Raw genomic sequence first — 108,787 nt, forward strand, 5'->3', positions numbered from 1 at the left:
AAGGCATTGTGATATGGGCCAGCGGGCAGTTATCCTCCTGCAGCTGTAAGTTCCAATCACCTTGTCCAGGTTGTCCACACCTCCTTTGTTGTGGTTGTAGTCCAAGATGATGGCTGGCTTCCTGTCCTCGCGTTCACTGATCTCAGCCATTTTGTGCAGTGTGCTCAGGAGGACCACATTCTTGTTCCTCTTTGGGAGGTAAGAAACTAGAGTGCTGGTGGGGGTGAAGGCAAACTTTGATGAGAAGGCCTCTCTCCCCCTTGTTGCGAGGAGTGCAGGGGGGAGCTCAGGCTTGTTCTTTCTAACTGTGCCAACCATGGTGATCTTCCTCTTCAGGGGCTGCTGGCTGAGTTCAATCAGTAGCACACATAATCTCAATTTCTCATTGTGTATGTGTGTGTGTGTGTCTTTGTGGTTTTTGTGGTGTGTAAATTATTTTATAACTGCTGGGTCAAAAATGACCCTAAGGTGATGTTTCACTCTTTCTAATGTTGGGGTCACTCTAGGAAAAGCCATCAAAGTTCAAGTAGAAAAAAATATCATTTAGGTAGTTTTCTCTGCTGTTAAACACAGTGGCGGGTCATTTTTTACAGCACAAGGGTTAAATATCACATTTCTTGTATTACAGTTTTTCCCAACTGTTAAGACAAGTTTTCTGAAACTTCATCTCAGGTACTCAAAACTCTAAACACAAAACAGTTAGCCAATTTCTCCAACCCCCGCAGACATCTTGCAAATTGAAACACAGCAATCATAATCATGTCCTCCCTGCTCAGAATGAAACTGCATACAAATGAGACACACACACACATGAATCTAACTTAGCGACAACCGAGATCACACTAATGTGACATATTCAAAACACCACTTAATATCAGAACCTATTTCAGTGAAAAGACTAAGATGTTGTTGTTATATTGTATATTGTTTGTGTGTACTCAAATAAGAAAAAAATGAAAAAATACAGTAAATATATTTTGCATATGCAAAGGAAGAAAAATAGGCCTATTCTGTACTGCTTATTAGATCAATTGTACGGAATAGATCAACTGTAGAAATATAGTAAAATCAGAAGTCAAGAAACCACTGCGAAAACCAAATCAGTCATATCTGTTGTTTTAGTCCAGCCCCAGTTTTTCATTAACATCACAGGCGATATATTCTCCATGACCAGACAGCGGGGGAAATATCTTCTGGCATGACGCATCCACCCCAGACTGGACTCTGCTGGAAAGTCACCACGGGCCATACGTTTGTGGGGTTTGTGATCATACTCCTTGCACTGCCATGCTGAAAACAACTCCTCAATGGGGTTGAGAAATAGGCAATATTTTTATTTTATTTTATATTTTTTTAACTAGGCAAGTCAGTTAAGAACTAATCCTTATACAGAATGACGGCCTAATATTGTGGGAGATGGTTATGGAGCCAGTTGCGGACCTGAGAAGCCCGATGGGAACTCACATTGTTCGAAATTAGAACATACATTTGCTGCTCTGGATCACCTGGCACTCTCTGCTCTGGCTGAAAAATGTTGTCATGTAAAGGTGTTCAGAAAACTAAGGAGATGGGCAGTGTTGTATGGTCCAAGGGTGGCATGGCAGTGGAGGACCCCATTGTGGCTCATAGCCTCGCATATTGTGGCATTTCCCCCTTCGCTGGCCAGGCACCTCAATGACGGTCCTTTTACAACACGGAGCCCTGCTGGTCCATCACGACTGGTCTGCCGACGTAACAGCACGAGGGGGCTCCAACAGACCTCTTTTCCGTCACGATGTCCCTCTAAGTCATTCTGCTAGCTTGCTAGCCCCGGCCCGCTAGCTGTCTGAATCGCCGTGTCTCCAGCCCGCCGAGCTACTCACTGGAACCCTATGATCCCTCGGCTACGCATGCCTCTCCTTAATGACAATATGCCTCGTCCATTTTGCTTAGCGTTTATTGCCTTATTTCACTAACCCTTTCGTTCCACCTCCCACACATGTGGTGACCTCGCCTAGTTTAAATTATGTTTCTAGAGACAATATCTCTCTCATCATCACTCAATGCATAGGTTTAACTCCACTGTACTCACATCCTACCATACCTTTGTCTGTACATTATGTCTTGAATCTACTCTATCGTCAATCGCCACATTATTATTGGCAGACTCAACAGCCTTGGTTTCTCAAATGACTGCCTTGCCTGGTTCACTAACTACTTCTCAGAAAGAATTCAGTGAGTACAATTGGAGGTCCCGTTGTCCTGACCTCTGGCAGTCTCTATGGGGGTGCCACAGGGTTCAATTCTCGGGCCGACTCTTTTCTCTGTATACATCAATGATGTCGCTCTTGCTGCTGGTGATTCACTGATCCACCTCTACGCAGACGACACCATTCTGTATACTTCTGGCCCTTCTTTGGGCACTGTGCTAACTAACCTCCAGACGAGCTTCAATGCCATACAACTCTCCTTCCGTGGCCTCCAACTGCTCTTAAATGCAAGTAAAACTAAATGCATGCTCTTCAACCGATTGCTGCCCACACCTGCCCGCCCGTCCAGCATCACTACTCTGGACGGTTCTGACTAGAATATGTGGACAACTACAAATACCTAGAAGTCTGGTTAGACTGTAAACTCTCCATCCATACTCACATTAAGCATCTCCAATCCAAAATGTAATATAGAATTGGCTTCCTATTTCCCAACAAAGCATCCTTCACTCATGCTGCCAAACATACCCTAGCTCAGATTGGGCTGCACTCTCTGCCCAGCCTTTATTTAGGTGATTGTTAGTTCTCAAAGATTAGGGTTTAGGTGGTGAATATTGAAGAATTATGGAGAAAAAAACATTTGTAGAAGGATATTAACAGTCATTTTTGGTGACTTTTCAAATGACCTTCTACTCCAAAATTAGTGAAAATAAAATGATGTTGACACCATCTAAAACAGAGAGCACTTACTCTTTTACCAGAGCCGATGCATGGCCCATATTATCAGGCAGGTGTGCTATTAGCAATAAGCATTACCATCTTTAGCCCAACTGATGTAACATAACATTGTGTACAGTGCATTGATGGATGTATAAAATGAATGCATGTGACAAAATGAAAATAGGAACATTTATTAAGCTGTATTGACACAAAGCGTACAAAAGCAGACAATTTATAGCTTGAAACTCTATGTCAACAGTCATATCTTTGTCTGTCCCTGTCTCTGTTTCTCTATCCCTGTCTGGGGTGGCAGGTAGCCTAGTGGTTAGAGCGTTGGGCCAGTAACTGAAAGGTTGCTGGATAGAATCCCCGAGCTGACAAGGTACAAATCTGTTGTTCTGAGCAAGGCAGTTAACCCACTGTTCTCCAAGTGCCGCGGATGTTGATTAAGGCAGCCCCCCGCACCTCTCTGATTCAGAGGGGTTGGGTTAAATGCAAAAGCCACATTTCAGTTGTACAAATTACTAGGTATCCTCCTTTCTCTGTCCTTGTCTCTAATTCTCTGTCCCTGCCTCAGTTGTTGTTGTCATTGACTTGAATAGCAGATGTCACACCTCACTCTTTTGTTGGCCACCTCCTCCTGCGATGGCCCATTCAACATACAGTTGAAGTCGGATGTTTACATACACTTTAGCCAAAAACATTTCAACTCAATTTTTCACAATTCCTGACATTTAATCCTAGTAAAAAGTCCCTGTCTTAGGTCAGTTAGGATCACCAATTTATTTTAAGAATGTGAAATGTCAGAATAATAGTAGAGAGTGATTTATTTCAGCTTTTATTTCTTTCATCACATTCCCAGTGGGTCAGGAGTTTACATACGTTCAATTAGTATTTGGTAGCATTGCCTTTAAATTGTTAAACTTGGGTCAAATGTTTCGGGTAGCCTTCCACAAGCTTCCCACAATAAATTGGGTGAATTTTGGCCCATTCCTCCTGACAGAGCTGGTGTAACTGAGTCAGGTTTGTAAGGTCTCCTTGCTCGAACACGCTTTTTTCAGTTCTGCCCACAATTTAACTATGAGATTGAGGTCAGGGCTTTGTGATGGCCACTCCAATACCTTGACTTTGTTGTCCTTAAGCCATTTTGCCACAACTTTATGAAGTATGCTTGGGGTCATTGTCCATTTGGAAGACCCATTTGTGATCAAGCTTTAACTTCCTGACTGATGTCTTGAGATGTTGCTTCAATATATCCACATGATATAATATATATTAAGCTCATGGGACCAACACTTTACATGTTGCTTTAAAAACAAATGTTCAGTGTTATTAGAGGAGAAGATGGCTCATTAATTATACAGACAAAAACAATGTGTGTTTTGAAAAAAAGGAGACTTCATGAATCATTACTACAATATGGAAAAAAATATTCAATCAAACTAGTATAATTGAAACTGAAAAGTGTGATGACATTATCTTTCATTAATGGCACTTGATGTTGTATACACATTCCCAATACAAATATTTAATACTATCTGATTTTTCCAAATGCACATATATGGTTATTCGTTACAAGGGTTCACAATTATTATCAAATGGACAAATTATGAAAGACCGTCCGAAATACATGCGAGGGAAAACAATGCCAACAATTGAATAATGCAGAGTCCATAAGTGACATATGCTCATATTATTGAACAGGAAGGGGGTCTCCCCTTCTGCAGTCCGTTTAGGTACACACACACATACTTCACATACACCACCCACAACATTCATGCTGTCCCGAATGCCACTCTGGGCTGGTGTGGGTGGAACAGGCTTTGGTTTGTTAACCGTCTGTGTGAGATCGCATGTCCCCTTCTCATTGGAGAGAGAGAGAGAGAGAGCCCCATGGTGGCCGGAGATGGCACAGCATGGGACGGGATCGCTGCATCCCCCCCTCCACTACCTCCCCCACCATCCTCCCAGCCTTTAATGTGTCTCTCATCACTCTGTTGACATGCCAGCACTTTCGCCATGTCCATGGTAATGGCTCATTCATGTTTACCTCCTTGTGAAGACATTCCCTGATCTATCCTTTCCCTTTCTCTTTCAAGACTGTCAAGGGAGATTATATAACTTTATGACACATCTCTTGCCTTTGGTTTTGGTATCTTTACAGTAAATCTGTGTGGCATGCATGGCATTTTCAGTGGGATCATCATAGTGTTCAGATGATCAAAGAAATAATGTTGAAATTGCAATCAGTTTAATTACTGTATGTGTGCGCCTAAGCGTGCGCCTAAATGTTGAAAGTGGATTGGCTCACAAAGTAAATTATCCCACTAAGGATGTATACTGAGCTAAAATATAAATGCAACATGTAAAGTGTTGGTCCCATTTTTCATGAGCTGAAATAAAAAATACCCGGAAATATTCCATACACACAAAATGCTTATTTCTCTCTGGTGCTGAGGAGTATTTCTGTCTGCAATAAAACCCTTCTTTGGGGAAAAATATTCATTCTGATTGGCTGGGCCTGGCTCCCCAGTGGGTGGACCTGGCTCCCAAGTGGGTGGGCCTATGCCTTCACAGGCCACCCATGGCTGTGCCCTTGCCCAATCTTGAAATCCATAGATTAGAGCCTAATGAATTTATTTAAATTGACTGATTTCCTTCTATGAACCGTAACTTTGTAAAATATTTGAAATTGTTGCATGTTGCGTTTATGTTTTTGTTCAGTATATATGTGTCAATGCGAGAAAAGGACGTCATATAAATGACAACACAGGCTACAACTCTGTTAAAGCACAATAGGCCTACAATACATATTTTATTTGATCAAAACTCGCCATAAATGGTTTGGATTATTAAGGTAGATGAGTGGAGCCCGAAACAAATTCAATATTTCTTTAAATTGGATTAAGAAAAGTATTGTTATTGCCAGATCACCCTGTTTTATATCTACATCAAACAACAATTCGTACTAAAAGTAGCGTTACAGTGAAAATTATCACTTTATGCAGCTATCTATTACTTTTGACTGCTCGATATTATCAGCATCAACTAGTATGGTATGTCTCCATAATCCTTTGCGTCTCGCAATAGTTGCCAGTCATTCTGCCGACGAGACGAATGTGAGTGTTGAATGGAGTCAAATAAGAATTCTACGTGGTTTATTTTGACCTGGCTTATGATAGGTAAGTTTTTATATTCATTTTTTAAAACTTGCACATTATATTCCAGACAGTATGAAAGAGACAACAGCCAAGAGACGCGAGAAACCCAAGGACTCCAAGGCTGAGAAACAGAAGGATGCGGGCCCCGAGCCGCAGGATGTGGAGATGCCGGAGGAGGACTCTGCCACTGCAGAAAAGAAACCCAAGGAACTTGATACCCTCACACTTGAAGGTAGCTAGCTAGGTGGTTACCTGCGGTTTAACACAAACACTGGAAAGGATACATTCAAACTCAATGTCAGATACGGAATGTTGCAACTGCTTCGGGTTTTTGCTACCTAGCTAACGTCACTGTACCGAATGTTAGTTAGCAAGCTGCTGTTAGTCTATGTAGCTAGCTAGCTAATTTGCCTGTTTTAATTGGCAATACTTTGAAGTGTAACTATCGTTAGAGAATGTAGTTTGCTGACCTAGTTCGCCTGTTACTATATGTTTTGACTAACTGCGTTTGACGTTGGTCTGACTTTAAATTCACTCGCTATATTAGTAACAAGCTAGGTAGCTAACGTTAGCTAGCTAGCTATCTGGGTGCCTAACAACGAAATCCCCTAGTCATAGCTAGCTAGCCAGCTAGCTAGTTAATCAGTTTACTAGCAATGTTAACTTCAATGTGTGTCAGTTGGAAATCACTTTACTACCGTAACCTGTCAAAGCAGAACTTTTATAGTTTTGTGTATCCAATTGTAGCTACCTAGCTTGACAGGTCATTGTATTTACAAATCTTTTCAGTTTTGAATTGAGTGAAAGAACTGACATTAGCTGTCAGATTGTTTTGTTTTTTAATCATTCTTCCATAAGTCTCTCCTTATGACCTTACTCCTCCAACTCCCGTTGCAGACATCAAGGAGCATGTGAAGCAGATAGAGAAGGCTGTGTCGGGCAAGGAGCCTCGCTTTGTGCTGAGGGCCCTGCGCGCCCTACCCTCCACCAGCCGCCGCCTCAACCCCAACGTGCTGCACAAGGCTGTGTCTGGCTTCTACACCTCCAATGCCGCTGGCAAAGAGTTCCTACTCAGCTTCCTAGAGGAGGTATGATGAGTGCAGATAGAAAAGACTGGTACTACTATTACTACTTCTATTGCTGAGAAACCTTGACTATGAACTATTACTCATTGCCTTTATCTCTGTCTCCTTTTGCCCACTTGACTCCTTTGGTCCCTTTCTGTCCGCTTCTGTCTTTCCTTTTCCCTCCTCTACCCACACCCTCTCCCCTCCATCTCTTGCATCCATCCAGCCCATGGACACTGAGGGAGATGTCCAGTTCAGGCCCCGTACAGGGAAGGCAGCTGCCACCCCCCTGATCCCTGAGGCGGAGGCCTACCTGCAGCTGCTCCTGCTGGTTTATCTCACCAACAACAAACGCTACACAGAGGTGGGCTGACCGGAGTTCACACACTCTCTCTGTCTATTGTATGCCTCTGTCTCTCGCTCTCATGCATGCACAGTACATATTTATGTTGGATTGAGCTCTGAATTCTCTTTGGTATATACAATGCTCACCACACAGTAGTCCTTAGAAAGAAATGTCTGGATTAATTCCCGACTGCCTGTCTTGGTTGTTAGCTTCTCACTTTTCTCTCTGTAGGCCCAGAAAGTGTCAGATGAGCTCTTGCAGAAGATCGGACCTCAGAACCGGCGTGCTCTGGACCTGGTGGCCGCTAAGTGTTACTACTACCACTCCCGTGTCTACGAGTTCCTCAACCAGCTGGACACTGTGCGTAGGTAAGCCCACCAACACTTTCACTGACTGTTTTTGTTTTTTCTGACTTAAACACATAGTGGGGAAAGATGGAGGTTGTCTCAGAAGGCAGTCGGCCAGTTTGAACCTATGCAGGTTAAAATGTAATGCCTTCGATCGATTTTAAACTAAAAACCCTTCTCTCTCAGTTTCCTGCACACGCGCCTGAGGACGGCCACCTTGCGGCACGACGCCGACGGCCAGGCCACGCTGCTCAACCTGCTGCTGAGGAACTACCTGCAGTACAACCTGTACGACCAGGCTGAGAAGCTGGTGTCCAAGTCAGTCTTCCCTGAGCTGGCCAACAACAACGAGTGGGCCCGCTACCTCTACTACACAGGTGAGAGGGACTGGGAAGGAGAGGGACTGGGAAGGAGAGGGACTGGGAAGGAGAGGGACTGGGAAGGAGAGGGACTGGGAAGGAGAGGGACTGGGAAGGAGAGGGACTGGGAAGGAGAGGGACTGGGAAGGAGAGGGACTGGGAAGGAGCCCTAAGCATACCAATTTCTGTTGACATAAGGCGTCACCCGTGATAAAACTGTATACATTTTAGTAAGACATTAGAAGTTTAGTTTAATCACTTTCAATTGAATTATGTTTATCGGGCCTCTACAGGTTTTCAAGTGACCATTAGAAACTGCCTCAGAATATGAATGAATTTGTAGTTGTGGCTTAGTTTGCTGCTTTTCCACTCTGATCATTCTCTCCTTCAACCCTCCAGGTCGTATCAAGGCCATCCAGCTGGAGTACACAGAGGCCAGGAGGACCCTGACCAACGCCCTGAGGAAGGCCCCCCAACACACAGCTGTGGGCTTCAAACAGACAGTTAGTACACCCAGCATGCAGTTTTGTGTGCAATTATTACATTTTGCGCACACTTTTACGTTAGTCTTTTAGCACTCTTATCCAGAGCGACTTACAGGAGCAATTAGGGTTAAGAACCTTGCTCAGGGGCACATCGAGAGATTTTTCACCTAGTCGTCACAGGGATTTGAACCAGAGAACTTTTGGTTACTGGCCCAATGCTCTTAACCACTAGGCTACCTTATTAAAAAGGAGAAACTATTGTTAAGGTTTTAAAGTTGTCACTCAAATTTCCCATAGTGTGTTGCCTGACAATATATTGTCAATCAATCAAACTTTATTTGTACAGCCCATTTCTTACAAGGGATGATGCATGTCATATTTCTTTTAATAATATTTAGTTTTAAATGTATTTTTTTTTCTTTCTCCTCGTCATACACGAACAACAACTGAGACGCACACAATGACTACATCTCATCTGCCAAGACCCACATGCTAATGCTATTTCAATAATTCAGGGGATGCATTTTTAAGTGCTTAACAAATAATATAGCCCACTGTATGCCACAAAATTCAGGTTGTTCACATCTTCTCTCTATCCCTATCAGGTTCACAAGTTGCTGATTGTGGTGGAGTTGTTGCTTGGGGAGATACCAGACAGGCTGCAGTTCCGCCAGGCTCCTCTGAAGAGATCACTAGCGCCCTACTTCCTGCTCACCCAGGGTAAATTGCCGGCAAGCTGGGTCATGATGATTAGTCTTAAGCGCGAGTAAGATGTGAACCCTGGTCTCTGTTCCTACACAGCTGTCAGGACGGGTAACCTGGCCAAGTTCAACCAGGCCCTGGATCAGTTTGGAGAGAAGTTCCAGGCAGACGGCACCTATACCTTGATCATCCGCCTGCGACACAATGTCATCAAGACAGGTCAGTGACCAGGGCTTTCACTTCGGGCTCTTCTTCCACATTCTCAGATGGCTTCCTCTTCTTTTCAACAGTTTTTGGTCATGGCTCTTCATTTTTAATATGTGAATGACTTGTTGATATTTAACACCATCTCTCCCTGTAGGTGTGCGTATGATCAGCCTGTCATACTCGCGTATATCCCTGGCAGATATCGCTCAGAAGCTCCAGCTGGACAGTCCAGAGGATGCTGAGTTCATAGTGGCCAAGGTAACATGATATAATACAGCCATAATCAGTTGGTGGACCGCGATCTGTGCCCAGATTGGGGTCAATATGGTCTAGGGGGGCCTGGATCAGAAAACCAGTCGGTATCTGGTGTGACCACCATTTGCCTCGTGCAGCATGTCAGATCTCCTTCACATAGGGTTGATCAGGCTGTTGATTGTGGAATGTTTTCCCACTCCTCTTCAATGGCTGTGTGAAGTTGCTGGATCTTGACGGGAACAGGAACACGCTGTCATACATGTCGATCTACAGCATCCCAAACATGCTCAATGGGTGACATGTCTGAGTATGAAGCCCGAGGAAGAACTGGGACATTTTCATCTTCCAGGAATTGTGTACAGATTCTTGCGACATGGCATTGTCATGATGTAACATGAGGTGATGGTGGCGCATGAATGGCATAACAATGGGCCTCAGGATCTCGTCACGGTATCTCTGCATTCAAATTGCCATCGATAAAATCCAATTGTGTTCGTTGTCCATAGCTTATGCCTGCCCACACCCCTCCGCCCCATGGGGCACTCTGTTCACAACGCTGACATCAGCAAAGCGCTCGCCCACATGACTCCATACACGCCATCTACCCGTTAGTTCAAACCTGGATTCATCCATCAAGACCACACTTCTCCAGCGTGCCAGTGGCCATGGAAGATGAGCAATTATCCACTGAAGTCTGTTAGGATGCTTATCTGCAGGCAGGTCAAGACCCTGGTGAGGATGACGTGCATGCAGATGAGCTTCCCTGAGACTGTTTGTGTAGAGATTCTTTGGTTGTGCAAACCCACAGTTTCATCAGCTGTCCGGGTGGCTGGTCTCGGACGATGTGAGTAGGTGAAGAAGCCGAATGTGTGGAGGTCCCTGGACTGGCATGGTTACATGTGGTCTGCAGTTGTGCGGCCGGTTGGACGTACTGCCAAATTGTCTAAAATGTCAGAGGTGGCTTATGGTAGAGAAATTAACATTACAGCTCTGGTGGAAATTCCTGTAGTCAGCATGCCAATTGTACACTCCCTTAACTTGACACATGTGGCTTTGTGCACCTGTGCAATGATCATGCTGTTTAATCAGCTTCTTGATAATGCCACACCTGCCATGTGGCTGGAGAAATGCTCAATAACAGGGATGTAAATAAATTTGTGTGAAATAAGCTTTTTGTGCTTATGAAACATGGGACCTTTTCATTTTTGTTCAGTATGTGTATGTATATATTGTACCTTAAGCTCATGATTTATCCCCACCGCCTGCTCTACATCAGCTCATACAAGGATTTCCTAAAGAGCATTAATAGGGAAGCACATCACTTGTGTGTGATAAATATGGAATGCAGTCAACTGTCCTAAGCCTTGTGTGTGATAAATATGGAATGCAGTCAACTGTCCTAAGCCACCGGTGGCAAGGGTAAACTACCTCGGTCTCTTACTGATTTTCTTTCTCCCAACCTCATCCCTCTCTTCCAGGCTATCCGTGATGGAGTGATCGAAGCCAGCATCAACCATGAGAAGGGCTATGTTCAGTCTAAAGAGACCATGGACATCTACGGTACCAGGGAGCCCCAGCTGGCCTTCCACCAGAGGATCTCCTTCTGCCTGGACATACACAACATGTCTGTCAAGGCCATGAGGTTTCCACCCAAGGCTTACAACAAGGACCTAGAATCAGCAGAGGTGTGTACCAACTGTTTACTACTCCTTTTATTAGCCCCTGAAATTGACTGTCGTGAGGGTTCTTTTGTAGGAGATAAAATGAAATTGTTCTTTATATCTGTGCTGCTTAACTACCGGTATGCTATATTTTACTGTTATGACCACAAGGGGGCAGTGTTAACTAGCTTTGTAATGTTATATTTGGGACTAGAATTTCAGACTAAATGCTAACTGTCATTCTAAAATGTTAGTTATTTGCAAACTTAATAATTTTAAAGATGCACTATGCATAAATCACTCCACCATTTTCTGGTTGCTAAGTCTAATAGTTTGCCTAATTTCAGTTTGTGAGATTCATTGTACCATCAAACCACTGAAATATCTTTTCCATAACCCAAAATATTATATTTTCAGCTGTTTGAAGCTGGTGTACAAAACCAAATTTAAAAGACGCAAAAACAAAACTTAAGAATGGGAGGCATAGAAATAGAGCACATAGAACAGATATACTGCTTAGACTTGCTTTCAATGAGAATGACAGATCTATAACACATTTCTGTGGGAATTTGGTCAGGTCTCCCAAAAAGTTACATACTGCAGCTTTAGTGTGTGTTTGCATTTCAGGAGCGCAGAGAGCGGGAGCAGCAGGACCTGGAGTTCGCCAAGGAGATGGCGGAAGATGACGATGACAGTTTCCCATGATCCTCTGAGAGGAACGAGTACAAGGATGCCTTATTGTTTTTTCCCTTTCTCTCCCCCCTCTATTCTTCCTCCTCTCTCTTGTAATAGTTGTTTTGTTTATTTCTCTGCAGGCACAAGGCCATTTATAACATATGTATGTTAGCATTGTAACATACAATAAGAACACCTCTTCAACCCTACCACTGGTCCTCGTTGTCCCTGCTTTTAGACTTTGCGTGTCACTGTCAACATGCTGGGAGAGACATTTTGTGTATTATGTATTGAGTTTTAGGCCAGCACGCAAAACCAGTCTTTGTCAATTTAATCTAATTTGGGGAACACTCATTTGTACAGTGAATGTCTAGCAAACTAAGAGCCTTCTGGCACAGAGCAGCTTGTAAGTTTTTCTGTTAGGAATTTGTTGGCTCCTTGGTTGTTATTTTTGCTGCGCAATTCAATATCTTGACAGCAGCCCTTTCTAAAATGCAGATATGGAAACTCATATTTCAAAATACCTTGAGGAAATGAATGAATTTGTTGTCCCTCTTTAGAACTGTGCCGTTGAGCTCAACTAGTTAGATTTGTCTCTGCCTCCTTATTCACGGCTCCTGTTCCTTCCTCTGATTTCTTCATTTAGCTCCCTCTTCCTCCTGCCTCATAGGGTGCATCCCAATTATCTCTTTTGTTCCATTAGCTTCATGTATTTTAAAAGAAGTGACTGGTATAATAGTGCATTCGGAAAGTATTCAGACCCCATGACTTTTCTCACATATTGATACGGTAGCATCATATTTTTCCCCTCAATCTACACACAATTCCCCAATATAATGACAAGCAAAAACAGGTGTTTTGAAAATTTGGCCAAATAACTGAAATACCACATTTACATAAGTATTCAGACCCTTTACTCAGTACTTTGTTGAAGTGCCTTTGGCAGTGCTTACAACCTAGAGTCTTCTTGGCACAGCTATATTTGGGGAGTTTCTCACATTCTCTGGATATCCTCTCAATCTGTCAGGTTGGATGAGGAGTGTTGGCTGCACAGCTATTTTCAGGTCTCTCCAGAGATGTTTGATCGTGGTCAGGTCCGGGCTTTGGTTGGGCCACTCAAGGACATTGAGACTTCTCCCGTGTGCTTAGGGTTTTTGTCCTGTTGGAAGGTGAACCATCGCCCCAGTCTGAGGTCCTGAGCGCTCTGGAGCAGGTTTTCAAGGATCTCTCTGTACTTTGCTCTGTTCATCTTTCCCTCGATCCTGACTAGTCTTCCATCCCTGCCTCTGAAAAACATCCCCACAACATGATGCTGCCACCAACATGCTTCACTTTAGGGATTGTCCCAGGTTTCCTCCAGACATATTGCTTGGCATTCAGGCCAAAGAGTTTAATATTGGTTTCATCTGACCAGAGAATCTTGTTTCTCATGGTCAGTCCTTTAGGTAAAAGGCTGTCATGTGCCTTTTACTGAGGAGTGGTGTCTGTCTGGCCACTCTACAATGAAGGCCTGATTGGTGGAGTGCTGCAGAGATTATCCTTCTGGAAGGTTCTCCCATCTCCACAGAGGAATTCTGAAGCTCTGTCAGAGTGACCATCGGGTTCTTGGTCACCTCCCTGACCAAGGCCCTTCTCCCCCAATTGCTCAGTTTGGCCGGGCGGCCAGCAAGAGTTTTGGTGGTTCCAAACTTCTTCCATTAAAGAATGGAGACCACTGTGTTCTTGGGAACCTTCAATGCTGCAGACTTTTTTTCTGTACCCAGACCTGTGCCTTGACGCAATCCTGTCTCTGAGCTCTACGGACAATTCCTTCCACCTCATGACTTGGTTTTTGCTCTCACATGCATTGTCATGTGGGACCTTTCCAAATCATGTCCAATCAATTGAATTTACCACATGTGGACTCCAATCGAGTTGTAGAAATGTCAAGATGCTCATTGGAAACAGGGTCTCATAACAAAGGGCCTGAATACTTATGTAAATAAGGTATTTCCTTTTATTTGTAAAAAATCAATAAAAATGTGCAAAAAAATGTTTTACCTGTTCACTTTGTCATTATGGGGTATTTTGTGTAGATTGATGAGAAACATTTCATTGAATCCATTATAGAGTAAGGTGTAATGAAATGTGGGAAAGGGGAAGTGCTGTCATACTTTGACAGCACTGTATAAACCAGTCATAATTGCAGTCCTATACCAGTCACTTCCTGCAAAGTGAACAATGCCCATGCCAACACCAATCCAGTGCTTTTCAATATCTGCAGACTAGTGAATGAGTCATACTTCAGGAGGGAGAAGAGATTATTGGGACACACATAGACATACAGTAATGGTTCTGGAGCATCGCGCTTGATTACTCATTCGCTAAAATGAAAATGTAATATTAAAGCTCTAGGCAAAATGTATTGACATTGTTAGGGATCGTGGCTCGTGTTCACTAGCAAGCGGTAAATTGCCTGCGCTTGTGGGCCTGCTGACGTTAATTGCCTACCGTCTGACCATTCCACAGGTGCATGTTCATGAATTGTTTATGGTTCATTGAACAAGCATGGGAAACAGTGTTTAAACCCTTTACAATGAAGATCTGTGAAGATATTTTGGGGGGGGGGATTTTTACAAATTATCTTTGAAAGACAGGGTCCTGAAAAAGGGACTTTTTTTTTTTTTGCTGAGTTTATTACAATTATACACTTCAGTGTTTACCAATCTTGGTCCTGAGACATCAATGCTTACACATTGTAACTAATAGACTAGAAACAGGATTTAACTAATTAAAGGCTGATTTTTAATTCATATATACAGATAGAATGAAAACTAATTTCCTTCATCTGCATTGATCTGATAAACACAGGATAGGTGTAGTATTTCATCAAATGAGACTTAATTTAAACCAGCAGAGACTATGAAACACTTTATTGAAAGAAGTTCTTGCAAACTATTACAGACTACAAAGGGAATCGCAGCCGAGAGCTGCCCAGTGACACGAGCCTACCAGACAAGCTAAATAACTTATATGCGCGCTTCCAGGCAAGTAACACTTAAACAGCATCAGCTATTCCGGAAGACTGTGATCACGCTCTCCGTAGCCGATGTGAGAGACTTTTAAACATGTTAACTTTCACAAGGCCGCTGGGCCAGATGGATTACCAGGACATGTACTTCGAGCATGCGCTGACCAACTGGCAAGTGTCTTCACTGACATTTTCAACCTCTCCCTGTCTGAGTATGTAATACCAACATGCTTCAAGCAGACCACAATAGTCCCTGTGCCCAAGAACACTAAGGTAACCTACCTATATGACTAATGACCCGTAGCACTCACGTCTGTAGCCATGAAAGGCTGGTCATGGCTCACATCGACACCATTATCCCAGAAACCCTAGACCTACTCCAATTTGCATACCGCACAAACAGATCCACAGATGACGCAATCTCTATTGCACTACACACTGCCCTTTCCCACCTGGACAAAAGAAACACCTATGCGAGAATGCTATTCATTGACTACAGCTCAGTGTTCAACACCATAGTGCCCTCAAAGCTCATCACCAAGCTAAGGACCCTGAGACTAAACATCTCCCTCTGCAACTGGATCCTGGACTTCCTGACAGGCTGCCCCCAGGTGGTAAGGGTAGGTAACAACACATCCACCACGCTGATCCTTAACAAGGGGGCACCTCAGGGGTGCGTGCTCAGTCCCCTCCTGTACTCCCTGTTCACTGCACAGCCAGGCACGACTCCACCACCATCATTAAGTGTGCTGATGACAGAAGTGGTAGGCCTGAACACAGACAACGATGAGACAGGCTATAGGGGGGAGGTAAGAGACCTGACCATGTGGTGGAAGGACAACAACCTCTCCCTCAACATGTTAAAGACAAAGGAGATGATTGTGGACTACAGGAAAAGGAGGACCGAGCACACCCTCATTCTCATTGACAGGGCTGTAGTGGAGCAGGTTGAGAGCTTCAAATTCCTTGGCGTCCACATCAACAAACTAACATGGTCCAAGGGGGCACGACAAAACCTATTCTCCCTCAGGAGACTGAAAAGATTGAAGGAGAGAGACTGTTATTGAGAAAATAGGGTAGTTAAAGAAGGTGTTCAACAGGAATCTGTGTGGCCTCACCTGGTGTCCACACTAAGTGGCTGCAGAGTACTTAATACTGAAAAACGTGAATGGACACACAAGGACAAACAATATAGCGTAGTTATAGAAATAATGAAGTGAATGGTTGGCCCTCATGCCTATTCTTTGACGGTGGAAGGAGCCACAGTTATAATCCTGAGCCTGATTACTGCACAACACAATCCATCAATCAGATTGATACATGAGTGTTTAGGTGTGGGTTATAGGGTGTCTAATTGTTCCACATTCTTTCAATATGGGTGACTTTAAATAGTCTGTTTTGTTTTTGTACAGACATCACACCCTTACCTAAACAGCACCCTCACCTGAGAAGTAGAAATCAAATGGAGAGAAACTAGGAATTGAATAACTGCAGTTGACATAGCTAAGTAAATGGAATAATACTCTTATTGCAATGTGGATGACTTAAAAAAGCCTTTGGTTGTGCATAGTGTAGTCTATGGTGTTGCCATGGAACAGCACCCTCTTCGAAGAAGTAGGAGGTGAAGATCTCCCGCACATGGATAGCTTCTCTTGCTGTGTTGTTGGACCCCATCCTTGAAACATCCTGCAGAGCAGCAGACTTCTCCTCTGGCATACGGCAGTGAGCTGCAGATCCCCTCCTTGTCCTTGTGTCCATCCTCAGGAAGTTATGCAGAACACAGGTAGCCTTCACATGCCTGAATTCCTCCTGGAGGCAGTCCCAGATGGCCTTGGTCACCCAACCTTGCAGTGTCCTACACTAACTGTTTTGAAGGAATCTCCAGTTACAAGGTAACTGTAGGAATATGGAAGATAATGTCATTATTAGACTTTTACATCACCAGGTCATTGTGGATTACTAAAGTACAATATCCCCTATAATAAAGTATGATAACATTGGATTGATGGGCACACACAGTTGAAGTCGGAAGTTTACATACACCTTAGCCAAATACATTTAAAAGCTCTGTTTTTCCACAATTCCTGACATTTAATCCTAGTAAAAATTCCCTGTCTTAGGTCAGGATCACCACTTTATTATAAAAATGTGAAATGTCAGAATAATAGTAGAGAGAATGATTTATTTCAGCTTTTATTTCTTTCATCACATTCCCAGTGGGTCAGAAGTTTACATACACTCAATTAGTATTTGGTAGCATTGCCTTGAAATGGTTTAACTTGGGTCAAACGTTTCGGATAGCCTTCCACAAGCTTCCCACAATAAGGTGGGTGAATTTTGGCACACGCTTTTTTAGTTCCGTTTCAGTTTACATAACTAAGTGTATGTAAACTTCTGACCCACTGGAATTGTGACACAGTGAATTATAAGTGAAATAATATGTCTGTAAACAATTGTTGGAAAAATTACTTGTGTCATGCACAAAGTAGATGTCCTAACCGACTTGCCAAAACTATAGTTTGTTAACAAGAAAATTGTGGAGTGGTTGAAAAACGAGTTTGAATGACTCCCACCTAAGTGTTTGTAGACGTCCTACTTCAACTGTATGTATGTGTAGCATGTGACATTAACAGGATCATATCAAGGATAGCGTCAACAATTAATACATAAATATCCCTTGAAGCTTGATGATGAGTTGATCATTTGAATCAGGTGTGCAGTGCTAAGGCAAAAACGGTCACCCTTTTGAGTTCCCAGGACCAGGACTGAGAACCGCTGCTCTTCATTGGGACCTCTACATACGTCGACAGACTTTCATAGCTCTCTTTATCCGAAGAGAAAACCTCACAACAGTCTTCATTATACTCAAATTACACTGCACTGAATAGTATGTTACTATTATCTCCGTCCATACTTCTAGGGACAGGAACTACACAAAAGTACCTGCCCTATCCGAAATAGCCTACTCTCTCACTTTGACAGTTGGGGCTACTATCCTTTCACCCTCCTCCATGGTTGTTAGCTAGCTACCTACAACTGCAGTTGGAGTTTGATTTTTTACAGTGATAAATACATAAAGATAGCTAGCTAACTTAATTAAATATCACCAGCTACCTATCTATACACTATGTGAAGTTGCTAGCTAGCTCATTTAGCAGCTCATTTGAGTAAGCCTGCACTGTAGCTAGTTAGGTTTATTTTACATTTTCGAAATGTATTTACTTGAATTATGTTCTCCCAGCCTTGTGGACAATTGGAAACAGGGCAGAAAAGTGTGTTTGTCACCAGAGTGTTTTAGAGGATATTACTATTGAAATATTTACCCATTTAATAGCCAGACCTTCATACAAACTTTTTAAAATGTTTTAATCTTCATACAAACATGCTATGCAGAATTCTTGACGCACAGTCGAACTTGCTGCTGTCATACGCTGCCAGCACGCCCACAAGCGAGTCACAATGGGCGGCGTAAGCGGCACGCGGCAATGTACCGCAACCTAGTTGGCATTCCCCATGAAAATTCATGGGAAGCGGTGCTTCACCGCGCGGCACCATGTTCCCTTGAACACGGGGGTCAGCCATAATGATAGATTCTATATTCAAGAGTCTAGCATTACTGGTAGGCACAACAAATGGAGGGGAAAACATCCTACATTAGAAAATAATTTATGCAATCAAAACTAGCTTATATGCCAATTCTGGAAACGATATGAGCTATTCACAAACGGCATGATAAATGGTACATTATAAAATGGGTGGTTCGATTCCTAAATTCTGATTGGCTGACAGTCGTGGTGTATCAGACCATATACCATGGGTATGGCGAAACATGTATTTTTGATTGCTGTAATTATGTTGGTAACCAGTTTATATTAGCAATATGGCACCTCGGGGGTTTGTGATATATGGCCAATATACCACCGCTAAGGGCTGTTAACACGGATATTGGTCATATAGCACACATCCTCGGGCCTTATTGCTTAATTAAGACCCTGGGAATGAGGTCAGTTATTACCTAAGAAAGGGATTTGTAGTCAAGAGAACAAGTCAGCACACCTGGCAATTAAGATGTGCGTGGGCTTGATGTCATTGCGCAATGGCCAAATCCTGAAGTAAGACTAATTTACTTGCGCAAATAAGGATTTTACAAACGGGGATATTAGTCTTCAATTGTTCTGAGGAAATAAAATAGGAACTAAGCATTAGGTAACCCAACCTTATTTTCTAAGTATATGCCTGCTCAGAGAGTAGCATACATAACATGTCGAATTGTTACAACTAGAGTTGTGAAATGATGTACATGAATTTTTTTTCTGGGTAATATAGCCCTACATGAACGTCACTGAAAATGCCATAAGGTTGTTTCCGTCTTGGGCTTGCCATGATGTCAACACAGCTGCACGCGCGAACGTCCCCTGCATTGTTTTTGGATGTGCGACTGTTTTGTAGAGCGCATATAGCTATTTTCAATCACAGCCTATTGTCCGCAGCGTGACCGTTCACTTCAGGCTATTGAATAATAAAGAAAGAAATAATAATATTAAATTTTTCTGAATTATAGGCTGGAACTAATTTCCCATCCACAAATGTAAATTAAAGAGTAAAATAATAAGACGTATAGACCTGTTAATCAAGTCAAGTCACCAGCTAGGCCTATTTAAAGTGCATTTCATAAGTCTCAACACACTTTACAGATAAAATGTTGTTTAATACATGGGGTTAGAACACATACAGTTAAACATTAGGGAGTCCAGTATGGCAGGAGTGACAGAGTCCAGACAGTGACAGCCAGGTGGAAAGGTGAAGGATCACAGGGTAGGACAGAGTGGATGGGGAGTGCAGAATGGATCCAATCAATATTAGGCAATTAATAGCTTTGTTTCGTTTATTTGATTCATAATGTGCAGCTCAAAGTGCTTTACAATAAGCTCTAAGAAATAAAATATTGGCCTAATAAAATACAAATAATAGCTTTATAATAGATATAAAACAGCAGAATACAACAATTAGGCTTAGCCTATTTATAGTTTCTGTACTGAAAGCCTAATTAGGCTGGTTGTCTTTAAAGAAAATCATAAGCGCAGTTTTAATCACATGCATTATATATTTGCTCATGTTCTGATTTTTGAATGCATGCCAAGCTATCACAAGGTCATCAGGATGTAGCATTTCTATCTCTTAATGGCTTTATTCAATATGTAAAACTGAAGCGTTACAGATTCCGCGATAGAAATGTAAAGGTAGCCTAATTTCCGTTTGAGCCTACTACATGTGTAGCGTTTACCATGAATTCAGTCTCTGCTAAAGCGGGAACATTGCCTTTACATTTCAACCACGCTGTAAAGCTGGACTTCCGCAAATCAGATTGAATAGAGCCCAAATTATTAGTCACTCACTATTGCAGGTTTACAATGACCCTCCAGTACAATCACCCTTCAGTGGAATTTCCCATGAAACATACTTGAATCATATAAATACTTCAAGTCTCCCTCAAATGGGAGATAAGAAAGAATCCTACATATTTAGCAAAATAGACTAACCATACTGACACGGAATGAACACTCTCAAAAGTAAGTGATATTTTATATGATATATTTATAAATACATTTGACTAGGACACTATTAATTTGTGTATTTTTTCTTCTCGATGCAACTTTCTTAAAAAAAAGTTGGAAACAATATTTTGTTAAAAACAAAATTGTCTGAGGAAAGTCATAATAGCTTGGACATATTTTGAGTGGTTGTCTCCAGGCATTTTATTGTGCATGGCTACTGCGTACCTCAACGCACTACATTTGACACGCGCCCCTTTCTTGCATAATGTTCTGCGGAGGCACTGGCTGTATCTCAGTTCAACTTGTTCATAATCCGTATCGTCATAGAGTCGTTCTGCAGCTGTTTTTCCTTTCTCCAAGTTGTAGGTCTGCTCTGCAGTTTAGCTTTTCTGGTCCGGTCCGCACACCTTCCAGAGAGGTCAATGGACGCAAGGAGTTTGGTCGAAAAAATATTAGGCAACATCCCCATGGTTCACGGGTCTAGTGTCAAAATCACGGTAAGTCTGTTGGACGGCGAAGATGCCCTATTCTTACGTGGTGTGTATGGTCTTTACTGTATGTCATTTAATCGCAAACTTTTATGGGTAAAATTACGTAGCTTTGCATGGTCTTTAATGCTCGATTTGAGTTGAAATCACGTTGACCGTTAGAACATGTAAACATTGTGCTGTTTTTGCATAAAACAAACCCTAGCACACGACAGGACATATTTGCGCTGAAGAATGCACAAGCATGTATCTAACAAAGATCAATATCGCATTTAGCTGCTGCTAAATTTAGTAAATGCAATTATACTGTGTAACTGCAGGCACATTTAGGAAAATATACTGTAGGTTTAGTTAAATTGCAAAACAAATGCATCTCTTTGTGCATTTAAACTTGGTGTGGTTTGGTTTTACAACCTGTCATGACCACTAACAACACAGATTCCAAAAGTGCACTAACCCCAACTTCTCTCTGCTTGATCTGCAGTCAACCCATAGACATACATGTATGCATTACATTGGCTCCAGCTCTATAACCACTCCACTCCTCTTCTCCTAGGGCCTGACCCTTGACCCGTCCAGCCAGTCTAGGAACATACCGTACCAGTCCATGGTGACCTCCCTGGGCATCCCCGCAGCACCAGAACTAAAGACTGTCTGCAGACCCCTAAACCAAATCAACTTCACCCTGGTGAGTGTGTGTGTCAGTGCCGTTTAATACGTCAAATATGTCATGTTTAGAGAAAAGGAGGAGACTCTGCCTAAATTGTGGTGTAAATACTTGTGCTGGTGGGAATATATCTTTGTCTTTTCAGCTGTCTGACCCATTGGGTGAATAAACTTAGTTTGAGCTTTTCCTAGTTGTCTGTTAGGTTCTAAGTAAACAAACACCACTGTAGACCATTGCTAAACAGTGCGCTTTAATCAATTATTTGGTTACGTGAATATATTTTGTATAGTTATCTAAAAATAATACATTTTTTAATGTTTCACAATACAACTTTTGTATTTTTATGAAACTCACTGAGGAGGATGGTCCTTCCCTTCCTCCTCTGAGGAGCCTCCACGTGTGTGTGTGTGTTGTGTGTGTGTGTGAGAGAGAGGGGGAAACTGCTACGGAGTGTTGCAGATAGAATAATAAAGCTGGCATGAATAGTTCTGATACGATTCCTTATTGCGTTGTGTCCTAGCATACTGGCCATGGTCCATTTTAGTTGACTGACCAGCTGTGTGCTTCCGCCTACAGGAGGTGTGTCTGAGCAGTATGTCTGCGGGGCTGCAGCTGTATCAGGATGTGCTGGGTGTGCTGAAGGAGCGTGTGGCCACTGAAAAGGTGACAGGACTCCTGGCTGACATCAGAGACCTGCTGGCCCAGGTCAACAAGGTGAGACTGACACACACAAACTCCCTGAGTAATAGCAAGATCACAGAGGTCCTACACTCATATCGTCACGCTTGAGATGTTCGTTTAGGTTGATAACCTCCTGAATGTGTGTGTTTTTGTGTTGTTCAGATGCAGGAGCCGGGCCAGATGAGCAGTGTGGCCCAGTACGAGGCCTCGGGACTGGCCTCACGCCTCCCAGGGGACTACGAGGTTCAGGTTGCCACTCACTTTATCCTGTTGCAGCTCCGTGACTTCACACAGAACCTAAAACGCAGCCTGCGCAATGTCGAACACCTGACTTCCAGGCCGGGACAGAGCGGCTGAACTACTCCTTTTCAGGCCAGGACAAAGGGGCTGGGCTGCACTCTACAAGCGGCAGCAAAACCTGTGCAGACATGGATGGAGGACCGGAGTGGGGTCGTCCGTGCCACAAGCCTATTGGACTTCTCAGGCAGCTGCGTCATTCGAGCCTGCTTCAGTCTTTCTATTTATTCTGTCAATCAAGGTCAAACGGGACATTCGAAAACATGAAGCAAGTGGAGCACTTTATCTGAGAGAGAGGGACGCTACACAATTGGTTTTGGTTTTGGTGCCATCCCCTATCTGCCAAGATCTGGTCCTCATCCTTTAACTGCAGATAGCTGGCCTTGTTCGATCTGTTCCCCATCAATTGGTACAATAGCAACTGAAAGACTGAGTACCTGCGTTTCTTCATCTCTTTCTCCCCATGAGGGTTTTGTTCTTAGCTTGTCCTGCTAGTCTACGACATCTCTGATTGCTGTCTCAGGTTTTCCTTGAGATAAAGCAACACTGATAGCTGCCAGATAGTGGCAAGTCCCCGCCTGCACTCCCTCTAACTCGGATGTGAGATAAACCATGTCCACGGTTTGATTTGTCTGTTGAGGCTCTTAGATACTTATTTATACTTAAAATATATATATTTATATTTATGAAGTACTGGGATATTTGTTTGTGTATTTTAATTTATTTGGTTTTGCGTATTCATGTCTTTATTTATTTAATGTATTTATATTGTGTGTTTTTTATTGATTGATACAGTCATCCCTAGAATAATTTTCTGGTGGGTGTCAAAAGATTTGTATTCTATGTGGTTTGGCAGAGAGGTAAAACAAATGTTATATACCAGGAGCTCCGATCTCCTTATCTTTGATTTATTTATTTATTATAGTTTTTTTTACAGGACAGTAGGAAGTTGGGAGACATGTATAGAACAAACATTGAGGAAGGGTTTTAGACGAGCGGCCGAGTTGCCTTGAAGGCATGTTGTAACGGTTTTGACTTGAGGTTATTGTTTGTAGGGGTGCCAGTTAGGTTGTGCCGACCAGAGAAAATATTCCTTTCTCCTTTTTGTTTTGTGAGGGAATGAGTCCCGTCTGGTCCGTCAAGTCTACACCAATACAAAGGACACATGGAAAAGGATGGACATACACTTTTCATAAACCATTAAAAACATTGGAAATAACTTCAAAACAACTGTTCTTTTGCATTGGTTGTATTACCAACATAAATGATCACACACACGCAATAACAACAAACAATGAGCTCTGGTTCCTCCAGAAAGGTCCTGTACCTCAGGCCTAAGAGTCCAGCCTGGTAAAGGAGTTCAGTGAACTCAAGTGACCTTAGTCACGCAATGTTTGTCCGTTCATAAAAGTGTAGCTTAAACCCAGCCTCAATCATACAATCAAAATATCAAACTCTTTTACTATACAACCATAAAGAGTATCAAATCTCAGTAGTCTTCAACTACAACTGACCACAAATCAACACGGTATAAATCACATTCAAACAAATGAAATACTGTATGCAAAAAAAAACGTATGCAATCCAATCCGGACGAAACAGCCGAGACCAACAGATGTGTAGTCCAAAGGAAGAAATGAGTGGATCCGATCCTGGTTAAACTTGAAACAAGGCTACAAAGCACATTTTTAAATACAACAAAACAAACAAAGTAAAGAAGCTTCGGAACTGAGGGTTGAACACATCCTCATTTGCACCACCATCACAACTGCTTTTTTCGCAACTTGATGCAGGCAATTTAATTGGGAATTAAAGAGGAAGCGAACAGGTCAGGGTTCCCTATCCGCAGGCAGAACAGTTGAAACTGGAGCAGCAGTATGACCAGGTAGACTGGGGACAGCCAAGAGTCATCAGGCCAGGTAGTCCTGAAGCATGATCCTAGGGCTCAGGTCCTCCGGGAGGGGAGGGAGAGAGGGAGAAAAAGAGAGTTAGAGGGAGCATACTTGAATTCACACAGGACACCAGATAAGACAGGAGAATTACACCAGATATAACAGACTGACCCTAGCCACCCGGCACATAGACTATTGCAGCATAGATACTGTTGAGACAGGTGGTGTCTGAGGAAGGCCCAGAAGATTTCCAGAGACTTCAGCCACACCAGCCATGGACTGTTTTCTCCCTTGCCGTCTGGCAGGTGCTCTCGGAGCATTAGGGCCAGGACCAACAGGCTCAGAGAGTTTCTACCTGCAGGCTATAAGACTGTTGAACAGCTAACCCCTGGCTGTCCTTAAGGCTATTTGCACTGACTCTGCATTCCCACATCAAACACAAATTCACACACACACACACACACACACACACACACACACACACACACACACACACACACACACACACACACACACACACACACACACACACACACACACACACACACACACACACACACACACACACACACACACACACACACACACACACCACTGCCTCTGTGTTATTATCTACCTCTCTACCTCGCTCCTAACTCGTCACTATTCCCTTTACTACTTGTATACAGTATAACCGTACACTCATATAGATCCACAGTATATTCTTAACATTTCACAATATATATTTCTTGATTTTCTTTTTAATGGACAATATGGTTAGCGCATTTCTTTAACTCCTTCTACACATTGCTAGTCATTAGCAGCTGAGATAGAATATTGTTATTGTTGGATTATTATATTGTGTGGCAAGAGAACAGCATACCCAGGATCAACACTTAAATAATAGTGTTGCAATAGTGTTGTAATAAAAGCTTTTTAAAATGTAATAGGAACATTTTAACCAGAACCTCTATGCTTGTCTACCTTCGAGTTGAAGATGAACAGACTCAGTCTGAGGAATCACTCTGTTACCCCTACTCTGTCACAACCTCGGACTCGGTGGGGTAGAACATATGATTCAGATGTTGCTTGCGTTCCATTGTTGTCCATGACTTGATGGACCATTGTGAACAGATTCACAACATTGTCATGGAGCTGTGAAGAGCTGTTGGAGACTGCAGAGCTTTTCGCAAGAAGCAGGGATGAGAAGAGGGAACAGCAACTTATTTCACTGACATTTCAGCAAAGGCATACACAGGCTCGGCGGAAAAGAGCTTCCCTGATTGTTTTTCCCTCATCGTGAAAGTCGTTAGAACAATGTCTAACACACTTTTCCCTGCTGCCACTGATTCCATTAACAAACACGTTTCTGTGTTTCAAAATCAGGTTTTGGAGTTCATCAACTATATATTGGGCAGAGTGAGGATCTTACCCATGGAGATTACTTCATGTAGTCCTACTGGATTTACAACATCCAGGATTGTGTTAACTACACCAGTGATGGTTTTGCCACCCACTGGAGGGTCGGACTGTACCGTCATTCACATCATTAATTGTACTTCGTACAATCGGACAACTATAGACAGGCAACTCACTAGGAATGGAAGTTCCTGGGAGCAATGTTCCCTCCAATTTTTTGGGGCACTGAGCAAATTTTTGGTCTTGTCAGGCCTCCCGAGTGGCACAGTGGTCGAAGGCACTGTACCGCAGTGCTAGCTGTGCCACTAGAGATTCTGGGTTCGAGTCCATGCTCTGTTGCAGCCTGCCGCGACCGGCAGACCCATGGGGCGGCGCACAATTGGCCCAGCGTCGTCCGAGTTAGGGGAGGGTTTGGCCGGCAGGGATGCCCTTGTTCTCCTGTGGCTGGCCGGGCGCAGTGCACGCTGACACGGTCGCCAGGTGTACGGTGTTTCCTCCAACACATTGGTGCGGCTGGCTTCCGGGTTAAGTGGGCATTGTGTGAAGAAGCAGTGCGGCTTGATTGGGTTGTCGGAGAATGCATAGCTCTCAACATTTACCTCTCCCGAGTCTGTACGGGAGTCGCAGCAATGAGACAAGACTGTAACTACCAATTGGATACCACGAAAAGGGGGGTAAAAAAAACTATTGTGAGCGGAAACTTGAGCTTTGTGAGAGTTTTTGCAACTTCTGGCGCGCATTTACAGTGAACACTTACAGTTTTAGACAGTAGCCAATAGGCTATTGTGGCTATTTGAGCATGATGTAGGCCTAAATCCCATAACATTTTCACATGGAAATAGCTTTTGACTTCTATGATTTTCAATGCAGGCCTACATTGCATGAGACTTTTAAAAGGTGTTTATATTATGAAGGGATTGACATTAATTACTTAATTTTGACTGCACCAAATAGGTGACTGTAAATTGCATTGTATAGTGTTGTAATATGTAAGAAACCACTTTACAAAATGAAATGAATTATTATTACCATACAGAGAATTAGACAGTGTAGGCTACCCCTCTGCCTATAAGCTTGTTTGCATATTCAAGCCTGTCTCAAAATACAACACTGACCCTTTAATTAAGACATACGTTTTTTTACCTGACTGGCTTTTCAAAGGCAAACGTATCCTACACATGTTGTGCTCTTGTAGGAAGCGGTAACTCCCCATTGCTGACCTATACTTATCTATAACTGGGCTAATAACTCGCTAACTAGCAAAGTATATCAACAAATGTGCACACCCGGGGCTCTGATCTGAATAGTGCATTCACTCGCGGGTGATTGAAAGACCGCTTATGGGCTACTCCCGTCAATAAGAATTCTACTCTTTTGGCTCTGGCTGTGCATAAAACAAAATCACAGACTCAATCTTGAAAAGTTAGATTTGTTTTGGTTTGTTGCATTGAAAAGGGCTGATATAATGTTGATTCGATCACCGAAAAAACGTTGATCTATAATAGTGAAAACTAATGGGGCGCACTCAGTGACGTTCAGTCTGTTCAGCATGGCATTTATTTTGCGTGGCAGTCCTGTAGGAAGTGTGCTCCAGCTCTTCATTGCCTTCACATTGAGCCAACGCTACACTTACACGTCATAGTTCCCAAAATGTTATGTAGTTGGGCGAACTTCCCAGAGGTCTTCACTTCTTCAGACCTGGAAATTTCCTCCTGAATGATGACCAAGTTCGGATACTTTTTTTGGCATCCGCCACTGCTTTTGACACAACGGGAGAGAAAATACCCCAGCATTCTCTGAAGACGCTGGCAAATCACCTGTGCTACAGACCACATCTTCATCTCGGACACAACACCTTTTTCTGAGTCTGTGGATGGGGTCTCTGAATCGTTTGAATCCTGAAGAAGGACAGAGTCTGTAGGCCTTATAGTACCAGAGTACTCTGTGGTCTGCAACAGGCTTTTCACACCATCTACTATGATTTTAAAAGCATCACAGGCTGTTGTGTACATACTCATAGAGGAAGCGGTGGGTGTGTGTAAAATGCTGTCCTCACAGCTACTTGACTCTGTGTTGATACATTCTTTACCCAGTCCATAATGCTGTCTACAAAATCAGACTGCTTCATGTTGTCATCAGCTTCAAATGCCTTTACAAAGCTCTCTGCAGCCACCACAAATGTGTCCATGATTTTAGATGTCTCTGAATCAACATTCATTGACGACACAGAGACATCGTCCTCTACCATAGTGGGCATCTTGGTCTGGCGAGCAGCTTTGCTGCATGGCTCTGAGTTCTGAGAGGGTGTTCTAAGACCTACATTTTTCTCAGGAGTACCTCATGAAATGGAAGAACAGTGATGAGGCTGACCTGGTGCCGGCCAAGGAGGCCAACATTAAATGTCCACAGGTGGTCATCTCCTTCTATGAGGAGCGTCTGACATGGCACTCCTACCCCACCGAGGAGGAAGAGAAGAAGGATGATAAGAACTAGCCACAGGTCCAGGATGAACGGGAAGGGGGTACAGAGGGTAGGGTTTACAGTGGAGGGTGTCGGATAGAGAAGCTGATTTGTTTCAAAACCTTTCTGCAAACCCGGACTGTTACAACTAAAACAGAGGTTGACAGATGGGTAGGGATGATAAGACTTGGCAAGGAGGTGGGTTGGGGGGGGGGGGCATGGGTAAATACAACTCCTAAGTCTCAAGATCACTTTATCAGGCCTCACTTTTGGGTCTCATCAGCTAGAATCATGGGATAAGTAGTTTTCAGTCCCTGAGCACTGAATTTGCTTCAAAATCAACAGCTCCTCATACTGTAGTTTCGCCTCTGAAAAGCTTTTGTCAAGATACACTTTTGAGTTAGCGAGGTATCACTACAGCAGCTGAGTTTACAAAATGGAATGGTCAGATTCCAAAACACGACCCAGCTAAAGTTCTCAGCTAATTCAATTGAAATAGCCAATCTTAATTTCCCTTTTTTTTTGCGTGAAATGTTGAAGTTGATTTCTTGTCAGAACATTATCTTGTACCTACACATCCCTCATTGAGCAACTCGCAGTGCTTTTTGTTTGTCTTTCTACTTTTTAAGAAACCTGTTTTAAGTGTTGGCACCTGCCTTCCCTTGCCATATCATTATCATATAATGTGTAAATAGTCGTGGTTATATTTGGTTAGTTTTAATTGGTTATGAGAGCGATCTAAGAAGGATTTTATTTGAGATTTTTTGGGATGTTCAGACTAGAGTTAACCTAGATTCTGGTCTTTAAGTGTTACACATAGGTGTATAGAGTTGTGAACAATGGTATGGAGCAGGGTTTCCATTTGGAAAACGTGGTGCTGAACATTTGACTGGCAGCATTTTAATTGACCAGACATTTGAGACATTTTCCCGACCCATATGCATTGTGTGCGTGACCTGATTAGGGCGTACAGCCACGGTGCTCAGAATGACAGCTCACATTTTAGATGATGGTAATTCATTTTAAAAGAACGTGCAAATCGAGGACGCAACAGCGTGCGTCCTTACCGAATTCCGATGCGCACTTTGAAGAGGTTAGAATAACTGTCCACATTTACTTTTCCTCAGCCAACAAGATGAGTAACGAACAGCAAAAATCTCTAGCCTATGTCAATATACTATTCCCCATAGTAGAACATTTGACCTTTATATTGGTCAGCTTGTCGTTCTGTGCGAGAAAGAAATGGCCTACTCCAGACAGACTCTGGGACAACAGATCCCAAATGCATACAACCAGTAGGCTTAGGCTACATAACATTTTTTATAAAAATAACCTTCAAGCAATGAAGTTGATGCAACCGATCAGAACATTTGGCTTAAAATGTTGATTAAACTATTATTTCTTCACATACAGTGCCTTGCAAAAGTACTAATCCCCCTTGCCGTTTTTTTCCTATTTTGTTGCATTACAATCTGTAATTAAAATGTATTTTTATTTGGATTTCATGTAATGGACATACACAAAATAGTCCAAATTTGTGAAGTGAAATGAAAAAAAATGACTTGTTTCAACAACAACAAAAAGCTGAAAGGTTGTGTGTGCATATGTATTCACCCCCTTTGCTATGAAGCCCCTAAATAAGATCTGGTGCAACCAATTACCTTCAGAAGTCACATAATTACTTAGATTGCACACGAGTGGACTTTATTTAAGTGTCACATGATCTGTGTGTGTATATATACACCTGTTCTGAAAGGCCCCAGAGTCTGCAACACCACTAAGCAAGGAGCACCACCAAGCAAGCGGCACCATGAACACCAAGGCGCTCCCCAAACAGGTCCGGGACAAATGTGGAGAAGTACAGATCAGGGTCGGGTTATAAAACACATCCCACAGAGCACCATTAAATCCATTATTAAAAAATGGAAAGAATATGGCACCACAACAAACCTGCCAAGAGAGGGCCACCTACCAAAACTCACGGACCAGGCAAGGAGGGCATTAATCCGAGGGAACAAAGAGACCAAAGGCGCCAAGCTCCACAGCGGAGATTGGAGTATCTGTCCATAGAACCACTTTAAGCCGTGCACTCCACAGAGCTGGGCTTTGCGGAAGAGTGGCCAGAAAAAAATCCATTGCTTAAAGAAAAAATAAGCAAACGTTTGTTGTTCGCCAAAAGGCATGTGGGAGAGTCCCCAAACATACGGAAGAAGGTACTCTGTTCAGATGAGCTTTTTGGCCATCAAGGAAAAATGCTATGTCTGGCGCAAACTCAACACCTCTCATCACCCCGAGAAGACCATCTCCACAGTGAAGCATGGTGGTGGCAGCAACATGCTGTGGGGATGTTTTTCAACGGCAGGGACTCGGAAACTGTTCAGAATTGAAGGAATGATGTATGGCGCTTAATACAGGGAAATTCTTGAGGGAAACCTGTTTGTCTTCCAGAGATTTGAGACTGGGACGGAGGTTCACCTTCCAGCAGGACAATGACCCTAAGCATACTGCTAAAGCAACACTCAAGTGGATTAAGGAGAAACATCTAAATGTCTTGGAATGGCCTAGTTAAAGCCCAGACCTCAATCCAATTAAGAATCTGTGGTATGACTTAAAGATTGCTGTACACCAGTGGAACCCATCCAACTTGAAGGAGCTAGAGCAGTTTTGCCTTGAAGAATGGGCAAAAAGCTCAGTGGCAAGCTAATAGAGACATACCCCAAGAGACTTGCAGCTGTAATTGCTTCAAACGGTGGCTCTACAAAGTATTGACTTTGAATAGTTATGCACGCTCAAGTTCAGTTTTTGGTCTTATTTCTTGTTTGTTTCACAAAAAAAATATTTTGCATCTTTGAAGTGGTAGGCATGTTGTGTAAATGATACAACCCCCCAATTTTTTTATTTTTATAAAAGCACGTTTCACTCCAGCAGCAACAAACAGGCGGTTTGAGACGCTTTTACCAGCAGCTCCTCCGTTGTCTGACCAATTTTTTTTTCCCACTCAAATTAGCCTCTGCATCTGTATGCTGTGTGCTTGTGATAAATAAGATGCATAAAGACTAACAGAAATACCCATGCAGCAATTTAATTATGCAAATTAACCTATAGACAGATCAGCTTGACCGGTCAAATGTATTTGCATCGACTGGTATTTCCATCAATGAATAAGCTAAAGAGCATTATTTTGCAATGGGATGTTTTTCCTTCTTCCTCAGACAATTGGCTAGCGGCAATTTTATTTATCGGCTTTTCACTTTAAAAAAAAAAATCTGACAAAAACCGTCTTATTACCGGCTAACAGAAACCCTGGTATGGAGCTACTAACTTTGTTGTGGAGCACCAGTATGACCTATGTAACCTGAGTTGTTTGTGGTTTCGTACCCATGGTTAATTTGTAAGTCGCTCTGGATAAGAGCGTCTGCTAAATTACTTAAATGTAAATGTAAAATGTACCTAACAAATTCCCCCTTGCTTTCTCTGGAAGCTCTGACTGGATAGTTTCCTGATGTGTGGGATTAGGATATCAGATGGGCTTTGGTGCTGGTTGCACTCTCCCGTGGACTCACATCGGATGATGACTCACAAGCGAAGAGAGAAAAGCTTGAAGCAGTGAATTCATCCAGTTGGGGGATTTTTTAAAATTAATTAATTGAACCTTTATTTAACCATGCAAGTTAGTTAAGAACAAATTCTTATTTACAATGACGGCCTACCAAAAAGGCAAAAAATATAGGACAAAACACAATCACGACACTACATAAAGAGACAACATAGCATGGCAGCAATACATGACAACACCGTATGGTAGCAACACAACATGGGAGCAGCACAAAAAATAGCACAAACATTATTGCGCACAGACATCAGCACAAAGGGCAAGAAGGTAGAGACAACAATACATCATGTGAAGCAGCCACAACTGTCAGTAAGAGTGTCCATGATTGAGTCTTTGAAGGAAAAGATGGCGATAAAACTGTCCAGTTTGAGTGTTTTTTGCAGCTCGTTCCAGTCTCTAGCTGCAGCAAAATGAAAAGAGGAGCGACCCAGGGATGTGTGTGCTTTGGGGACCTTTAGTAGAATGTGACTGGCAGAGCGGATGTTGTATGTTGAGGATGAGGGCTGCAGTAGATATCTCAGATAGGTGGAGTGTGGCCTAAGAGGGTTTTATAAATAAGCATCAACCAGTGGGTCTTGCGACGGGTATTCAGAGATTACCAGTTTACAGAGGAGTATAGAGTTCAGTGATGTGTCCCATAAGGAGCATTGGTGGCAAATCTGACGGTTGAATGGTAAAGAACATCTAGCCACTCGATAGCACCCTTACCTGCCGATCTATAAATTACATTTCTGTAATCTAGCATGTGTAGGACGGTCATCTTAATCAGGGTTAGTTTGGCAGTTGGGGTTGCGATTGCGATAGAGGAAACCAAGTATAGATTTAACCTTGATATGTGCTGAGAGAAGGACAGTGTACTGTCTAGCCATACTCCCAAGTACTTGTATGAGGTGACTTCCTCGAGCTCTAAACCCTCAGAGGTAGTAATCACACTGGTGGGGAGAGGGGCATTCTTCTTACTAAACCACATGACCTTTGTTTTGTAGGTGTTCAGAACAAGGTTAAGGTCAGAGAACTTGTTGGATACTAAGAAAGCTTTGTTGTAGAGCATTTATCACAACATCCAGGGAGGAGCCAGTTGAGTATAAGACTGTATCATCTGCATATAAATGGATGAGAGAGCTTCCTACTGCCTGAGCTATGATGTTGATGTAAATTGAGAAGAGCGTGGGGCCTAGGATCGAGCCTTGAGGTACTCCCTTTGTGACAGGCAGTGGTTGAGACAGCAGATGATCTGACTTCATACACTGCACTCTTTGAGAGAGGAAGTCAGAAAACCAGGCCAAAGACCCCGCAGAGACACCAATGCGCCTTGGCCGGCACAAAAGAATGAAATGGTCTACCGTATCAAAACCTTTGACCAAGTTGTCATTTTAGCTTAGCTCCAAACCTGGTCTGAGAGCATTTCTTAATATTCTGTATGTAAATCAGACACTCCAATTAGTATGGCAGGTTACATTTTGTATAGTATGTAATACATTTGGTCCATCACCCATTTCGTATGATATGTTACAAATGACAATTTATATTATATCTTACAAATTTGCTAAATGTACAATATGTTACGAAATCTAGCTCAGTAACGTTAGCTAGGCTAGGGGTAAGGTTGAGGTTAATTTTAGGAGGTAGGTTAAATAATTAAACTAGGGTTAGGTGAAGGGTTAGCTAAAAGGGGTAAGGTTAGGGGAAGTGTTAGCTAACATGCTCAGTAGTTGCAAAGTAGTAAACATTTTTGAAAAGTTAATGAGCTAAAATGCTAAATTTGTCCATGATGAGATTCTAATTCACAACCTTTGGGTTGCTAGACATTTGCGTTATACGCCCGACCAACCACCATACTACGTAACCATCTGTCTCATGCAAACTTAAAATATCAAAAACTTAGGTTTACATAAAGAATAATACAAAAGGCTCTGAGACCAGGTTGTCTTTCCACTGCTGGTCCTGTCTTTCTTTGGCTAGACTACTGGGTCTTTCATCTCTCTCCTGTTGATATTTCAAATCCAACTGCTTTCCATCCGATTTGGGAAGGATGCAAAAAAAGGGTATACTTGCTAAAACATGTACGACCAGTACAAACCTGTTTGAACTGCGCCCTGAATTTGAGGATTGCAGGTGTCATAAAGATAATGGTCTCATGCACCTGATAGGCTAGGTGCTATTCTATACCGCAACCACTGTAGATAGCCTATTACTAGTAGTACTAATATATATAGGACTAATATGTCTATCAATATCAGATGTTATGTTGACTTTTGAAATCCCAGGCCTACATGTATTCCAAGGACTAAGCCTACCTTATTGTCATCCATAATTGATCACTTGAAGTTCAAATCCACGTCTGTCTCAGCTACATGGAAGAACAGTAATGATGACGGATGAAAAGTAACAGACTTTATAACGGTATTACGTCATGCAACCTAATGTTGTGCATGTCCGCAAGGTCATTTTGTTGCTGAAGAGCGCGGGGGCTGGGAATAACATGGGGGGAAAGGATATAGGCATGGTGCTGTGACTGTAAGAGCAATAATTCAAGGATGTGTTGGCTATGTTCCTTGTGATACCTTTAGGCCAACTATTAGTCCAAAGCTCCCATAAGACACTTCGAAAAGGATCCACTATGAGGAAATAATTTTAACTATTACAGACTACAAAGGGAAACACCGAAGTGAGCTGCCCATTGATGCGAGCCTAACACACGAGCTAAATGCCTTTTATGCTCTTAGCTCGCTTCGAGGCAAGCAACACTGAAGCATGCACGAGAGCATCAGCTGTTCTGGATGACTGTGTGATAACGCTCTCGGTAGCCGATGTGAACAAAACCTTTAAACAGGTCAACATTCACAAAGCCGCTGGGCCAGACGGATTACCAGGACGTGTACTCAAAGCATGCACGGACCAACTGTCAAGCGTCTTCACTGACATTTTCAACCTCTCCCTGACCGAGTCTGTAATACCTACATGTTTCAAGCAGACCACCATAGTCTCTGTGCCCAAGGAAGCAAAGGTAACCTGCCTAAATGATTACTGCAATGTGGCACTCACATCGGTAGCCATGAAGTGCTTTGAAAGACTGGTCATGGCTCACATCAACAGCATCCACCCAGACACTCTTGACCCACTCCAATTCGCATACCGCCCCAACCGATCCACAGATGACACAATCTCAATCGCACTCCACAACGCCCTTTCTCACCTAGACAAAAGTAACACCTATGTGAGAATGCTGTTCATCGACTACAGCTCAGCATTCAACACCATAGTGCCCACGAAGCACATCACTAAGCTAAGGACTCTGGGACTAAACACCTCCCTCTGCAACTGGATCCTGGACTTCCGGACGGGCCGCCCCCAGGTGGTAATAGTAGGCAACAATACATCTGCCACGCTGATCCTTAACACTGGGGCCCTTCAGGGGTGTGTCTTTAGTCCCCTCCTGTACTCCCCTTTCATCCATGACTGCGTGGCCAAACACGACTCCAAACACCATCACTAAGTTTGCTGATGACAACAGTGGTAGGCCTGATCACAGACAACGATGAGCCTATAGGGAGGTCTGAGTACTGGCAGTGTGGTGCCCGGACAACAACCTCTCCCTCAATGTGAGCAAGACAAAAGGAGCTGACCGTGGACTACAGGAAAAGGCGGGCCGAACAGGGCCCCCATTAACATCGACAGGGCTGTAGTGGAGCGGGTCAAGAGTTAAGTTCCTTGGTGTCCACATCACCAACGAACTATCATGGTCCAAACATACCAAGACAGTCGTGAAGAGGGCACGACAAAACCTTTCCCCCCCTCAGGAGACTGAAAATATTTGGCATGGGCCCCCAGATCCTCAAAAGGTTCTACAGCTGCACCATCGAGAGCATCCTGACCGCTTGCATCACCGCCTGGTATGGCAACTGCTCGGCATCTGACCGTAAGGTGCTACAGAGGGTAGTGTGAACGGCCCAGTACATCACCGGGGCCAAGCTTCCTGCCATCCAGGACCAATATAGTAGGTGGTGTCAAAGGAAAGCCGATAAAATTGTCAGAGACTCCAGTCACCCAAGTTATAGACAGTTTTCTCTGCTACTGCACGACAAGAGGTAGCGGAGCACCAAGTCTAGGACCAAAAGGCTCCTCAACAGCTTCTACCCTCAAGCCATTACACTGCTGAAAAATTCATAAAAATCGCCACCGGACAATTTACATTGACCACCCCTTATACACTGCTTCTACTCGCTGTTTGTTTGTTACCTATGCAGTCACTTCGCCCCCACCTACATGTACAGATTACCTCAACTAGCCTGTACCGGTGCACCCTGTATATAGGCTCGTTATTGTTATTCTTATTGTGTTACTTTTTCATAATAGTCTACTTGGTAAATATTTTCCTCTTGAACTGCACTGTTGGTTAAGGGTTTGTAAGTAAGTAAAGTCTACACTTGTTGTATTCGGGGCATGTGGCAAATACATTTTGATTTGAAAAGTGAAATAAGCTCTAATCTTTTAGAACCTCGACTTTTGGGAACAAATTCAGTGCATAAAATCTAAACACACCAACATTAATACACCTTTCATTCATGAAAGCGACACCCCTTTCAGTGAAGTATTGCAGGTGCAACCGGTTATAAACACAAAACAAGCCAACGTGACCCTTGAGCTCTTGTTCAACACATCTGCATTTATTAACAATGACAGTAAATTATGTGAGAGACGAACATTCTGGACTTTCTCTTACTCATTGTGTTTGCAAACCACAAGGCAATGATAAAAAGAAAAATACAAAAAGGAATGTAACTAGTTTCCTTCCACCTCAGAGGAGGGCAAAGCTATTACACTGTACTAATGGGCCATGGTCAATAATGCAAGAGTCCCTAGTGTGAAGCAGAGATCCAGAATGAGTTTCCAACAGCATTTTGTCTGGCATATCGAATCTCATGCACTCGTAAAGAGTAATGACAAAGTGTACAATGGAATGTTAAAAGATGAGAAAAACCATACAATTTTTCGTTCGGGTCCATATCATAGAGCTCCTGTTCCATGGCCTTTATTGGGGTTGCTTCCTATTCTGAAGTGCAGATATGAACACGCATTTCCCAGCATATGTACTGTATTCTAACAGTACCCCTTCGAGGCAGTATCAGAACTGGAATCATAAAGATGCTAAATGTGTCAAATTCAAGGATCCACTTCAGTGAATCACATCTCTTTTTCACCCGGACATTTCCATTGGTCAACTATCCCATTGCTGACATGTTCCCCATGGTTGTGACTTTACTGACAGCATGGCTCTAGCCAAGGAATATTATTTTGTGAACATATTTAAATTTAGTCTAGTTTGTAGGTAAATGATACTTGTCCAGTGTCTGCCCGCCATCTGAGAGGAGAAGTCAGCCTTGTGATGAAGACTTTACAAGCAAGTCCCTTGGTTAGGTCCATTTGACAGTCAATACATGAACAGACATCGTATCTATCCGAATGTGTTCTATGCAGTTCGCTTTCTTTTTGTTAGTAGAGGTCAACAGTTTTGATTCACAACTGTAGGGCAAGGTATTCACTATGAAGATGGATTTAAAAAAAGGTAAGCATATACCGCATATAGCCAAGAGGAAAGCGCAACGTAGCAATAATACCATTGGGGACAGTGGTTTAAAGGTCTTGAGATGAGAGAGGCTCTGCTTATCTCTAAGGTGGACCGTGTGTGTTCCATACTGGCACACTCACTATGTTACGATCAGCATCCTTATACAAGCATACTGTATGGAGTTAGTAGGCCAATGATGGTTCAATGTCATACAAGACAAACACACAAAAAGTACTTTTAAAAAAATGTTTTTCCCTTTTTCTTGAAAAGATCCAATGCAGCCATTTTATCTCAATCTGAAATCATTTCTGGGTCACAATTAAGTACCTTACTGTGATGGCTCTCAATTAAAACCATCAAAAAGAAACAAAATACTTTCTTAGCAAAGAGCAATTTCTCAAGCAATACTTTTTCTAGGAGTGTCTGGGAGTGGTCTGAGTGGGGAGGGGGAAACTGAAAAGTAGATTTTTGGGGCAGGCCAAAAACTCCATCCCACCAAAACAGGCCGAAATTCACAGGCAGTCTTTTCAACGAACTCTTACACTAAAAGGGCATTACCATAATTTTCACAATTTTACACTTTTATTAAAACCTCAGTGTGGAGATATATCATTTTACACAGGTAAACCATGTTGACTGCACTGGGCCTTTAAGCCCCTTTTTAGTTCTATGTTCCCTACCACTTCTCAGCATGTGGAAATTGTTCGCACATCGACTCAAATGTTACCTAATACTGCAAAATATGGTCAGAAAACCTGTCAGCTTATTCCAGAGATGGTAAACCAGGAATTAGCCACGACCTGATATTCCTTCTCTCAATCCAACTCACTGAAAGAGGGACACCTCCTGGTTTAGAGCAGTACTGCAACAGAAATGTACAGTAACATTGGGCCCATGAAAACAGATGTACTTGACAAGAGTTTTCACAGTTAAAATACACATTTTTACATGAAAACAATTAAAATGACACAAGATTAAAATAATAATAGGGCCAATTTTTAAGAAAAGAAATGTATACATCGTGGGGGGCAAATGAGTCTGACCTGTTTGTGCCACTAGGGGACAGAGAAGTAATGACAGGAAGTTCCAAATGCCTAGTCTTGGATAAAAAAGACACTGTTGACAAACATGAGCAGCACAGAGGGAGCAAGGCAGCTGAATGGTATTATTGGAGATTCAAGTGAGAGCATCGCGTCTACAGACATAGCCCTTTGACCGCAACGCAGTAGTCCACAGTGGCCTCCTCCTCCAGTCTCCTTCATCTGCACTGACCTGAGATGGACTGGACAGGTGACAGGAGGTCCTCTGGTCGGAATCAGATCAGACACACTGCTTTGCTTTAACCTTCCCTATGTTTTTTTCCGATCAGATGAAATTAAGAAAAGGAGACAAGGAGATAGGAAGCCACTTGAGGCATGCTGGAACATTTTTCCCCCTTGCCTCCGTCGATCGCTTTCATAAAGCTGCTATGCTACATCAACATTATCCCATGGCTCTAGTTACCCCAACATTACACAAAGATTGCCATCCAGTCCCCAAATTCAAAGGGCTATACCGGTCTGGGGGCTAAATTTAAACCCCTTTGCTAAACTAGCAGTGATTCCAGGCTCAAACGTTAGAGCGTGAGTAAGACATTCCTGGTTGGGGCGGGGAAAACACGGATTCTGAAATTGATATAGAGCGAAGCACAAAGTCAAATAATACTGACCCTCTACGTTATCAGAGCCCAAGGCAAGTAAAACCACGAGTAGCACATTGAACTGTTAAGCTTGCACATATTCACACCCTGTTTGCCATGTTGCTAATATAAAAAGGAAAATGTGCCACTTTGCGTGGCCTATATCCACTTGGAATTAAACCATCTTCTGTATACCCAATCTTCTCGATGCTTAAGTCAATTCCATTCAACGCCCTCTCAACCCAGCCACATTGCTTAAGCTTTTTAAGCAATTTTAAATATATGTAAAGAATATATACAAAACAAGCATATCATCACTGTACAAATGAACTTGAACCCAACCCGAGTCTTTCCATCATACAAGGGGAGCAGTTGAGCAAAAAGGGGAAGCGGCCATTTTCCTTTTGTTCAGTTAGTAGAAATCAAGAGATCGTGCCATAACAGCAGAAGCACTGTCTGTCACCAGTAGGCTATACACCAGTATTTGAGGATCTTTGTCATCATATCAGTTTCTTCTGTCCAATTCTGGTCTCCATATCCAGTTTATTATTGAACCAGTAAGTCTAGTATAGAAGCGTTAAGTCAGTAGGGGCTGTATTTCCTGGTTAGTTATTTTACATATGATAAGACAGAAGGAAGAGCATAGAAGACAAGTGACCTCCTTCACAGATTGATCAATTGGGTAGTTAAACTAGGTGAATGTGGTTCGATGCAACAAGGACTCCAGGTTCTGAATAAGGAGCATATAGGGATTGTTGACGCGGCTCGAAGCAAATGACAGTTGAAAACATTCTTTTTTTCCTTCTATTTTCGCTTGCAGGTGTCTTTTGAAACCCCTGCCCCCAAAACTGCTCCCCCTGAAGTCGTCCTTTCTCCATTATTTTCTTCTTCTTTTGTCGTTCTGACAATCCGTCAAGGAAAACGTGGATTGGAAAAAGGATAGCCCCAGTGTGAAGGCATTGTTCCTCCTTTCCCTCTCTCTGCCAGAGGTTTAGGAGGGATCAGAGGTCTTCAGCGCATCCACCTTGGTCTCCAGGTCTGTGATCTGAGGAGGACAGAGAGAGGGGGGGGGGGGGTTTATTACACACAAAATCCCAAGGCAGAATGATCATAACTCAGTAGCATCTTCATGCTATGTGTCTAGATTAACCACAGCAAATTGTCTTACATAATTATTGAGAATGTCATAAAATATTTCCACACACAGTAGAACCTAAATATACAACACCTTGTCCTGGAGGTTGTCTGCCTCTTCCTTATGAGTGGCCTCGGTCTCCTCTTGGGCTCTGCGCTGAGCCGTCTCCCTCTTCAGATACTCAATCTCCCTGAGACACATAGCGTGGCGTGGTTAGGCTGAATCTTGCCCACCCATCCCCCTCCAACTCCTGAATCCTACATTCCTCCTACAAACCCCAGAACCCCCATTCCTCTTCCTCCTACAACCCTATAGCCCCCATTCCTCTCATCCCCCTACAAGTGCTGAGCGATTAGTGCCGTTTTGAGGTCGGTTTGGTTTCGGTTCATTATACAAAAAATTATCACGGTTTTCGACAAAACCAAATATAGTTTACATTCAATTGCCAAAACATTGGGTAAACATCAATAGAAAAATAGGGAATTACTATGAAATAATAAAATATTTCAGTGTATATTATTTAGTTTTTATTTGATGATTTTATTATTTTTCATTTAATCATCATCTCATCTCTGCTCAGGCAATAGCAGCCAGCCAGCCAAAGATCCAACGTTCTCTGTGCTCCCCATACTGTACTGTCTGACAAACCTAGTAGCTGTAGCTGGCTAAGTATGCTGCAGAGCTGTATGACGAAAAATAATTTTACTAGATCCCTTTCAGTCTGTAAACCTCGGTTCAACATACTATAGAGAGTCGCACTCTCGTGATTTCAGTTTAAAAACCTCTTTGGGGTGGCGGGCAGTATTTTCACGTTTGGATGAAAAGCGTGCCCAAAGTAAACTGCCTGTTACTCAGGCTCAGAAGCTAAGATATGCATATTATTAGTAGATTTGGATGGAAAACACTCTGAAGTTTCTAAAACTGTTTGAATGATGTCTGTGAGTATAACATAACTCATATGGCAGGTGAAAACCTGAGAAAAATCCAACAAGGAAGTGGGAAATCTGAGGTTTGTAATTTTTCAAGTAATTGCCTATCCAATATAAAGTGTAAATTTGGTCAGATTGCACTTCCTAGGACTTCCACTAGATGTCAACAGTCTTTAGAACTTTGTTTCAGGCTTCTACTGTGAAAGTGGGGCAAATAAGAGCTGTTTGAACCAGTGGTCAGGTTGAAAGCCTTTAGTTTAGTCACGCGCGCGGCCGTGAGCACGAGCTCCGTTCCCTTTCCTTTCCTTTCTAAAGACAAAGAAATTGTCCGGTTGGAATATTAATGAAGATTTATGATAAAAACATCCTAATGATTGATTCTATACATCGTTTGACAAGTTTCTACAAACTGTAATGAAACTTTTTTGACTTTTCGTCTGGACTTAGTGCCTTGTGCATTTGGATTAGTGTACTTAACGTGCAAACAAAAAGGCGGTATTTGGACATAAATGATGGACTTTATCGAACAAAACAAACATTTATTGTGGAACTGGGATTCCTGGAAGTGCATTCCGATGAAGATCATCAAAGGTAAGTGAATATTTATAATTTCTATTTCTGACTTCTGTTGACTCCATAACATGGCGGGTATCTGTATGGCTTGTTTTGGTGGCTGAGCGCTGTACTCAGATTATTGCATGTTGTGCTTTTGCCGTGAAGCCTTTTTGAAATCTGACACAGCGGTTGCATTAAGGAGAAGTATATCTTTAATTCTATGCATAACACTTGTATCTTTCATCAACGTTTATGATGAGTATTTCTGTAAATTGATGTGGCTCTCTGCAAAATCACTGGATGTTTTGGAAGGAAAAATTGAATGAACATATCGCACCAATGTAAACTGAGATTTTCGGATATAAATATGAACTTTATCGAACAAAACATACATGTATTGGGTAACAGGAAGTCCTATGAGTGCCATGTCATGAAGATCATCAAAAGGTTAGTGATTCATTTTCTCTCTATTGCTGCTTTTTGTGACTCCTCTCTTTGGCTGGAAAATGGCTGTATGTTTTTGTGACTAGGCGCTGACCTAACATAATCGCATGGTATGCTTTCACTGCAAATCCTTTTTGAAATCGGACACTGTGGTGGGATTAACAAGAAGTTTATCTTTAAAATGTTGTATAATACATGTATTTTTGAGGAATTTTAATTATGAGATTTGTTTGAATTTGGCGCCCTGCATTTTCACTGGCTGTTGTCAAATCGATCCCGTTACCGGGATTTGATCCCTAAGACATTTTTAAGGATCTACAATCACGCCTGACCAGGCCAATGAAATCCATGCCTCGCCAGAAGCCCTGCCTTGCATAGGTGATAACTATGAGGATCTGATTCATTCCTTCAATTATTCCGCTCAGTATGAACAGGAATGATTCACGCTACTAAAACAAACAATTAGAAAACGAGACTGTCTTACGTTGTGCCAACTAAACTGTCCCATAGTGGTAGAGCGTGCTCATCTTCTGGACGTTGTGTGCTGAAGTTTGTATTTGTTCTCATACGTTTTCTAAATCAAATGATGTGTTATTCTTCAATTTGCTGGTGCAATGATTAAGACGGCTAAGAAAACGAACAAGACGACGACGGCTAAGCCATTTATCTAAAAAGGTACTCACGATCTGCAGCCCGCTCAGGCGGCCCCTCGCTCAAACCAGTCCGTGGGAGTATTGCCCACCGCCTGTGCGACTCGGTCAAGCACCGCTTGCCACTCTTCCCAGACTTGTTGATGAAGGGTCCGGCCCCACCTCGGTTATGTGGACTTTCTCGACTTGGCTAGCGCTGCATAGCGTGCTAGCCAGGTTGGCTAACACGCATAGGCGAGCTAGCTATTACTAGCTATTCCCACGGTGGAGTTGCTCTCTTGTTGAGTATACGTAGTGTTAAGTCACTTGGTTTTTTAAAAATGGAACATGCTACAGTCAAAGAAGCTAGCTAGCCTAGATTATGCTAAAAAAAGAAAAAATCCTGGCTAATGTCAGCTAGCATGCTTAGCTTCCTGCGAGTGAAACGTAATATATTTCCCCCGGTGTTATGGCAACCCCATTCCCATTTGTGTTTACATACGGATAGCCAGGAGCACAATGTTTAGTGAGACTGCCAGATCATAGGCAGTAGGGATGTTCTCTTAATACGTGTGTGAATTTGGCCCATTTCCCTGTCCTGCTAAGCATTCAAAATGTAACAAGTACTTTTGGGTGTCAGGGAAAATGTATGGAGTAAAAAAAGTACATTGTTTTCTTCAGGAATGTAGTATAGTAAAAGTTGTCAAAAAGATAAATAGTAAAGTACATTTACCCCCAAAAAACTACTTAAAAGTACTTTACACCACTGGTTGATTTGATTTATTTATCCATTATTTTACCAGGTAAGTTGACTGAGAACACATTCTCATTTGCAGCAACGACCTGGGGAATAGTTACAAGGGGAGAGGAGGGGGATGAATGAGCCAATTGTAAACTGGGGATTATTAGGTGACCGTGATGGTTTGAGGGACAGATTGGGAATTTAGCCAGGACACCGGGGATAACACCCCTACTCTTACGATAAGTGCCATGGGATCTTTAATGACCTCAGAGAGTCAGGACACCTGTTTAACGTCCCATCCAAAAGACAGCACCCTACACAGGGCAGTGTCCTGGGCATTGGGCTTTTTTTTTTTTTTTAGACCAGAGGAAAGAGTGCCTCCTTACTGGCCCTCCAACACCACTTCCAGCTGCATCTGGTCTCCCATCCAGGAACTGACCAGGACCAACCCTGCTTAGCTTCAGAAGCAAGCCATCAGTGGTATGCAGGGTGGCATGCTGCTGGCGACACATTGGTGAAGCGGGCAAGTGTTAAGAAGTGCAGATTGGCAGGTCATGTCTCAGAAAACGCATGCCTCTCCCGAGCCCGTTGGGGAGTTGCAGCGGTGAGACAAGATCGCAATTGGACATCATGAAATTGGGTAGAAAAAGGGGGTAAACATTTTCTTTTTTTAAAGAGATCCTTGCCTGTAACTCGGGCCCTGAAGCAAGGATATGCATATTCTTGGTACCATTTGAAAGGAAACACTTTGAAGTTTGTGGAAATGTGAAAGTAATGTAGGAAAAGATAATAAAAAATAAAAATAAAAAACGTTCTTTAGTATTTTTTTGTACCGTCATCTTTGACAATCCATATAGTATTATTCCAGCCCAGGTGCAATTTAGATTTGTCACTAGATGGCAGCAGTGTATGTGCAAAGTTTTAGACTGATCCAATGAACCATTGTTTTTCTGTTCAATATGTTGTGTCAAGACTTCCCAAATGTGCCCAATTTGTTTATTAACATGTTTATTAACATGTATAAAATTGTGCACTCTCCTCAAACAATAGCATGGTATTCCTTCACTGTAATAACTACTGTAAATTGGACAGTGCAGTTAGATTAACTAATGGCAGGGTAGCCTAGGTGGAGGGCAGGGTTGCCTAGTGGTTAGAGCGTTGGACTCTTAACCGAAAGGTTGCAAGTTCAAATCTGTCATTCTGCCCCTGAACAGGCAGTTAACCCACTGTTCCTAGGCCGTCATTGAAAATAAGAATGTGTTCTTAACTGACTTGCCTAGTAAAATAAAATAAATAAGAACTTAAGCTTTCTGCCAATATCAGATATGTCTATGCCCTGGGATATTTTCTTGTGACTTACAACCTCATGCTAATCGCATTAGCCTACGGTAGCTCGACCATCCCGTGGAAGGGACACTGATCCCGAAGAAGGATCTACAACTGTGTTGTATCTCGTTTCCCTCCTTCAGGGAATAGTAGTTATAGTCATAATGCTACGTTCATCAAAGTAGGCAAGTCATACTTTCTAGACTGCTTATTACCAAATACTACAACTATCAAATCAGGTTGCGCTACCTCACGAGCTCTCTATCCATCAACCTCTCTCGTGCAGTCTGTGTGTATCCATCTCTGTCCATGCCGGAAAGAATAGGCACAATTGATTATAGTCATTTAAGTTAATTACCACATTTCTGCTGTGAATTAATTTGCTTAAATGGAAACTACAACTCCCTTCAGCCCAGCGTCTCGTATCGTTCTTGACTTCTCTAGAGAAACGGCGCGTAGAGCTAAAAAAAAATTAAGTAATTGAACCAACGTAGGTCATTTAATAACAAACCCTTGCAATTTCAGTTAATCGCTCAGCACTACCACCTAAAAATCCCAGAATCCTCCATTCCTCTCTTCCTCTTACAAACTTCAGAATCTTCCATTCCTCTTTCTCCTATAAACCCCAGAACCCCAATCCTCTTCCTACTACAAACCCCCCCCAAAAAAACATCCCTCTCTTCCTCCTACAAACCCCAGAATCCCTCCATCCTTCTCTTCCTCCTATAAACTCCAGAATCCTTCATTCTTCTCCCTCCTACAAACCCCAGAATCCTTCTTACTTCTGCTGATATTCCTTGATGAGGCGCTTGGCTTTGCTGTACTTGCGCTCCAGGGTCTGGTATTGGGCCTGTGTCTCCTTCAGGTGTTCGTCCACCGCCTGACACAGACTTTGGGCCTCCATCCAGTAGCCCTCCAGCTTCTCCATGCGCTCCTTGTTCTCCCGAACGCTCTGTTCCAGCTGGGCACGCTCCATGCGCCAGCGCAGCTTGTCCTGCTCTGCATGCGCCAGCTAGATGAGGGGAGAAAGTGTATAGTTTATTCCTGTATACTTCTAGTTTACCCCTGGACTGTGTTTTAGTCCAGGGTTAAGGTGGGTCTGTGAAACAAGTCCCATGTTTGTTGGGTAATTGATTTTGGAGCAGGTCTAACCTTTCTCTTCAGTTGTTGAATCTCGGCCTGGGTGACCGCATGCTTTATCTGTAGCTACAGAGGGAGAGAGCGGTTAAAAAATGGACACCATGGCTCACTCCAGCACAATGTCTAATCTCATACGCTCTCTCAACAAGTAGTCGAATTGAATATAACTTTTTCTCCATTTCGAGATGAACATTTGCCTTTGGCATCAAGCCGCCCTTCTCACCTCTTTGAACTTGTGGGCCAGTTTCTCAGGGTCCATCTCCATGGGAGAGAGCATGTCCTCATTCTCCGCCAGGTCAAAAACCTCTATGGCGTTGGGGAATGTGGGGCTCATCTCCTCCTCCTCGTCTGTGGCATACTCACCTGTCTGGAGGACATTCAGAAGATTCGGAGTGTATTCACAATATATTCAGAGAGTGCATTTAGACATTCCTGTCATGTTCCTGTCTTGTTGTGAACCAACAATGTCGTCACACAGTAACCATACCTGCCCATGTAACTACCATGTGAAGTAAATGCATGGTTTTACCAAAGGGGAACCAAGGTTTTTTGGGGGTCCTCACAGGATAGGCCTCCATTTCTATTTCTAATCAATGTTTTCCCTCTACCCTCAAATGGCCACTAGATGGTGAAGTTGAGCATAGAGGAAAAAGCCCTCAAGGAGTAGAACGATAGTGGGCCAGAATTGACACCCTAGAATTGGGCAACCACCATTTTGTGTTTACCAGGCAAGCCTGTCAGAAGGCAAAGCTCGTCAGGGGACTCCGTGGCTGCAGTGATGTGAATCTTGGTTGACAAATAGTCTACATAACAATTGATTATAGACAAATTTGTATGTTGATTTGTGCAATAAATCCCACTCTACTGTACTGTCTATATGGACCTGGTGAGGTCAATAACAAAACACACACACATCTCTGTTAGAAAAAAGAACATTTCCCCTTCCTTCTCAGACGCACGCACTCCTAGGGATGGGTACAGAAACCAGGTATTAAACAGGCCCCGGGGCTAAATTATGAAAGGCCGTAGTATCGATAAGCTTTGAACTTATCGGTTCTGCTTTCGGTACTGGAGAAATTAAGAAAATACATTTCCTATTCATTATTGCTACATAAACGTTATCTTGCACTTTGTATCTCACCAACCGTTTCTAATTTGCAATAATATGAAGACATTCGTCTATGATGCATTTTCGCTATTCCCAACCCAGAAGAGATCTCTCTCTCGCGTCTCTCACACGTTACAGCACGCTGCTCTTAATCAGTGACGATGGTGGAGAGAGCTACACGTTAAAGTGTGGTTACACTTCACCAGAGACGATGCTGACAATGCTCGTTGCCACAGGTGCAACAAGACTTTTGCTCGTGTTTCCGCCCTCACAAGCAATCTGTCCATGTACAGACAGAGAAATGCACCATTTTTGACTGCCTAGCTCGTAGTTTATCTCTCGTTGCCCGATCTACGTTATGTATGTATGCTAGCAGCCTAGAGCCCACACACGGAGTTACAACATTTATGCGAACATGGGTTCATGATCAAAAGTAACCATTAGCCAGCTGATTGTTTAGCTATGGGTGCGTTCATACATTTAATCACCCATTTAAAGATGAAACTTTTTTGTTAAAGTTGCAGCTGCAATGAACCAACCCACTCCTCCCTCTAATACCACTGGTCCAAGCCAAAGACAAGCCCAAAGCCCCATCACGTTGGCAGCTAGTGGGAGGATGACTGAGGAGAGGGTGAATGAGTGCCACCTAGCTGTGACCAAGTTCATAGTGAAAGGCCTACACTCCTTTGCAACATTAGAGTCCAAGGGCTTTATGTAACAGTCTGTCAGTGTATACAGTGGGGAGAACAAGTATTTGATACACTGCCGATTTTGCAGGTTGTCCTACTTACAAAGCATGTAGAGGTCTGATATTTTTTATCATAGGTACACTTCAACTGTGAGAGACGGAATCTAAAACAAAAATCCAGAAAATCACATTGTATGATTTTTAAGTAATTAATTTGCATTTTATTGCATGACGTAAGTACTTGATCCCTACCAACCAGTAAGAATTCCATCTCTCACAGACCTGTTACTTTTTCTTTAAGAAACCCTCCTGTTTTCCACTCATTACCTGTATCAACTGTACCTGTTTGAACTCGTTACCTGTATGAAAGACACCTGTCCACACACTCAATCAAACAGACTCCAACCTCTCCACAATGGCCAAGACCAGGTCCTCCACACCAGGGCAGTGTAAAACAGAAGGTCCTCCACACCAGGGCAGTGTAAAATAGAAGGTCCTCCACACCAGGGCAGTGTAAAACAGAAGGTCCTCCACACCAGGGCAGTGTAAAACAGAAGGTCCTCCACGCCAGGACAGTGTAAAACAGAAGGTCCTCCACACCAGGGCAGTGTAAAATAGAAGGTCCTCCACACCAGGGCAGTGTAAAATAGAAGGTCCTCCACACCAGGGCAGTGTAAAATAGAAGGTCCTCCACACCAGGGCAGTGTAAAACAGAAGGTCCTCCACACCAGGGCAGTGTAAAACAGAAGGTCCTCCACACCAGGGCAGTGTAAAATAGAAGATCCTCCACACCAGGGCAGTGTAAAAACAGAAGGTCCTCCACACCAGGGCAGTGTAAAACAGAAGGTCCTCCACACCATGCAGTGTAAAACAGAAGGTCCTCCACGCCAGGACAGTGTAAAACAGAAGATCCTCCACACCAGGGCAGTGTAAAACAGAAGATCCTCCACACCAGGGCAGTGTAAAACAGAAGATCCTCCACACCAGGGCAGTGTAAAACAGAAGATCCTCCACACCAGGGCAGTGTAAAACAGAAGATCCTCCACACCAGGACAGTGTAAAACAGAAGATCCTCCACACCAGGGCAGTGTAAAACAGAAGGTCCTCCACACCATGCAGTGTAAAACAGAAGGTCCTCCACACCAGGGCAGTGTAAAATAGAAGATCCTCCACACCAGGGCAGTGTAAAATAGAAGATCCTCCACACCAGGGCAGTGTAAAATAGAAGATCCTCCACACCAGGGCAGAGTACAAATCGCAAACTGGCAAAGTAGTGGCAGAGGAGATCTCAGACATTCTGGAAGAGTTTGAGATCGAGCCGAACAAGATTGAGGTGGTGACTGTTGATAATGCTGGCAATCTGGATGTTGCCATCAAGAGGCTACACATCCTAAAAATAGGATGCTTTGCGCACACATTGAATCTGGCAGCCCAAAAAACATACAAAATTACTTCCATTGATAAATTGGCAGCCAGAATCAGAGCAGTGGTCATGTGGTTCAAGAGATCCTCGATGGAACCACAGTCTTGAAGGAAAAGCAGCAGCTCCTTGGTAAGAAGCCAGTTCAATCTATTAAAGTATTATTTAGAAATTCCCACATTTAACAATTTAATTCAATATGGAAGTGTGCGGTAATTAAATGCATGTTGTTTTTTGTTGTTGTTTCAGGCCTTCCGCAACATTCACTCATCCTTGACGTGAAGAACAGATGGAACTCTATCTAATGAGAGATTCATGGAGCAGTATCCAGCCATCCAAGCAGCAGCCTTGGACCCACAACTGAGAACAGCAATGACCAAGGACAACCTGGACCGTCTGAAGGACGAGGACTTCCATAAGGCGGAGTAGTTTGTCCAGCTCATGAGAATCCTCTATACATCCACACTGTGTGTGTCGTGTGAAACGAATGCCACCTGTGGACAGATCAAACCCATCCTCTAAAAACTGGAAGAGCACTTCACTGTGAAGCATGAAGACACAACGTTTGTGGCAACCATCAAAACAGAAGGTATGGGAGAACCTCTCCGAGCGCTATCAGGATGAGGACATTCAAGCCTTCCTGAATGAGGCCACAGCAATGGACACCAGATTTAAAGGGAGGCCGGTGAGTGACGCCACCTGGGACAGGCTGAGGAAGGCAACTGTTGAGGCCAATGTGACAGGAGCAACACCGGGGCTGTCAGAGGAACCGGAACAGACAGACACAGAGCACCAGCAACAGGAGGAGGAGTCTGAAGGAGAGGAAATGGAGGAGACAGTCCCTCCAATGTACAAAACAAGGAGTGCCTTGGAGGAGCTGTTCTCAGAGGAGGACACGGAGTTGAGGTTGACAATCCAACAGGACACCTCGTCCCTCACCCTCAGTGAGCGTGTTGGGCTAGAGGTTGAGCTCTACAAAGGCCTGCCTCCCATCCACATGGCTGAAGATCCTGTGATGTGGTGGTGGGAGAATAGAGCTACTCTGTCCCTCCTCAAAAAACATTGCAACAAGTTACCTCTGTGCTCAAGCCTCCTCCACCCCTAGCGAGAGGGTAGTTTCGACTGCAGGGAACACGATAAGCCAGGAGAGGTCCTGACTTCTGCCAGAGAAGGCAAATATGTTGAACTTTCTCCAGAAGAACTGCTAAGAACTGTTAGTCCTTCTGCAGCCCACCTGCATGCCCCACCCGTGTTGCTCTATACCACTGTATTCTCTTCTGCAGCCCACCTGCATGCCCCACCCGTGTTGCTCTATCCCACTGTATTGTCTTCTGCAGCCCACCTGCATTCCCCACCCGTGTTGCTCTATCCCACTGTATTGTCTTCTGCAGCCCACCTGCATGCCCCACCCGTGTTGCTCTATACCACTGTATTCTCTTCTGCAGCCCACCTGCATGCCCCACCCGTGTTGCTCTATACCACTGTATTGTCTTCTGCAGCCCACCTGCATTCCCCACCCGTGTTGCTCTATCCCACTGTATTGTCTTCTGCAGCCCACCTGCATGCCCCACCCGTGTTGCTCTATCCCACTGTATTGTCTTCTGCAGCCCACCTGCATGCCCCACCCGTGTTGTTCTATACCACTGTATTGTCTTCTGCAGCCCACCTGCATGCCCCACCCGTGTTGCTCTATACCACTGTATTGTCTTCTGCAGCCCACCTGCATTCCCCACCCGTGTTGCTCTATCCCACTGTATTGTCTTCTGCAGCCCACCTGCATGCCCCACCCGTGTTGCTCTATCCCACTGTATTGTCTTCTGCAGCCCACCTGCATGCCCCACCCGTGTTGTTCTATACCACTGTATTGTCTTCTGCAGCCCACCTGCATGCCCCACCCGTGTTGCTCTATACCACTGTATTCTCTTCTGCAGCCCACCTGCATGCCCCACCCGTGTTGCTCTATACCACTGTATTGTCTTCTGCAGCCCACCTGCATGCCCCACCCGTGTTGCTCTATACCACTGTATTCTCTTCTGCAGCCCACCTGCATGCCCCACCCGTGTTGCTCTATACCACTGTATTATCTTCTGCAGCCCACCTGCATGCCCCACCCGTGTTGCTCTATACCACTGTATTCTCTTCTGCAGCCCACCTGCATGCCCCACCCGTGTTGCTCTATACCACTGTATTCTCTTCTGCAGCCCACCTGCATGCCCCACCCGTGTTGCTCTATACCACTGTATTGTCTTTTGCAGGAAAATATTGTTTATTTAATTTGTTTTACATTTCCATCACCACAACATTAGAGTCTATAATAGTGATTTGTTCAAAGCTTTGCTGTTTCTTTTGCTGTAAATAATAGTTGATTTATTTTACATTTCAGAAAATAAAGCAAATGTTTTAATTCTGCTCTTCATTTGTTTCGTTTTTTTCTCAGTAAAAAATAACTAAAAAGAACCGGATCGATAAGCAGTATCGGTAAGAGCAGTAATAGCCTTAAAATCTCAACGATACCCATCCCTATTCACTCCTAACATCTCCAATCTCATGCACATAACACACAGACATTTGAAATATTCCTTTAACAACAGCCGCCTGGGACAAGCCCCAACAAAAGCTTTCCTAACCTTGTCACACCAATGAGTCACTCTCTCTGAGGGAATGCCACACACATCCCCAGCCCCCCCCCCCCCCCTACCCCATCAACCCTGGGCTGTGTGCTCGTCTGAACCCTCCCAGTTGGACCAAGCATCAAAGCCCTGAACACGCCTGTCACAATATCACTCTCCAAACGTGCTGAACATGTTTACGCCGTTTGAACGTTGCATAGCCAACCGGAGTTGAGGAGAAACTGACAAAGTGCAGAGACTGGGGGATGAGCCGGAGTCACATAGGCATCGTTAGATGGCACTGTCCTATCAATAAAAACAAGGCCAAATAACATGAACTATTCATTTTTAAACGCATTAGAAAGGACGTGTATGGTAACACATCTTTAGCAGGAAATGACATTGATGCAGGCTCAGATCTGTTGGGAGGGGGGCATGTTCTGATGGGGATACACAGTGTGATGGAATACCAGACCTGGGTCGTGGCATCTGGCCTGCACTTGTCTGTCTTTCACACCCAAGCCCAGACATCTCTTGAACGTGATTGAATTTAACAAGGAGACGGATTCAATTAATTCAAGCATTTCCTCTCCATGGAAGAGACTGAGGGGAGACAAGGAACTGAGACAATTGCTGGGCTGGGTTTCAATTCCACAACACTTTCCCCTACTGTATATGTCCTTATTCAGCCCCTTTCAAAGATCTGAGATGACTAGGCAGGTATAAAGCACTACGTGCACCTAGGTTCCGTCATATTGCTTAAACCTATCCAGTCCTGTTAGATCAAGTGAAGGGGAGGTGAACAAGGAGTGTTCTCTCTAGAATGACCGTTGTATTATTCCATTGTGAAGGGATCCTGATGGAACATCGGATGGTGATGCGGAGGAAGTGTCAAACGCTTCTTAAGCGCCATCTTGTTCAGTCATATTATTGACTGATGGAAGGAGTGGAGATGTTTTGGATGGGCTGAACTAATCTTTTTTCATGGCGTGTGTGCGTGTGTGTTTGACCAGGGCCCTACGGTAACCGGTCAGAAGTAGTGCACAATAAAGGGAATAGGTTGCCATTTGGGACACAGAGATGTGAGCCCCCTCACCTCCTCGTCCTCCTCCATGTACTGGCTGTAGCGCTGCTCCATCATCTCTTTCTGCCAGCGCTCCTGCTCCAGGGTCTGTTGGATCAGCTGGGCCACCTCGCTATGCTCACCTGGCTTCTCTCGGCCAATCATGAACCTGCATGGGCAACAACGACCAATGGGGTGAGTGGAAAGGCATGTCTGTCAAGGAGTAGCCAATGGGAAGCCGGGGATAGAATTGAGTGGGTAGCAAGGTAAACCTAGTTAAGTTTAGGTCCTAGTGGTTGCAACGTCAGAAGATAGATGTGCTATTGTCACAGAAGGACCATACGGTAGAATTCAAAATCACTCATCCGTTACATTTGCCAAGACATTAGCCCCCAGTTTACAAACAAGTGCAAGCCAGGGCAGCAACTTTTGACGGGAAATTAAAATGAAAGCTTGTGCCTGGAAGGAACATGACACTCACTGTACATGGACGGATGAGTTGACATCACTAATGAGAATCAAAGAAAAATGTGTAGAACGAGTAGAAAATGTGATAAAGATAGCGCTGAGGGAGAAAGACAATTCAGTGAATAAGTGTGGCACGCCATCAGAAGAGAAGATTATGGCGGTGTCTGATATGGCACATTATTCCCTATTTTAGTGCACTACTTTTGCCCAGAACGCTACACAGGGAATAGATTGCGATTTTAGACACAGACTTTTTCTATGTATCACAGATAATAACAATTAAACAAACAAATGTCAGTCCTGGGGACCAGAAAGCACGAGAGAACATGCATGTTTCATAGAATGTGGGACCGAAGCGTCTACAGAGACATTTCATCCGTAGCAGAACTGTCTGACAGTTCGCGACACCGGTTCTGGCTGTCACATGTTGTCAAATGGAATGACCGAGCGGAAAGACCTCAACTGGACGCTTGCCTGGAGATCATTTTCCACACTCAAGCATGTGTGCAAAGCAGCCTGATGCACATTGACACGTAAGACACAAAGAAAAACAGTGCTGTCGCTGATACCACATTTTTACTCAAAGTAATTCTCTCAACAGAATATCATATTCCTTGACTTAAGTGCACTAGACAAAAGGATGAAAACAGCCATTTCTAAATCGATTATAAAGTGATGTATTTTTGTACACCTAATATGGTTTACTGCAGGGGGGAAAAAATGGCATTGATCACTACATCATAAAAATGACCTTAAGTGAGATATAAACGAACAACCCTCTGGTCACCAATCTGTATCCCTGCGAGAGACTAGACTAACACAATTGCTCAATGAGACCTAAGAGAGCGGTAGCTACTTAACTCAACACGACCGCCGGCACCACTGTGGCATCCAGTGTGAGCGGCGGCGGGGGGGGGTCTGTGATACTGTTGTGAGTGTGTGAGGGTTAAGAACCCACTAGAGGCCCCCTCAGTTGCCCGAGGAGAAATAACTCAGTGGTGGTCAAAAGGGCGGAAGAAATTGTGGCTAGGAATCTAACCACTATGTGGAAAAGCCAAGCTGTACACGGAAAAAGATTCCAAGCAAATATGACGCCTAACCTCGCCAGCATTTTCAAAGCAAACCACACCATCTATTTTCTGTGACTATGCTGAATCATATTCACCAAAAAGACGGCGCTTCTAATTTTGGACCAATCAAAACATCACCACCTGTCAGTGCAACCCCTCAGCAGCCTGTGAGGATGATCGACAGATGCTAATCAATGAATATTCACACGCTCAGAGACACTCTCCATCCATCCAGCCTGCAGGACATGAGGCGACGTGGAAAACAACCAGGCCTAGTCTGGAACCATCTGTACGTGTGAATCTGCAAGTATCCCCCCTGCCATCATCTTTACAAACCCATCCGACTTTGGATGAGGTCAAACACCAGCATTCTCCACAGAGATTGTCTAGAGACAATTAAAATGGGTACAAAACTGAACAATAGGTGGGAAATTCACTTTGAAAAAAGGTGCTTCCACAAAGGGAGACAAAAGTCAGATTGGGTAGGCGATGACATTAGTGGGGCATCCCCCCTCCTTTGGTTACAGTCCGTAGTGTTAGACAGCAACCTGAGCTTGGTCCGAGAATCAGGTTGGACCAGGCTGTTTTATAAATAGCTTCGCCACTCCCTCACCGTCCTCTCCACTATCTCCCTGGGATCCAGGCTCATGTATTAATCAGGCTCTCCCATCTCTGGGTGGCTGTGATGTGAAGACAGGGAGAGACGTCTCTGCTCGCCTCTAGCTACACTACAGTCAAACTGCCCTGCCAAATAACACAAGGACCCCCACAGGCAGTTAAAAATACAGGAGAGGGATGAGGGGGGAATAGGACAGGGCGATATGGCCAAAATATTATATCACAGTATTTTTAAAAAAATTGGACGGTAATGATGGTATTTTTTGTTTTTGAATAGTAAAAGTTCTACATTTGCTTTATGAGTAGTGAGTGAGCCTAGGGTGGCAACATATACATTCTAAGTGATTTCAATGAGTCTTTCTCCATTCTGATTGCTTTATACTGTTCAATTCAACCAAAACAAATGTCAGTACTTTTATAATTTCTGCATTTCCTGCACTCAATTGCATTGGTGGAAAAAGTACCCAATTGTCATACTTGAGTAAAAGTAAAGATACGCTAATAGAAAATTAAGCAAAAGTGAAAAGTGAAATTCACCCAGTAAAATACTACTTGAGTAAAAGTCTAAAAGTATTTGGTTTTAAATATACTTAAGTATCAAAAGTAAATGTATAAATAATTTCAAATTCCTTATATTAAGCAAACCAGATGGCACCATTTTCTTTTTTATTTACAGATATCCAGGGGCACACACACTCCAACACTCAGATATAATTGATAAACAAAGCATTTGTGTTTAGTGAGTCCTTCAGATCAGAGGCAGTAGATGACCAGGGATGTTCTCTTGACAAGTGCGTAAATTGGAACATTTTCCTGTCCTGCTAAGCATTCAAAATGTAACGAGTACTCTTAGGTGTCAGGGAAAATGTATGGAGTAAAAAGTACAGTATTTTCTTTAGGAATGTAGTGAAGTAAAAGTAAAAGTTGTCACACCAAAAAATAGTAAAGATACAAAAAAAAAAAAAAAAAAACTCAAATAGTACCCGAAAATATTTTTTACTTAGGTACTTTACACCACTGCTCAATTGGGATAATTTCCACACTGCCACGTAGGGTTGCACGATATGGGCAAATAATCTAGGATTTATTTTTAACCAAATGTTGCAATTGCGATTTGACTTGCGAATTAGAGCAAAACTGTTGGAATCATGGAAATAGAATGACTATTCTAATTCTATAGCTAGAATATAATAGTGGGCACTTTGAATACAGTGTTGTTTGAAATTCCAACGAATTAAAATGCCAGGGAGGAGTTATTGTGACAGGATAGGAACTAAATTATTGATAAGTGTTTCCTAGGGGACCCTATCAGCTTTGGCGACATTGCATGTTTTAATTTTAGCTACTTCATGTAGCTAACATTCTTGCTTTGCATATTCCTCTTTGATTTAGACGATACTGTTGCACAAACAACATGCCGATTTAGGTCTACACCATTACTGGTATTATCAGGCTGTATTAGCTAGCTACGTTTGCTCTTACTCAGTACCTAGCTATTAGCATTAGCGGCTAACAATTAGCATCTCACAAGATTTAGGGCAACTTGCTAAGAAAATACAAACTAGCTGTTTGCTGATGTAAGAAACACAAACGAATAGTGTCAATATAGAATGCTAGTGGATTTATATTAAGAAGCAAAATGAAAACAGCATTGATGTCATCAACATTGTTGCATGTGCTGCATTGACCATGCAGACCTCTTAGTTGAGGAACATCAAATGCGCTCCTTGAGTGACAGGGGCGTGGCTAGGTCTGTGGAAAGTGGCACGGAGAGAAAGAGTGAGAGAGATGACTAAAAGTAGCGAAGTAAACTAACAAAATGGATGTTACACACAGCGTAACATTTAACAAAACATTCAAATAACGGTATAGAAGGTCAAGTAAAAACCCAAATCTGTCCCTGCATCAATACCGGTATATCATAAAATAAGGTATACCGCCTAGCCCTAGGGGGGAATGGGGAGAGGGGGATCCCGATTGTGATCTGGTCTGAAGGGAGGTGGAATTATTTGGGAGCAATAGTGTGTTTGGTTCCCTATCACCAGTCTTCATAAAGTTCTGTATCTAGACCCCCTTCCTTCCAATCCCATGCTTAGTTTCTCATGACAGATTTTGACCAGAGTGCAGTAAATACACAATATGTACCAATAGCTTGATGTTGAAACCTAGTGTTTATTGACAGCTATTGGGTGAGGGTTCTTACTTGACAGTGCCGGTAGTGTTCCTGAGGACGGAGGCAGCAAAGGCCTGGGTCACGCCCACCAGACTGGTCCCGTCCACCTCCACAATCAGGTCATTCACCTGGATCCTGCACGGGGGGGGGAGTGATAGTGAACAATGGGAAAAGAGGACAAGGAGCAAGGGAAAAACACCATTTTTGGATACACTGCTGAAACACAGATTGTTCAGAACCTTTCATCTCTGTGCGCAGCTCCTCCGTCAGTGACCGTCTTGACGAAGATGCCCAGTTTCTCCAGACCCATGTCAGCCCCGGCACCCATGCCGATGATGCTGATCCCTAGACCGTCCCCATCTGTGGAGAGGAGGGGATAGGATATGGGGAAATTGTATTTAATCAAATACTACAATAACCTCATGAATATGAGAATGACTTACCAAGAAAAACCTTTACAAATGTCTAATTCAAGGTAAAAAGGAGTTGGAGCACTCAACAAAAAAAGGCAGATTTATATTTTTGCTCACTTTAATCCATTGTACAGGATCCATTGTTGTGTCTCAATAGGCCACTAGGCTAGAAATAGGAGCTAAGTGCAATGGTCAGGTCACTCCGCGGAAGACGTCAGCTTGACGTCGAAACGTCAGTCACCTGTTCGTACAATGGATTAAAGTGAGAGAAAAAATAAATCAATCTCTGCTCTTTTTTTGTTTTAGTGCTCCAACTCCTTTTTACCTTGAATTCATCCTTTTGGAAGTTTTTCTTGGTAAGCCATTCTCATGATTTTTGTCATTGTTGTTGAGCACCCCTCCTTTCCTTTGTTTGCTGAAGCGAGAAGGCCCACCTGAACTCTAACCTCATAAATGTTACCGTCCAGATGTAAGGGAATAAAATGGGGGACCTTGACTTAAAGATAGAGTAGCTAGCTAAAACTACTACGCCATTATCCATATTAGAACCCAATTAGCCACTGCTAATTTAGTGTAATATAAATCCAATAAGGAGATAACGGGCGACTCCGAATTCATTAGCGACCACTTAGCACTTAGTGACCACTAAGGTGTTTCATCGTCATGTAAATATATGCGGCTAGCAGATTTGTGAGAAAAAAAAGTAAAAGGTTACTCAAAGACTTCAACTAGCTAGTTGAAGCAATTTAATGGAAACTACAGACTTCACTGAAAATGTTTAGCTACTAGTTGTAACTTTAATAGTTAGAGTTAAATGTTTACAGTTAATTCTCTCTCTAGTCGTCTTTCTGTTGTATTGGTTTATGCTATTGAACTCCAAAGCGACAGCGTAGTGGCGCAGCGGTCTAAGGCACTGCATCTGCCTGGTTAAATGTTTTTTATTTTTTTATTTTTTTATCTCGGTGCAAGAGGCGTCACTACAGTCTCTGGTTTGATTCCAGGCTGTATCACATCCGGGCGTGATTGGGAGTCCCATTGGGCAGCGCAAATTAGCCAAGCGTCGTCAGAGTTTGGCCCGGGGTAGGCAGTCATTATAAATAAGAATTTGGTCTTAACTGACTTGCCTAGTCAGGAGGCTGAAGAAATGTGGCTTGTCACCCAAAACCATCACAAACTTTTACAGATGCACAATTGAGAGCATCCTGTCGGGCTGTATCACCGACTGATACGGCAATCTCGGCAACTTTGCCCCCGGCCCACAACTGCAGGGCTCGCCAGAGGGTGGTGCAGTCTGCACAACGCATTACCGGGGGCAAACTACCTGCCCTCCAGGACACCTACAGCACCCGATGTCACAGGACATCATCAAGGACAACAACCAACCGAGCCACTGCCTGTTCACCCCGCTACCATCCAGAAGGCGAGGTCAGTACAGGTGCATCAAAGCTGGGACCAAGAGACTGAAAAACAGCTTTTATCTCAAGTTTCTTGGCAATTTCTCACATGGAATAGCCTTAATTTCTCAGAACAAGAATAGACTGAAGAGTTTCAGAAGAAAGGTCTTTGTTTCTGGCCATTTTGAGCCTGCAATCGAACCCACAAATGCAGATGCTCCAGACACTCAACTAGTCTAAAGAAGGCCAGTTGTATTGCTTCTATAAATCAGCACAACAATTTTTCAGCTTTGCTAACATAACTGCGAAAGGGATTTCTAATGATCAATTAGCCTTTTAACATGATTAGCTAACACAACGTGCCATTGGAACACAGGAGTGATGGTTGCTGATAAATCTGCCTCTGTACGCCTATGTAGATATGCCATTTACATTTTTCTAAGAATTTGTATATATTTTTTAAAATTCCAGCTACAATAGTCATTTACAACATTAACAATGACTACTGTATTTCTGATCATTTCTAAGTGACCCCAAACTATGAACGGAAGTGTATATTCTATACCATCTATTCCATCTTAGCCTATTTTACTTAGCCTCTGTCATTGATCATGCATATAAAAAAGAAACTTCCCTTTTTCAGGACACTGTCTTTCAAAGATAATTCGTAAAAATCCAAATAACTTCACAGATCTTCATTGTAAAGCGTTTAAACACAGTTTCCCATGACTGTTCAATGAACCACAAACAATTAATGAACATGCACCTGTGGAACGGTCGTTAAGACTCTAACAGCTTACAGACGGCAGGCAATTAAGGTCACGGTTATGAAAACTTAGGACACTATAAAGAGGCTTTTTTACTGACTCTGAAAAATACCAAAAGAAAGATGCCCAGGGTCCCTGCTCATCTGCGTGAACGTGCCTTAGGCATGCTGCAAGGAGGAATGAGGACTGCAGATGTGGCCAGGGAAATGAATTGCAATGTCCATACTGTGAGACGCCTAAGGCCGCTACAGGGAGACATGACGGACAGCTGATCGTCCTCGCAGTGGCAGACCACGTGTAACAACACCTGCAGAGGATTGGTACATCTGAACATCACACCTGCGGGACAGATATAGGATGGCAACAACAACTGCCTGAGTTACACCAGGAACGCACAATCCATCCATCAGTGCTCAGGCTGTCCGCAATAGGCTGAGAGAGGCTGGACTGAGGGCGTGTAGGCCTGTTGTAAGGCAGGTCCTCACCAGACATAACCGGCAACAACGTCGCCTATGGGCACAAACCCCACAGTCGCTGGACCAGACATGACTGTCAAAAAGTGCTCTTCACTGATGAGTCGCGGTTTTGTCTCACTAGTAATGGTCAGATTCGCGTTTATCGTCGAAGGAAAGAGGGTTACACCAAGGCCTGTACCCTGGAGCGGGATCGATTTGGAGGTGGCGGGTCCGTCATGGTCTGGGGCGGTGTGTCACAGCTTCATCAGACTGAGCTTGTTGTCATTGCAGGCAATCTCAACGCTGTGCGTTACAGGGAAGACATCATCCTCCCTCATGTGGTACCCTTCCTGCCAGCTCACCCTGACATGACCCACCAGAAAGACAATGCCACCAGCCATACTGCTCGTTCTGTGCGTGATTTCCTGCAAGACAGGAATGTCAGTGTTCTGCCATGGCCAGCGAAGAGCCCGGATCTCAATCCCATTGAGCATGTCTAGGATCTGCTTGATCGGAGGGTGAGGGCTAGGGCCACTCCCCCCAGAAATGTCTGGGAACTTGCAGGTGCCTTGGTGGAAGAGGGTGGTAACATCTCACAGCAAGAACTGGCAAATCCCCCTTTGTTCAGAGACACATTATTCCATTTCTGCTAGTCACATGTCTATGGAACTCAGTTGTTGAATCTTGTTATGTTCATACAAATATTTACAAATGTTAATTTTGCTGAAAATAAACACAGTTGACAGTGAGAGGACGTTTCTTTTTTTGCTGAGTTTATTTATATATTCTTATTCCATTCCATTAGGCGTTTGTTGTGGAATTGTTAAATAGTGCAGCAATATCTAACAAGTAATATCTGAACTAGAAGCACAAACATTTCTTTACAAACGCAATAACATCTGCTAACCATGTGTATGTGACCAATTAAATTTGATATGATTTTGATAAAGGTTGCATTTAAAAAATATATTTAAATACATAAAATGTATTTTTTCTTTTTTTGAACCTTTATTTAACTAGGCAAGTCAGCTTAGAACAAATTCTTATTTTCAATGACGGCCTAGGAACAGTGGGTTAAACTGCCTGCTCAGGGGCAGAACAACAGATTTGTACCTTGTCAGCTTGGGGATTTGAACTTGCAACCTTTCGGTTACTAGTCCAACGCTCTAACCACTAGGCTACCCTGCCGCCCCTATGATTGGCCCCAGCAGGAATCAAACCCACAGCCCTTGGTGTCGCACGCGCCAGGCTCTATCGACTGAGCCATGCAGGACTAACAATGTTCTGTAATGCTCTAGAAGATTCCACCAGGTTGTACCTTTCTCTAATTCCACAGGGAAGAGGTCCAGTCTCTCCACCCTTTTCTCCAGCTCGTACTCAGCCGACGCCGCCATGGGGTCCACGTCATCATTACGCCGGTCGTAGTCCTCGTTGGAGTACGTGGTGAACACCTGCCAAGAGAAGACAAAAAGGTCATAGGTCAGTTCGACACTCACCAACACACAAGGTTTACACCACAACAGGTTTCCCATAGAGAAGACATTTCCTCTAGGAGAGTCATTCCCAAACTGTGGGGAGCGCACCCGGTGTGAACAGTTTGTGTTATGAACAGTGCTCTTGCCCAAAGGTTGGGAACCCCTGCCCTAGAAAATGATTTAAGGTCAGTTTAGCATTTTCACCACTAATGGTTAAGGATAAGACTACGGGAAGAGTTAGCTGATCCTAAAAATCTCTGCTAACAGACATACAGACCTCTACCCAGAGCTAAAAGGAGAGCCAGGCGGCCAAGGCGCAAACAGGGCGGAAGGAGACGTCTCCAATAACCAGACAGACAGGGGTGGTGTTATATACGGCCCGCTGATACATACACACACCCTCATGGCTTCTCACTGAGCTAATGGCTTCTCATCCAACCTAATAAAGTCTATCTAGTTTAATGTGTGTGAGTGCGCTAGAGAGAGGAGAGGAGAGAGCGTATGTGTGTGTGTGTGTGTGTGCACATGTGCATTCGTGTGTGCATTTAAGGCCTCTCTCCTCCCTCTGCAGCCAGCCAAATTCACTCTGGCAGCGAGGACATACTTCTGGGTGGTGTTGGTGTGCCCTGCTGCTCTGGCAACTTGTGGGTGTGGAGAGCAGTGGTGAGGGTGCTCCAGTGAGCGGTTAGGTGGGGTGTATTTTAGCGCTACTCAGGTGATTTATATTTAACAGGGAGATGTATTTTTCATAACCTCCTGTCCTGCATTAGATAGGTGTCCGGGCAGGTCTGGAGAGGTAATGGCGTTTTTTTGGGGGGGGGACGTTCTGCTTTCAGAGGGATGAGGTTTCATATTTGAAATGGGGTCGTGCACTTGTGCGCACACACACACACACGGAGTTTCACATGTATTATTCATATCATAAATTGGGAGGAATCTTTAATCCAGTTATTTGATCTGATTCAAGGTTGCCATGACGACATTATTCATATACATTAATTTCCATAGTAAAAACCCACCACCAACAAATTAACAACAACAACAGTAATCCACAAGCGCGTATAAATAGGTAGATACTCTCTTGCTGAGGTTAAAAGGATAAAACACAACCCTCAACCTTTATGATTTTCTACTGCTAGAATTCTAACCCCAAATCCCCTAGTGGCCTAGTCCAAAATTTGATGAAAGACATTTTCAACACCTTGTGCTCATAGGAGCAGAGTAAAGAAGGTAGATGAGGCACAGATGTGAGAAATAATTCAAAGTAGGCAACAAGGGAATTGAGTTCATCAGCTGGTCAGGGGAGAATTTAATAAGCCGTGTGGTATTTTATGGGGAAATTCAGATTGACTGTGCGAGAGGCAGACAGAGAAGGAAAGAGAAGGCAAAAATAAGGATTTGGAATTCAGCATTGGTTCAAGTCCTCAAATCTCCTCTTCAAGTTTCAGTTTTCCATAGAGTGACATGAACACTGTCTGCTTCAATAAGCTCTTACTAAAAGAAGCCTAGACCGGACACTAGTACAGTGAAAGTACAGTGAAATGCTTAACTTAATAACTACCCAACAATGCAGGATTCAACATCAAAAGAGGACAATTTTTTTTTTTTAAAACAAGATGACACATAACACCTAAATAACGTGTAGGAGTGTGATGCGTCTTCTTGTCAAGCGAAAGCCGCTCTATTCAGGGCTGCGAAACGTTGTGCCACACCCCTCTGCTCCAAAAAGGCAGAAGATTCATATTTACTACTGAGAAAGACAGATCACTACCCCTAGTAAAATACCAACACTTGTTAGCTTTCTTTTACACCAGAGACGGACTACTTATCACAAAGCCACACTTAACTAAGCCCAACCGTAAAATCAACATGTATTTAACTGATGGGGGGGGGGGTTCATTTACATATAATTTGCATAACACTCCCCAACTGGAAAATAAGCCTACAAACTATGCCTCTGATTTACCAGCTCATTTCAACTGGTGAAAACCCAGCACTGCCACCCAGATGTTTAACATACAGAAACATTTCGTCCTAAAGACAGCTCTGGATAAGTTACAGCACAGGGAGCATAAGAAAAGGAAGACATTTTATAGCACATAAACCGGAGGTGTGTTAACACATAATATCATATGATTGGCTCTATGTAGCAGCCAGCGAAGATGCTGTTTTTACCCTCCACCTATTAGATAACTACAACCAGACTGATTCAGAGGTGTCGGGTTAGATGCAGAAGACACATTTTCGGTGGAATGCATTCAGTTGTGCGAATGACTAGGTATCCCCTTTCTCTTTCAGAACGTACTCATACCGCTTGACTTGTTCCACATCTTGTTGTGTTACAGCCTGAATTCAAAATGGATTACATTTATATATGTTTTTACATACAATACCCCATAATGACAAAGTGAAAACAAGTTTTTAGAAATGTTTGCTCATTTATTGAAAAATAAATACAGAAATAACTCATTTACATAACTATTCACACCAGAGTCAATATTTGAATCACCTTTGGCAGCGATTACAGCTGTGAGTATTTCCGGGTAAGTCTAAGAGATTTGCACACCTGGATTGTACAATATTTGCAATTATTTTTTATTTTTTTAATTGTTCAAGCTCTGTCAAGTTGGTTGTTGATCATTGCTAGACAGCCATTTTGAAGTCTTGCCATAGATTTTCAAGCCGATTAAGTTAAAACTGTAACTAGGCCACCGAGAAACATTCTATGTCGTCTTGGTAAGCAACTCCAGTGTATATTTGGCCTTGTGTTTTAGATTATTGTTCTGTTGAAAGAAACATTTGTTTCCCAGTGTTTGTTGGAAAGCAGACTGAACCAGGTTTTCCTCTAAGATTTTCCCTGTGCTTAGCTCTATTCCGTGTATTTTTTATCCTAAAAAAAAATGACCACCTAGTCCAGCCTTACATGCTTGAAAATATGAAGAGTCGCACTCCAGTGATGTGTTGGATTTGCCTCAAACATAACGCTTTGTCTTCAAGACATAAAGTTAATTTCTTTGCCACATTTTTTTGCAGTTTTATTTTAGTGCACGTTTTGGAATATTTGTATTCTGTACAAGTTTCCTTTTCACCTCTTAACATTTAGGTTAGTATTGCGGAGTAACTACAATGTTGTTGTTCCATCCTCTGTTTTCTCCTGTCACAGCCATCCAACTCTGTAACTGTTTTAAAGTCACCATTGCCCTCATTCTTCCTCTCCAGCAACGGAGTTAGGAAGGACGCCTATATTATCTTTGTAGTGAATGAGTGTAATCGATACACCACCCAAAATGTAATTAATAACTTCACCATGCTCAAAAGGATATTTAATGTCTTTTTTTTGTGTGTTAAAAAACAACAACATCTACCTAGAAGGTGCCCTTCGTTGTGAGGCATTGGAAAACCTCTCTGGTCTTTGTGGTTGAATCTGTGTTTGAAATTCACTGCTCGACTTGGGGACCTTACAGATAATTGTATGTGTGAGGTATAGAGACGAGGTTGTCATTCTAAAAAATGTTAAAACGCTATTATTGCAGAGTCCATGCAACTTATGTGAGTTAAGCACATTTGTACTCCTGAACGTACAGTTTTTAAGCTTGCCATATCAAAGAATGTGAATACTTAAAGCGAGAGAGAGATGGAATGATTGGGTCTGTGAGAGAAAATAGAAATAAAACAACCATTCAAATCCTTAAAATATCCATTAGGCCCTTTCTTTCACAACCTTGTTTTTGACCCCTTCCTCCTCCACACATATCCCATCACTCTCTCTGCCTAGGAGCATCAATATTTTATCAAATGCATTGTAATCTCAACTCTCTGCTTTTCAAGAATCTCTCGCCCTGCGCTCTCTCAACAGTTTCCCCACTCCGTGTGAATACCATCGCCGTGGTCACATGGTGCCCGTCGCCATAGCAACCCGCAGCTTAGCAAATGTTAGTTTGACACCAGTTTCTCTCTCGTATCTCTCTTTGTCTCTCTCTCCCCAGGCTGCAGTCAGAGGGCAGTTTCTCTCTCTTCAGTCTCAGCGTCTCTCTCCGTCTAGACTTCGGGGAATTCATTTTACGCATATGCACGTACACACAAACACTCACACGCCTTTTAAAACGTGCACGGCACACATTGAAAAAAACCTGTGTGCTTTCAGTGTCTCCACTGTCGTGGCGTATTGCTCAGCTAAATAGTGAACATCTAATTGAACTATTTGACATCTGAAAACATACATCTACAATACCTTTGACAATATGGTCGAAAATCAGCGGAAGCTTCCACAGCGGGAAAAACATAAAAGATACCCGCCCTCCCTCACTCGATATGAACAAGCTGACCAGCTCAATGATCTCTATACTAATCTCTCCATCTTCCTATAGAGAGTCAATTATACATTTGCTGTACTAAAACTATGGGCAAAAGCTAAGTAATGGCTTTCAGAGCTGTAATGGACCTTATGATTGTAACACGAGAATGAGGACAGACAAGAGAGTGGTCTTTACTGTAGCTCAGTTAGTAGAGCATAACGTTTGCAACGCCAGTATAGTGGGTTCCATTCTCAGGACCACTCGTAGGTCAAATGTAGGCGCGCATGAATGGAAGTCACTTTGGATAGAAGCGTCTGCTAAATGGCATATATTACTGAACAAAATGTAAAAGTGTTGGTTTCATGAGTTGAAATAAAAGATCCCAGACATTTTACATATGCACAAAATGCTTATTTCTCTGGTAGTGAGCATTTCTACTTTGCCAAGATAATCCATCCACCTGACAGGTGTGGCATCAAGAAGCCGATTAAACAGCTTGATCATTACACAGGTGCACTTGGTGCTGGGGACAAATAAAGGCTACTAAAATGTAGTTTAGTCACACAACACAATGCCACAGGGGGGCGTGCAATTGACATGCTGACTGCAGGAATGTCCAACAGAGCTGTTGCCAGATAATATAATGTTAATTTCTCTGCCATAAGCCAATGTCATTTCTGAGAATTTGGCAGTGTGTCCAACCGGCCTCACAACCGCAGACCACATATAACCTCGCCAGCCCAGGACTTCCACTTCTGGCTTCTTCACCTGTGGGATCATCGGAAACCAGCCAACCGGACTGCTGATTAAACGCAGTAGTATTTCTGTCTGTAATAAAGCCCTTTTGTGGGGGAAAAACTCGTTCTGATTGGCTGGGCCTGGCTCCCAAATGGGTGGGCCTATGTCACCCATGTGAAATCCATAGATTAGGGCACAATGAATTTATTTCGATTGACTGATTTTCTTATATGAACTTTAAATCAGTAAAATCCTTGAAATGGTTGCATGTTGTGTTTATATTTTTGTTCAGTATATTATGGATACAAGCCTTAGCAATGGTATATTGGTCATATACCACAAACCCTTGAGGTGCCTTATTGCTATTATAAAATGGTTAGTGGTTACCAGCATAAATACAACATGAGAATGAGGACAGACAGAGAGAGAGAGAGAAGATTCCAGATGACCTCAGAGATCCAGATATGACCAGTGGAAAATGAACACAGCTGCCCAGCATGATATCACAGCCATAAAATACCAGCCAAATGCAAACCAGTAAAAAAAATGAGAGTGAAGTTATTGTAGTGACTAAGACAGTTACAGTAGCCAACTATTTTCAGATAATGTATCCATGTAGATGTGCAGGCTATTGTATAGCACACAGATGTGAATAAATCATTTTGATAGTACAGTATATAGTATGAGACCAAGTCTGAATTTTGGGCCCTGCTCTGACCAGTTTGGAAAGTCCTCATCCCTAGCTGGCAGCTTGTCCTGTCCCCCTGGAGCTGTACATTGATACAAGTGGCCAGCTGTGGCAGGGAGAGCGACACACGGGCCATGTCCGAATACCCGTACTCGCATTCTAAATATTAGGGTATTTTGGGTATGCAAAAATACAACGTTTTATAGTGTGACATTTCGAAAATGTAGTACGCTTTAAAATGCCAGGGTGCCGTACTCATTTTCCGGCTTTTCATCTCGTAGAATACCCGGCACACTATCAAGGAAGATAATCGTCTTTCGAGATCCACGTGTGTTTGACAACAGCTAGCTGGTAATCAGCTGAGGGGACGCGCTGTACCAAAATGAACGAATGGCGGGGAATCAACGTAATTATGCGTCAGATGACACATTCTCAGTAGGATGAGCCTAGTATGTTGCTTACTGCATTCGTTCTTACTAAACAGTGTATTCTAAATGGTGTGTAGCTTTAGTAAGTAGTAGGGAAGACAGATTTCTTACACTGCCATGGACTAACCCAATTCAGGGTGAGAGAGAGAAAGAAAGAAGAAAATTGAGAGGGTTGGGGGGAAATGAGGAAGGAAGGAGAGGAGAAGGATAGAGGATAAAACAGATGTCCTGGTTGTGTTCAGTTTGTGGGAGCTGTTCATAACCACTTATACAGGATCAGCTATTATTCCATCAATCTCCCTAACGGTTGAGATGAAGAACGAGGGTTAAATCTGAACCTAGATCTGTGGTTCAAGGTGACCCCTACCTTTAGCAGGTTACTTAGGGGAGAGCGAGGTGGGTAGAAAGTGACTGCGTCCCGAACGTTCCTATGGGCCTAGATCAAAAGTATAGGGAATAGGGTGCAATTTTGGACGCAGAGACAGTGAGGAATGTGGCTGGGCTGATCACTGGGTTTAACCATCTCCCGGTCCCTGCCTCTCAGCCATTCCACAGGATTTAGCTGGCATGTGGCTGGCACTATGCTAGCAACAGCATAGCATGTCGCTAATGCTAACAGCATAGCAATTACAACCATAGCATAGCCTGTACCTTCTCTCTTGGCTCCGCCCAGCTGTATGTGTACTGCGGTGGGGTGGAGGGGGTGTGGTGGCTGGCTGGAGCCAGGCGAACACAACGGACGAGTGTACGTAAAAGCTCTGGCACAGTCAGCGGTTTAGACTCCAGTGAGGCGGGGCAGAGTGTGTGCCTAGGTTTTATTTCACAAGCTGTTTTTCCTTTAAAAAAAGAAGCAAATGGTTTCATGCGCCTTAAGAGCGATGTAAATTGGGCACGCGGGCCGATGTTTGACACTGCTGACCTGGTTACCATGGACACACACAGCTCTCAGTCAGGCCTGTGGACACCGGGAACGTGACTAGAGTATTTTCAGCATCCCTCACAGAAAAACGACATATAAATGCAATCAGTTTGGGCAATAGGGCTCATGCATGTGATTAAAGCACGTGGCAACCCGCAGCGATTGTGATACTCACCAGAATGGCTAAGAGAAACACAGCAGAGGGGGGAGAGATGGTATAGAGGGAGGGGAATGTGGAGAGAAGAGGGGTCCACAACTACTGCCACAGACTCCCACACCCCCTGTTTCCATACAAGACTAGGTCAATTTCCCATCTCCTACTGAGGTCCGTTTTCTTTGGAACAGTCTCCCAGAACATCTCCAGGCACACTGCAACAGCTTCAACTCCTTCAAATTCAAAACCAAAAAAAGATCTGGATATTCCACGTAAAAGCCTCATCCCAGTAAATTCTCTGCCTATCAGCCTTTTGTCTTGATTAGGCGTTGTACTTTACAATAATTTTTCCTTCACCCCTTAATTCACCATGTTGTCCTTCTGCTGTGTGTAAATCGCCAATCACTTGTTTATCCCTCTTAAAAATCAGAGAGAGAGAGACAGAGACAGAGACAGAGAGAGAGAGAGAGAGAGCATCATCGTCACACACAGCAGGTCTTAACAGTGCTCGTCACAGAGGACGTCCTCGCCTCTGCTCTGTACTGTCCCCTTCAATGAGAGGCAGGTCACTGACAATACTGTACACACACACACACACACAGAATGCAGCGGGGAGGGGGAGAAGAAACTACCAGTCACAGACACCATTCTCCCAACAGGAGCATGAATATGTCCACATGTAGAGTATCTTAATAACACTTCAGCAGGGCGGTCAAACCCATTCCATGGAGGATCTGGTGTCTGCTGGTTTTAGGTTTTTCCTTTCAGTTAAGACCTAGGCGACCAGGCGAAGGGGAGTTCCTGACTAACTAGTGGCCTTAATTCATCAATCAAGTACAAGGGAGGAGAGAAAACACGCACACTCGGCCCTCAATTGAATGAGTTGGACACGTGCACGGCAGCATCTGGCTTAAAAAGGTAGACTCAGCAATGGCGTCATCATGCATAATGTGGAGGCAACACAGTTCAAATCTGCCAAGATCTTCCAATTTGCAGCCTCCCTTGCTGAGTGTACATTTTATTATTTTTTCAAACACGTTGCTCAAGGGAAAACAGCAGGTCTACGCCTTTAATTCAAATCCCAAATTATAACGCCAACTTTGTCCCAGCCACTATTGCACATTGCTGCCTTAGCACGCTAGGCTAACGTTGTTATGCCTAACGGCTAGCACAGCAGGGGCAGGAGGAGGCTGTTTGCCTAGCTAAATAATCCACTTGGTGATCTGATAATGAACCTGAGGAGACATGCTGGTTTTAACAGTGTGGGGGGTCCACGCTGCTGGGGTTTAGCGGGAGGAAGGCGGGGGGGAGAGAGATGGGCGGGTGAGGAGGGAGTATTTTGATGAAGACGTTTTCCTGTCTAGATGTGCGTGCGCACACACCACACACACTTAGCCTCAGTCTGTCTTTATGTCTCTAGGGGGTTCATGTGTCACTACCCCTGACAGCTAAGGGTGATGGGCAACAACAGCAAAAATCCATGTCGCTAAGGAGTTGCTATGGCGTCAGCCACACCGTGGTGCAAGCGCTGTATCGTAGGTCTATAGTCAGTAGAATACGCTCAAGACTGACTCTGGAACAGTTTCAGACACTACTGGGGAGGGACAGGAAGCACAACATGACGACAGGAAGTGGTTGATACTGATCGGCTTCTGTTCCACCTCCCTTGTGACAGGCCTGTGTGTGTGTGTGTGTGTGCGCGTGTCGGTGTGTGTTTCCACTGTCAGACTGGGGGAGTCTTCCCTTCCTGTGTGTGTGTGTGTGTGTGTGTGTGTGTGTGTGTGTGTGTGTGTGTGTGTGTGTGTGTGTGTGTGTGTGTGTGCGACTGTGTCTTTGCATGTTTCCAAACGTTTTAAAGCTGTATCTTCAATAGAGCTTTTGGGTGTTTCCCATGAATTATAAGCCACAAATAAAGCAAAAACATACACCCAGCGCCCAGCCTCGTGACTCAACCCAAAGAAATCCGCCGCAACCCATCGGTTGGGAAACACAGGGCTAAAAAGCATTGTACATTCTAGCCTGTATAGTAGGCCTACAGAGAAACACGGGGCTAAAGCATTGTACATTCTAGCCTGTATAGTAGGCCTACAGAGAAACACGGGGCTAAAGCATTGTACATTCTAGCCTGTATAGTAGGCCTACAGAGAAACACAGGGCTAAAGCATTGTACATTCTAGCCTGTATAGTAGGCCTACAGAGAAACACGGGGCTAAAGCATTGTACATTCTAGCCTGTATAGTAGGCCTACAGAGAAACACGGGGCTAAAGCATTGTACATTCTAGCCTGTATAGTAGGCCTACAGAGAAACACGGGGCTAAAGCATTGTACATTCTAACCTGTATAGTAGGCCTACAGAGAAACACGGGGCTAAAGCATTGTACATTCTAACCTGTATAGTAGGCCTACAGAGAAACACGGGGCTAAAGCATTGTACATTCTAACCTGTATAGTAGGCCTACAGAGAAACACGGGGCTAAAGCATTGTACATTCTAACCTGTATAGTAGGCCTACAGAGAAACACGGGGCTAAAGCATTGTACATTCTAACCTGTATAGTAGGCCTACAGAGAAACACAGCACACTGCTCTAGTCAATTCAACTACTCAGAAAGATGCACACACCAGTTGGCATGTGAAAAACCACCATTCACAGTTGAAATACAACAACGCTCCCATGTGCCTTTCTGCGAAATCCTCGGGTTGTACTGTACAGCAGTTATCATTTTACTATGGCATCTTACCATAGACTGCCATAGTCCCTCCCCCTGGCTATTGTGGAAGGATGACGTGCCAGTAAACGACATGGAGACTAAATCAAACCATTCCCTAGATGCATTCTCAAAAGATGGCTTCAAAAACTATTAGATATACATACTGTGTACAGAGATCCTCTGAAACTAGAAACAATTCTAAACACTGCAGGATACTTTGTGACTTGAATATCGATTCATACCAGGGCTCAAACCAGACAAATGCATGACACATAGTAGCTAAACCGCACTAACGGCTAACGACTCGGTCGGAGCCCATCGGGGAAGAGGCGACTTTCAATTTCCTGTTCAATTAACCTCCTCTGGTTTTACATGACATAAAAAGGTCATTTGTCACAGAGTGCTTTGCCTCCCAAAAATGTGTCGCCCCAAGCCTGGAGGCCACAAACGACAGTATACTGTGTGCCAGTGCATATCAGTCTGATCTATGTACGTTATCTACAGTAAACGTAGCAACTAGCTATATAGCTAGCCATCACGGAGATAGCCACGCTAGCTCCAGTAATGTGCCATCCTTTGGCTATCAAGGTCATTGACACCAGCACAGACTATGCATTAGCACCATTGCGATCAGACGGCATTGTAAAGTATTAGATTAGCAGCAGGAAATGTAGTCTTCGGGGGAACACTGCAGGCACGACAGCAGTTTCCCCATGTAAGAGTGGGGATATATGTCAGACGGCATGCACGTCATAGTATGTTAAACGCCTGGCAGGTTAGCAGCTAGGAGCTATTCAATCATGAGTTATTAAAGGTAGCCCAAACTCTCAGCTAGCTAAATCATTCATTAGATCCATTTCCATCATACAACATCTCAAACTGCTAGATGAGCAGGAAGCGTAGGAAATACTATATATTAAATCACCTCTATTAAATCACATTATCAATATAGAATAGCAGTAGGCTTTTTTTTATTTTTATGACAGACCGAGCTCTGGTCTGCTGAAGGGATTGAATCCACATGAGACGAGAATATCCCACATTCCCTTTCACATTCTAGCCTGTATAGTAGGCCTACAAGCCCAGGCTAACAGATGAAGGGAGGGATAGACGCTCCTCTTTCTGTGAAGGGAGGAGGAGGGAGAGGAGAGGGAGCAGACTAGCTGCAGGGCTTCTGGCTGTCATTGTCATCGACACGTGGAGCTTGCTAGGGGCAGGGTACCAGGGCTGAGACCAGACCAGGTCTGAGACAGAATCTGACACGGGGCAAGATTCAAACGCTGAAGGAAAGCATTTATATAAATAACGTGTCAAGTTATTTACTGTAGTATTTAATATTGGCTGACTTGAATATCGATTCATACCAGGGCTCAAACCAGACAAATGCATGACACATAGTAGCTAAACCGCACTAACGGCTAACGACTCGGTCGGAGCCCATCGAGGACGAAGCGACTTTCAATTTCCTGTTCAATTAACCTCCTCTGGTTTTACATTACGTAAAAAGGTCATTTGTCACAGAGTGCTTTGCCTCCCAAAAATGTGTCACCCCAAGCCTGGAGGCCACAAACGACAACAGATCTCCCTATGTTCCAAACCCCATTTGGGGTTAAAGGATCAAAGTTTAAATAAATGTTATTGATCCCATGAAGTATGGCTGATTTTAGTGGTCACCAATCAATAAACCAATCATATTTGATTTTTTAACCTTTATTTAACTAGACAAGTCAGTTAAGAACAAATTCTTATTTACAATGACGGCCTACCGGGGAACAGTGGATTAGCTGCCTTGTTCAGGGGCAGAACGACAGATTTTTACCTCGTCAACTCGAAGATTCGATCCAGCAACCTTTCGGTTACTGGCCCAACGCTCTAACCACTAGGCTACCTGCCGCCCCAAAATGACGGTATACACCCCAGCTGTAGCCAACTCCGTGGCCAACTGGAGTGTCCGCCCTGAGATTGGAAGGTTGGGAGTTCGATCCCCAGCCAAGTCTTAACAAAGACTGTAAAAATGGGACCCGATGAGTCTCTGCTTGGCACTCAACATTAAGGAGATAGATTGAGGATAAGGTCCTGCGGTAGTCCAGCATCCTGTCCAGGGGGTGTACTTGCACATCAAGCTTCCTCACGCCACGGAAACAGGAGATAGGAGCCTATGAGGCATTCCGGCTCGCAGAAGCCAAAGCTCATGCAAGGCTACTTACTTACACCCCAGCTGTATGAGGAGGAGAGGCGGCAGGGGTGGAAGCTACCCCCTCATCATGTCCCTGTAATTACACTGCGTATCGGTTGACAGAGTACTACCCCTCCGTTGATGGATAAGGTGATGCAGCTCAATGTGAGACTCGGTAACGCGAGTCATTCGGCAGCACAATCACAGTCACGTGAAAACGATCATGGCCGTCACAAAACAGCCATCATAGACTAGTCATCCTACCGACAAGCACCATCATTCACCATCTTCTCTGTCACATAATCAACGCATGTCCAATCAACATTCAATATGACTCTTATATCCAATATAACAGTATTGAATGGTGGATATGGGGCTTTGCACTGTTAGCACATTGCACTGCTCTCTCTCATCTCTGCAGGAAGACACACACAACAGACAGAACCCAGAGGATTCGCTTGTCAATATGTTTAACCCTTCTGGGGCACACAGACACAACCACTAGAAATTATTGGACCTAATAGAAATGTGCTGAGGGAGGGACAAAATGAGTGTGAGGAAAGACAGGGGTGGGGGGTGGGGTTGATGAGGGAGGGAGAGAGAGGAGGAGAGCAATAGAGGGAGTGACGCTCTCCTCCCTGCTAATCAACAATGGTGAGAGAGAGAGAGGAATGCAGCATTTCCTCTGTTCTAATAACACACTACCTCTCACCAGGAGTGAGGGAGGGAGAAAACGAAGAAGGATAGAGCACTCTTCATTTCTGCTATCAGCCCTATATATAAAATATATAAATATGAGAGAGAGTGTATCTGGCTGGAAACGGTGAGGTACCTGAGCTGTCTATTTCTGGTCCTCCACCATGATGAATGTGGACAGTACTGCAGGTCAGAACGACCCACCAAGTCAACGTGCAGAGTTGAACACTATCCGTTTCCCAAAAGGAATTGAGTGTTTTACTGGCAGGCCGGTTATCAATCTTTCTAACGGTGTGAGCCTTGCTAACACCTTGAAGTTAACCACATTCTATCTTGGCGGCATCGTTTAAAACGACAAGCCTTGCCCACCAAGAATTCAACACAGCAGAAGCCACAACAGTCAAACGCCTCCCCCCGAAATTTCCCCACACTCCTTCTGCACAACTGCCATTCAAAATAGCAGGCCCTGGACTGACTACTACCAGCAGTAGTGTTACTGCAGAAGAGGGAGAGTTCACATGAACGTCTCCTCTCTTCTCTCCATCTTCCCTCCTTTCTGAGAGTGAAACAACCTGGGAAGAAAATGCATTGGAAGGTTCTGAATGCTGCAGTGTCCCCTCCCTGCTCCCTCCTCCTCCATCATCCCCCCTCTTTACTCTCCTTCCTTCTCGCAACGCTGACCCAGTGAGCAGTACTGACGTCACCAACCACCCCAATTATGACAGCACCCGCCACTGGACCAATCACCGAACAGCTCTGCTACTGCTGCCACAGAGCACCCTAGCTGTCAAGAGACCGTCCAATCAGCTTAGAGATAAGGAAGGGAGGAGGGCTTACACACACCAAAATATATAACTACACGCACTTGCATAAAGATACGAAGACTCTCTCATACATACTGGCCAGTCGGCCACTGATACACATTAAGAACACAGACATGGTCTCCACCTTTCTCTCTCAGACCTACACACACACACACACACACACACACACACACACACACACACTTCTGCTGACAGGGCTGCGTGTGTGAATCCCTCGCTAACAGGGCAACCATTGAGCTATGCCTCTCTCTCTTTCTTTCTCTCTTTTAGAGGTCATGACAATTCTCAGCCTGCAGCCTTTCAAAGATGAACACCCATAAATAACCCTGCAGCTGGTGTACTGTAGTGTACCATCTATCCATCAGCAGTGTGATCCATTGTGGTCCACTGGTAGGGGACTATTACTGCACATTATGTCACAGGGAAACACTAGCTGTAGAACCGGCCACACATTCGGTTACTACAATGTATGTATGTATGTATGCTGGGGAGAACAAGTATTTGATAATCTGCAAAATTGTCAGTGTTTCCTACTTACAAAGCATGTAGAGGTCTATACTTTTTTATCATAGGTACACATCAACTGTGAGAGACGGAATCTAAAACAAAAATCCAGAAAATCACATTGTATGATTTTTAAGTAATTCATTTGATTGCATGACATAAGTATTTGATACATCAGAAAAGCAGAACCTAATATTTGGTACAGAAACCTTTGTTTGCAATTACAGACATCATACATTTCCTGTAGTTCTTGACCAGGTTTGCACACACTGCAGCAGGGATTTTGGCCCACTCCTCCATACAGACCTTCTCCAGATCCTTCAGGTTTTGGGGCTGTCGCTGGGCAATACGGACTTTCAGCTCCCTCCAAAGATTTTCTATTGGGTTCAGGTCTGGAGACTGGCTAGGCCACTCCAGGACCTTGAGATGCTTCTTACGGAGCCACTCCTTAGTTGCCCTGACTGTGTGTTTTGGGTCGTTGTCATGCTGGAAGACCCAGCCACAACCCATCTTCAATGCTCTTACTGAGGGAAGGAAGTTGTTGGCCAAGATCTCGCAATACATGGCCCCGTCCATCCTCCCCTCAATACGGTGCAGTCGTTCTGTCCCCTTTGCAGAAAAGCATCCCAAAAGAATGATGTTTCCACCTCCATGCTTCACGGTTGGGATGGTGTTCTTGGGGTTGTACTCATCCTTCTTCCTCCAAACACAGCGAGTAGAGTTTAGACCAAAAAGCTCTATTTTTGTCTCATCAGACCACATGACCTTCTTCCATTCCTCCTCTGGATCATCCAGATGGTCATTGGCAAACTTCAGACGGGCCTGGACATGCTCTGGCTTGAGCAGGGGGACCTTGCGTGCGCTGCAGGATTTTAATCCATGACGGCGTAGTGTGTTACTAATGGTTTTCTTTGAGACTGTGGTCCAAGCTCTCTTCAGGTCATTGACCTGGTCCTGCCGTGTAGTTCTGGGCTGATCCCTCAAGATCATTGATGCCCCACGAGGTGAGATCTTGCATGGAGCCCCAGACCGAGGGTTATTGACCGTCATCTTGAACTTCTTCCATTTTCTAATAATTGTGCCAACAGTTGTTGCCTTCCCACCAAGCTGCTTGCCTATTGTCCTGTAGCCCACCCCAGCCTTGTGCAGGTGTACAATTTTATCCCTGATGTCCTTACACAGCTCTCTGGTCTTGGCCATTGTGGAGAGGTTGGAGTCTGTTTGATTGAGTGTGTGGACAGGTGTCTTTTATACAGGTAACGAGTTCAAACAGGTGCAGTTAATACAGGTAATGAGTGGAGAACAGGAGGGCTTCTTAAATAAAAACTAGCAGGTCTGTGAGAGACGGAATTCTTACTGGTTGGTAGGTGATCAAATACTTATGTCATGCAATAAAATGCAAATTAATGACTTAAAATCATACAATGTGATTTTCTAGATTTTTGTTTTAGATTCCCTCTCTCACAGTTGAAGTGTACCTATGATAAAAATTACAGACGTCTACATGCTTTGTAAGTAGGAAAACCTGCAAAATTGGCAGTGTATCAAATACTTGTTCTCCCCACTGTATGTATGTATGTATGTATGTATGTACAGTGGGGCAAAAAAGTATTAAGTCAGCCACCAATTGTGCAAGTTCTCCCACTTAAAAATACGAGAGAGGCCTGTAATTTTCATCATAGGTACACTTCAACTATGACAGACAAAATGAGGGGAAAAAATCCAGAAAATCCCATTTTAGGAATTGTAATGAATTTATTTGCAAATTATGGTGGAAAATAAGTATTTGGTCACCTACAAATAAGCAAGATTTCTGGCTCTGACAGACCTGTAACTTCTTCTTTAAGAGGCTCCTCTGTCCTTCACTCGTTACCTGTATTAATGGCACCTGTTTGAACTTGTTATCAGTATAAAAGACACCTGTCCACAACCTCAAACAGTCACACTCCAAACTCCACTATGGCCAAGACCAAATAGCTGTCAAAGGACACCAGAAACAAAATTGTAGAGCTGCACCAGGCTGGTAAGACTGAATCTGCAATCGGTAAGCAGCTTGGTTTGAAGAAATCAACTGTGGGAGCAATTATTAGGAAATGGAAGACATACAAGACCACTGATAATCTCCCTCGATCTGGGGCTCCACGCAAGATCTCACCTCGTGGGGTCAAAATGACAAGAACGGTGAGCAAAAATCCCAGAACCACACGGGGGGACCTAGTGAATGCAGAGAGCTGGGACCAAAGTAACAAAGCCTGCCATCAGTAACACACTACGCCGCCAGGGACTCAAATCCTGCAGTGCCAGACGTGTCCCCCTGCTTAAGCCAGTACATGTCCAGGCCCGTCTGAAGTTTGCTAGAGAGCATTTGGATTATCCAGAAGAAGATTGGTAGAATGTCATATGGTCAGATGAAACCAAAATATAACTTTTTGGTAAAAACTCAACTCATCGTGTTTGGAGGACAAAGAATGCTGAGTTGCATCCAAATAACACTATACCTACTGTGAAGCATGGGGGTGGAAACATCATGCTTTGGGGCTGTTTTTCTGCAAAGAGACCAGGATGACTGTTCCGTGTAAAGGAAAGAAATGCTTTTTTGCCCCACCGTATGTATGTATGTATGTATGTATGTATGTACGTATGTATGGTGTTTCCATACAGTATACACTTCCATCTCAGCTTTAGCAGCTGTAAAAGCCTGATTATGCCCGCGGCCCTTTCGATTCTCACAGGTCCTTTATTTCTCTCTGGCCCGCTGGACCGAGGCCAATCACAGGCGTTACACTGTCCATAACGGTGTGGAGGGAAAAGGGTCACGGTCAAAGGCATGCCCCCCCCAATCACGATCTCTCCCAAAACCACTGCATCTCTACTCCTTCCCCCAGGGCACTGTCTCGGTCTCAGCCTCTCTGTCCCATTGACGGAGACTGGCCACTGCCTCCGAGGTCACAGCTGCTAGTAGCTCCTACTGTTGTGTTTACTGTGAACTCTGCAGTTACTATTATGTTAGTGAGACAACTGCCAGTGCTTCTAGCCTACCGCTACTAGCAAACATACAGCTACTTTAACTGAACTACTAAAATGCCAGTGAGCGAGAGAAAGACCCACCCAAAAGCATCAGTTACAACAAAACGATCATGATCTCTCCCAAAACCACTGCATCTCTACTTCCCTCCCCCATTCCCCCATCCCTCCTTCCTCTCCCCCTCCACAACCACCCAGCTTGTGGCTAAATGTGTAGCTCCAGGAATCCCATTTAGAAAACAGTTAACCTAGCGCACACAGACCCGCTAAGTGGCAAAAGAAATGGTCCCTCCTGTACCCTGTGGATCGGGAACAAAATTACCAACACATGAAAAAAAAATGACCCACCAGGCATACACAACAACTCATACATAATGCAGGAGTAGTGAGTCGGCTTTCTGGGCTTGATGAGTTTGACACCCAGAGGCAGGGTGGCAGCGATTCCAATGAGACTTTTTCTTTCAAATGGTTGCTTTGAATGGATACGCAGTGAGGTGGATGCAGGAGAGAGAGAGAGATTAAGTGAGGACAAGTCAGAGGAGGGCTGAGTAAAAAGGAGTGTCGAGGGGGAGAGAGAGGGGGGGGGGGGGGGTGACAAAGCGAGGAGGGGAGACAGTGGCACTAACTGACAGAGAACTAGGGAGGTTGACAGAGACAGCAGAGAAAGAAAGAAAGACAATGATGGAATGAGGGGAGGAAAAGTGAGAAAGAGTGGGAGAGAGTGGCAGAGAGGACAGGGAGAGGCACAAATCTCATGAGCAAAAAAAAAGAGGGAAGGAGAGAGAGTGAAAGAGAACAGAGATGGCAGTGTGCTCGCTCTCTCCCTCACACTCGCTCTCTCTCTTTCTAACAGTTCCACAGGCTTCTAGCCAGTGGAGGACTATCAAAGGGACGTGAAGAGAGAGAGACAGAAAAGAGCTTTCTCGTTTTCTGTCTCTTTCTTTCCACCTCAGCCTGACCCGGAGTGCCTCTCTTCACAACCAACTCCCTGTGTTTCCAGCCAAAGACAGACGCCATTTTCTCCCACGCAGAGGAGGAGTAGGAGAGCAAAATAGCCTTTGTGGCAGCGGCATTAGTACTTCCTCTCCGAGACCAAACAACCCTCGGGGACCATCCTGCAGAAACAAAAACAAGAACACGACAACCAGAAGAACCGCAAAAGTCTATTCAAAGTCTGGGTGCATCTAAATAGTTAGCATAAGAGAGCTCAAAACTAAAACGGCAAAGCTTTGCTGTCATCGGAGAAGAGGTAATTAGTGGAAATTATGAACGTGATAGAAGGTAGAAAAGTAGGACACACGATTAAAGCCCGTCTTAAAAGGGTCTCTTCATGGTCTCCTTTCCTCTTCTTTCTCCCCCTCTGGGTCTTTTAGCCACGACGTGCGAGAGCAAAAACAGCCCTGGAGGAGACTGAGCCAGAGTGACATTCCTCGCTGACGGCAGCCATTTTGGGGGCCAAATGGTCACAACTTCGTCAGGAGAAGCCATTCGCCAGGCAGAAGCTGCCTTAAAAGTGTTACACAGACACTAAATGCCAGGGAAATAGGTTTCAGTCTACCGATGCCATTGGGGATCCTTGCTATGGCACAGATTTTACACGTCACAATGGTGTGTGTGTGGAGCGCACATCCACTATTTATCTGCTACTGGGAATAAAAAATATTTAAAAAAATAAAAAACACAAAAGTCAGCTAGGCTCACTTTAACATAATTCACTTTTAGTGTAACACATTTGTAGAACGGACTTCGCAACTGCCACACAAATCAGGAAGTATGAACGAAGCACCAAACATGATGTCAGATCAGATCGACATTGAAGAAGAGAATGTTGGGTGACAACAGGGCACTGAATTTGAAAATTGACACAGAAATGTAGTATTAGCAGAAAAGACCCTCATTCTCTCTGAGGTGAGTCAATGAGCTATTTCTACACGGAAACAATTATCACACTTTGGTTGCGGTAATACCCAAGCTATTACTTATACATCTACGTTTTACGCTGCCTGATGCGAAAACCGAAACACCTTGGTTTCAGTGCACTTCCTCCTCCTCCCGGGCCTCTTGTAGCTCAGCTAGCTAAGAGACTGTAAAACTCAGCTGTGCGTCACTGGTGCAACACGAACACAGCTCTCTCTCTCTCTCTTCAGCTCTAACTGCTGTTTCCTGCCTGCCCTCGGCTCTCGTAAACAAGTTCATATTGCTAAGTCTTTCATGACCTCGGCCCTCACAAGTCATGTGATTAGACCTTGCCGTCGACAGGTTCCTGTTGGATTGGCTTTTGAAATGGCCGTTGTGTCGTCCCAATCTGTAACAAGGTGATACTAGTAACAAATGGTTACAGTAACCACCCCTGTGAAAATCTCACTTCTAAAAGTTCACAACAAACACTTTTTTTCCCACTTTTTATTGATAGACACTTTTTTTCACTGCTTATTGAGAGTTTCCAACACCGTCAACACTATTTTCCACACTGGCCCATGAGGGGCTCTGGCCAAAAGTAGTGCACTATACAGGGAATAGGGTGCTATTTGGGACATCGACATCAGAATCACAGCACAACAACGGGCTGTCATGTCTAGCTAGCGGACTTCCAGAGAACAGTTTTGTTTAACTAGTGTTCCTCGTTTCTGAGAAACTGGAAGGAAATGGCAGAACCATAAAAGCAACAGAGCTGCCAGGGCAGTGGGAGGATGGATGGGAGGACGTACCATGTTTTTATAGACCTGATTACTTGTGCAGGAGCATTTTCATCACGTCGCAGTTACATTTAGTGTACATAGGCTTTCGAGAGATTATGGCCTAGGAAACTAGACCTGCAGAAATCAGATGTTCAACAATAGGCTTGATGTGTATTCAGTGTTCATCTACAAGGTGATCCCTTAGCAGTGATCAGGGACAGCCTGCTGTAAGACATGACATGACAGCCATCCATTGTAAGTGGGCATCAACTAGAATGAATCCCTTCTCGCGGTGGCCATTACACACGTGTCACATACAGTATGGCCCCCAAAAGGTCTTACACAAGAGTGGAGATCGAAGTGCAGGGAAGCGGAATTAAGAGGGTTGTGTAAGAACGAGAGTCAGTCACACTAGATGCATCTGAAACTTGAGATTTTACTCAGAGATCATAGACCAAACAAGCAACTCTCCTTAAGTTTTGTTTGCATACCACCAAGAGGTGTCGGGAACACTTTTAAAGGAACGTTTCAAATGTTTAAAAAAAAAATATTACTTGTTAAAACTTCAATAGAAGCCCCAGCAGCGACAAATACAATCATGGTTTAGTCTGCAATATCCTAAGGCTCCCTTCACTAAGGGCATGCCGAATAGGCAGAAACACATTAAAACAACTACAAAAAAAGTGGGGTTCAACAGGGATGGAATTTATTCTAGTTTAGATATTTAAAAAGACCTTGCCTCGACAACAAATAATACCAGACTTGAGACAGAAATCTCAACCTAAAAGTCCTAGTTAAAAGGGGTGCACTATAGGCCTAGATTTGCGAGGTCGCATGAATAATTAACGTGAGCATAAAGTGATCAACAGCAGTAGCGGCTAATCCGTAGCTACAGCGTGACGGAAAGAGCAGAGTAGTTGTAGTGACAGGCGAGAGCAGACAGCGCAAACAGCTTGAAGACCAATAACAAGCGCATTCTAAAAACGGAGGCTGTGGGAGTTCCAGGCAGCCACACCACCACAACAAAGCCTCTCCACCACAGTCGATCTATGGAGGGGAGCTGAAGAGGGCTGAGAGAGGCTGGAGAGAGAGAGACATGTTTCAGGCGTTCAGATAAAGTGATCAACTGTCTGAGAGAAGGATGGGTGTAAAAGAGAGAGGGAGAAATTGATTGGCTATGGGCGCGAGTGAGTACGCACTTCATTAGACTTTGCAGTCTGGGAGAGACATCCTGAATCAACCCCCCCCCCCGTTCTTTCTCCCCCTTTTCCCTCCTTCCATCCCACAAAAACTCATCCACCGTTAATTGCACTCTATATTCTCTCCGTTGCCCTCCCTCCCTTCCTCCTCTTTCCACTCCACCATCCTTCCTCGCCTTTCCCTCCTTTTCTGGCTGGCGCAGTTCACACTTGCAAGTGCCCTTGTAGGAGTCTCTCCCAAACACCAGGAAAAACATGTCGAGGAGAAAACACAATAACAATAACAGCAGGCTCTAGCCTAGCTTCTTTGTGTGTCTGAGAAAGGCATTAGCTAAGCATGTATCCAAAAGGACTAAAAGCCTCCAAAAGGCCTCCCTCACAATGCAATGTTTGCAGGTGCAGCGATTAAACTGGATTCTTATGAACTGTGACATTGGAGTGTAATGACTATATGGTATCCTTCAGGGTTGGGCTCCATTCCATTTCAATTCATGGTGTGGATAGAAATTCAAAATTCCCCTAGAAAATAAATGGCTTTTGAATTGACTCAAGAGGGAGGAAGAGTAAGAAAGAAAGAAAGACACACACACACACACACACACACACACACACACAATAAAGAAAGAGAGAAAGCAGGCAGTCAGAGCCAGGTAAAGAGCTAGAAAGAAAGGACAAAAAAAGAGAGCAAAATAAAGAGAGCATTAGAAAAACACAGAATGAATGAAAGTAGCAGGATTGAATCAAGTTTCTGGAGCATGTTGAGACAGAGACCAGGGTGTGAGTCATAACTAGTGAGGGGGTTGCCAGTTGTTCCCCTACTGTAACCTTCCTTGGACAGCCTCTATAAGAACTAGGCTAAATCAAACCCAAGCGCTTTAGAAATTGTGGATTGAAAAGGTCCAGTACTGGCAACCCTGCGTTTTGCTTTGAGGGGAAAAAAAATAAATGTGAGCCATAAGTAAGTCCGGCTTTAGATGACATTGGTGTTGATATCTTGGTAAAGAGGCAGATTAAACATGGGGGTATTGTGCAGGAATGCATTGAATGTGTTGTGTCAGACAGCCTAGCAGACAGACAGGTAAATATGGTGTCAGAAAGAAGGTACGTATGTACAGGGGAGAGGAAGAAAAAGCCATGATTGCGCCACAGACAGAAAATTCTTATTATAAATGTGTGAGTAGGAAAGCGAGATAGAAATAGAAACAAATGAAAATGAAGGTTGCCACAGTTTAGAGAGTGACAGGGGAAAGCCATTCTCCAGGAGAGAGAGAGAAAGAGAACAAAACAATGATTAACATTCAGTGTAAAATGTCATTTAAGTAGATTCATTTGCAGAGATTTGTTTTGCTTGTTAGCGCATAATGGTCATGGCCTTTGGTAGAAATCTGATCCTGAAACAGAGCAGCGATTGGAGTTGCCTGGGCAACAATCACGTCAACAACCATTAATAAGGTCAAAGCCTTTCCTGAGACTGATGGCTTGATTTACCGTGTTCACATGGTCATCAAACTACAATAGGTTGTTTATTTAAAGACCGCCATAACACAAAGTTTGGTTATTGATCTACACTTGCAAAGTGTACCATCTTGTTGATCTTGGTTCATTGTATATTTCTGAATCTCGGATTCCAACATGGCCACCCTTCCCTGTATACACTAGTAAGCGTTGCTGTTATCGAATAGAGATGTAGCAGTAATGTGGCTAGCTTCACGTCGTGCCACGGCATGGCAAGTATGAGGTTCAAGTTGAATGCATTACACAAGGGCTAGTCATTAACCAATAGGTCACTGGAGAGGTTTTCTATAAGGCTAGGTGCTTTCATGGGTCATTTGAGTGAACGTAAGACAAATCACATTGTCATACTTCCTTGACCAGTTACATTTAACTCAAATGTGAGAAAGCTGCTCGATAGAGGTTTGATGAAGGAATTTTTCTTTTTAAATGTTTATTTTCTTTTCACTTTTTTTCTCCCCAATTTTGTGGTATCCAATTGGTAGTAGTTACAGACTTGTCTCATCGCTGCAACTCCCGTACGGACTCGGGAGAGGCGAAGGTCGAGAGCCATGCGTCCTCCGCAACACAACCCAACCAAGCAGCACTGCTTCTTGACACAATGCCCATCCAACCCCGAAGCCAGCCGCACCAAGGTGTCGGAGGAAACACTGTACACCTGGCGACTGCACCCGGCCCGCCAAAGGAGTCGCTAGTGCGCGATGAGACAAGGATATCCCCCCCATGGGCCTCCTGGACTCGAACCCAGAATCTCTAGTGGCACAGCTAGCATTGCGATGCAGTGCCTTAGACCACTGAGTCACTCGGGAGGCCTGAAGGCTAACTATTTTAAGGATAAATTATAGGAAATGCTTTTACAGGGAATTACTATTTTTGCTACAATGAGAGCCAAGAGGCACTGGGTAGTCTATTAATCATTATTACACAATTGTTTCATTGTAACCTTGTGATGACAGGGATGTAAAGGGTTACTAACTTACATTCCAGCTCAATTCAAACCCTGCAATGCCCAAAATGACACTCCAGCCTCTTAAAATCGATGTGGCACAAACAATCCATTCTCACCATCCTCCTCCTCTAAATGTCAGACTCCGCTAACTGGGAGAAAACACTGAGAAGAGATGACTATGGACGTTACTCAAATGAAGATAAAAACAAGTCGTGGCTTATGGCAGTCAGTGCTTAAGACACTGCCTATACTTGGGGCTATAAAACAAAACACAAGCCTTGGATTGAACGTCCACAGTCATACGGTTAAATGCTGTTCCCATCTCACCCCGACGGCAAGGCACTCAGACACACGCTATAATTTTGTTTTCTAAAAGCACAGGATCAGCACACCTGGATGGAGAGCATGTTAAGAGCCTCGCTCAAGGGGCCTAAACGGTAGGGCGATGTCTTTTAACATGTGTTGAACCCAGCAGGCCTCCAGTGGCACGAACAATTCCCACATTTGTGCACTGCCCGGCCCAGGGTTTAATCCGGCCACCGAAAGGTCCAAGTCCTTAGCAGCTGGGCTACCCACTGCCCATGATACATGTACAAAAGCTGTGTGCGCTTGACAATGTTTCCCTGTGACCTGGCTTTGTGTCAGGCTTCTGACTGTGACAGCACCTGAAAGTAGATTTGTTTTGTGGTGAACATGCTGGAGGTAGAAGAGATCGGATTAGGCCTACGTAGAACTGCAGAATAAGTCCTGAGGGGAAAAACAGAGTCTGCTTGCTGTCAATGCCTAACCTGTTTCGGGTTGTGATTTAACCAAGCCCAAGTCAATATTTCATAACACCATATTCAATAAATCGCCGCTTTAAATCAGGCGAGTTACTGTGCCATTACAGTCAGCAGCGGAATAAATCCTGGGAGAAGTAGGATGTTAAATCATCACATGGAGTGCTGAAGCACAGCCAAGACCAGTTCATTTGGCCCCATACACTGACTGGGGGTACAGTACATCGCTGAAGTTAGAGCGTTTGTGTCTTGTACAGTAAGAATGCCTCTACGTCCATAATGGAGCATGTCACATAGGCATACATGACTACCAAGATGGCCGCCTCACGGCCAGGAATAACATTCTTCCTCCCTCATTCGAAGCGCGTTTCAGTTCAGGTTCTAGTCAGGCATGAGCGTCCACAGAGGAGTAGGCTCTCTCTAACATGAAGGCACGAGACAAAGACGATACAGTAACCGTGGATGAGGAGCGTCACAAACCAGTGGTTTTCCAGTGGGCAGAAACAAACAGTAGACTCACACCTGTGTCGAATTACATTGGCTTTTACGGGTAACGTTGAAGTCATGCTATATCCTCATTTGTTCCAAAGCTTCCACTGACACCCCCCACCCCAATTCTGAAGATCAGGCAATTCAAAAAGTATCGGAGTGATGGAATGAGGTTCGCACATAATTAGGATCATTAGGAGCTATCATTCACACAGACAGAACACTGTTGGTAGGCTGGTAGAGAGACTCCCAAGGTTAGGTTAATGAACCAGAACAAATACAAAAGCATCTGTTTAAATTGAGTTAAGGCCATTGGTAATACAGTAACTGTTCTGTATGAGTAATATTGTCTAGAAGTGGCATAGAAAGAGTTAAAGAAAAACCAGCCTGGAAAGTGGAGAATAATAACATGCTGTTTGTGAGCAATACAATTGGAAGAAATGGAACATGCTCTCTGTCCCGTTCCTGTTCTTGGAGGTTCTACTCGGAACTCGGAAGCAGTCCTCAAGAATTCTGCTAATAACTCCTGCCTTTTGGATGCAAACCGCTGTCGGCAAAAGAGCAAACACGTCAGACGGCGGCACAAAATGCCTGTTGTGGCACAATCTGTAGGTAATGTGAAGTTGTTTTCAAAACCAAAAATACCACACACTGTGGAAACAAAGAACGAAAAAGCTCTGCTGTAATTCTGAGGTGTGAACTGGCACAATGGGACTCACGGCATAGCCTATTTCCTGTTGAAGATTTGGGAGAAAGAAAGAGAGACAGATTTTTTAAATAATCCTTCTCTCCAAGGGAGAGGGGAATGGCAGACTGAGGCGAGGGAGGGAAAGAGAGGGAGGTCTGCTGTGCTGCTCAGACATGCCATTGCTATTGTTCTCCTCCTCCTCTAATACTATACACTCCGTTTCTCCAAACTCACTGACACAAAATACACACAGCTCACCATTCAACGCCATCACACAGTCCACCCATAGACATATGGAGAATCGATTTAGGCCACGTGTCAAACTCGAGGCCTGTGGACAGGATCCGGCCAGTGACACATTACTATTTGTCCCGCGCAATGATATAGGTTGTCAATTCATTTTTGGGCCGCTTCAATACGGCCTGCGTTGCACCGCAGTACAAGTCACCGCCAACGTACTGAACGCCAAACAGCAGTTCATTGTCACACACACACACACACGAGCCAGCCAGCGCACTGTATCATATCATCACTAACGGCACTGACCAAATCTTCTACCAGACCGAAATGTTTAAAAGTTGTTGTCGCTAAATGTCCATGCCTACAGAAAATGTCATCTTGGTTGTCAAAAAGTTTGAAGATAAAGGATTTACACGGGAGAATGAATTACAACAGGACACACAAGCGAGTATAAATTAGTCATCTACTTTATGAAATAACAGCCTGATTGAATTCACCGATGCCCCCGCAATGACACATCACAGTCCTAGCTAAGGTTCTAAAATGTTGCAGTCTGGCTTCGGTTTTTAAAGCTTTACAATGAATAACCCCCCCCCGCCCCCCCCCCCGCAAAAAAAAACTGCAACAAAACACCATGCTAAGGAGAAACATGTTGGCCTATTAGAGCAACGATTGGGCAGTAGCCTACGCTGGCTAATCACCTACAGTACATTTTGAGTGCACCATACAGCACTGCTGTATTCAACCGCACCGGTGATCCATGCAGTGCAACAAAAAAAATGAAAAACATGTTTTAAGTTGAAATGTTACAACAACTTACAGCTAGGTTTGTGTTATTTGGAGTGAAATGCTTTTTGATTAGGGTTGCAGCATATTATGCACATCTGCAAGCATAGCCGCAAATGCTGGACATTACATTACATTACATTTACATTTAAGTCATTTAGCAGACGCTCTTATCCAGAGCGACTTACAAATTGGTGCTTTCACCTTATGACATCCAGTGGAACAGCCACTTTACAATAGTGCATCTAGGTCTTTTAAGGGGGGGGGGGGGGGGTGAGAAGGATTACTTTATCCTATCTCTGTGTGCTTTAATATGTTAAAAAAATGCTATATACAGCATCCGGAGAGGACATTTAGACTGTAGCCTAGGCTATGCTGTGGATTTGGAACTCTGAATAGCCTTCTATATGTCACAAACACAGAACTTCAGTACATTGGTCCTGTCTGGTGACTGGTCTTATAGGCTACTAACTAGCTTAACCCAAACAATGAGTCACGAGAGGTTCACCCTTTTGACATTCTTATACAAATGACATTATCGGTGTCATCATCAGGTGGTGACGAGGGGACCGGAACTGGAGACGTTAAGACTTCCTGTCTACTGACACTATTGACGCCCTCCCCCTGCTAAGCCTTAGGCAACATTGTAACCAAGGCTGCCCGTTTAAGACTATAAAAAGACCAGTCATGGAATGATGGAACTTTGACTGATAACGATCGAAATGTGAACAGAAAGGCTGCTGATTGAAGAGCACAGTCTGCATCGGAAAGATAAGGGCCTCTGCGTAACGGGGAGAGAAACAGAAGAAAAGATCCACGTTACGGCAGCGTGACGTCTATGGTACAGTATGTCCACCTAACCTAAGTGGCCTCCAGACCTGCCCCCCTGCAGCGCCACCCTAGCATCCTGACACAGGGAGACGTCTTTAAATAACCCCGCACGGCAGTACAGAGGCTCTAAGAATCAAGCAGTGGATTATGGGAACGTTCAGAGCGGTAGACCTCTATTTATAAACACTAGGGCGTTCCGCTAATCTGTTTCACTACTTAGACTGTGGCACTGTACAAGACAATGGACCAGGTTATGGAACTATATACCGCTTATACCACAATGGATAGATGTTGATGAGAAGGTCATTTGTTCAAATAAGTAATTTCCTTTGGAATGCATGTGCTAGATCTACCAACCGAGGCGACAAACCCCCCCCCCACCCAGCCCTAGGGCTCCCGAGTGGCGCAGTGGACTAAAGTACTGCATCTCAGTGCTTGAGGTGTCACTACAGACATCCTGGTTCGATTCCAGGCTGTATCACAACTGGCCGTGATTGGAAATCCCATAGGGCGGCACACAATTTGCCCAGAGTCATCCGGGTTTGGCCAGTAGGCCGTCATTGTAAATAAGAATTTGTTCTCATTAACTCACTTGCCTAGTTAAACAAAAGGTTCAATAATTTTTTTAAATTAAAAGATGCAATAAAAACAGTTTTGTTACTTATGCAATCACAGTAGCTGGGGGTTAGTTGGACACGAATAATCTACCAGATGGCTTGAAGAATGTCAGCTTGTAATACTACAGATGGCAGCCAGTTTTATTCAACGTGAGGAAGGTTAGACATTGACCTGTTACAAGACAGGTTCAGATCCCTGCACACACTAGTAGCCTACAAAACTCACTAACTGCCTGGTACTCAGTACTCTATTGTCCCTCTAATCACTCTGACATCAATGCAAATGTAATCGAAAATCTAATAATCACTTCATGAGCTCTTGTTGCGGAACATTTCTATTGGCTATGCAATTGCGTGAGAAAACAGAGTGATGGCCTCTACTAAAAAGAGGAGGATCCCATCAGCTTTCTATATGCTAGGCCTACTATATTTATTTCTCAACTTTCCTAATATTAAGCACATTTCTTCTCTTTACAACAGGAGTATAACCTACCTGGCTGGCATGAAAAGGAACCACAGGAAAAGCGCCCTCCATTTGCTATTTTGATGACATGCATTTTTTCCCCTCTGCCCATTTCCAAAAGGATTCACACATATTTTATATAGTATATGTAAAGATTAAATCAAGAACAGTCTGATGGGTGACAATATTAGCCTATCACGTGTGAATTATATATTATCACCTGTGAATGATGCCCAGTTTGCAGTAAGGCAAGAAACATGTCTTTTTTTTGCAACTTTTTCAAATCATTGTTGCACACCTCATGTAGCCTAGCCTATAGGCCTATATGTTTTGATTTGGTTTGTATCACAATTAAAGTAGCCTAACTGGCATACATACATACACAGCACAGGTTTTTCAAGTTTGGGGAAGATAATTCTCACCATAAAAACGCACCTTTATAATAAAAGCATAACATGCATAATCACATTTGTGGCCACTTTTGAGAATGGTGTTTTCCCCGCTAATGGGGCGGCAGGGTAGCCTAGTGGTTAGAGTGTTGGACTAGTAACCGGAAGGTTGCAAGTTCAAACCCCCGAGCTGACAAGGTACAAATCTGTTGTTAACCCACTGTTCCTAGGCCGTCATTGAAAATAAGAATTTGTTCTTAACGGACTTGCCTAGTTAAATAAAGGTTAAAAAAAATTTAACATTTGCGCTTATAGCCTACTGCCACGTGCGCATTGCTGCGCTTATAATGTAAATAAATAGCCTAATAGTTCATCAACATTTGAAGCTAAACATTCTGATCTGTTATGTCAGCCTCATTGCTTTAAAAAAGTATTTTTTAATGCTAGTGGTTGTATTAATTTGCAATCTATCCCATCCCACAACTGTCCCAGACTATGTTTGGAATACTTCTTTCTCGCACAGAATAGATCAACTTTTTTACTAGGGGGTTAGTAGATTGACATAGGCTAGTGCTTTTTCTGTTCGTTAGACCTACTCATCTCGTTGGCTGACAAATAGTACGTGGACAGTTCTTCCAATATCTTCAATATGCACCTCGGAATTGGATAAGGTTTGCCTCCCCACAGTCATGTCCCCAACTTCACCCTAAACTGCCTCCACGCCCACCTTCCCTCTCTACTGCTTCCTCCCTTTGAGAGGATAAGAGGGGCCGCCCGAGTCTGTCTGGGATCAGGAAAAACTTAACAGGGTCACTCTCTCACAAATCACACATGCAAGGATGGACAGAAACAAACACTCATCCACATACAAATACTCAACCACACTTGAATAGGCAATGTCGTGTCTTTGGCTATGCTGGATTAAGTGATATGACATGCTATTCTATGTAAAATAATTTATCCGTAATTAATATCACCTGATTGAGCTAATTATGTAAATGTAATTAACGAGAGTTGGGGCACCACGGAATAATACTTATAGAGCTGTTATCTTCCGAATAAACTCTTAAAAGGCCTAGTAATATTTTACATCAATAGCAGTCAATATTAATCGTCACCTTAATTCAGTCTCATCTGAAAGTTGTAAATTCTTGGTTATCTTCACGAACCCTGGCTAACAAGTTGAATCAGCAATACAAAATTGGGTTTAATTATTTATTTACTAAATACCTAACTAATCACACAGAATTACATATACAAATAATGAATTGTATAACTTGATTACAAATTACGTCATAAAGGAAAACGTCCCTAGCGGGCGGAACAGATAAGACAGCTGGTTACACAAAAGAAAAGGGCTGGGTTTGAGTGAAAGAGCGGGAAGACTGTGCTATTGTAAATACAGTACCTTATGCATTCTAAATTACCACCCATTTGGAAAAGGAAAATGCAATAAATATTTACTCTGAGCTGCGCTTCAGTAGGTTGGTGGTAGATGGAAGGCTGTGTTGCCAAACCGAGTCCTTTGAAGAATGTCTCTGGTGGTCAATTGGATACGTTGTAGTAACGTCGTTGTGTGATAGACGGGTTACTCTGTCTGTTCCTTCCTAACCCTCGTTTGCAGCTGCTGTTGCTAGCTCAACGGCTAGGAGGTATCACTTCATTAGTGAATAAGAGTTCAAAGTTCATACCATTCGCAACCAAAGCTCACACTGATGTTGGCTTCGTTCTGTAGTTATTATCTGAAGCATTCTGACATCGGACCGTCGTCCTCACATCCTTGGAACAGGAGGTTACATTTTCATCAAGGCTTTATATAGTGGAGCGAGAAGGGTGTGTTTGAAAAGTTTTATAACCCATGACTCTTCACAGGGGCGGGCCACTGATTAAGCAGAGCCCTAACCTTATGAAAACCCAATTATCATATTTTAGAAGCTAAAATCCCATTTCATCCCATCACAAATAATTTCATATTCAAACATTTAAATTGAACAACAATTCCATGTGAATCCGATAACTCTGATGTGTTGATTTTCCACTGTAGAGTTTATGTCATCTTTTCATTGATAAGAATGTCTCAGATGACAACCGAACTGACATCATATTCATTAAGTACCACCGCATATGTTCAATTGGTCGGATTACCAGAATATAGTTAATTTCCCCCCACCTTCTGATGTTCCCAGAATCTTTATGTTAACCAAGGGGTTTGCAAATGTAACCTCAGTAGGGTAGAGAGGAAAAAGGGGGGGGGGGTATTTATGACTGTCATAAACCTACCCCCAGGTCAATATCATGACAGCATGTACACAATGAACATGTGTGCGCATATAAACACACAGTTTGGACCAACTCACAGAGCTGTCAGTTTATGCATGTACCAGACTCTCACTGATCTGATATTGGGCAAATTATTTTACAAGGTAAATTGACTGAGAACACATTTTCATTTACAGCAACGACCTGGGGAATAGTTACAGGGGAGAGGGGGATGAATGAGCCAATTGGAAGCTGGGGATGATTAGGTGGCCATGATGGTATGAGGGTCAGATTGGGAATTTAGCCAGGACACCGGGGTTAACACCTCTACTCTTACGATAAGTGCCATATGATATTTAGTGACCACAGAGAGTCAAGGCTGTTTTAACGTCCCCTGTGAAAAACGGCACCCTACACAGGGCAATGTCCCCAATCACTGCCCTGGGGCATTGGGATATTTATTTAGACCAAAGGAAAAAGTGCCCTCTACTGGACCTCTGGCCCACTTCCAGCAGCATCTGGTCTCCCATACAGGGACTGACCAGGACCAACCCTGCTTAGTTTCAGAGGCAAGCCAGCAGTGGGATGCATGGTGGTATAACATAGGGGACTGAAGGAATGTACTACCAGCCAGCTGACACAGACAAACAGAGAGAGGGAGGGAGAGAGAAAGAAAGCGCAGGGGCTAGCATACCCTAAATGCAGAGGGACTTGGTGTTTAGTCTCAGCTCTCCACCATGGAAAGTAAAAATTGTGTCTTATAAGAGTGACAGCATGCCTGCTTAGAGGAAGAGATGGAGCATATATTAAGTTTGCATGTCATATTACGGTGCTTTCACTGTCATTGAGGTATGAATGCCATATCAGTCTGAAAAATCGAAATAATCAACCACAGAGAAGAAAAAGCAAGGGCAGGCCTGAACAGGTTAAGAGTAGCAGCTGAATTTTGATAAATAATATCACCATAATCAAGAACAGATAAAAAGGTTGACTGAATAATCTGCCTGCTACAGTTTAGAGAAAGGCACAATCTGTTTCTGTAAAAAAAGACAACTTTAAATATCATCTTCTTAACCAGCTCATCTATATGTTTAAAAAAAAAAAGTCAAATCCATATCAATCGAAATGCGGGAACACGTTCAATTGGAGAACCATCTAACGAGTGAACATGTAGTTAAACTCCCGTAAGAATGTTTCAGATTAAAAACAACATGTATTTAGTTGTGCCCATATTAAGTTTTCAATCAGCAAGGGATTCCTGCATAGCTATAAAATCTGACTGTAGTTTTGAAAATGCCAGATCAACAGTCGGGTCAATAGCATAGATAATATGCATATGGATTACGTAAAAAAAAAAAAAAAAAAATGTACAGATTGACCAATGGTGTTTATATAAATAGTGAAGAGAACAGGTCCCACAATGGACCCCTGTAGTACACCTTTATGTACATCAAGAAATTCAGACTTAGTCCCATCAATCACAATAGCCTGAGTTCTGTCACTAAGATAATCATGAAACCATGAACAGGCGTCAGAGCTCAGGCCTATCGAGGACAACTTATTCAATAAAATAGCATGATCAACAGTATCAAAATTTTTTGGCAGGTCCAAAGCATTGAGAATATCATTAACTAATATGGTTGCTGTAATAGTACTACGTCCAGGCCTGAACCTGACTGGTTTACATTCGTAAATACATTTCTCAGTTTAAAAAAATAGCAAAGTTGTACATTTACCAAGGATTCAAGAATCTTAACTAGACAAGGAAGCCTTGAAATAGGGCAATAATGATTAAGATCACTACTATCCCTGCCCTTATTGAGTGGCAGCACAAGAGCTGATTTCCATACTTTTGGAATATTTCCTGACAACAATAACAAATCAAAATGTAAAAGTGGGTTTGAGCCAACAATGATGGGCGCTTCACACTTAAGCAGCCCAGGTTCCAATTGGTCGGCCCCTGTGGATTTCTTGTTGTCTATTGCTAGAAAAGCATCCAGGACTTTCTTTTCTGTAAATAGCCTAAAAGAAAAGCTTTGACTATAATTTCTCTGATCATTCAGCAAGTTTCCCCAATCAGCATCCAGCCCAATATCATTGTGAATAGGCTTACAAGAAGTTATTTCAAAGAGATACCCGCTGAAATGAAATGATAATTAAATGCATCAATGATGGCATTTTTTCCGTAATGAGGCCAATGTCTGAATTTAATTTGTTATAGTGCACTACTTTTGACCAGGTCAGTGCACTATCTAGGGAATATGGTGCAATTTGGGATGCAGACCTCCAGTGACCCAGAAACTCTGGAGCTGACAGAGGAGAATGGACCAGCCTGTGCTGTCCTTATCTATGCCAAGAGGACAACACGGGCGATTAAACAAGTCATCCCCATGGACTGCTGAACGCCTAACTGAAATTCATTCTCTTCACAGAGTGCCCTCACCTTGGCTAAGAGAGGGAGTCAAGTCAGTCACCCATGGTAGGGAATATGAGTAAGTATTATGCACTACTGCAGACAAAACAAGACACTCATATACAGCACAGTTTATCAACAATGGAAGCTGACAGCAGAATGAACTCCCAGGTGCAGTAAATGTGTCATGGTTAAGCCACACCCTTGGTTGAGTTAAAGCCGTAACATCATAACAGGGTCCATAGGTCAGAAAGGACACTTATTAAGATGCTGAACTGTCGTCATCTGTTCTTGCACAGGTCAGATCAATTCAGTGTAACATTCAAAAGGGCAACAGCAATGGCTACGCAGAGATAGGTGGTCTAGTAGACTTAACAAAATCAAACCTTCCACTCTACACGGATGGACTAGCCTATATGATAGCGCTCTATCCTCCTCCACGGAGGAATAAAGGGATATTGCTTGCTGTGAAAGCAAAGTCATGGCATGCCACTACACGTGTCACAAGCGGCTGTGCTTAAGGGTGGCCTACTGCGATGCAGTCAACCCTTTACCAGGATTACAAGGCTGTGCTGCATATCTATTGTGCCCTAATCACAATCATGAAATCTCAGACACTCACTTACTGAGAAGAGGTGAAGATATATTTTAAAAGGCAAAAATTGCTACTGAAAATCCCTCTCACATAACATATCGTTACAGTGATATGGTGGCTGCCCGGTTGGTTATCATGCTGTGCATGGTGGGGAGATGAAATCCACACTACCTGCTGGTGGCATTTAATGGCAAGTCACCAAGGAACAGGAGAGAAAGGCCATTGGCATAACCATCTGACATTTCATAATGACAACATGCAGTAGCCTAGAGCTAATCTCTACCTACCTACGTTTTATGTAAACAATGTAGTTGTGGTTCAGACTGAAGCCCATGAGAACACCTGGCCTATACCTGGCAGGAAATTACATATCATTGGAGCAGCAGTCAGCATTAGGAATTTTAAAAATCTATTTTCTACGCCCGGCTTTTTTGAGATACCATGATATAACATACAGATCTCAGAGGAATTAAGCTATGGAATGATGAACCCGTCTGGTGTCAAGGCAGTTTTATTTATTTAATCTTTATTTAGCTAGGCAAGTCAGTTAAGAACACATTCTTATTTTCAATGACGGCCTAGGAACGGTGGGTTAACTGCCTCGTTCAGAGGCAGAACGACAGATTGTCACCTTGTCGGCTCGGGGGATCCAATCTTGCAACCTTACAGTTAACTAGTCCAACCAATAACGACCGTTGCACTCCACAAGGAGACTGCCTGTTACGCGAATGCAGTAAGCCACAATAAGTTGCTAGCTAGCATTGAACTTATCTTATAAAAAACAATCAATCATAATCACTAGTCAACTACACATGGTTGATGATATTCCTAGATATTATCTAGCGTGTCCTGTATAATCTGACTGAGCAAGTATCTAAGTATCTGACTGAGCGGTGGTAGGCAGAAGCAGGCGCGTAAACATCAATTCAAACGGCACTTTAGTGCGTTTTGCCAGCAGTTCTTCGTTGTGCGTCAAGCATTGCGCTGTTTATGACTTCAAGCCTATCAACTCCCGAGATGAGGCTGGTGTAACCGAAGTGAAATGGCTGGCTAGTTAGCGCGTGCTAATAGAATTTCAAACGTCACTCGCTCTGAGCCTTGGGGTGGTTGTTTCCCTTGCTCTGCATGGGTAACGCTGCTTCAAGGGTGGCTTTTGTTGTTGTGTTCCTGGTTCGAGCCCAGGGAGGAGTGAGGAGAGGGACGGAAGCTATAGTGTTACACTGGCAATTCTAAAGTGCCTTGAAGAACATCCAGTAGTCAAAGGTTAATGAAATACAAATGGTGTAGAGGGAAATAGTCCTATAATTCCTATAATAACTACAACCTAAAACTTCTTACCTGGAAATATTGAAGACTCATGTTAAAAGGAACCACCAGCTTTCATATGTTCTCATGTTCTGATCAAGGAACTTAAACGTTAGCTTTCTTACATTGCACATATTGCACTTTTACTTTCTTCTCCAACACTTTGTTTTTGCATTATTTAAACCAAATTGAACATGTTTCATTATTTATTTGAGGCTAAATTTATTTTATTGATGTATTATATTAAGTTAAAATAAGTGTTCTTTCAGTATTGTTGTAATTGTCATTATTACAAATACATTTAAATTTTTTATATTTTTTATTTGAAAATCAGCTAATTAATCGGTATCGGCTTTTTTGGTCCTCCAATAATCGGTATCGAAATCATAAATCGGTCAACCTCTAATACATATCTACCTCAATTACCTCGTACCCATTGCCACCGACTAGGTACTGCTACCCCTTGTACAGTTGAAGTCAGAAGTTTACATACACTTAGGTTGGCGTCATTAATACTCATTTTTCAACCACTCCACAAATGTATTGTTAACAAACTATAGTTTGGCCAGTCGGTTAGGACATCTACTTTGTGCATGACAAGTCATTTTTCAAACAATTGTTTACAGACAGATTATTTCACTTAATCACAATTCCACTGGGTCAGAAGTTTACATACACTAAGTTGACTGTGCCTTAAAACAGCTTGGAAAATTCCAGAAGATGACGTCATGGCTTTAGAAGCTTCTGATTAATTGGCTAATTGACATAATTTGAGTCAATTGGAGGTGTACCTGTGGATGTATTCCAAGGCCTACCTTCAAACTCAGTGCCTCTTTGCTTGACATCATTGGAAAAATCTAAAGAAATCAGCCAAGACCTCAGAAAAAAAATTGTAGATCTCCACAAGTCTGGTTCATCCTTGGGAGCAATTTCTTAAACTCCTGAAGGTACCACGTTCATCTGTACAAACAATAGTACGCAAGAATAAACACCATGGGACCACGCAGCCGTTATATCCACATATATTATGTGGATATATTGAAGCAACAACTCGACATCAGTCAGGAAGTTAAATCTTGGTCGCAAATGGGTCTTCCAAATGGACAATGACCCCAAGCATACTTCCAAAGTTAAGGACAACAAAGTCAAGGTATTGGAGTGGCCAAAACAAAGCCCTGACCTCAATCCGATGGATAATTTGTGGGTAGAACTGAAAAAGCGTGTGCGAGCAAGGAGGCCTACAAACCTGACTCAGTTACACCAGCTCGGTCAGGAGGAATGGGCCAAAATTCACCCAACTTATTGTGGGAAGGTTGTGGAAGGCTACTCCAAACATTTGACCCAAGTAAAACTATTTAAAAGGCAATGCTACCAAATAATAATTGAATGCATGTAGACTTCTGACCCACTGGGAATGTGATAAAATAAATTAAAGGTGAAATAAATCATTCTCTCTAGTATTATTCTGACATTTCACATTCTTAAAATAAAGTGGTGATCCTAACTGACCTAAGACAAGTGATTTTTACTAGGATTAAATGTCAGGAATTGTGAAAAAATGAGTTTAAATGTATTTGGTTAAGGTGTAAGTAAACTTCCGACTTCAACTGTATATAGCCAAGTTTTTGTTACTCATTGTGTATCTATTATATGTTTTACTTTATTATTTCTCTGTTTTCTTTCTCTGCATTGTTGGAAAGGGCCCCTAAACACGGAACCCAAACTGGCTGCGCACAAATGTATTTTGTCCCCCCACACCAAACGCGATCACGACACGCAGGTTAAAATATCAAAACAAACTCTGAACCAATTATATTAATTTGGGGACAGGTCGAAAAGCATTTAACATTTATGGCAATTAATCTAGCTTGCTTGCACTTGCTAGCTAATTTGTCCTATTTAGCTAGCCTGCTGTTGCTAGCTAACTTTTCTTCTCTTGACTTTTTATTGCGATTGGCAACTTTCATAAATTATGTGCATTGCCGCCACCGAACTTCTTCGTCTTTCAGTCACCCACATGGATATAACCAATGAGGAGATGGCACGTGGGTATCTGCTTCTATAAACCAATGAACGGATGGGAGAGGCAGGACTTGCACCATGATCTGAGTCACAAATAGAACTGACTTCTATTTTAGCCCTTGGCAACGCAGACGCTCGTTGGCGCGTGCGAGCAGTGTGGGTGCAATAATTGAATAATATAGATTTCTACATTTATTTAGCGACGCAAGTGGTGTAGTCAGCCTGTAAGTAAGCATTTCACTGTTAGTACACACCTGTTTACAAAGCATGTGACTAATAACATTTGATTTGAAGATGGAAGGAAGCATGTGGATGCTGACCTTTTTACACAGGCTTTCACAAGTTGTTTTCACCAATACAGGAAATGCTAAGTCATTCAATTGTGTCAGTGTAGAGAAAATATGCCAATGTGGGGGAAAATGTGGCAGTATCAACCAACCACTACTATGGCTTCTACACAAATTAATCAGACAGCATAGTCTTCTGAATACTACTGTAAAACAAATAATAAAACTACTCAAGTACTATGCCTACAGGTAGAAATAATGGTCTACCACTACAGACATCTTCTGATCTCCACTTCAGACCAGCATTGATGTCTCTTTCCTTATCATCTCTTGATAAACTGTTCGTCATTTCTACCCACCTGAACCAGAGACTCACCTTTATTGGTCCAGTGCTAAAGCAGATCTTCCTGTTCTCCGGCGGTGCTTCCTCCTCGGCAGGCAGTCCCGGGACCTCAGAGCAGCTCGACTCTGGCTCGTAAGGCTCATCTTCCTCCTCCTCATCCTCATCCAGCTGGCTGCCGCCGGAGTCCTCTCCGATGCCGCTGTACGCGCTGATGTCCACCAGGTCGCCCTCCGAGTAATCATCCTTACGAGACTCCTCCTCCAGGCCATCCTCTTCCTGTCCCTCACACTGGGGCCCCTCCCCAGGCTCCTCCCTGTGTCCCCTCTCTCCCTCCTGGCGCCCTGCCAGGTCGCAGGGGCCCCCAGGGGCCTCTCCATTTTCCAGTGAGGCATGGACCTCGGCCTGCACCAGCCGGCTCCCTGCCTCGGGTGCGGAGGAGTCCTCCTGGTCTCTGGGTATGGGTTCTCTGCTAGGCTCGCCTCCTGTACTTGAGCCCCTGGCTTCCTTCCCTCTCTCCCTCTCAGACTTGGCTTCGGTAGAAGCAGAAGAGGTCCTATCCCCTGTTTGTGTACATCCTGAGGAGCCATCGTCGTTTCGGGGAGCTGCTCTGTTCCTGGGGCTTCTGGGGGAACCCTCCTGGTCCATGTGTTGGCTGCTCCCATCCCCCTGACTGCCTGGGGGCAAGACTTGCACCTTCCTGGCGCTGATTTTGGAGTTGAGGCATTCTGCTGTTTTTACCGGAGTGGGGCTTTCTTCTCGGGAGGGCAACGGGGACGTGGAGGAGGGCCGGTGCAGGTTGTTCCTCAGGTCCCCCTTCTCGAAGACGGCGCTAAGCTGGCTTACGGTGGGCGACACCGCCTCACCGGCTCCCCCTACCGTATCCAGGCAGTCCAGAGACTCCGTGCTGCCGTTGAAGCGCACTACCACGTCCAGCCGGCTGTCCTGGACAGCGGACGAAACCGGACGCTCCTTCTTGAGCAGGATGCGATTGGTGGCCGACTGCTTCTCCTGTAGCTGGCGCTGCTCGAAGATCTTCCTCGTCTCCTGCAGCTTGGAGTACCCTGCTGCTGCCCCTCGGGACCCACCAACTTTGCCGCCCTTGGGGTCAAAGCGGTTGACACGCTCGGAGACCGTGGCGCCCAGCTTGAGCAGGGCGCTGTGGTTCACATCTTCGTTGAGGCTGCTGGCCCTGGGCAGGGACAGCCGCACCGCCTGGTCATTGGCCTTGGACGGGTCGTCCTCGTCGCCAGGTGACTGCATTTGCATGAACATGTTCTTGATGCGGTGGACATTAGAGCCGTACTGGCGACGCCCTCTGCCGGTAGGCCGCGGCGGCTTGCCATCCTTGGCAGCGTCGTCCCCATTGGCGGCATTGTTCAGAGCGTCGTGGGCCTGCTTCAGAGCCTGGATGCCCGCCTCGTAGGCGTTCCTGTGGGGGGACGGGCTCCGGAGGGTGGAGCTGGCACTGCCTGCCGATGGGGGTTCAGTCTTCATCATGGTTAATCAAACTGAGCCACTGAGACTTGGAAGTAACAGCATAGCTCCTCTGTCTGTCTTCCTCCCCCTGGATGAGAAAAACAAACAAAACCACTCAATTTCACCTGAGGGAGTCTGCCTGCACATGGGGTAGACAGACACAAATGCAAGGACCACATTGAGCGATAGTGGGGAAGAGAGAGTGGGTTAGTGAAAACCAAAGGGAGATAGCAATTCTGCACACGAGAGAGGAAGGGAAGGATGGATAGAGGCTTGAAAAGGAGGAAGTTAGATGCAAGATAGAGAAAAAATAAAAAGCTACACACGTGGGTGTGAGGGAAGTTTACTCTGACGTAAATAGGGAACAGTCTGGGGCACAGAAAATCCCCTATCTATTCACCTACACTTAAGGAGAATTGCAGTGAAGGATATGAGATATACATTATATGACTAGTCTAGGGTTTACAACAATAACACCAGATTGCAAATTGGAGTAGGCCCGGCAGAAATCCAACTTTTGCTGTGTCCCTTAGTCATTATATAATTTGATCGCTACGATTTTTATCAGTTGCCTTAAGATTTCAGGTCTCACCACCGACAGCAAAAGCTGCTGCAAAGTAGAAAGACACCTCTTTAAAGTTAACTGTATTACAATAATCCTCATTCATGCAATCAGAGCCACGAGTCTGGCTGAGAGAGGAATACAAATCCAATGTCTTTAAGCTCACTCAAATACACTATTTAACCAACAGTATATGGACACCTGCTCGTCGAACATCTCATTCCAAAATCATGGGCATTAATATGGAGTTGGTCCCCCCTTTGCTGTTATAACAGCCTCCACTCTTCTGGGAAGGCTTTCCACTAGATGTTGGAACATTGCTGCGGGTACTTGCTTCCGTTCAGCCACAAGAGCATTAGTGAGGTTGGGCACTAATGTTGGGCGATTAGGCTTGTCTCGCAGTCGGCGTTCCAATTCATACCAAAGGTGTTAGATGGGATTGAGGTCAGGGCTCTGTGCAGGCCAGTCAAGTTCTTCCACAGTGATCTCAACAAAACATTTTTGTATGGACCTCTCTTTGTGTATGGGGGAAATTGTCATGCTGAAACTGAAAAGGGCCTTCCCCAAACTGTTGCCATAAAGTTGGAAGCACAGAATCGTTTAGAATGTAATTGTATGTTGTAGCGTTAAGATGATCTTTCACTGGAACTAAGCCCGAACCATGAAAAATAGCCCCAGACCATTATTCCTCCTCCACCAAACTTTTCAGTTGGCACTATGCATTGGGGCAGGTAGTGTTCTCCTGGCATCCGCCAAACCCAGATTCATTCATCGGACTGTCAGATGGTGAAACGTGATTCATCACTCCAGAGAATGCGTTTCCACTGCTCCAGAGTCCAATGGCAGCGAGCTTTACACCACTCCAGCCGACGCTTGGAATTGCACATGGTGATCTGACGCTTGTGTGTGGCCGCTCGACCATGGAAACCCATTTCATTAAGCTCCTGCCAAACAGTTATTGTGCTGACGTGGCAGTTTGGTACTCGGTAATGAGTGTTGCAATCAAGGACAGACGATTTTTACGCGCTATGCGCTTTAGATCTGTGAGCTTGTGTGGCCTACCACTTCACAGCTGAGCCGTTGTTGCTCCTAGACGTTTCCACTTCACAATAACAGCACCTACAGTTGACCGGCGCAGCTCTAGTAGGGCAGAAATTTGACTAACTGACGGTGCCAAGTTGAAAGTCACTGAGCTCTTCAGTAAGGCCATTTTACTGCCAATGTTTGTCTATGGAGATTGCATGGTTGTGTGGTCGATTGTATACACCTGTCAGCAATGGGTGTGGCGGAAATGGCCAAATCCACTAATTTGAAATGTTTCCACATACTTTTGTATATATACTGTAACTCAGACCATGTAATAGAATAAATATGCCTAATTGTTGCTGCAAATCATGTAAAACATATCAAGCTGGAAATAACAGCCACAGTGCCTTAATTCTTCAATCAGCAGCACTGCATTGATCCAGCTTCCTGTTATTGTATATTAACACTTTTCTAATTTTATTTACAAAGAGAGCACAGTATCCTGCTACCACTACACATAGGCCTATGTTATGCAGACTGCTGTAGCCTACATGTCATGTATGATTTCAGTTGGATTTAAATATGCCTACCGTCTTTGATGAGAATCTATTCAACATTAGGCCTAATTGAAATCGGACAGAGAATCCGGATATCCGCATTTGATCGTTGCTATTTCCATGAATGGAATAACCTATTGCAACAGCCTATATGAATTGATGGCACAAAAGGTCATCCTCTACAAAACACGAACACAATCTACCCGTAGTTCTTTAGGCATAGAGCATGCTATTTTGTCAGTGACTCATCTTCTCGGCGTATAGGCCATTCCGTCATATTGACACAAAATAGCCATTTTCTCAGCTACAGTCCAACAACGGTACGATACATTGTACCAGGAAACGACAAGTTCCAAATAGGTACTCTGTAAAATGTAGCAAAGTTTGTCTGATGTGCAACGGAGCATCTAAAATGAACACATCATGCATGGACTGTCATGTTAGGTTTTTGTTGTGAGGAATAGCCTACCTGGCAGACAGACAGGATTACGGAGCGCTTTAGTTTAGTCTGTTCGCTCTAAACGCTGACACTGCTCAACAAACTATGTCTACACAGGACATTTATTGTGGAATACACTTTCATTAAACATCCCCGATAATAGCCCATGAGCGTCCGTCAAAACAACGTGTTGTCAAAAACATTAGGACCCTGCGGAAATGAAGGGCCTCGAACACCTCGCTTGCATGATGGCTGTATGTCGCTTCCTGCATCTTCTGCAGTCGGAATAACAGTTCTCTTTCTCTACAAAACGAGCAAGATAAAAGCTACGGAAAAAAAGGAAATGTCTTTACTAAGGTTTGGTTACCGTACCTTGCTCACCGTGTTTCACAGAGGTTGGTTCAAGTTACGATCGGTCTATTAGAGAATCCATTGTGTCCACGTTCTGTTTTCGCTTCTGATTCCCCTGCGATCGTAGCGAACTGATGATGCCTTCTCTCTCTCTCCCCTCCTCACTCCCCTCCATCCTCCCCACCAACAGCATATGGCATCACAGGCAAACTTAACCCTTGATGTAGAGCAAAACAAAATAGACTTTTAGATTCCCTCTATTTTATATTGTAAGAGACATGCCACTCGTAGGCCTATTGGCGACAAAAAAAATCGGGACAACAATCGAACGGTTAGTCCTATGGATTATTTATTAGCCCACTGAACCGCCTGCTAGACCTGCGGGTATATAGCCGATTCAACTCAACTCCACGATTTATGATTGAGTTGAGCGGCGACTCGTGTGGGCGGACTGGAACTCCGACGTTACTTGAAAGGACGTTTCTATAAAAATAAATACTAATTTCAGCACACAAATAATTACAAATGACATTGTTATGTATAATTGAGTTTATAGCCCCTTATAGCGCAAGACCATTAGGCATGCTGGTGACCGAAACGTCAAAAGCTACACTTTCAAATAGGTCGATCTGAAATCAATTAAATCAAAGTATGGCCCAATGAAACGTTACACACATCATAAAAAGGTATCATTAAGAAGAGTAAAACAAATACTGTTTGTTAGGCTGTTCCTTGGGTAAATGCAACAAAAATGTGACTGTCGGCAGCGACCCCGTGAGGACATCTGTGATCACACAAGAAGAACAATGGTTTATGGTCACTATTCAAAAGCAATCACCACATTTGACAAAAACACAATTAACTATTTTTGACGGGATGGTACGCTAGGCCTGTATTACTATTTGCGTGTTGTATACAGTGCACAGCAGTGTAACAACAGCCAGTGGCACCTCCAAATGGCACCACTTTCATTTTGACACATCATCATAGGATTATCCACCCGCAATTATTTTTTTGTCAGATCGTTTATGCCATGGTGATAAGTGTGACGAGTTTCTGTTCATTGGTTTGTAGTCAAATTTAAACAATCCTTTGAAGAATGTCCCACTTCCATGCAAGCACCATTTGCCACGGGCAGCTGCTTTTTTTAAATGCTGGGATAAATAGGATTTCTCTTGAGCCTAATACCTTATTCCTAGATTACAACAAAAATCTCTTTATCGTTTATGGGTTTAGGGGGTCTAAGAAGGCCTAATCTAGATGAGATCTTTTGTCGAGTTTATCGGATAGGCAACAGGCGTTAAAGTGCCTTTTCATTACATTAAACATATGTTGTCTAAAAGTGTGTCCATTACCCTTCATTGATGTATACTGAACAAAAATAGAAATGCAACAATTTCAACGATTTTAATCAGTCAATTTAAATAATTTAATTAGGTCCTAATCTATGGATTTCTCATAACTGTGTAGGGGCGCAGTCACCCACTGGGGAGCCAGCCCAAAAAAAATCAGAATTATTTTTTTCCCCCCACAAAAGGGCTTTATTACAGACAGAAATTCTCCTCAGTTTCATCAGCTGTCAGTGTGGCTGGTCTCAGACAATCCCACGTGTGATCCCATGGGTGAAGAAGCCACATATGGAGGTCCTGTGCTGGCGTGGTTATACGTCATCTGCGGTTGTGAGTATGGTTGGACATACAGCCAAATTCTCTAAAATGACATTGGAGGCGGCTTTTGGTAGGCAAATTAACATAAAATTCTCTAGCAACAGCTCTGGTGGACATTCCTGCAGTCATCATGCCAATTGCACGCTCCCCCAAAACTTGAGACATCTGTGGCATTGTTTTGTGTGAAAAAACTGGCCAGGTAGAACCGTTTTTGGTTCCAGGTAGAACTCTTTTGGGTTCCATGTCGAATCCTATGGGGAAACCCTTTAAGGTTCTAGATAGTGTATTTTTTTCTCAGAGTGTAGGCTACTTGCACATATGGACTTATTTAGAAATTTTTTGCCTTTATTTAACTAGGCAAGTCAGTTAAGAACAAATTCTTATTTACAATGATGGCCTAACCCGGCCAAACCCTAACCCGGACTACGCTGGGCCAATTGTAAGCCGCCCTATGGGACTCCCAATCATGGCCGGTTGTGATACAGCCTGGACTCAATCCAGGATCTGTAGTCGCACCTCTGGCACTGAGATGCAGTGCCTTCGACCACAGCTCCACTCGGGAGCCCTAATGTATATTAATTAAGGTCTCTTTTGAAAAATGGATTATTATCTCGATGAGACTAACCTGGTAAAAATGAATGAAAAATGAGGAATAAACCAAGCCATCTCTTAAAATGCTGGCCTATCCCACTGAGCATTATAATAACATGCAGGATTAAAGAGAAACGTGTAATCTATGAGGGATGTCATTGTGTTATGTTTCATAAATTGATAGAGTCATCAGTTTGCACTTGGAGACACTTTGGAAAGTGTCATGTTATAGATATGTTTATGAGACGAAAATATAGGCATCTTTTCATAGGCTCTTACCATTGTGATTTGCTCACTCACCCTCTATAGAAAGAATACCATAGGCTATACAGTGCATTCGGGAAGTATTCAGACCCCTTGACTTTTTCTACATTTTGTTACGTTACAGCCTTATTCTAAAATAGATTAAATTAAATGGTTCCTCATCAATCTACACACAATACCCCATAATGCCAAAGTGAAACCAGGTTATTAGATATTTTTGCAAATGTATTAAAAATAAAAAACCTTATTCCAACCCTTTGCTATGAGACTCAAAATTGAGCTCAGGTGCATCCTGTTTCCATTGATCGTCCTTGAGATGTTTCTACAACTTAGCTGGAGTCCACATGTGGTACATTCAATTGTTTGGACATGATTTGGAAAGGCTGACACTTGTCTGTATAAGGTTCCACAGTTGACAGTGCATGTCAGAGCAAAAACCAAGCCATACGGTCGACGGAATTGTCCATAGAGCTCCGAGACAGGATTGTGCTTAGGCACAGATCTGGGGAAGGGTACCAAAAAATGTCTGCCGCATTGAAGGTCTCCAAGAACACAGTCATTCTTAAATGGAAGAAGTTCGGAACTACCAAGAGTTCTTCCTAGCTGGCCGCCTGGCCAGACTGAGCAATCGGGGGAGAAGGGCCTTGGCCAGGGAGGTGACCAAGAACCCAATAGTCACTCTGACAGAGCTCCAGAGTTCCTTCCAGAAGGACAACCATCTTTGCAGCACTCGACCAATCAGGCCTTTATGGTAGAGTGGCCAGACAGAAGCCACTCCTCAGTTAAAGGAACATGACAGCCCGCTTGGAGTTTTCCAAAAGGCACCTAAAAGACTCTCAGACCATGACAAACAAGATTCTCTGGTCTGATGAAACCAAGATTGAACTCTTTGGCCTGAATGCCAAGCTTCAAGTCTGGAGGAAACCTGGCACCATCCCTACGGTGAAGCATGGTGGTGGCAGCATCATGCTGTCGTAATGGTTTTCAGCAGAAGGGACAGGGAGACTAGTCAGGATCGAGGGAAAGATGAACGGAGGAAAGTACAGAGAGTTCCTTGTTGAAAACCTTCTCCAGATCTCTCAGGAACTCAGACTGGGGCGAAGGTTCACCTTCCAACAGGACAACAACCCTAAGAATACAGCCAAGACAACGCAGGAATAGCTTTGAGACAAGTCTCTGAATGTCCTTGAGTGGCCCAGCCAGAGCCCAGACTCAATCGAACATCTCTGGAGAGATCTGAAAATAGCTGTGGAGCGACGCTCCCCATCCAACCTGACAGAGCTTGAGAGGATCTGCAGAGAAAAATGGGAGAAACTCCCCAAATAGAGGTCCGCCAAGCTTGTAGCGTCATACCCAAGAAGACTTCAGGCTATAATCTCTGCTAAAGGTGCTTCAACAAATATTGAGTAAAGGGTCTGAATACTTATGTAAATGTAATTTTTCAGTTTTTTTTATTTGTAGTAAATTAGCAAAAATTTATAAAAATCTGTTTTTGCTTTGTCATTATGGGGTATTGTGTGTAGATTGATAAGGCTGTAACCAAACAAACTGTGGAAAAAGTCAAGGGGTCTGAATACTTTCCCGAATTCACTGTATGCTGTATTTTTCAGTTAAGACTTTAGTTATAAAGGAATTGCAGTACTGTCATTTTTTTGTAATCCTTTTGTATTGTTTATTTAAAGAACAAATACCATCTTCATGTTCAGCGATTATAATTTTACTTTGAGAAGGCCTACCCTAGCCTCTTATA

The 108,787-nt window shown here is 43.6% G+C and overlaps 2 protein-coding genes across 4 annotated transcripts; one reads left to right on the forward strand and one right to left on the reverse strand.

Moving 5' to 3' along the window:
* The first annotated feature begins 5,923 nt into the window (after window positions 1-5,923).
* On the forward strand, window positions 5,924-12,383 carry LOC115104041 (26S proteasome non-ATPase regulatory subunit 3-like). Of its 2 annotated transcripts, none has more exons than XM_029625196.2 (12): window positions 5,924-6,028; window positions 6,138-6,302; window positions 6,968-7,158; window positions 7,364-7,501; window positions 7,715-7,851; window positions 8,017-8,207; window positions 8,589-8,692; window positions 9,280-9,394; window positions 9,476-9,595; window positions 9,738-9,841; window positions 11,317-11,523; window positions 12,127-12,383. In XM_029625196.2, exons 2-12 carry the CDS (start codon window positions 6,143-6,145, stop codon window positions 12,202-12,204), a joined length of 1,545 nt encoding a protein of 514 aa, XP_029481056.1. In that variant the 5' UTR covers window positions 5,924-6,028; window positions 6,138-6,142; the 3' UTR covers window positions 12,205-12,383. The 2 variants fall into 2 exon arrangements, with proteins under 2 accessions (XP_029481056.1, XP_029481057.1); XM_029625197.2 differs by having other exon boundaries at window positions 5,952-6,028; window positions 6,142-6,302.
* A 24,498-nt stretch (window positions 12,384-36,881) lies between these two features.
* On the reverse strand, window positions 36,882-104,881 carry ppp1r9ba (protein phosphatase 1, regulatory subunit 9Ba). 2 transcript variants are annotated; one of them, XM_029625199.2, is made up of 11 exons: window positions 104,546-104,881; window positions 100,138-101,668; window positions 61,947-62,079; window positions 57,839-57,959; window positions 57,630-57,734; window positions 53,304-53,439; window positions 46,606-46,749; window positions 46,395-46,448; window positions 46,025-46,254; window positions 40,711-40,807; window positions 36,882-40,527 (listed from the first exon to the last, which is right to left on the reverse strand). In XM_029625199.2, exons 2-11 carry the CDS (start codon window positions 101,599-101,601, stop codon window positions 40,474-40,476), a joined length of 2,538 nt encoding a protein of 845 aa, XP_029481059.2. In that variant the 5' UTR covers window positions 101,602-101,668; window positions 104,546-104,881; the 3' UTR covers window positions 36,882-40,473. The 2 variants fall into 2 exon arrangements, with proteins under 2 accessions (XP_029481059.2, XP_029481058.2); XM_029625198.2 differs by having other exon boundaries at window positions 104,537-104,881.
* Window positions 104,882-108,787: the final 3,906 nt, after the last annotated feature.

The sequence above is a fragment of the Oncorhynchus nerka genome, linkage group LG21, assembly GCF_034236695.1.
Source record: "Oncorhynchus nerka isolate Pitt River linkage group LG21, Oner_Uvic_2.0, whole genome shotgun sequence".
Taxonomy (NCBI): domain Eukaryota; kingdom Metazoa; phylum Chordata; class Actinopteri; order Salmoniformes; family Salmonidae; genus Oncorhynchus; species Oncorhynchus nerka.

Bases quoted from the DNA above. Each gene is read 5' to 3' on its own strand.
- LOC115104041 (XM_029625196.2), top strand. From the start codon at position 6,143: ATGAAAGAGACAACAGCCAAGAGACGCGAGAAACCCAAGGACTCCAAG. The intron at 8,693-9,279 runs GTTAGTACACCC...TATCCCTATCAG, and splicing joins CTGTGGGCTTCAAACAGACA to GTTCACAAGTTGCTGATTGT. The intron at 9,842-11,316 runs GTAACATGATAT...CCTCTCTTCCAG, and splicing joins CTGAGTTCATAGTGGCCAAG to GCTATCCGTGATGGAGTGAT.
- ppp1r9ba (XM_029625199.2), bottom strand. From the start codon at position 101,601: ATGATGAAGACTGAACCCCCATCGGCAGGCAGTGCCAGCTCCACCCTC. The intron at 57,960-61,946 runs GTACAACCTGGT...TCCTCTCCACAG, and splicing joins CCCTGTGGAATTAGAGAAAG to ATGGGGACGGTCTAGGGATC. The intron at 46,449-46,605 runs GTGAGAAGGGCG...CTCCCTCTGTAG, and splicing joins TGGCCCACAAGTTCAAAGAG to CTACAGATAAAGCATGCGGT.